At 39.9% G+C, this 112,042-nt stretch overlaps 9 protein-coding genes across 21 annotated transcripts; 6 read left to right on the forward strand and 3 right to left on the reverse strand.

Annotated features, from left to right (window-relative positions):
• The first annotated feature begins 5,055 nt into the window (after positions 1-5,055).
• Positions 5,056-17,302, forward strand: ccpg1 (cell cycle progression 1). Of its 5 annotated transcripts, XM_047363382.1 has the most exons (12): positions 7,908-8,139; positions 8,590-8,672; positions 9,306-9,408; positions 10,063-10,148; positions 10,235-10,412; positions 10,509-10,583; positions 12,533-12,862; positions 12,956-13,071; positions 14,209-14,328; positions 14,437-15,707; positions 15,781-15,833; positions 16,496-16,660. In XM_047363382.1, exons 2-11 carry the CDS (start codon positions 8,613-8,615, stop codon positions 15,830-15,832), a joined length of 2,391 nt encoding a protein of 796 aa, XP_047219338.1. In that variant the 5' UTR covers positions 7,908-8,139; positions 8,590-8,612; the 3' UTR covers position 15,833; positions 16,496-16,660. The 5 variants fall into 5 exon arrangements, with proteins under 5 accessions (XP_047219335.1, XP_047219336.1, XP_047219338.1 ...); XM_047363379.1 differs by lacking the exons at positions 7,908-8,139; positions 15,781-15,833 and adding an exon at positions 5,056-5,194 and having other exon boundaries at positions 16,496-17,302; XM_047363380.1 differs by lacking the exons at positions 7,908-8,139; positions 15,781-15,833 and adding an exon at positions 5,228-5,264 and having other exon boundaries at positions 16,496-17,302.
• On the reverse strand, positions 17,183-23,627 carry pigb (phosphatidylinositol glycan anchor biosynthesis, class B). The gene is made up of 12 exons (XM_047363383.1): positions 23,258-23,627; positions 23,031-23,154; positions 22,188-22,305; positions 21,989-22,093; positions 19,301-19,431; positions 19,045-19,185; positions 18,910-18,961; positions 18,626-18,837; positions 18,467-18,531; positions 18,160-18,379; positions 17,448-17,625; positions 17,183-17,375 (listed from the first exon to the last, which is right to left on the reverse strand). Exons 1-12 carry the CDS (start codon positions 23,367-23,369, stop codon positions 17,262-17,264), a joined length of 1,572 nt encoding a protein of 523 aa, XP_047219339.1. The 5' UTR covers positions 23,370-23,627; the 3' UTR covers positions 17,183-17,261.
• Positions 23,628-24,442: 815 nt separating this feature from the next.
• On the forward strand, positions 24,443-26,259 carry LOC124867284 (protein PIGBOS1). 3 transcript variants are annotated; one of them, XM_047363657.1, is made up of 3 exons: positions 24,459-24,596; positions 25,565-25,619; positions 25,727-26,259. In XM_047363657.1, the coding sequence occupies exon 3, from the start codon at positions 25,773-25,775 to the stop codon at positions 26,022-26,024; it is 252 nt and encodes an 83-aa protein (XP_047219613.1). In that variant the 5' UTR covers positions 24,459-24,596; positions 25,565-25,619; positions 25,727-25,772; the 3' UTR covers positions 26,025-26,259. The 3 variants fall into 3 exon arrangements, with proteins under 3 accessions (XP_047219612.1, XP_047219613.1, XP_047219614.1); XM_047363656.1 differs by lacking the exon at positions 25,565-25,619 and having other exon boundaries at positions 24,443-24,596; XM_047363658.1 differs by lacking the exons at positions 24,459-24,596; positions 25,565-25,619 and adding an exon at positions 24,610-24,746.
• A 1,088-nt stretch (positions 26,260-27,347) lies between these two features.
• On the forward strand, positions 27,348-41,264 carry rab27a (RAB27A, member RAS oncogene family). Of its 2 annotated transcripts, none has more exons than XM_047363976.1 (6): positions 27,348-27,750; positions 35,621-35,789; positions 37,058-37,143; positions 37,238-37,341; positions 37,547-37,670; positions 39,211-41,264. In XM_047363976.1, the coding sequence occupies exons 2-6, from the start codon at positions 35,637-35,639 to the stop codon at positions 39,404-39,406; spliced, it is 663 nt and encodes a 220-aa protein (XP_047219932.1). In that variant the 5' UTR covers positions 27,348-27,750; positions 35,621-35,636; the 3' UTR covers positions 39,407-41,264. The 2 variants fall into 2 exon arrangements, with proteins under 2 accessions (XP_047219932.1, XP_047219933.1); XM_047363977.1 differs by lacking the exon at positions 27,348-27,750 and adding an exon at positions 27,790-28,002.
• Positions 41,265-43,594: 2,330 nt separating this feature from the next.
• On the forward strand, positions 43,595-54,987 carry vrk3 (VRK serine/threonine kinase 3). 2 transcript variants are annotated; one of them, XM_047364201.1, is made up of 17 exons: positions 43,601-43,684; positions 44,082-44,113; positions 45,648-45,832; positions 45,933-46,082; positions 46,177-46,287; positions 47,605-47,730; positions 48,382-48,528; positions 50,398-50,441; positions 50,626-50,692; positions 50,945-51,029; positions 51,111-51,213; positions 51,305-51,397; positions 51,831-51,963; positions 53,063-53,180; positions 53,275-53,333; positions 53,419-53,561; positions 54,605-54,987. In XM_047364201.1, exons 1-16 carry the CDS (start codon positions 43,616-43,618, stop codon positions 53,559-53,561), a joined length of 1,665 nt encoding a protein of 554 aa, XP_047220157.1. In that variant the 5' UTR covers positions 43,601-43,615; the 3' UTR covers positions 54,605-54,987. The 2 variants fall into 2 exon arrangements, with proteins under 2 accessions (XP_047220158.1, XP_047220157.1); XM_047364202.1 differs by lacking the exon at positions 44,082-44,113 and having other exon boundaries at positions 43,595-43,684.
• Positions 54,988-55,335: 348 nt separating this feature from the next.
• LOC124867006 (rho family-interacting cell polarization regulator 1-like) lies at positions 55,336-73,371 on the reverse strand. 2 transcript variants are annotated; one of them, XM_047363163.1, is made up of 17 exons: positions 73,208-73,371; positions 70,068-70,149; positions 69,811-69,941; positions 69,648-69,726; positions 69,505-69,528; positions 68,534-68,587; positions 66,784-66,933; positions 66,466-66,529; positions 66,341-66,384; positions 66,117-66,242; positions 64,497-64,645; positions 64,299-64,407; positions 58,328-58,903; positions 58,045-58,244; positions 56,751-56,841; positions 56,588-56,681; positions 55,336-56,501 (listed from the first exon to the last, which is right to left on the reverse strand). In XM_047363163.1, the coding sequence occupies exons 3-17, from the start codon at positions 69,900-69,902 to the stop codon at positions 56,452-56,454; spliced, it is 1,902 nt and encodes a 633-aa protein (XP_047219119.1). In that variant the 5' UTR covers positions 69,903-69,941; positions 70,068-70,149; positions 73,208-73,371; the 3' UTR covers positions 55,336-56,451. The 2 variants fall into 2 exon arrangements, with proteins under 2 accessions (XP_047219119.1, XP_047219118.1); XM_047363162.1 differs by having other exon boundaries at positions 58,024-58,244; positions 73,208-73,369.
• A 10,453-nt stretch (positions 73,372-83,824) lies between these two features.
• Positions 83,825-91,276, reverse strand: LOC124867411 (transcriptional repressor CTCF-like). 2 transcript variants are annotated; one of them, XM_047363837.1, is made up of 13 exons: positions 91,119-91,276; positions 88,763-89,027; positions 88,508-88,687; positions 88,047-88,419; positions 87,557-87,727; positions 87,190-87,323; positions 86,982-87,102; positions 86,750-86,899; positions 86,456-86,616; positions 86,186-86,368; positions 85,965-86,109; positions 85,190-85,339; positions 83,825-85,065 (listed from the first exon to the last, which is right to left on the reverse strand). In XM_047363837.1, exons 2-13 carry the CDS (start codon positions 89,006-89,008, stop codon positions 84,818-84,820), a joined length of 2,262 nt encoding a protein of 753 aa, XP_047219793.1. In that variant the 5' UTR covers positions 89,009-89,027; positions 91,119-91,276; the 3' UTR covers positions 83,825-84,817. The 2 variants fall into 2 exon arrangements, with proteins under 2 accessions (XP_047219793.1, XP_047219794.1); XM_047363838.1 differs by lacking the exon at positions 91,119-91,276 and adding an exon at positions 90,937-90,954.
• A 4,828-nt stretch (positions 91,277-96,104) lies between these two features.
• LOC124866566 (flocculation protein FLO11-like) lies at positions 96,105-102,166 on the forward strand. 3 transcript variants are annotated; one of them, XM_047362401.1, is made up of 7 exons: positions 96,105-96,204; positions 96,282-96,750; positions 96,829-96,921; positions 97,008-97,044; positions 99,478-99,549; positions 99,634-100,896; positions 101,523-102,166. In XM_047362401.1, the coding sequence occupies exons 1-7, from the start codon at positions 96,140-96,142 to the stop codon at positions 101,801-101,803; spliced, it is 2,280 nt and encodes a 759-aa protein (XP_047218357.1). In that variant the 5' UTR covers positions 96,105-96,139; the 3' UTR covers positions 101,804-102,166. The 3 variants fall into 3 exon arrangements, with proteins under 3 accessions (XP_047218357.1, XP_047218358.1, XP_047218359.1); XM_047362402.1 differs by having other exon boundaries at positions 101,526-102,166; XM_047362403.1 differs by having other exon boundaries at positions 96,835-96,921.
• Positions 102,167-104,117: 1,951 nt separating this feature from the next.
• Positions 104,118-108,561, forward strand: nudt21 (nudix hydrolase 21). The gene is made up of 7 exons (XM_047363480.1): positions 104,118-104,395; positions 105,494-105,694; positions 105,772-105,835; positions 105,923-106,012; positions 106,192-106,267; positions 106,385-106,499; positions 108,183-108,561. The coding sequence occupies exons 1-7, from the start codon at positions 104,274-104,276 to the stop codon at positions 108,202-108,204; spliced, it is 690 nt and encodes a 229-aa protein (XP_047219436.1). The 5' UTR covers positions 104,118-104,273; the 3' UTR covers positions 108,205-108,561.
• The last annotated feature ends 3,481 nt before the right edge of the window (positions 108,562-112,042 follow it).

Below are 112,042 nucleotides of genomic sequence, written 5' to 3' on the forward strand. Positions count from 1 at the left end.
TCCTTCTCAAAAAATTAGCATATTGTGATAAAGTTCATTATTTTCCATAATGTCATGATGAAAATTTAACATTCATATATTTTAGATTCATTGCACACTAACTGAAATATTTCAGGTCTTTGATTGTCTTAATACGGATGATTTTGGCATACAGCTCATGAAAACCCAAAATTCCTATCTCACAAAATTAGCATATCATTAAAAGGGTCTCTAAACGAGCTATGAACCTAATCATCTGAATCAACGAGTTAACTCTAAACACCTGCAAAAGATTCCTGAGGCCTTTAAAACTCCCAGCCTGGTTCATCACTCAAAACCCCAATCATGGGTAAGACTGCCGACCTGACTGCTGTCCAGAAGGCCACTATTGACACCCTCAAGCAAGAGGGTAAGACACAGAAAGAAATTTCTGAACAAATAGGCTGTTCCCAGAGTGCTGTATCAAGGCACCTCAGTGGGAAGTCTGTGGGAAGGAAAAAGTGTGGCAGAAAACGCTGCACAACGAGAAGAGGTGACCGGACCCTGAGGAAGATTGTGGAGAAGGGCCGATTCCAGACCTTGGGGGACCTGCGGAAGCAGTGGACTGAGTCTGGAGTAGAAACATCCAGAGCCACCGTGCACAGGCGTGTGCAGGAAATGGGCTACAGGTGCCGCATTCCCCAGACCTGGGCTACAGAGAAGCAGCACTGGACTGTTGCTCAGTGGTCCAAAGTACTTTTTTCGGATGAAAGCAAATTCTGCATGTCATTCGGAAATCAAGGTGCCAGAGTCTGGAGGAAGACTGGGGAGAAGGAAATGCCAAAATGCCAGAAGTCCAGTGTCAAGTACCCACAGTCAGTGATGGTCTGGGGTGCCGTGTCAGCTGCTGGTGTTGGTCCACTGTGTTTTATCAAGGGCAGGGTCAATGCAGCTAGCTATCAGGAGATTTTGGAGCACTTCATGCTTCCATCTGCTGAAAAGCTTTATGGAGATGAAGATTTCATTTTTCAGCACGACCTGGCACCTGCTCACAGTGCCAAAACCACTGGTAAATGGTTTACTGACCATGGTATCACTGTGCTCAATTGGCCTGCCAACTCTCCTGACCTGAACCCCATAGAGAATCTGTGGGATATTGTGAAGAGAACGTTGAGAGACTCAAGACCCAACACTCTGGATGAGCTAAAGGCCGCTATCGAAGCATCCTGGGCCTCCATAAGACCTCAGCAGTGCCACAGGCTGATTGCCTCCATGCCGCGCCGCATTGAAGCAGTAATTTCTGCAAAAGGATTCCCGACCAAGTATTGAGTGCATAACTGTACATGATTATTTGAAGGTTGACGTTTTTTGTATTAAAAACACTTTTCTTTTATTGGTCGGATGAAATATGCTAATTTTGTGAGATAGGAATTTTGGGTTTTCATGAGCTGTATGCCAAAATCATCCGTATTAAGACAATAAAAGACCTGAAATATTTCAGTTAGTGTGCAATGAATCTAAAATATATGAATGTTAAATTTTCATCATGACATTATGGAAAATAATGAACTTTATCACAATATGCTAATATTTTGAGAAGGACCTGTACACGACCGGGCTGCTATAGCCAAACCTTTGGTCACTCATGCCAATGCCAAACATCGGTTTCAATGATGCAAGGAGCACAGATCTTGGGCTGTGGACAATGTGAAACATGTATTGTTCTCTGATGAGTCCACCTTTACTGTTTTCCCCACATCCGGGAAAGTTACGGTGTGGAGAAGCCCCAAAGAAGTGTACCACCCAGACTGTTGCATGCCCAGAGTGAAGCATGGGGGTGGATCAGTGATGGTTTGGGCTGCCATATCATGGCATTCCCTTGGCCCAATACTTGTGCTAGATGGCTAGATGCCAAGGACTACCGAACCATTCTTGAGGACCATGTGCATCCAATGGTTCAAATATTGTATCCTGAAGGTGGTGCCGTGTATCAGGATGACAATGCACCAATACATACAGCAAGACTGGTGAAAGATTGGTTTGATAAACATGAAAGTGAAGTTGAACATCTCCCATGGCCTGCACAGTCACCAGATCTAAATATTATTGAGCCACTTTGGGGTGTTTTGGAGTCAGGAAACGTTTTCCTCCTCCAGTATCACGTAGTGACCTGGCCACTATCCTGCAAGAAGAATGGCTTAAAATCCCTCTGACCACTGTGCAGGACTTGTATATGTCATTCCCAAGACGAATTGACGCTGTATTGGCTGCAAAAGGAGGCCCTACACCATACTAATAAATTATTGTGGTCTAAAACCAGGTGTTTCAGTTTCATTGTCCAACCCCTGTATAGATATATATATATATATACAGGTCCTTCTCAAAATATTAGCATATTGTGATAAAGTTCATTATTTTCCATAATGTCATGATGAAAATTTAACATTCATATATTTTAGATTCATTGCACACTAACTGAAATATTTCAGGTCTTTTATTGTCTTAATACGGATGATTTTGGCATACAGCTCATGAAAACCCAAAATTCCTATCTCACAAAATTAGCATATTTCATCCGACCAATAAAAGAAAAGTGTTTTTAATACAAAAAGCGTCAACCTTCAAATAATCATGTACAGTTATGCCCTCAATACTTGGTCAGGAATCCTTTTGCAGAAATGACTGCTTCAATGCGGCGTGGCATGGAGGCAATCAGCCTGTGGCACTGCTGAGGTCTTATGGAGGCCCAGGATGCTTCGATAGCGGCCTTTAGCTCATCCATAGTGTTGGGTCTTGAGTCTCTCAACGTTCTCTTCACAATATCCCACAGATTCTCTATGGGGTTCAGGTCAGGAGAGTTGGCAGGCCAATTGAGCACAGTGATACCATGGTCAGTAAACCATTTACCAGTGGTTTTGGCACTGTGAGCAGGTGCCAGGTCGTGCTGAAAAAGGAAATCTTCATCTCCATAACGCTTTTCAGCAGATGGAAGCATGAAGTGCTCCAAAATCTCCTGATAGCTAGCTGCATTGACCCTGCCCTTGATAAAACACAGTGGACCAACACCAGCAGCTGACACGGCACCCCAGACCATCACTGACTGTGGGTACTTGACACTGGACTTCTGGCATTTTGGCATTTCCTTCTCCCCAGTCTTCCTCCAGACTCTGGCACCTTGATTTCCGAATGACATGCAGAATTTGCTTTCATCCGAAAAAGATACTTTGGACCACTGAGCAACAGTCCAGTGCTGCTTCTCTGTAGCCCAGGTCAGGCGCTTCTGCCGCTGTTTCTGGTTCAAAAGTGGCTTGATCTGGGGAATGCAGCACCTGTAGCCCATTTCCTGCACACGCCTGTGCACGGTGGCTCTGGATGTTTCTACTCCAGACTCAGTCCACTGCTTCCACAGGTCCCCCAAGGTCTGGAATCGGCCCTTCTCCACAATCTTCCTCAGGGTCCGGTCACCTCTTCTCGTTGTGCAGCGTTTTCTGCCACACTTTTTCCTTCCCACAGACTTCCCACTGAGGTGTCTTGATACAGCACTCTGGGAACAGCCTATTCGTTCAGAAATTTCTTTCTGTGTCTTACCCTCTTGCTTGAGGGTGTCAATAGTGGCCTTCTGGACAGCAGTCAGGTCGGCAGTCTTACCCATGATTGGGGTTTTGAGTGATGAACCAGGCTGGGAGTTTTAAAGGCCTCAGGAATCTTTTGCAGGTGTTTAGAGTTAACTCGTTGATTCAGATGATTAGGTTCATAGCTCATTTAGAGACCCTTTTAATGATATGCTAATTTTGTGAGATAGGAATTTTGGGTTTTCATGAGCTGTATGCCAAAATCATCCGTATTAAGACAATAAAAGACTTGAAATATTTCAGTTAGTGTGCAATGAATCTAAAATATATGAATGTTAAATTTTCATCATGACATTATGGAAAATAATGAACTTTATCACAATATGCTAATATTTTGAGAAGGACCTGTATATATATATATATATATATATATATATATATATATATATATATAGATATCTATATATATAGATAGATATATAGATATATAGATATATAGATACATATCATCTGATAATCAAGGGGAACTGTGTGGAGAGAGTGGCTGACCTCCACTTCCTGGAAGTCCACATAAAGGATGAACTAAACTGCAGCGTGAACATCTCTGAGCTGCTGAAAAAGGGTCATGCTCTGTTTGAACTATTACCATCAGGCAGATGCTACAGATCAATTAAAGCAAGGACAAGCCGATTCAAAAACAATTTATATCTAACAGCAATAGCTAAACTCAATACAGCCAGAATGTAAAAGCAGATGCAATATCAGTACAAATGGTTGAGTGTACGTGTGTCTCCTTTTTATGCTTTAATGCACCGCTTCTATTTTTTTTTTTTTACAATATGTTTGTTTTCCTGTGCATTAACTAAGTGTTTTTTTTTTCAATTTCATTGTACTGACAATGCCAATCAGTGATATTTTATTCTATTGTAGTCTTCTATTCGGAAATAAGGTATTTAAATCCGGGTTTTCCAGCATTAAGCTTGTGAATAGAACCTGAAATGGACAGGAAGACGTTAGAGCAGCCCAAGTGGGTCTTAATGCTGAAATTGGGTTTGAGGGATATAGTTTTGTAAGTAGGATGAATGCAGGGAAGTCTGTGGAGTATCCCGGGGCATCAGTGGGGATGAAGGTCCAGATAGGTTTGGGTCTAGCAGTAGCAGAGCAGACAGGTTGGTTTTGCAGGTGAGTTGTTTTTTCAGGCAGCGGGCCCAGCTGACTGGGACCATCGGTTGATGGTCAGGTAACTAAGCTGTGTCTCGTAGGAAGGTGAGCTTACAGGTAAGATTCTTAATGTGTTCAAGGAGGACCAGAGATCTCTGTGGTGACATAGGTGAGTACTCAAGAGAAGCGGCAGGAGAATCTATGTACAGAGAAACAGATTAACAGGTAAGACATTTAAAAAAAGTTCATTAGTAGGTTCACCGTGAGGCTTATTTACTGTGACTATAAGGGAAACCAACCATTGGTGTCGAGAAGATCTGCTTACTAAATTACCCAGTCAGGTAATTAAGAGTTTCAGCTGTGAGGAATCACCAGAGGAGGTCCTGCTGGCGGAGAGATGCATCACCAGGAGAAAAGGGGAAAACAGCAAAAAACAAGACAGACACCTGTTGCACAACAATAGGTTTAGTTTGGCTATGAATAACTACTAATAAGTGCCAAAGGTAATTATTAACAAAGTTAATAATTTACCAATATCTATGCTTAGCAGAAGATTATCTGGTTCTCTTTAGTGTAAGTAACGTTTGATTATCCAGCTTTAAGTAGGCAGAGTTATGTTGGCACTTTTTTATTCTCATTTGTCACTGTAGCTTATAGACAGCCAGTGACGGATTATCTTTTGCAGGTGTAACTAGTTCAACTTTATTCTCAGTCAAAGGACAGGGTGCAAAATGTTTTTGTAGTTTGTTGCTGGAAGATAAAAAGCTGAAGGTGTTTACAGTTAGCTCCTGTCAACCATTCAACAGCAGTGCTTCAATGTCCATGTGAAAAGTGATTTTCATCATATGCATATGCCCTCAATTTAACATTACAAGTACCTGAATTTGGTCTCGGCTCTTAGGAGTATCTTGGGATAGTTTCTGTGTAATTTTGATGGAGAATCTGAAGAATTCACAGTCAGTGGTTATATTACTATCAATCGATTCAGATTGTTTGTTTCTTTTCATTTTATTCACATGTCCAGGCCTAAATTTGTTTGCTAGTTGTATGTTTTGGGTGACTGTCAACTGTATAGTATTAAAAGATAAAATAAATTAAATCACATCAGTTGATTTGCATTTGCAGTAATGGGTTTAAAAACTACAGACAATATCTGTTATAATTGTACATTTTCAGTCCAGTTTTGACTAGTCGAAATAAGGATGTTCTTATGCTTGTATAATTCTGACTTTTTGTGTTTTCACAAACAGAATTAAGGTTTCATTTACATAAACTGTGAATTTCAATGCTGTTTATGTTTTTGTATATTTACTTTGTGTAGTTTTAACTTATAGATTCTATTTTTTAAATTTTTCTTCTCATAAAATATACATATATTTCCAGTGTTCCCTCACTAATCTTTCACTAATTATTTTTCAACAGTTCATCTTCTATAATTGATTGATATTCTCTCATTTTCAATTCTTCATTGTTTTGTCGCTAAAATGAGTTTTGAACTGTCTGGTTACTTAATTTGATTATTTTATTGTGTGTCTAAGGTTTTTAATCTTTGTATCAAAAGTGCTCTATAGACAAAGAGGGCAGGCGGCCCTGAGACATGCTTCTGAGTGCATTAAAATGTTACTGAAGGTGCCTGAAAATATTGCACAGAGTTATGCTGCACAGTAGCTTTGTCAGAGAGGGCGACTGTGGCTTGGCGGGTAGAGTAATCATTTTGCAATTGGAAAGTTGTGGGTTTGATTCCAGCTTTCTGGGCAAGGCAGCCCCAAGTCGCCTACCGATCTGCGTTTTAGTGTATGAATAAGTGCGTATTAGTGGTTGCAATTTGGGTGAATGTGGCTATTGTTTCAAATTCAATGCAAGGAAAAATGTTTTGCCTGATAGCACTCTACAAATCAGATACCAATTTCAGCATCTTTGGTCTTCAGTGTGTAGAGACTGCTTGCATTGTTCCACAGTTTCTCTCAGTACCTGGATAGTGCCTGTCTGCAGCACCACGAGCATCCAGACAAACAAATCATAATCAGTTTTTGGATGAGTGCATTCTGACACTGATATTCTGTAGTTCAAAATTCATGTGAGCGGCTATAGTCAGATAAAAGGTGGTGAATTAACAACTGAGAAAATAGCACAGCGTGACCAGAAGGTTTAGATGTTCAAGCAAGGTGCAGAAAACGGAGAAAACGGGAGTTTCTTCCTCAATGGCTCCAATCATACCTAAACCCCCACCACAGAAAAAACGTTATAGATATGTCAAAACTGGAACAAGAAGACCTGTCTTTAGAACAAACCCCAGACTATGGAGCAATCCTAAGGAGGAGGAGCAAAACACCCCAGAAATTAGGGAAGCAAACCAAGACAAAACCTGAAACCGAAGGCAAACGAGACTGGTGAAGAGTTGAAATCTGCAGAAGCTCAATTAAAGAGTAATTAGAGTAATTTGTTTGATCAAAATGTTGATGACTTGTGAGCCGAATTTTGTTCTGTATCTCTAATCATTTTCAATGAAAGTTAGGAAGAAGAGGAGGTGTTGCATCACCCTGGTTTTATTTGTATATTATTAAGCCCATGTTTTATCTAAATATATATTTTGTATGTGTGTTTTAGTTTTCACAGTGATCCAACTGCTACCAGACCATGTAAGGTTGTTTACTAAAACTTTGCATGGCTGCAGTAAAAGTCTTCTTTCAAACAATATTCTTTGACCCAGTGGTGTTACCTACAGGTTGTCAGTCACTGAAGACAAATTCTGGTTCAAACATGCAAAGTTGAAGCTTCGCTGCTGAAATACAACTTGAATGCTTTGGAATCTATGTGAGAAACTGATATTTATCAATGCAGCTCCATTCTTTTGCTGTTGTGATATTATCAAGAATCAACTTTTTCTCAGTTTGCTTCTTGCTGTACTTCATCAGCCAGCTTTTATTTTCACTGTACATTTAGTTTAAAAAATCACTACTACACATTATGTTTAAGTCTGTTTATTTTACTAATGTGTCGGTATGAAATAATATAAAATATACATGAAGTTCCTGTGTGGTAACAACACTATATATCATTTTGTAAAATTACATTCAGGTGCTAAAATACCCATATAATACCCAAATCGGTTTTTATTTACATTACATTATATGTGTTTTCCTGGGCGTAGCTTCATTAGCTGCCTGCTTTGTCACGCTTGCTTGTTTATGTTTTTTTCGCAGCCGCAAGATTTGCTTGCGCCGTCCCCGTTAAGCCTGTTTGGTTGCCGCGCTGCCTCACGGGAAACGTAGTTCTCTAGATTTTCAAGAATCAAGCTTTTCTCTGAAGTTATTCGAATCAAAAACTACATTTCCCTGATGCTGTCGGCTTCGCAATGCTGTCAACGGATATCTTGGGTTTTGGCTGTTTTGCTACAACTGTGGAGCCGCTTGCAAACAGCCCTGTGGTCGCTGCGCACAAAACACCGGTAAATTAAGCACCTTTTGTATTAATGCATCTGACGAAGATAAATCGCCTTTTAAAAGTAACGGACGTTGTCTACATCGCAGTAATTGCATGCTGTGTCTGTTTTTTTGGGAGGCGACGCTAATAATAAACCTGTTTAGTAAGTTAACCTGTCGGAAATGACCAGCTGAATGTCGTTATTTGATGTTAAGAGACAGACGTGATGGCTGCTGCAGTAACTAGCTTCAGAGTTATCTGCGGAATCAGTGATTTTTATCGCTGTTTTCGTTGTCAGGCCGCGCAGCTTGGCATATTCTGGTAGGTGCCATACCGCGCTGTCACCGCCTGTGGCCGCTGTTTCATCCGTCAGCTTTTTATTTATTTGCAGGCTAAATTAAAACTACATAGCATTGATGTACTTTACTGGAAATACTATAGTTATCAGAAAGTATTACCTTTCTTTGTTCCTTAGAGCCTTGCTTGTTGCTGACAAGCATGTCAGATACATCAAGTGAGACAGAGTCCTCCTGTGGTTGGACCATTATCAGTAATGAGGTATGCCCTTTTTTCATTTTGGCACGGTATAACAATAGTATTACATATAAGGTTATAGTACATCAACTATATTTTATGTAAATTTTTAAATGCTTAGAAGCTTGTTTTTGTTTAAAACTGAACTTTGTGAACACTGAACATTTTTCTGTAGTCACTCTGTGTACCCATAGGTTTTAACATGCATCATGTCAATTGAATTGTTCAGTCTCAGTTAGAGATGCACCGATGCACCAATCAAATTTCCAAAGTCATCATGTTTCAGGACAGAAGAATTGAAGGCCTGAAAAGTGAAAGCAGGACCGCTTTGCTGTGATCTGTTCAGCCTTCTTGTTTTCTGCTGAAAGTCTTGCTCTCTATTTCCATCTCACAGCCTAAATAAAATACAGACATGGCTCAACAAAGACTGTTGTCAGCAACACCTGATAGAGTTTAGTATGGTGTGTTCAAAGATAGAAAAAACATTGAGTCTTTTAGCTTTTGACCATCTGGTCACCGGTCATGGATGATCGGTGACCAAGTTGAATTTTTGCTCAGGGTTGAATAATTTGTTATTATAACTGCACATATGAAGTATAAACTATGCTATTCCTTAATGTTTTCCAGTTTTACTGTATTTCTCATGTGCTTCTGTAGGGGTCAGATATAGAGACACTGGGATCGGAGGCTCTGGGTGAAAATGGAGCTGAGCTGTTAGAGCGCCCCACTTTGGAAGAACCACAAGCATCAGTATCTGCTGGTAAAAGTCCTGATAGCTGCTGTTGCTTAAATAGTTATGCAGTGCTGGTTTTAATGGTTATAAATAATGAAATGTTCAACTCTTCAGCAGAAATATTTTTACAGACTGACACTGGCCAAATATTATTTAGTTTTGCGCTGTATTTGCTAAAAACGTTCTGAATATATGAGTGCAGTCATGAAAATTCTTGATATTTTTTTGAACCGTGCAATTTATTTATTAAATAGTGAGATTTTAACTCATAAACAAATGACTTGTCTGATGTAGCCCTATCTTTTGCCTTTCATTTTTAATAAAAAAAAATTGTTTGGTGGCAAATTTAAAAATTATTTATTCCTATTTCTATTGCATTCATATGTTATTTTTTTTATTTGAGTTACATTATTTTAATATATTAAATTTTATTTAGAATTTACCATTTTAGTTTTATATTGTAAATATAAATGTATGTATGTAAAAAGTGTTTAAATTTAGTTAAATGTAAATTTATTTATAAACTTTTATATTTTATTTTATATTAATTTAGCTTTATTGGCTAAGGTTATGTACACGAGTCAGATTCCTTGTGGTTGTGCACAAACTAAGCTGATGATTCTGATTTTTTCCTTTTTAAATGCTTGTTTTAATCATACTGAACTCTTTTTACTCTTCCAGCTCTATGTGTTGAAGAAAAGGCTGCTGCAACTCTTGATGACACACTGGGAGAACAGACTGTAGATGAGACGCTGTGCAGTCCCAAGGTTAGAGAAGCTACATTTATGTTCAGCAAATGTCAGAATAATCCGGAATTACAGTTTCATTACCGTCTGAAACATACCATGTGCAGGCTGGAGACGGCGCTGCAGTCAGAGAGCATGTTTTCTCCTCAAGTGATCACTCTGACATTGTGACTCTGAGAGACCTGAAGGAGGGTGAGCATGCAGAGGAGGAGGCAGCCAGCACTGAGGAGCATTACCTTGGCACCTCCAGTAGCAGTCATTATACCTTCACTGCCATAGAGACAGGTACGACTCATTGTAGATCCCATTGTTTCCTTCCTCATCCAAATATTTTAATGAAGAATGAGTCCAATACAACACGTTTCTCCTGTGCTTGAGCAGGTTTGTTGTTGAGTCAATGGAGACTTCCACAAACTCTGGTGAACTTGAGGCTCTGCTTGAGAAGTCAGCTCTCTGGTAGCTGCTCGTTTCCTGAATTAAATTTAGTTGAATCTAACATGATGCTAACCCTGTTTAGCAGCACATCAAACTAATGATGCAAAAAATGATGGTTGCCTGTCAAGCCTGAGAGATATGGGCTGTTACTTTTATATTTGCATGGATGTAACCGGTTGTAGAACACAACAGACTAGAAAATCCAAAATACATAATTAACAAGTTTATACCTGTAGCCTAAGTTGATAGTTTAAATCTTTCAACTTTGTACAGTAGTTTTGGGCTGGACTTTTTGTTATTTACCAAAGTAAACTGAACCTCATCTGATTAAAGCATCTTCTTCCACATTTTTAACAATGTCCCCAACAACCAGAGTTTTTATGGCTTTCTTCTTTCCGCTTAATTATGAAGTCCATATTTCTGCAGTGCACCACTGATAGCTGTTGATAGTAAATTGTCATGTCAGGTGTATGCAGCATAGATATTGCAACATAAAATGCAGGAGGTTTGACATATACATCATTTATTTTCATGAGAGCCACTAAAGACAGGCCTAAGGGCTGCATGTGGCTTCGAGCAAACTGCAGACCCTGTGCACAGACAGATGAGTTGAGATTTCCTGTGGTGTCTTCTCCTAAAACTTTCAAAAAGAATACCTCGGGGCATGTGGGTTAAAATTAACATTTGCTTCCCATAAAGGTTTAGTCAAATTTATATTTAATTTGTTTGGAGGCCAAATCAACACCTCCTGTTAGAGACATCTAGAGATCTTCTGTCATCTGGGACTTTGATTAATTTGCGAAAATGTTCTGGTTGGTGAAAATATTTCAAATGTAGCTGTCGATATGCTGAATAAAACAGTCCAATAAACACTTGTTCTCACTGCTTAATACTTAGGTAACTGATGACAGAGTTTAGCTTTTAAAACACCGAACGGATCTTTCGGCAGTAGCAGTCACACTTTAGGGTTTGCATGTTCAGTAAACAGTTCACTTCACATGATTGCATAATCATTTGAACTGCCATCAACAAGGTGCTGTTTATCATTATTAACTAATATTTATCAGTGGAGCTGAATGAACAGTTTTAGGTACTTATGAAACAGTATCACAGGGATCATGACATACTCAGAAAGTTAGTGTGTTTCCATGAAGGGATCAGAGTATTGGGAGGGTTTGCATATGATGCCAGAAGTTGTGTAATGCGGATCCACTGCATGAGTGGTAAATGGTATCACTTCAATGCAATGTGAATTGTGTCATGTCTGTTTAGATTTCCTCAAGGAGTATAATGGGACCTTTAGACAACCTTTGTTTTCTTTGGGTTGTGGAAAAGTGTGTACCCCTCCAAACTGCAAAATGCGCTGCACCTCATTAAAATTATGAAAAGTCCCGATGATGTCTACTCCTCCACTGCAAGGCTGAACCTGATAGAGGAGGTATAGAAATGTGTAAGAGAAATTAGGCAGATTGTGAAGACAAATCCGACTGCAGATGTGATTAGTACAAGGGTGTCTTCAAAACAATATAGTGGGACTGTTAGAAAAACTTAAATAATTAATAGCAGGTTCCTGCAAACATTTAAAGTATAACTACACAGCAACCTGTATGAAAGATCACAAATGGACATTAGCTGGTTAAGACTCTGTTGATCATCGTTACCAGAGCAACAGTTACAGCAGTGAGAAGTTTGGATAAAGGTTACTGAAAGAGAAAACCTTTACAACAAAACAAATACATATAAACATTTAATCCATTGGTATTTGCTGTCTGCATGAATAACTACACTTGTGTTTTCTGTTAACCCATCATGACCTGATGCTACATGTATAATTTGACCTTAAAAAGCCTCTGACTTGACATAATCATGCCATTTAGGATTTTTTTTTAACAAAGCGTGAGGTCATAATGGGTTGGTGTCTTTTCTTCTTTGTTGTGTCTGCATCATAATTTTCTTCATGTCAAATGTAGCTTTCCCAGCACAGCAGGCAGCAGTGACGAATTCAAGCAGCAGTGAAGACGAGGTTAGGCGAAGCTCCAGTCCAATCATACGAAGAAGAAGGGTAAGGAAAAATACTGCAAGCATTGCGACTGATCCGGAAGAGGAGGAGGAGGTGCTCTCAAAGTCATGGTCCAGTGAGGCAGAGGAGAAAGAAGAGCAGCAGCAGGCTGACTGGGAGGAGGTGGCACCTAATGCTGATTATGAGGACCGAGAGCAAGACATAGGTGGAAACGTCCTTAGCAAATGCATCCTGCTCGCCCTCATTATCGCTGTCAGCATGGGCTTTGGCCACTTCTATGGTAACTCCTTCTGCTTCAGCATGTGCAGACCTGCATTTACAGATCTGTGTGTTGTTACGTGTAAATAACCAGTTTTACCAATGTTTTCTGTAGGCACGGCCCAGATTCAGGAAAAGCAAAAAACTGTGGAGAAAGCCAAAGGGCTTGAGCACACAGATGTGAGGGACCTACTTAAAAGGCACATCAGAGATCAGCATTTAACCAAGCAGGTTAGTTATTCCCCAGTTCAGGCAACAGGAGGCCGAACATCCATGATCAACAACGTTAACCCGATAGAGCATTTGAAACACAAAATAAATGTAGTTTTTGTTCTTTTTGAGGTGTTGCTTGGTGAAGAGATTTCTCTTTCACACCTTTGAAATACACTTGCAGATTATGTCAGTCTGCTTTTGTGTTTAAACGCCTTTTTGTTTGACTTGGTAAATTCAGGGTGATACAGAAACCCCTCACTGGGCTCCAGGTATGGTAAAATGACACTCTTGGTGGTCCAGCTGCTGTGCTCATCGAGTCCTGTCAGTGCTCTGGCTGTAACAAAAAGGATCTCACCAATCAACCGAAATGAATAATCTGTGATTTCCTCAACAATAAATACAGTACCGTAATAAGGCCCCTTGTAGATAGAGGTTAGTTTGCTCTGGGCCTCCCCGGTGCAAATGAAAGCGCACACCTCCAAATTGCGCATAACCTGGTTGATTGGAAGAGTCAAAGAATTCAGCTTGCAGGTCAAATACAAAATGTACCAGTCAAGCTGACAAAGAGAAGTCTTGGCATTATATTTAGTGATGAGGAGGAAAAACCGAGCAGCAGAGTTTATAATACAATTTTAAAACCGAACAACTCATCAAGAGCAACTTCAGGCTTCAGAGCTTTGGTCTCATCTGCTAACAATGATCTGTGAAAAATGTAGATTTCGTGTACATGTTTTTTTTTTTTTTGTGAATGCACCCAACAAATCAACCCCACAGAGTGCTGTGCCACATTGAAATTATCCTCTGTCCTGCTGCACATAAAATGAAAGTCCTGATGGCATTTTCTCTTCCACAGCAAGATTGAAACTGATGGTAGAGGTGCAGAAATCTTCAATATTTATGTGGATTTACAAGATTTTAGAGAAAAATCTTTGAAAATTGGTAGTGCTTTGAAAACAGCAGGGAAATACCTACTTGAAAAGTACTTGGAGCAAATGTAGTGCCATAATCACCTTCATGCTGGAATCAAGTTTTTCAGAATTAACAACAAATTCACTGTTCAAAAAATCTAAATGAAAAACTGGATTATTCAAGTATATTGTCTTGATGATTTGGACTGATAAAACTTTTTTTTCTCTCCTGGATCATCTCACTCAGAGGAGCGACCTCAGTCAAGATGACCTTCATGAGCAACAGGTTATTGATTTGCTCTCAGAAGTTATTGAAAAAGTAAAGAAAGAAAACCAGGAGCTCAAAGCAAAACATGTTCACATCAAGGTAAATCTAGATGTTCCTGTTCAGAGATGCTCTGGGTGCTACTCAAACAAAAAGAACTGGTAACTTCAGCTTTAAATTATCTGAAACCATCTCCATTTTCTCATCAAGGTCCAGAGAGATTACCTGGAAAAGATGCTGCAACAGACTGTGGATGAGAGGACTAACATCATGTCTCAGCAGCAGAGTCTTACAGATGAAAACATCCAGCTGAGAAGCTCCCTGGAGCACGAGGAAAAATCTTTGTCCATCTTACAGGAGGAGTTGAGAAACCTGCGCTCCAATATCCAAGATCTGGAGGCGAGGGGAGCAGGGGCAGATTTGCTGAAAGAGCAGCTGGAGGAGGAGCAGCAGATGATCAGAGACTTTCAAGCTCAGAGGGAAGACATGATGGCTGAAGCTCACATGCTGAAGAAGAAGCTGGAGAGAGAGAGGAAGGTCACGGAGGACCTGAGGAGAGAGCTGAGTGCTCTGAGGGGTCACGTTTCTGAATCTGGCCAGGAGAGGGGGTCAGAAGCAGATCTGGAGAAACGCCTGATGGAGCTGGAGAAGAGGCTGAGCTTCGAGCAGCAGCGCTCCGACCTGTGGGAGAGGCTGTATGTGGAAACCAAACAAGGAAAGGCCAAAGGAGACAGAGAAACCAAAGTTAAGAGAACTAAACAGGGAATGGCCGGGAAAGTGAGGGAGACATTTGATGCTGTGAAAAACTCCACCAAGGAGTTCGTCCACCACCATAAGGAGCAGATTAAGAAAGCCAAGGAGGCCGTGAAAGAAAACCTGAGGAAGTTTTCTGATTCTGTCAAATCAACTTTCAGACACTTTAAGGATTCAGCCTCAACTTTCATCAACAAAGCCCAGGGGTTTTATAACAAGAAATATGACAAAACAAACACAGAGGAGTCATGGCAGCACAGAACACAGAAACCCAGACACAAATCTGCCTCCTTCCAGAACGACCGCAACACACGGAAATCAGCCGGGAAAGTTCTCAAGGACCAGGATGAGAACAACCAAAGGAGCAGCATGAAAGGATGCACTGGGGTCTTTGACTGCGCCTACCAGGAGTCCATGAGCGTCTTCAACAAAGCAACAGACCCAATCCGAGCTGATGAGTTCAACCTCCTGCTGCAGAGCTACCTGCAGCAGGAGGTCGACCACTTCTACCACTGGAACGAGCTGGAGACGTTCATCAACGGCTTCTTCCACAATGGACTCTTCATCCACGACCGCATGCTCTTCACAGACTTTGTAATCAGAGTGGAAAACTATCTGTCCGACATGCACGACTATCACGGCTTACAGGACGATGTGTTCGGAGACCTCGACGAGTACATCTACAGGCACTTCTTCGGAGAAGGCCACACCAAACGTTACGGGCCACGGTAGGTCTCCTGCAGAGTGAAACATCCTCCTGAATGATGCTCTGCTTGAAGCTAAGACTGTTTTGTTTTACAGGCATGTAACATCTGAGGAATTTCCAGCAATGAGAGACTTTAAGTTAAAATAATGTAAGGAATAAAATCATTCCAGTGAAGGAAACATTAATCGATGTGCAAATACACATGATGCAACACTAGAAAGGTAGCAAAGAAAGAATCTTCTTATAATTACACGAACAATGCTTGTTCTTATTTTAGTGTGCTTTAGTTTATGCCATTTTATACTAATAATACTCCATGTTGTGCAAATCATGCTTAACAAGCTGACTAGATGTTTTTACCCATTGGAAATAAAAATAAGACCTTCACAGAACATCTGGATTAATACAAAGATTAAATTATTCTATATTTACTAATTAGGTGACCTCTGAAGGGGATTGGTTCCATCGGACTTTAGGGTTACTTGAGTAGAGGGGGTTAAATACAGATGCACATCAAACTATTACAGTTTATCAAAAATGTTGAAAACTGTTTTCCTTCCACCTTGCAATTTGTCTCTATTTTGCGTGGCCATAGCATAGAAAACTAAAATAAAACAAGTTAAAGTTTGTCGTAATCTGTGAAAAACAATAAAACGTAAAGGAGTATTGGTAAAACTTTACCTGTTTAAATTGAATCAGTTAGCTCTGAATTTCTCAGTCTTTTGCAACCCCAAGGCAGCTGCAGGTTCTGCCTGTAAAAGTCTTGACTGTGTCTGATAACTTATTTAGTTTTTCCTTTCTACCCCGTAGAGGGCCGGTCCAGAGACCTGACACAGACTCAAAGGAAGACTGGAGAGGGAGGCACCAGCAGAGGAAGCAGCCGAGGGGTGGAGCCCGTCCTCACTGCGCACGGAAGTGGAGCCAATCAGGAAGAAACGCAGACAGACACATGGCTGATGTTAAAATCGAACTGGGCCCAATGCCCTTTGACCCCAAATACTGAAAATAATTCATCATGATAGCTGTTTCTCTTTTAAATTTTGTGGTTTATTTAGATGCACTCTTGTTTTTTTTTTGCTTTGTTTTTGTAAGTTTGCACAATCCTTTTCAAGCTACTGAACGTCCCCAGAGCTGTTCTGTCTTTGACCATTTAAAGGTTTCAATAGAAGGTTTTAAATTGCTGCTGGTTTAACATTAATACTTATTGTTTTAAAGAAACTATAAAACAATGTCGTTAAAAAAGAAAATTGATTCTAATATAACATCTGAATGTGTGCCAAACTCAGTCCATAAGGTTTAGCTTGTAGCTGTATGTATGTTTTATTTGACCCGTTTGTGGTCAACTTTCAGAGTTCAGACGCTGCTTTGTAACATTCCACCTCTGCCTCGTTTTAACTGGATCAGTTTGTTTGATTCCAGCTTTAAATGTTTCTTAAAGGAAAGACTGGAAAAATAACATCTCAGCTACTTTAACTGTGGATGAATGGAAACAGTTTAAAAGAGTCTAAAGCATTTATTACAATAGCAAATTGTTACATTTTCTCAGAGAATATTTTCTTTAGTGTTGTTTTTGCTGTTAGTGCCTTTCATAAATAAAGATGCTTCTTCCAACTCTTCCCTCTGGAACGTGAGTGTGAAATATTTCCGTTGTTCTTGTGAAGTTATTCCCTTGCAGGAAAGTGGAGATTTCCTACAGAAAAAATAGAAACAAAAATGTTTAAATGTTGCACAAATACTCACAGAATCTGTATTTGTGGCTTACTTTTTCCAAGACGTCAAATAAAACCAGATGTGTTGGCTGGGAGGATTTGTAAGGAAAGGAGGTCCTGAGCCAGAGGAGAGGATTGTTGTAGAACTGTGCAGCTTCTTCAAAGTAACCGTCTTCTCCGAGGTCTGGAGGACACTCCAGGAACCTCATCTTCAGAGGACAGTGGACGTGGCTACGAGGAGACAAGGCTGTCAGCTGCTCTGTGTGTGTAAATGGCATTACTGTTTCCTAAGGTTTCAGCCACCCAGATAAAAAAAAAGGATGAACGGTGCTAAATTCAGAGAAAAACCTGAAATGTAAGATTTTGTAAAAGGTTTGAGACTGGGGCTAACGTTCACCTTCCAGACAGCCAGAACTACAATAGAGTGGTTAAAATCAAAGCATAGACATTTTAGAATGGCCTAGTCAAAGTCCAGACCCAAATCCAATAGAGAATTTGCCACTAGACTCGAAAACCGGTGTTCAGTCTGGCTGAGGTTTTACTATTTTGCAAAGACGAAAGTAGAAAGGTTTCAGTCTTTAGATGCAAAAAAGCTGGTAGAAACATGCACACCACACCTTTCAGATTTTTACTAAAAAACACTTTATTCACTTTAAAACTATGCACTGCTTTGTGTTGGTCAATCACATCCTAGTAAAATACATTACAGTATGTGGTTATAACGTGACCAAAGTGGAAAACTCAAAGTGGGGGGCGGAGGTGTACCTGTAGAAAGGCGTTGAGTGACAGGGCATGAGGAAGAGGATGTCCGACTGTGGGCGACTGGAGTCCCTGCTGACCTCACAGAGTGTCTGAAGGTGACTCATGACATCCAGAGTACCTCGCTGGTGTATCAGACCAGTATACAGAGCCAGAACCAGGTTGGACACCAAAAGGAGGGCTGCAGCCACGCGCCGCCATGCTTTGAGATGAGCCAAAGATATTCCTGTGATGAAAAGCACCTCTGATATGAACATATCTCATCAGGGAGCAACCACATACTGGCTTTAAAGAGGTGAAACTGGGAACTAACCACAGAAAATCATACAGAACGGCAGGACGGGGTAGATGAACCTGAACTCCTTATGAGGAAGCAAACTGAGCAGAGAAAATACTCATGAATTTACTTCAGCCAACCATTCTTCATGTTCATGTTTTTCTACTTTTAATTTAGGTCTTCTGATCAAATTACCTGTACACAACAACAGTCCACAGTACTGTGGCCAGCACCATTTTGTATTTCCTGAAGGCAAGGCCACATCCGTGTAGAAAGAAGGGAAGATGAGGGCCGATGACGACGGCGAAGCCCTGGGTGAAGTACCAGTGCCAGGGGTGGGAGCCGTAGAAATCTGCCACTCCGTGCAGGATGTTAAACTTGATGAAGTTGAATTGCACCAGCGTCCACTGGAACAGAGACACGCTGTTGCTATCTGACCTTAAACATACGAGTTGCTGGGTTTGTTGGGTGTGTTTTACCTTTTCGTAGAACAGACAGTCGATCAGCGCTGAAATTAGAACCGCCAACATCCTGGAAAAGAGAGAACACAAACCTGTGAGGGAAGAAGGTAAAAAAAAAATGGTTGGAGAATTCATGAGGCTGAGAGCACACACCCTATAGGAATGCAACTATGACTGATGAGTCTCAGCTTGTGCTCTTCCTGCCAGAAATGGTACATTAGCAGAGGAAACCAGACAATCAGGGCCGTCGGGCGCACAACCACAGCCAAGGCCACCAGGGACAAGTACTTTTTACTGGAAAATGGCATAAAACCAGTGAGAAATTAGACACTTAAGGATCGGTACAAAATAAAAACATGAACAGTCATTAACAAACAGTAGGCCTATGGAGTCACTAACAATAATTCACCTGCTGTATGTTTTGGACCCTGGCAGAGGAAAGTAAAACAGAGCCAAGTAGGTGAGGGTGGTCTCTGTGGTGTTCGTCAGAGTCCTGGTGCAGCAGAACCAGGAGAACCAGGAGCACAGCTGGCAGAAAAACTGGAGACCAAAACAAGAGGAATCAGCAAAACTGGATCAACAGTCTGAAACCAGGAACATTTTCCATTTCAAATTCCAGACTTTTCCAGATTTAATGTACAGGTCCTTCTCAAAATATTAGCATATTGTGATAAAGTTCATTATTTTCCATAATGTCATGATGAAAATGTAACATTCATATATTTTAGATTCATTGCACACTAACTGAAATATTTCAGGTCTTTTATTGTCTTAATACGGATGATTTTGGCATACAGCTCATGAAAACCCAAAATTCCTATCTCACAAAATTAGCATATTTCATCCGACCAATAAAAGAAAAGGGTTTTTAATACAAAAAACGTCAACCTTCAAATAATCATGTACAGTTATGCCCTCAATACTTGGTCGGGAATCCTTTGGCAGAAATGACTGCTTCAATGCGGCGTGGCATGGAGGCAATCAGCCTGTGGCACTGCTGAGGTCTTATGGAGGCCCAGGATGCTTCGATAGCGGCCTTTAGCTCATCCAGAGTGTTGGGTCTTGAGTCTCTCAACGTTCTCTTCACAATATCCCACAGATTCTCTATGGGGTTCAGGTCAGGAGAGTTGGCAGGCCAATTGAGCACAGTGATACCATGGTCAGTAAACCATTTACCAGTGGTTTTGGCACTGTGAGCAGGTGCCAGGTCGTGCTGAAAAATGAAATCTTCATCTCCATAAAGCTTTTCAGCAGATGGAAGCATGAAGTGCTCCAAAATCTCCTGATAGCTAGCTGCATTGACCCTGCCCTTGATAAAACACAGTGGACCAACACCAGCAGCTGACACGGCACCCCAGACCATCACTGACTGTGGGTACTTGACACTGGACTTCTGGCATTTTGGCATTTCCTTCTCCCCAGTCTTCCTCCAGACTCTGGCACCTTGATTTCCGAATGACATGCAGAATTTGCTTTCATCCGAAAAAAGTACTTTGGACCACTGAGCAACAGTCCAGTGCTGCTTCTCTGTAGCCCAGGTCTGGGGATTGCGGCACCTGTAGCCCATTTCCTGCACACGCCTGTGCACGGTGGCTCTGGATGTTTCTACTCCAGACTCAGTCCACTGCTTCCGCAGGTCCCCCAAGGTCTGGAATCGGCCCTTCTCCACAATCTTCCTCAGGGTCCGGTCACCTCTTCTCGTTGTGCAGCGTTTTCTGCCACACTTTTTCCTTCCCACAGACTTCCCACTGAGGTGCCTTGATACAGCACTCTGGGAACAGCCTATTCATTCAGAAATTTCTTTCTGTGTCTTACCCTCTTGCTTGAGGGTGTCAATAGTGGCCTTCTGGACAGCAGTCAGGTCGGCAGTCTTACCCATGATTGGGGTTTTGAGTGATGAACCAGGCTGGGAGTTTTAAAGGCCTCAGGAATCTTTTGCAGGTGTTTAGAGTTAACTCGTTGATTCAGATGATTAGGTTCATAGCTCGTTTAGAGACCCTTTTAATGATATGCTAATTTTGTGAGATAGGAATTTTGGGTTTTCATGAGCTGTATGCCAAAATCATCCGTATTAAGACAATAAAAGACCTGAAATATTTCAGTTAGTGTACAATGAATCTAAAATATACGAATGTTAAATTTTCATCATTACATTATGGAAAATAATGAACTTTATCACAATATGCTAATATTTTGAGAAGGACCTGTATATCTCTTTTTTCCCCCAGTTTATAAAACCTTCCAGACATCCTTGTTAAAGATCCACTGAGCAGCTAGGATTGTTGTTGCTCGTTGGTTTGTGGTTCCACAAACCAACGAGCAACAACAATACTGGAATTGGTTTTGAATTTTCAGACTGTTATAGAGCCATTTCATTGCTTTAAGGCATTTGGACGAACATAGATCAGCCCTGTTTCGAAAACTATAACTTTTGGGCATATCAAATACATTCCTTAAAGCACAGTTTATTAATGTTAGAAATGTTTAAAACTTTTGTATCTTTAAACAAAATCCAACAAGCTTGCAATTTTCCTGATTTTTTTTGCCTATTAACCAGACCGTTTAAGACCCACAGGTCCAGTTTAACCTGAATTTAAAATTCCAAGAGTAAAAAACTGTGAAACTGTGCTTTTTTTGATTATTGAATGAGTGTGCATTTAGCCAGTCAAGGTAGAACTTGTCATATAATTAGACGCCAGTGTTAAAACCACTGTGTTTATTAAGGGTTATTAGATTTTGTCCTTCAGGAAATGGAAGAAGGAAAAAAAGTCTGAAAAATCTGGACTTTTTCCAAAGCTTGCCGTTTTTCATACTTATCCAAAGTTGTAAACTAATAAAAGCTAATTCCAGACTTTTCAAGACTTCGTCTGAACCCTGTGAACCCGCAGAGTGGTCCATGAAGAACCTCCTAAATGCAACAAGCTGTTCTCCCTTTAATTAATTCACTTGGTTCCTGATGTTGTTTCTCTGCAAGGATTTTCCGTCAAAATGTGTAGTAGGTACAAAACAAAATCCAGCCAGAAAAAAATGTTTCCTCAAAATGTTTTCCAGAAGTTGTCCTGAAGAGAGGGACATGATAATGGCAAAGTTCTCCTACCGTCCATCTTGCGACGTCCTCAGTTTCTAATGTTCGGATGAGTAAGAAGAATTTTACATCAGCAAACGCAGCCAGGATCGCTTGAACTATTCTAGGAAGCCAAATCTGCAACCAGACCAAATCCACATAAACTCTGTGATCACAAAGGATTAAATTAATCAAAAGTTTCTTGTTCTGAGAAGAAAATAAAGCAACTCACCAGGAGATAGACTGTGTCGTAGTTCAGAAAGTATAGTATTTTGTACAGGGATGCAAAGAAGAAAGGATATGTAAATCCTCTGATTCCTGCTTTCCACTCCCAAGTCAGATACCCATAGGTCTCACTGTTAAGGTTGTATCCACGATAAAAAAAAATTATAATGCCAGAATAAAACCAGAGAAAAAGATGCTGCTTTTATCTTAACATGAAAAACAAAAGTAATTCCCCTGCAGCTGTCCCAGTTATGCAAAAAAATAATTTATGCTGCAGAGCTCCTTTGGATTATCACCAAAGAAAAACAAGCATCATTAGCAGGGATTTTTTTAGACTCCATCAAGCCATCATGTTTATTTTTGTGGATAAAAATGATCAGGTTTGTCATAAACAAACAGTTTTTTTCTATTACTGTTAGTGGTTACTGAGCACCTGGACGTTAAAAGCTGCTGCAAAAACATTTTCATATTTAACTCAAATGACCAACATGTTATATTTTAGCAGCAGCAGGAATAATTGTTGCTTTTCTGTTGTAAATAAAATCTATGAGGTCATTTTGTACAATCTGTTTTAAACTGTTGCTTTTACTCAAGGTTGCCATACCCTGAGAACCTTGTCCATTCCTATGACTAATGTAAATAAATCTAATTAAACTGGCAGATGACTGAATATAGAGTAATATTATTATTTTTATCTTGTTGCAACAAATAAAAAGTGTAGCTGTGTTGTCGTTAGATTATTGTGTAATTTGCTAATCAGCACCAACTTGAAAAGCAATTGATACAGTGTGTTCAAATATTGAATTAGTTACTTAATTATACACATTGACATTAGAGATGCAAAGGATATTTGAAGACCATCCGATGGGAAACCTCCAGAGACTGCCAGTACTCATCAGGGACATAGCTGGTCTGAACCATGAGACAGTTGATCAGTCTGAACACCACAGTGAAGACAGCCACCCTCAGTAGGCCTATGGAGATAAATCACTGCTTTCATGAGTTGCATATTTCCTAACTGAATCCAACAGCAGCTGCGGCGTTTAATGACCGATGAAGCTCAGTTAGTTACAGCACCGTGGTTTAAAAGCTGTCCATCCTCCTTGGAGTAAAGCAGGGACCTCCGTTTCCTCAGCTGCACGTCCTCCACTTTGCTCCCAAGCCTCAGCCGAGAGCGCAGGTTTTCCATCCTTATATGCTGCGGGGGGACATGGCTCACCTGTCAGAACAGGACTCAGCTGACACACGCAATCAAAACGCAAAAGCAAAGTATAAAACCCAGGGAAAATCGCCAGGTTTAAATAAACTAATTTAACCGAAGCTTACAGCTGTGTAACTTTCCCTGTTTATCCGACTTTAACAAAAAACATTTTAATCTGCTTCAACTTCCGAGTTTGGAAATATTACACAGGTTCATCAATACTTCCGCATTCAAGCTTGTTTCCGGTGTTTTGGTAGATTCGAAACTTCAAAGTAAAAGTTGCGTTTCCAGTCCACTGTGTTTTTATTAATGGTTTGTAAATTAGCTTAGACGTACATCTACCGTCATCTACTGGTACTGTGGCGTATGTTTTTACTATTATTTTTTTTTATGTCTGGCCAGCAAGTAATATATTTCTACATACACAAATGTAATTAACAATCTAGCAGTATCTTCATGTGCAAGGGCAAGAAATGAGAAAGAGATCTAAATATTTAAGATTATTTAAAATATATGAAATAAATAAAAAAGATAATACTAATAAATAAATAAATAAATAAATTTTCTGGGGTGGGTGTTTTTGTTGCCTCTCAACTGGAAATTGGAGGTGTTTTGTATTTAACAATTACCAGCTTGAGTTTATTTGCTGCTTTTGTTGCTGTTGTTTTGTTAGGTCTGATTAATCTATATCTTCCACCAGAGGAGGCGCAGAATGACAACGTTTTTCAGATTTTTTTTACTTATTGCCTCCTAAAATAACAAAATATCACTGAGTTGTCTGTCAATTTAAAATCTACAGTTACCGGGGGGAATATATGTCGCAAACAATCTCACAAACAACAATGAGATCAATTATCTAAAAAAAAACGCAAGCTAATATTTTAAATATAAATATAGACATGGAAAAAAATCTTAGTCTTGCTAAAAAGTTACTTTTAACACGCTACTATATATAAAATTAATGTAGCTTATTTTATTTTATCGAAGAATATGGATCATGTCATTACTCTCGTGATCCATGCAGTCATTACTGCCAGTCGCCTGGTGGCGCTGTGCTTCTTTCTTCTGCCCTGCAACAGTTCTCGGAACAGAAGAAGAATGTCCTCCGTGTGTGCATAAGTGCCCTGTTTGTTTTTGCTTGCACCTTTCATCCCTTTTGTCTGCCTGTCCCTCTGTCTTGGGTGACTACAGACACGTCGTATAAAGCGGTCACTGGTGAGTGATGAATGTTACAGATATTTTCCTCTGGAATAGTTAAAAGTTTCACGCTTGACCGGTGTTTAATAAAAAGGTTAGCAAATGTCAAGATTGGGTCTCACACTCATTATCCGGTTTGGACCTTTCAAAATAAGACGCCATTTTGAGGTATTTGTGAATTATTCTTTGTAAGAAATAATATCCCTAATCAGTTGTACACTGTTCAGAATTTTACATTTTGTGTATTGAAGGTCAGTTTTTGTAAGAATAAGAACTTTAGTACGTATAGAAGTTGGGATTTGTTAAGAAATGCAATTTTGCCTTTTTGTTGCGTCACACATTTTAAAATGAGAAAATTCATAGTTAAAGTTTAAAGAAAATTCTCCGACATTCAAATCTAGGGCTTTATGGCTCACTACAAAAACAGACACATCTGGCTCTAAAATTACTTTACCTTTAATCTTGCCTTAGGCAAAAGGTTTCACACTGTCAGTATTTATATTAAAAAAAAGTTGAACCCAGAATAGAAATACTATCTATGAAAAACTAAGTACACACCATGAATCAACAGCTTGTTTAACTGCCTTTGAGCAACAAAAAAATGAATGAATACTTATCTGTGTGGCTATTGTTGCCCACTTTGTAGAGACATTTTGGCACACTCTTCTTAATAAAGCATTTCTTGCATACGACAGTTTAGTTTATCCCCCAGCGGTTGAACAGATGGCCTCGCATTTAACTCTAGAGTACTTGGGTCTACAGAGAAGCTTATGATGTGTTCAAATTGTTGCAAAGCAAGCGGGTAGCGTAGTCTGGTTTTGTACACTTGAGGTTAGATTTGAATAATTTCTGAATGTGGAAAGAGCAGATCATATTAACAATGTCCTGATACATAAATCTCTAGAAATGTATGTACTGTGTTTTTATGTATATGCAGTGTTTTCTTTCTTTACCACTAGATGTTGGCTTTGTTTTTTATTCCATAGTTGCATTTGTAAAGTACCGCAAACGACGGATCAGATAACTTCTGTGGTTTGAGAGGTAAAGTGATGCTTTACCTCTCAAAACATGTAAAATTCAACACATCACAGAAACAGCTAAATACTGTCCTTTTAATACCGGCTGTTACCTGTTTGCTATTCTTTCAGGATCTTTTGGGGTCTGTAGATCTTGTTTACTTGTTAAACAGGAGGAATGTTTCGACGAAGACTGCCGTTCTCACAGCTGATCTTAGCCGCAGTGCTTGGGGTCGCTGGTGGCATTTACATCTACAGACCTTATTTTGAGTCACGACCAAAGGCCTTTGAACAGCAAAACCAGGATGTGCCAAAGAAAGGGAATGAAACGGACCGAAGCAGATCACCACTCCCAGGAAGCACTTCACAGACAGAACAATCAGGACCATCGAATGGAGGCCAAACAAAACACAAGACCAGTGTGGATTAATTTCTGCTACCGTGAGGTTACTCTGCGTGACAATAAAATAAAATATTCTATTCTGTGACAAATCACTTTTCACAATTCTGTGAAAAATCACTTTGTAAAAATGGTATAAAATATTAATGCTCTGACAGTTTTGAACACTCTCCTGCCTTACAGTTATTTGTAAGAGATTTGTAAATGCATAAATTATGTTACTCAAGGACATTGTGAACCCAACAATAAAAATAATGTATCTTCATGTTGAGTGAAACTTGACTTTCAGTGCTTTTCTAAATGTTTATAATACACTCCACTGTTTGTATCTGCGCCAAACCTCCCCATAGGAGTTACTTTAGGCCTGAATATAATTCACACGTTCTACTGTGAGAGATGTAGAGATGTTAGCAGTATGCTTGATAACGGCATTAAAATTTTCCAATAACAGCAAAAAAGCATATGTAAACCTAAATGATCACAGTCACAGCTTCTCCATTGGATTTAAGCCCAGACATTGACTAGGCTTCTTGGAAATCTTATTTTTTTTGAGCCATTCAGATGTGGACTTGCTGGCATTTTGGTGGATTATTGTCCAGGTGCAAAACCTAAGTGCTCTTGAGGTTAAGATAACAAAGTGATGGCGGAACATTCCCCCTCAGGATTTACTGGCAGAGAACAGATTTCATGGTTCACTCCTTAGTCTCTTTCTTATTGTTAAATCATGAACACTGACCTTAACTGAGGCAAGTGAGGTCTGCATTGATTTAGGTGCTGTTCCGGGTTCTTTTGTGACCTCCAGGATGAGGTTTTGGTCTGCTCTTGGAGTAAATTTAGTAGGGTCACCAATCCTGGGAAGGTTCACCACACGTTTGAAAACGTAATGTTTTTCATTTACTCAGCTTATTTCTGATAATCTGAAATTGATTATCTGAAACCTTTAAGCGTGACAAAAACAGCCAAAATCTGTTTGGTAAATGGATTGAATTTATATAGCGCTTCTCTAGTCATACCAATCACTCAAATCGCTCTGTAAAAACAAAACCAAACTTAAGAAAAAATGTATTTAATAATATAGGAAAAAAATAACTGCAAGAAGGTCTCCTTTGGTTTACCTTTGAGGTTCCTAAGCCAGAGAGAGTTGGAAATTTTACAAAAAACCAGGTGTTACTTTAAGTTCATTTGTGCTTCTAAACATAACTATGAACATGTTTGCAGCCCTGAAGATTATTCTTCGCTGTAGTGTCCATTCAAATCACATGCATATGGAAAATTATCCATTTTAGGTGATGACATCATTTAAGGATTTCCTGCCAGTAACTTTACTTTCCCTGAGAGGATGGTAATGCTAGGTTGAGGGGCCCTACATCAAGTTCTGCTGGAGGGCCCCGAATAAATTTGGGCCGCCCCTGGACGCTGCTTTTGAAACTGAAATAATGATGAATTAAATTAGGATAAACAGGGAATCTAGGTTTAATTTAGCTCCCTGGAGCTCAGTAGACCCGGCTGTCGGCGACCTGCAGTGAGCTCCGCGGGGAGGAGCTGTTTCTCACCGGGGGGCTGAGAGTAAACAGCTCGGAAAGTTAAGGTGGTGCTCAGAATAAATGAGGCTGTCCTCATGTCGACAGATGGGCCAGAGGCGAGGGACAAACTAAAGCTCTACCTGAATACCTTCATCTAAAGTCTTCCCCTGTTGTTTGAGGGAGTTTTTTTTACAGATTAGGAGGCAGCGAGCAGCAGCTACGCCCCGAGGCTGGTGAGTAACTCCGCTTTCAGGAAATGTCTACCGTAGGACTCGGGCTGGTAGCATCTGTCAGGAGTTAGCAAGACGCTGAAAACTTATTTACCCTCCTTGGCGATTGCTTCACGAAAGAGTTAAACATGTCTTTTTTACCCCTCATTTAATCTTCAGACCCCCTGGTTTGTTTGAGTTTTCCACCTGCTTTGTCGGCCTCTCAGCTGTTCGCTGGATTCATATTTGCTCTAAAAACGACACAAATTAGAGCAGGTAAAGTTTCTTACTTCTGCAGACCGAAACATTTTACTACATTTCCCATGTGATCCTGATCCTGTATGTTGGCTGATAGTCTAGAGTTGATGTCAGGATCAGCTCAAAGTTAGGAGGAAAGGGGATTATTTTATGTCTAAAAGGTCAGGTAATGTGACCCCCCTCCGCATGAGAACCAGATGAGGATCATTATATTTTCTGTTTCCTTACGTTAACTGATTGGAGTGGTGGTGTCTCAGCGTGGAAATTGATTTGTAGTGCTTCTGACAACCTGTTGCTGCTGATAAGTCCTCATATGCTGCCTCAAAGATGCATATCTGCTAATTCCAGGCGCTGTTTGGTTCATTTTGGCCCTTTGTGCCTTTATCAGTCACTCAGAGGGTTTTTTCTTTGCATATCTGGATTTTTTGCCTCCCCCTTTCCCACCAAGGAGCTGTCTCCACTGCTTTGGACCGCTGCCCAGGGTGGATCCTCCAGTTCATCCTTCACAAATGATTAAAGCCTTGCTGGCTGGCAGAAACACATCCACTGCAAGGAAATAATAGTGTTAAGCTCAGCTCAAAGTTTCAGAATTTGTGCTTAATTTAAAACGTCTGAAGGTTTTGTTTCAGATCCGCTTTGTTGCTTAAAATAGCACAGGTTAATTTAATTTAAAGAGAGCACCACAGTTTATTCTGTGTAGCTATTATATGCCCACACTCTGACCTTTTTCAGGTAGGTTTGGTTTTATGAGACGCCTCGGTCTTGTAGAACAGAGACTCGCTTGTCTGATGAAAGGTTTTGCGAAACATGAGACTGTCTTAATGTTGTTTAGTTCTGCTTCCAAGTTAGATTACCTCCCACGCTTTCTGAGCAACTGAAGCCTGTTTTGTAAAATTAATCTATTCAGCTTGTATTAAGTCTGCAACAGACAGTGAAGAGATTTCTTTGGATTCAGCATAATATATTAAGATATATGATGCAGGAGATCTGTCCAGTTTTTAGTTGATCTCCTGTCATGGAGAGTTTCCCATCCGGTGGTTGTGGGAGAGCTTCTGAATAACGACAGAGAAGCTTTCAGTTATCTCGAATTGTCGAAAGTGCTCTGCTTGCTTGCCCAACACAACGGAAGATTATGTTCTGGCTTCCTATTCACAACTGTGGTGGAACCCGGGAGTAGCGAGGTGAATTAGAAATGATTCTGCAATTCTTGACTTGGTGTGTTAGAAATGCCTCACCAGACTCTGACGTGTATTTCCCTGTTCGGCTCATTAGTTAGAGCAAGAATAAGCCATGTTAGAACTGAGTTGGTGTTCTGTAAGGTCTGATTAGGCAGATACAATCTGCAGAAATATGCTGACGCAGTCTGTACTTCCAGCATTGTGGTTTTGCAGTTCTGTGACCTCTTTTTGCTTTTGCTGACATTTTATACTGACTCCAGTTTATTAGGTTTTTAAATGAGGTTGCCAATAAGCTGGAGCAAAAATCTATGTTTTGCACTGACTAACTTGTGACTATGGTGTTTAAACAATTGTCTTATTTTCTACGTTATGGTTTGTATTTGCAGAAGAAGCTCATTGGGCCTTACCACATTGCAACACCAGAACTCTAGCTCTGTGCATGACATTCTCATAAGGGTATACAGGTTCATTTTAAATAATTGATATACAGTTGAAATCAGATGTTTATATGCACTTGAAAAAAGATATAATGTTTTATTAAATCAGATGGCATACATTAAATCATACTGAACTGTTTTAGGTCATTTAGGATGACCAAAATCATTTTTGCTAAATCCCATCTGTTAGAGAATTTTTGGTACATTGTTCAGATTCATGACTCTACAAAGAAATTACGAGTAAGTTTAATTCACAATATTTGACTCACTTGGAGGCAAACGTGAGGGTGCCTTTTAAAGCAACACCTCAAACAAACTGCTTCCTTCTCTGATATCATGGAAAAATGAAAAGAAATCAAAGTATCAGGATAGAAATTTTGGACCTCCACAATTTCTAGATGCCTGATGGTGTCAGAGGTATAAAACGCATGGGGATATCCAGTCGTAATCTACAATTCAGGAAGGAGTTCTGTGTCCCAAAGCATTTCCTGATGGGAAATGTGCATATCAATCCCCATAAATAAAGCAAGAAACTTTGTGAAGATCCTGGCTGTAGCTGGTAGGATAGTGTCTTTATCCAATGAAATTAGTCCTGTACCAACATGGGCTGAAAGGCCACTCAGAGAGGAAGAAGCTATTATTTTAAAAGCAACATTAAAAAAAACCAAATGACCATTCGCAAATGCAGTCAGGGTCAAAGAGCTTAATTTTTGGAGATGTCCTGTGGTCTGATGTAGCAAAAATGTAAGTGTTTGGCCCTAATGACCATTGTTTAGAGGAAAAAGGAGGACATTTGCAATTCTGCAAACACGATCCCACCTGGGAAGTACAGGGTGGCTGCATCATGGTGTGGGATGTTTTCGGCAGGACTCAATGGTGCACTTCACAACATGGATATTATCACAAGGAAATGTTGAAGCAAGTCATCCGCCTGGAGGTTAAAGCTTGGTTGCACATGGGTCTTCTAAACTGACAATGACCCAAACAATACAACCAAAGCACTTACTCAAGGACAACAAAGTCCTGATCTCAGTCCGATAGAAGATTTATGAGCAGAACTAAAAAGGCATGTGTGAACAAGAAGACCTTCAAAACTCACTCAGTTACACCAGTTCTGTCTTGACGAATGGGTCAAAATTCTAGCAGACGTTTGTGAGAAGCTTCTGGAAGGAGAAGGAAAATGCTTGAGTCATGCAGGCAATTTACCCAATGCCAAGGAAATGCGTGAACACTTCTAAATTTAAAGAAAGTGAAAAATAATCTCTTATAAAATACATCTTTCTGGCATTTAGCAACTAGAAGTAATTTGGTTATCCTTAGCTGACCTGAAACGGGAAAAGTTTCGTCTGTGTTAATGTCAGTGAAAAAAGGCTATGTGTTGTTTTTTTTTTTTTTAAATAAAAATCATATGTAAGCAATTGCTTTCAACTCTGTGATTTGATAATTAATTGTACTTATAAGGCCATCGATCACATTGGTTCCATTGAAGGCAGCACAAACACAACTGTATTGTTTTACGGGTACAACTGCCATTAAAGCTTTTTTGCAAACAAATCTTACTTTAAAATGTTGTAATATTAACATTTTGTGGAGACTACGTCAGCCTTCAGAAATGCAACATCTGGGTCCGGATTGAACACATCCGTGTAATGACTGATCGACCTTTACAACTCCACAGTGTGTCCATCATGTCACGGTACAGGATCAGCACTTGGGAGAGTGATTTTGGTGGCTTGATTTTTGTCTTGACAGAAAGTATTGCTTAATTTAAGTGTAATTTACCCCCCAAAAAATTCGGGGCACTTTTGTTGACATTGCATCCCAAATCTTTCTGCACAGCCTATTCACGAGTCTCTCAAAGAATAATCTTCATTTGGATATTGTTTGAAACTAGGGTTGTTGAAATCAATTACCTGGTTACCAGTTATTTATAGCTAAACTCCCAAACGTGGATCTGGAGCCTCCCTAAAAGGAAAAATCTTTAATCCTAAACAAGTTTGGAGAGTTTAAAGGTAGAATCTGGGCTAAAAGCAGTACAGTTGCAGCAGCCGAAGCTGTGGAAAGCTTGCAAAAACACACGTGTGAAGGCTTCGGTTTATCAACTTCCTTTCAACTAAAACTGGAGCTTACTAAATAGTTTTGTATTTAAAAAACATGTTCTGGGTTTGTTGTGAAATAAGGCAACTCGTCTTTATTTTTCCTAACCTGCAACAATGGCAGTGTTAAACTGTGGCAGTGCTTACGTTCTTTGTCACCTTTTTTTTCTTTAGCAAGATGCTTTAGACTTAATTTTAAACAGAATTTATGTAACCAAGATTTAATCCAATGATTATAATAAATACACAGAGGTTTTGAAACGTTAACTGTTTAACTAAAGTGCGGGTTTACAAAATAAAAGGTTACCCTGAACATCTCACCTATGTGAGTCAAAGCAGGACATTTATGATGTTTATGAATGTAGTTAGCGGTTGGACTGTAAACTCACCACTTACAGTCAAATCTGTGTTTCTTACAACCATTTTTAGCCCACAGCATTTAGCATGACTCTAGATTTTGCACGAGCCTCTAATCTTCTTATGGTTCAGATGAAAGGCCCAGTGGTGCACACAGGGAAAGAATGTAAGACTTGTCTGAAATCTTGTCAACTAAGTGATCATATGACACATCTTTGCCCTCTTCTAACGTTTTCAGCCTGCAGTTAGTGAAGTGTTCCTAATGAAAATCTTGCGTCTCGTAGCTGAAACAGTGTGGGTCTTTTTTTCTGGTCAGTACGTGCAGAACGTTACAAAAAGTTACAATTTGCTGCTGATTAAAGTTTGACCTTGAAATGTTTAGGAAAGTAATTTACTGATTGACAGAGCTCTTACTACATCCAGGCTCGATATGGGGGAAGATTTATTCTTAAGTAATCAAAAGTAGTCCAAAATGTACTTTATTTCTGAGTCAGGAAGACGTAGCAGCTCATTTTCTTATTGACATTTACTCATTCTGTTAACTGCTGTGGATAGCTACAGTTTTAGCCAAACGTTTTGACAGTGACATAAATGCAGCTTTAGTATTTGTTGCAAAGAGTGTAAACATTTCTGAAATAAGTCTCATCAAGCTAATTAGCAGATTCATATCTATGAAAGTGTGTTTTAAAACCAATATTTTTTTTGGTGTTGGCAATGATTATTTTCAAAGGAAAGCTTGCCGCCACCATTGCTGTGCATCAAAATGACCTCGCATGTAGGAGGATTCTGCAAAGAACATTGCACCTAAAGGTTTACTGGTAGAACCTCAAAGTGGGATGGTTCGGTTTCATTGAAGAAGCTTCAGGATGTCCAGGAGTGGCCAGTAAGTGGCTGGATAGTTTCCTAGAGCATTAAATAATTGTATTACCACCAGAGCATAGCTTGCTCTATAGTGGCAACCAGTGGGTATGAGTGCATCTGCGCACACGGAGATGTGAAGACGATTCAGCAAAGCCCATCTGACTTGGAGAGATGCCAAAGAAGCCCCTTCTGTCCAATGGATCATCTTTCTGATTGTTTGGGACATCTAGAGAAGAAAACGTGAGCGCTACAGTGCGTTGTGCAGTGAAGCACACTGATACAACCTGTACGTCTTGCTTCAAATTAGTGGGATCAAAAATAATTCTGCCCAAGAATGTTGTCATGACTGGATCAGTATAAAAACTTTTTTATTTTTTCAACAAGCCAAGCTCAGTTAGGTGATGATTTGTGTCTTTTCCTGCAACCAGGAGGACCAGTGATCACGAAGAGGCTCAGAAATCAGAACATTGATATTTTTGTTATTTTGCCAGGAAATTTCTGGATATTAAATCCCCAACAGGACAAGATAGAATCAGTCAGGATTTGACCCAAAACATTCAAATCAAGCATGGCAGAAAAACAAAATTGCTGTGGTTAAGCAGATTAATGAATAACACTGCAAGTATTGCTATTCCTTTTTTGTTGAGTCATGACAGCCTTTTAAATCATAAGGTGCAAGAATGAAATAAATGTGTACAAAACGTTAAAGCCTAAAAACCGAACATTTGCTGCCATGGCAAACATTTTAACCCAGGACAGCCTGGAGGTGTCAAGCATAACATTTAATGGGTGTGAAATGTTTTCTGTTGTCATCATTATCTATAGATTCATCAGAGTGGTATGCAGGCTTAAGTTTACTTGCACAGTGTTCTGGACTGCAAAAAATGGCCAACTGTTATGTGTGATGTGCATTTCGTCTGCATGCTGATACAATCTATGAGCAAATTCCACCCTAGAAACCCACGCGCAATTTAGAGAGGAGCATTTAAATGTTGCATCAATCACTGCGTATTGTTACTGCAAGGATTAACCGTGTTCCTGGATGTTTCAGTGTTTTCAGAACATCATGCAGCCCAAAACGATAGCCAAATGCAGATGGGATTTTGACAGAATCTTGTAACGCCTGGATGTATTTCACAACTTGGGTGATGGGAGGAGGCTTGAACTGCAGGAAATGTGACACCGAATTCAGTTTTCAACATCAGATTGTGCTTCACCGACAGAACACTACAGGTTTCTGTTGTTAGGAAAACGTTGCTCTGTTGATTGAGTTTTTCCTAATCGGATCGTTGCTTCTTTGATAAACTTTGTAGAGTAAAACCTTTTTCACTTAGAGGCGTTTTGGCAAAGTAGAAATTTCTGTTGTCTAGTTGGTTGCTAGATTTTACTGACCAAACATAACCAGTGTAATTATGTATCAGTTTGGGTTTGTCTAAATTAAACACTAGCATAAATTTCTTAATGATTTTGTTCCAACAGAACTGAGTTCGATTTGTCTTACGAAGAGTAGAATTATTTTTGACCATTCTAATTATATTTGACTTCCAGCTTTTTATGTACCAAAGATCTGCTGATTTCATATGCGAGCACATGTCTAATTAGCATACGCAAGATTTTGATCCATATCAGAAATTTGAAATAACATTTCTTAAATTCAGGATTGAACTATTACTATATTGATTTGAAAAAGGTTTGAGGCCAAATCTTTTGATGTACAACTTTTATGGAAATCTGTCTGATGTACCTTTTTACTACAGTACAAAACAATGACATACACACTTAAGCCCAGAGTTTTTCAAACCCCTGGTAGATGTGGTTTATGGTAATCTTTTGATTTTTACCAACATGTTTTTTCTGACTGGAAGTAATATTAATCTTTTGGAGCAACCCAGCAAGAATCCAGACTTGAATGTGACAGAGAATCTATGGAGGAAGCAAAAGATTAGGGTGATGGCAACAACACGAGTTAGTTTGGTGAGTTAAAAGCGTTTCCATGTAAATATGAACAAAGGTTTGCATTTAGAACTTAATTTAAATCATTTCAGGTTCAGTTAGATGGAAAAAAAAAAAACAGGTTAATCTTCTGATATATGCTATTGGCAGCAATTGATGGTGGTCTTCTGCCTTTCATTACCTGGAAAAATAAATGATTTAAGACAGACTCCTAAGAAGTTCTAACTTGATGGTACCAACTATATGTATAAAGAGTTTGTGTTTCAAAAGCCAGGAAGTGGTCAGTAAAGTCAGTAAATTTGGAAAATGGAGACAGAGGAGCAGTTTCAATCACCATGTGTGTTCAAAGCAACAGATTAAGTGGTGTTAAGGAACCTACCACTGAACTCCAGGACAGTGGAGACGTGTTCTCTGGAAAGATGAATCACGCCTCTCTGTCTGACAATCCCACAGAAAGGTTTGGGTTTGGCAGTTGCCAGGAGAACAGCTCCTGCCTTACTGTATGTCTCAAGAGTAAAGTTTGGTGGAGGGAGGATTATGATGTGGGTCTGTAGGAGTTTAACTGAGCTCCTTAGTTTCATTGAAAATAACTCCTAATGCTGCAAAATACAATTTCAGTTAAGGCTCATTATAGTTTGAGCAGCCGTGGATCACTGACTTTATCGTAATATCTGAGAAATTAACGTAAATACTGTTTTACTTTGAGATTCAGTGATTTGTCCTGGTTGGCTGAGCTCCTTCTTGTGTTTTTCAGAAATTACGGACTCATTATGTCTGATGGGGAGTATGATTACCTCATCAAGTTCCTAGCACTGGGTGACTCTGGTGTGGGAAAGACGAGCTTTCTATACCAATACACCGATGGCAAGTTCAACAACAAGTTCATCACTACAGTTGGGATAGACTTCAGAGAAAGAAGAGTGGTAAGTAATCATATTTTTATCAGAACCAATGTGAAGATTTCCTTCATTACTCAGATTCTGGGCTCCACACCCGGATTTCTATAAAGCTGCCTGGTTAAATGGCTTCTGAAATAGGAAGTATGACTAATGTGGGTGAACAGCTGGCAACACCCTCCTTAAGATTAAACACTTCAAACCATTGGCAAACAACTGAGTCTAATTCATGTTTACAGTAGTTTTCCTTCAGAAGTGCTAACCTAAAGCTCCTGACGTAGATCCTGCTTTTCTTATATTTATTTGGAAATCAAGCATTGTCTTTTGGATCATGATATGAAAAAACATCTAATGTGAAAACACAAGTTGTGATGATGTAAAAGAGACACCTACTAATAATGAAGATGTGAGTGGAGGAGTGAAAGATTGATGCTCTAATTGGTCTCTGTTGGAAAAACCAACATGCAGTAAGTTTCTTTAACTATTCCCCTTCACTGCAGCCCATGTTGCGAACCAGACCATTCATTTAAGTCATATGTTCAAGATAAGCTGGAAGTCTCAGAACAGATGTGATTTTCTAAAAAAGATTCATGCATTTGTTTTTATCTGTTTTAGATAAGTGTGTTTAGTAAGACTTTGTGTGTTACACATTTACTTTAATTGCCTTATTTGCCCTATTTCTTCGAATTTGTGTTAAGCAATGTTTTCACCACAAGTTCTTATAGATAATCCTAAATCCCTACAATCAGTGCCAGAAAAAATGCTCATTAGGTGAAGGTTTGCCTGCGGTGGAAGTGAGAATCGTGTTGAAATGAGACCTTCTAACAGACTTTTTATTGGGAGTTTTCGCGAATAAAATCAGGACCATGAATTTACATGGTCGGTAAGTATTCACACCCCACGAACTTACACAGAATTGGTCAGAGTTAATGGGTGAAGCTAAGTTCAGGGCAATACTGGAATAAAACCTGTTAGAAGCTGCAAAAGACTTAAGCCTGGGGTGAAGGTTTACCTTCCAGGCGCTCTCCATCTAATCTGGCTGAGCATAAGCTGTTTTGCAAATGAATGAATGAAATAAATTTCAGTCTTTTTATTTGCAAAACTGGTAGAAATAGACCCCAAAGATCAGATACATTAAGGGCACACGGCTAAACCTTAGGTACCTTTTGGCATTTTTTTTCATCTCTTCTTTTATGCAGGATTTATACGGTTCGTTCAGGTTTTCTGTTTGCTTCTACTGGCTTATCATGGATTGCATTAAATATTTGAGCTGGTGTGTCTCTTGTTTCCATCAGATCTACAATTCAACAGGTTCAGATGGAACAACAGGGAGGGGACAGAAGATCCACCTGCAGCTGTGGGACACTGCGGGACAAGAGAGGTATGTTATTAATTTTCGAGCACCTGTTTTTAAATTTACTAACATAACTTTCTTTCCTTAACAAAGGTTTTTACTTGCTTCTGAACAATTTCAGGTTCCGAAGTTTGACAACAGCTTTTTTTCGAGATGCAATGGGTTTCCTCCTCCTGTTTGATCTCACAAATGAGCAAAGTTTCCTCAACATCAGAAACTGGATGAGTGAGTCCAAAAGTGTCCGACTGAATGTGCTGCTAAGACATTATCACTACACATTTACAGGACATTGATAACTACATTATTATGGCACGGGGTTGTTGTCAGACACTAAAAATAATTTAAACATGTTATATGATGAGTTTCTGCTGCTACTACAGTCTCAATCCATTCATTGTAATTCATGAATAATGCTGAATGTTTCCCTCAGGTCAGTTACAGATTCATGCATACTGTGAAAATCCAGATGTGGTTCTGTGTGGCAACAAATGTGACCTGGGTGACCAGAGAGCTGTCAGCCAAGGCGAGGCCCGGGAACTGGCTGAGAAGTACGGGTACGTCAGCCTGGTTTCTGATCCATCTGTGCATAAACCTCTCCCTCAAAAGTTTGTCAAGAAGGCAGTGGCTGCATTGTTTGCCTAACTCTGCACTGCAGACTGAAATACCCAGCTGGTCCTCCTCGAAAAGCAAATATTTGCCTACATGTGTAACATGTCCTGGTCTCACACCATTAGACACACCTACTGAAAGTACACTAAGCAGAAGTTCATAAAATATGTTAGATGACTTCAAACTCAAAAGTTTCAAGTAAGGCTAATCAAACAAACAAACAGATAATTGACTTTAATATAATCTTGATTTAAAGGAAAAACTTTCGAGTTTGACTCTAAGAAGGCAATTGTTGCAGATTTGCATTAAAATGCCTCAAATGTTCCCTGAATATACATTACTTTATAACAGTTCCATGCGCTGTCCAGCTCTTAAAATAAAAATGCACAAAATATATTAATCAAAATTTCCATTTACAGTGCCTTGACAAAGTATTTATATATTTAGGTTGTTTTTTTTTTTTACATTTTAGCACTTAACTACAAAATACAATTGGGATTTTATGTAAAGGTGAAAATTAAGTTAAACTTAAATAATACATGGTTTTCAATTATCATTTTTGCCGATGGAAAATCCGAAAACTTGCATGCATTTTAATTCAGCCCCTTTTATTCTGATATGAGTACACCCAGTTGTCACCTAATCAGTAAACAAATTCCACCCAATTTAATCTCTTTATAAATCAAGCTGTTCTGTGAAGGCCTCAGAGGTTTACTGAGAACATTTGTGAACAAACAGCGTCAGGAGGACCAAAGCACACAGTAGACAGGACAACTACGTCGTTCACTCCAAAAATCTGGTCTTTGTGAAAGATTGACAAAATGAAAGACATTGTCCTGTTTGCTTTTTGCCACAAGCCATGTATTTTCTATAGGAAACATGTAGAAGAAGGTGCTCTGATCAGATGGGACCTAAATGGATCTTTTTAGCTTGTTGGGAAAATTCTATATTTGGTAGAAAACCAACACACCATCCCTACAAGGAAACGTAGTGGTGGCAGCATCATGCTGTGGGAATAAAGCCTCCCGCAGTCCTGAAGGGGTCGCACATGGGCGCTACTCAAGTTTTCCTCTGTCTCTTTCGTGGTTTTCCCACACGCCGTGCTGCAGGGAGCCCTCCACATCACATTTCCGACCACTGCCTTAGATTTTTCATCCTGTAGGGGTCAGAGCATCCCCCCCCCGTGTGCAGTTTTTTCTGGCACATCCCGTGACATCTGCCTCACTCTGTACTAGTGCTTAGCTAGGACTGCGGGAGGGTTAGGAAGAAGGAAGCTTGATTATTAATAATATCCTAATCATTAGGAAAACTGTTTTTGGTTCTGACAAACCTCACAAATAACTTTAGACTTTAGGATTAACCATCAAACTTGGGGTCTTTTGAGATGCTAAACTAATAAAAAAAATCAGGGGAACACTTGTATTACTTTTATACTCTTAAGTAATCTCTGGATCCGATTTAAAACCACTCCACCTCTGCACACAGAATCAAATACTTCGAGACTAGCGCTGCGAGCGGGCAGAACGTCAGCGAGGCCGTCAACGTCCTGCTGGATCTGATCATGAAGAGGATGGAAAGGTGCGTCGACAAGTCCTGGATCCCAGACGGGACCGTCCGTGCTAACGGACCCACCAACCCGGACCTCTCTGAGGGCTCCGATAGAGGCAAATGTGCATGTTAGAAGGAATGTTTTCTGTTGCGCATCTTTGTTTTATTATGTATAAGGTGGAGAAGAAAAGAAAGATATCCTAGTAAAACAAAGTGGGAGTTCTATTACATTTTGTGTTGAATAAAACGTCATCATCTTCATCAACATTATCTTTGCTCTTTGCCCCACAATCCAGCGTGTTACATGTTCACAGTCACTGACATGCTGAGCAGTTCATCAGCGAACGTCAGCATGCCTTTTTCTCAATATATAAGTTGTATTGTTGTGAGAGTGGGGTATTTATTTTCCTTATGATTCCTAATGTAAATCTCCATTTTCCATATTAAGTTAAAGATACGGATCCTAGATTCAAATGTTAAAAGAACACTGAGCCTGTATGCTACATGTGCTAATATGTTGTCAGGACTCCTCAACTGCTGCATAGAGAGAAAATTGCAATGAATTTACTTTAGATCACCAATTATGTGTCATTGATGCTTTACTCTGTGCCTTTTTAAATACTGCAGACTCACTAGTGCCACCGCCAGAGAACATGTAGCTCTTACTGTCTTCCAGCATTTGCTTGGTGGACAATTAACATTTATTTAGTCTGTACTATAATATAGGTTTTGGCCAACAGTGAGAAAAATGACTTTGCAATATTTCAATAAGATAAATAAGTCATTTAAAAGCCAAAAAAGCATAGGAAACCAGAATTCAGGGACTGTTTTTGCCAACATTCACAATTTTTTTCTTGGTAAACTCATTTATAGATGGTTTGTTTATTTTACTTAATTCAGTTTGCATACAAATAAAACATGATGACCATTAAAAAGCTCACATTGTGATAAATTATGTTTAAAAAATGGTCAAATTCTTATCAAATGAGCACTAAAATAATTGTATCAACTGGGGAGATCAGTGTTCTTGTCTAGAAAATACTGGTTTTATATATATATATATATATATATATATATATATATATATATATATATATATATATATATAGCAAACTGTGTAAACAAATTGTCATTCTGCCTTTATTTTGAAAATCTGCAGGGTTTACAAACTTAGAGTTGATCACTTTATGCTTTCAAATTCAACATTGTTAGTGCACAAAATCCCTAAATGTGTTTTTCAAACCTTAGTTGGAGATAAAACTAAAGGTAGCCAATGTATTAGATTAATTTCCTTTCTCATTTCACAACGTATTACAAAATTATTTTTTTAAAACAGGACGGATGTCTTTTAGATTTAAAACAAACAGGACAGATGACAACCAAGGATATAACATTTTAAAAAGTAAATGAAGGATATAAATAATTAAAAATAAAATAAAGGGTTTGGATATTAAATAGACGTGACACTTTTTCTGCATTGTATTATTCTAGATACTCTTGGGATATTGAGTTTCTACCAAGTGCCAAATCAGATTTGTTTTTTCAAATTCAAATTTATTTCGTCAAGGTAATAAGTCGGTATTTTCTGGGTTGCTGTAACTGGCTGTTTCTTGAAAACTGATAAGCTGAGCTTGTTCTGTTGTTCTGCACATTTTATAAAAAAGCCAAACATCACTGCATGAGATCTATAGACCTGCTGTTTGTTGAGCTTCTGTTATTCTATAAATCTCACAAAACACTGGAACGATGTCTTTAATAGTTTCCCTATACACTTTACATTTGTTACACTTTCAGAATGTAGTATATCTAATTGTAGATGTTTTTAGGCTTTAATGTATTCTTCCTCTGAATTTCTGCACACAGATTTGAATTTTATTTTCTCCATAAGTGGGATTGATCATATTATGATATATCATGGTGTCACATGTGCCATCCTTTCATATTAAAATGTGTATATTAAGTCTGAAATAAACATTTGTATTTATGTATAATCTGCACTCTGTGTTTTATTTAAGGGGCTCGGTTTTTAGACAGTGCAAAAGTTAACCGAACATGCATGTTATTAGACAAAAGATGGAAACCACTGCATGTATCAGTTAAATGCACACATTTCAGATTAGAACTAACTTCAATGTAATAAATAATGCATAAATCATATTTTAAATTATTCAATTTAGTCACACCGGGTGAGGTATCCTCACAGTAGTTTGTTTTGCATTGAACTGGTTTCTTTAAAGATAAAAGATGCAACATTTAGTGTGAGTTGAACCTCACACTGAATTAAAGCCACAGTACACTGAGAAGCATGATATGGAGATGCTTCTCATACTATGGTATTGTTCCTATTTATTGTGTACCAGATCATGGAGCAGTTTGAAGACCTCAAACCATTTGGAGAGGTCACGTTACTTCATGCTCAAGAGGGAATGCCCGTGAAATAGGTGTTTCATTAAAATAATCCTAAAAGAACCAGTAAGCGGGAAGCATCTGGGCCTCCAGACCAAGAAGATTGACACTATGGAGTGGCCAATTTAATCCAGGAGAAAACATGTGGGGTGACATAAAACATGCTGTTTCTGAGGCAAAACAAACATTAAAATTTTTTTTTTATTTGCTTCAGTTTGTGAAGAAAATACAGACTATTTTATTAAAAAGCCTATTTTCTCTTTATCACTTACTGTATGGAGAGATTTTGGATAAAAGTTTCTTTACGTCATGATTTAGAAAATGGAATAGTAATGCTCCTAATATAGATATGGAAATAAAAGTTATTCTATTAGTTTGAGCATCACTTACATTTTTAAACACTTTTTTTGTATGTCAAATACAAGTTCAAAACTAGTAATGTTCAAAAGAGCTGCAGTTGATTAAAAAGATCCAGATCAACATTAGATGATAATATATTTATTACTGTGGATAAATAATCACGTACAATGTTCCCTGAGCGGGAACATTATGAGTTTTAGCCGAAACGAACACAGCAGCAGGGTTAAACAATGACAGCTACAGGGGTTGGACAATGAAAGTGAAACACTTGTCATTTTAGTGTGGGAGGTTTCATGGTTAAATTGGACCAGCCTGGTAGCCAGTCTTCATTTATTGCACATTGCACCAGTAAGAGCAGAGTGTGAAGGTTCAATTAGCAGGGTAAGAGCACAGTTTTGCTCAAAATATTGAAATGTACACAACATTATGGGTGACATACCAGAGTTCAAAAGAAGACAAATTGTTGGTGCACGTCTTGCTGGCGCATCTGTGACCAAGACAGCAAGTCTTTGTGATGTATCAAGAGCCACGGTATCCAGGGTAATGTCAGCATACCTCCAAGAAGGACGAACCACATCCAACAGGATTAACTGTGGATGCAAGAGGAAGCTGTCTGAAAGGGATGTTTGGGTGCTAACCCGGATTGTATCCAAAAACCATAAAACCACGGCTGCCCAAATCACGGCAGAATTAAATGTGCACCTCAACTCTCCTGTTTCCACCAGAACTGTCCGTCAGGAGCTCCACAGGGTCAATATACACGGCCGGGCTGCTATAGCCAAACCTTTGGTCACTTATGCCAATGCCAAACGTCGGTTTCAATGGTGCAAGGAGCGCAAATCTTGGGCTGTGGACAATGTGAAACGTGTATTGTTCTCTGATGAGTTCACCTTTACTGTTTTCCCCACATCCGGGAGAGTTACGGTGTGGAGAAGCCCCAAAGAAGCGTACCACCCAGACTGTTGCATGCCCAGAGTGAAGCATGGGGGTGGATCAGTGATGGTTTGGGCTGCCATATCATGGCATTCCCTTGGCCCAATACTTGTGCTAGATGGGCGCGTCACTGCCAAGGACTACCGAACCATTCTTGAGGACCATGTGCATCCAATGGTTCAAACATTGAAGGCGGTGCCGTGTATCAGGATGACAATGCACCAATACACACAGCAAGACTGGTGAAAGATTGGTTTGATGAACATGAAAGTGAAGTTGAACATCTCCCGTGGCCTGCACAGTCACCAGATCTAAATATTATTGAGCCACTTTGGGGTGTTTTGGAGGAGCGAGTCAGGAAACGTTTTCCTCCACCAGTATCACGTAGTGACCTGGCCACTATCCTGCAAGAAGAATGGCTTAAAATCCCTCTGACCACTGTGTAGGACTTGTATATGTCATTCCCAAGACGAATTGACGCTGTATTGGCCGCAAAAGGAGGCCCTACACCATACTAATAAATTATTGTGGTCTAAAACCAGGTGTTTCAGTTTCATTGTCCAACCCCTGTATACTACAGCTTGCCTATATCTTCAGTACAGCCCTGCAGGGGGCACCATATCAGCTCCACCGTTCCAACTGCATGACTTTTTATCCCGTGAAGAAGAATTCCAAGCGAACCCAAACAGAGCGGTGGAATTTTTGTTTAAAGGTATCTGAAATATTTATTTACAAGTGTAATGAGACAGTTTTAGTCAGTGATAAGCAGTTATAATATGTTAGAGGTTAAACTGGGCAGAGAGTTGGAGTTACAGACTTATGTTTAGCCTTGTCTTTTTCAATGTTTGTTAGCCTAGCTGACAATTTGCCTGGGTAAAACAGGAAATATTGTGAAATAATTTGATCTAAAGACGCACGGCTTTTGGTTTTGGGGTGTTTTTTTAACTTTAAAATTTTCCTTTTTTTATGTATCGTATAGTTAACACTGTGTGCGGTTAGTGCTGTTAGTTCTGGCAAATATTACATTATTTAAGAAAATACAATGAAAATGAATATTATATTTCGCTTTTGGTTGTTTCTCTTCTCAAACCTCTTTTATCTTTTCTTAGACCCAAACCTGGGTGGAGGATATTCTGTGCAGGTGATTCAGATTAAAGATTAAATTTATTGACATCATCCTGAAAGTGAAGCCCAGATGATTATTCACATTGTGATGACTGTTATTACTTAATATCATCATTTTAAATGTGCCATTTTTAGTCACCAAATATATGATGCATTTACAATGTTCTTGTTTTCTGGTTTGACTAATTGTATAACAAAATATTTAATATAATATATAAAAACAAAAATTGGGTGCACAAGTTTGAATTTAACTGGATTTTCTCTCACACACTCTAAATGATACTTACAGGGTCACACATCCGACCCATATCCATATTTCCTTCTAGCGGCCTAATGTTAGCAGGCTTTATCTGTTTTGAAACCAGTTTAGATGTGTTGGGCATCATGGTCTTGTGGTGACACCAAAGGTTTGCTCATTTGACCAAACTTTGACCTCCAATGAAAGAACACCACGGTCCATGTCGACAGTGAACCAAGTTACTAACATGGACTAAGAGGATGCTAACCGAGAAGGATGCCTCTGGTTTAAAATTGACACTTTTGATCCTGTTCTTAATTTGCAGCTCCCCACATGATAATGAAAAGGTCAAAAGTCTTCTGGATAAAATGTTTATGGTCTGACAAGAAAATGATTGTGATATTTGATCAGAATGACAAGGAATATGTTTGGATCAGTCAAGGTGAGGCTTTCTGTCCTAAGAACACTGTACTTACTGTGACGCACAGTGGTGGTAGCAACATGCTTGGGATCAGCTACCTCTAGAACTGATATGTTTTACAATGTAGGTGGAGTAATAAAGAGGATTAACTCAATTTCTTGACTTCATCTCAAATCAACAGCTAGAGAGTAGAAACTTGGACAACGGAGGATGTCTCAACAGGACAATGTTGGGCAAACAAATCAAACGTGGTCTGGGAACGGACCACGTTTGAGCCGGTTAATATTAAGCTTCTGGAGTGGTTTCAAGCTCAACACCTTTAAAAATGTGTGAACTATATTTAAAAGCCGGATCAGTGCCGGGATCTCGATTAAGTGAAAATGACCTCAGCTAGAATTGTGTTCACAAAAGTATTTTGCTTCTCTGTAACTTGTTAAAGAACAAGTACTTCAAATATTGTATGTAAATACTTTTATAATATAGGGGATTAGAGAGAATCCAACATAACTTCAGCACCAAATTCTTTGTTTAAAATTAATTGAAGTTTCATGATGTATAATCATTTCTCCCTCAACAACGATTACAGTGCAATAAACTGGCCAAAATGATATATCTCAGAAATCTTTATATTAGATGTTTGTTTTGAGATTCCTGCCTCATTTTGTTTCCAATTTTGAACTCAAAGCTTTTACTGGAAAAGTAAATTTTTTTGATAAATCAGAAGGAAAAAAAACAAACAGATGTAGACATAAAGGCTTAAATATCGTCAGATATTCGTGCAGCAAAGCATCATGTTTTGTACAATAACAGCTACATATTTGTTGGTTTATCGGTGAAGCTCAATGTCTGCATGGTTCTAAAGGTAGATGATGTGTGTGTTCGCTCCTCCAGGATGCCTTTCCATTTTTGCCCCCAGTGTGGGACGAAGCTGCAGCCTGATTTCAGGTTTTGCCCCTCCTGTGGGGAGAAACTCCCCTGCTCTGCTGATGAAGCTGGATTTATTAGTTCAGCTGCCTCTTTAAAGGACGAAACAACAGCAGCTGTAAATAACACAAGCCCTGCTTCAACTTTGACCTGTGAGCTGACAGTTTTTTTTTCTGTTTCTTTTTCCTAAACTAGTTAGTGTTGCCTGTAAATGTAAGAGTTTTTAGGGTTCTACATATTATCATTCTGCAGCCCAGGTCTGTAAATCTCCAGTTTCACCTCGCCCTGCTCTGCGAAAGACCCGTAACTCACTGCAGCTGGAGAAAACTGTTAAATTCAACATCCAGGGTGCGGCTCAACGTATTGTACCTTCATCTCCTGTCAAAACTGACGAGACCGAAGGTAAATGAAGCAGCACTTTCTGATCCAGTGGAGAAGGAGGGCAAAATGAAAGCTTTTGGTCTTGAAATTGAACATCTTTGGTTTGCATCAACAGTTAAGGGTGCTGGGAGTCCAAAGAAGCAAACCAGCACGGTCAAAGCTAAATTAGAGGTAAAACCAACTTCTGAGACTTCATCACCTCCTTCTGTAAAATCTCCGCAAGCAGGTAAGCTGAAAACAATCTGCTTGACTCATTTGTTTATACACATAGATCACCTTTCAAAAGTATTCGTTCCCCTTAAACATTTTCACATTTTGTCTCATTATAAATACAAACTTCTATGTATTTTGTTGACAAGTAGGTGATAGACCAACACAAAGAAACCGAACTTCACTGGGAAAGAAAAATTATGGTTTTCAAAATATAAATCGGAAAAGTGTGATGGTTGTTAAGCCCCCTTTGATTTCATATCCATAAATAAAATCCAGTGCCAACAGCTGCCTTTTAAACGGTCTACCAGTGTGTAATTTATCCTCAGTATAAGTCCAACTGTTCTGTGAAAGAGTCAGAGGTTTATTAGAAAAGATTAGAAAACAAACAACATCATGCAGACCAAGGATTACATCAGACAGGTCAGGCAAAAAGTAATGGAGACGATTAAAGCAGGGTTTAGCTATAAAAAAAACATCCCAAGCTTTTAACATCTCATGGAGCATGGTCCGCACGTCATCTGAAAATGGAAAGCCCAAAAACATGGCTGCCAATTTAATTGGACAAGCAGGGCAACAATCAAGAGGCCCATATCACCTCTGGAGCTACCAGAGATGCACCGCTCAGATGGGAAAAAAAATGACTGGACAACTATGAGTAGTGCAGTTCACAGAAATGGCCTTTAGGAAAGACTTGAAAGAAGAAAGTCATTGTTGAAAGGAACCTTAAGCAGTTCTGTTTACTGTTTGCCCCAAGCCATGTAGGATAAACAGCAGACTTGTGGAAGAAGGTTTGCTGGTCAGATGAGACTAAATGTAAACTCTATGGCTTATGAGCAAAGCACTATGGGAAAAACCACAGAAAACTAACAGAATATCACCCACAGTGAAACATGGTGGTGGCAGCATCATGCTGTGGTGATGGTGAGCTGGTTAGAATAGATGAGAGGATGGGTTCAATACAGGGCAATCCTGGAAGAAGAGCTGCAAGAGGGTGCACAAGGCCTACCTTCCAGCTGAACAATGGGCAGAAATCTCAGTCCCAAGATGTCCAATGCTGGTTAGACACATTCCCCTCAAGGCTTACAGCTGTAACTGCAGCGATAGGTGGGCTTTGGAGGCTGAATGCAAATACACACCGCACTTTTTAGATTTCTAAATATTTTTGAAAAATATGTATCATTTCCATGCCCTACTTTGTGTTGCTCGGTCACGTAAAATCCCTTGAGATCCACATTGAAGTTTGCAGCTGTAACAAAAGTACTTTTGCAAGGTACTGTACAGTCATATGCAGACAGCTCATAGATACTACGAAGCTCTTTAATCTGTCCAGTCAGGGGAAAGGCCAAACTCTCAAGCCCTGCTAAGAAGGGAGCTGAAGAGGTAGAGACCCCGTCTCATCAAACAGCTGGGACAACAGACGCATCAAAGGTGGAACGCTTCAAGTTTTCTCCGAAGGGTGAGCTGCACCCTTTACTTCCATACAACTGCCATCAAACAGTTAAACATGGCCAGTAGTTTTATTTTGTCCTGTGCGGGTTTTGTTTGTGGTATTTACTGTTTTGGCAGGTGGAGCAGTTGCATGTTGTGCAGCTCTTTTAAGGGTAAACACTGTTTTCTCTGATGTATTGATTCTAAAATGCCAAGATTATAAAGAAAGGATGTAGTAAAGATTAGAATAACGAAAAAAAATTAAGGGCACTTTATTAAAAGAAAGCACAGTATGTCACATGTGCATATTCTAGTTTTAAACATGATTTACTTTATTTTTTATTTTTCTTGTATTTTTACATTTTTTCATAATAATCATTTATTACAAATCTCTGTTTTCTTATTCTCAGGTTAAACAGTTTGTATTTGCTATGGCACAGCTACTACTCTTATGTGTTTTCTGCCTAACTAATGAAAAACACAAGTGGAGACTTTTATGGAGAGACATGTTCCTAATCTCTCTCTCCGTGTTGTGCATGGGTCCATAATCCATCTGCCTTATTTGCCAGTTTGGTATAAAGTTGCAAGATGCTCACTGCTACGTTACTTTGATTTTTTTTTCTTCTATAATAGTTTCCCAACCTTATGATCTTTATGTTTTAAATATATAAATATACAGTAACAGGGGGGGGCAAAGCCAAGAAGGCGAAGCATGCGTCCTCACTGGAGCTGCTGCAGGAAGGGGAGGAACTGACTGACAACACGGGCAAGAAGTGGAAACTGGTGAAGCTGATTGGTCAGAGCATGACAGAGCTCCTGTACCAAGGTAAGATAACGTAATATTAAAGAAAAAATGTATAAGGAGTTGAATAGTCTTTCTTTTCTTGTACTGTGAGATATGAACAAATTTGTTGCTGCCCCAAATAAAGATTTGTAAAAAACCTTAAATTTTACATTGCAAAATTATCCAACTTTTATTTCAGTACATCTACTTAGTGTGTCAATAATAATTATTTTTGACAAAAGCAATGTTTCTCCTCAGCTCATCCTACAGGTGTCCTACAGGAATTAGGTCTGGGGATTGAGATGCTTATCTGTCTGCTGAACCATTTCTGAGACAATTTTTGTGTACCAGATTGTTATTTAAAAAGTACTATTACTGCATAAGAGTTTATGACGCCATGCAGATAAGAAGGCTCACAACATCACAGACCCTCCACCATGCATAACAGAGGGCATGAGGTGCATTTCCACATATTCATTCTTTGTTTCACGTCACTCCCTCCTGGACTGCACGTTACCAAAAAGCTAAATCTTCATCTCAAACGACCAAAGCACCCAGTTCCAGTTAAGCAAACTTCACATGTTTACGTTTGTGATGGTAAGAGACTCCTAAACAACCTGTTGGCATGTAGGTGGTCTCTTGTAGGTTGTAGGTGAACACAAGATGCCACTTTTTGCCACCATTCTCAGTTAACTATAAGCTTAGAGATTTGGGTGACCTCCCTTGCCATCTGTATTATTATGCTATGAAAACTAAAATGGGTCCTTGTCCAGTCCAAAAGAAATGGGCCAATGTGTTACATCATAGTTATACCTCAGGAAACAAAGTAACTTAAAAAAGTATAAATGTTAAAAATACTTTCTAATTTACATTTATTTTGAAAAGGCTGTTAGGGATACAAATAATTTTGCCACTGATGATTTTGTTAGAAATAATTGGTACTACAGAGGCCCAACATTTAAAATCTGAAGCCAGAGAACATCTGTGGTGGAATGAGACTTCTGATAAGTTAAGAGGAAAAAGCTGAACTTGTGTTTGTGTTGCTTTGCCAGCTGGTTTTTCTGTTTTTACTTTATTGCTTCTTGATTCAGACTGAAGGGTGAGGTTTTAAGAGAAATATTCTATATGTAAAGCATCTAAAAATCTAATTTCCCCTAAATGCAGTGATTGTAAAAAGTGACACAGAGAACACTTAAAACTGAATGTAAAACTGACTCTGTTCTGTTGTTATTAAACTTTTTTTGCTTGATTTAGAAGAGGACGATGTGTAAAGCTGCTGGTTTTCTTGCCATGAGACATCTTGAATATAACGTTATCTGGATCTGTTGGTTGAATGAACCACTGCATCTATTTACTGATTCAGTCATTTATCTAAATTTACTGCAATAAAAAAAAAACGTTATTCAAATATAACTTTATACTATACATATATTGGTATTTGACTAAAAAAATGTGATTAATCAAAATTCATTAATTAATTACAAAGATTCTAATTAATTAGAATTTCTTATGTCAGACCCCAGCACTAGTATCTACATATCTTTACAAGGGGTGCCAATAAATGTGTTAATATCTGTAAAGATTTACAGTTGGACATTTAACAAAATACTTAATTTAGCAGAAGAAAAACATTTATTAGAGTTTGAATTATTTAATGTAGAATTAAACAGGAAAGAGCTGAACTATTTATAATTGTCTGGTCCTTTTCATCACACCCCGTCAGTGCTTAAAACACTTATAGTTAATTGTTGTGTTAACTATTTATTTTGGCTTCTTTTAAATTTGATTCTTACAGTTCCTGCAGTTTTTCACCACAAGCAGATTTTTAATCTGCATTTGATTCTGGACTGACATAGAAAGCATGAAAATAAAGCTTGATATCGGTGACATTTACTAATATTTATTTTTCAGTTGCTCAACCCAATTCAAAAGAAGCAGATCACGTCCTCAAGCAGGTCAGTGCAAACATGTTTTCCTATTCCTCTATTCATAACGGAAGAGTTCTTTGTACTCACTACAGTTTTAATAGTAAAAGTAATTATGTTAAATTCTCAGCATTCTTGTTTTGCTCTACATTTTCTTTAATGTTCTTATTTCAGCGCAGATTCCCTGTAATCCAACGTATTTTCTAAATTTTAGGGAGCTAAAGATGGGAGAATCTTCACTGAGCAGAACTTCCTGCAAAGAGCTGCTAAATCTACATCTGGTGGGAATTTATTATGAGTTGATGGCAGATTTATTATGTTGCCCCTACAGTTTGTGTCCATATAAACAGGTGTGGCAGGATTGTTTTACAGTAGACACATGCATCATTGTGATCGGTAAAAGACAAAGCTGGCAGCAGCACTCATCAGTCCAGTTCAACACATGTTTAATCTTCATGCATGATTAGGCTAAAAACAAATAGTTAAAGGTGACTGAACCATCATCTTCGTTCTAAGTCTTGTTGTGTTTGTAGTGGAAAAGTGGATCAAGCAGAAAAAGATGGATTTTTTGGGGATCCCCTCCTGCGTTGGTTTTGGTCTTCATGCAGACTCATACAGGTGTGAATTCAGTCTAAATATTCTCCCCTTATGTCTCAGCATTTCACACTGAATCGCATATTTCTTCATCCTGAATTATAGGTTTCTGATTTTCCCCAACATGGGCCGCTCCCTGCAGTCAGTCATAGAGGAAGAAAACGAGCTTCTCTCTGAGAAGGCCGTCCTTCAGCTCGCCTGTAGGATAGTGAGTCCGGTCCTGCTCGGTGAAAACGGTCTTCATCCACTCAGTAAAACAAGCAATGTTGGTAAAATGTGACATGTCTGCTCGCTTTCAGCTGGATGTGCTGGAGTTCATCCATTCAAACGAGTACGTTCATGCTGACATTAGTGCAGAGAACATCTACATCAAACCTGGACAGAAATCACAGGTAAAAGAAAGCATGAGGGACAAAACCAAACAAATATGACATAATTCCCAAGACCAAACAGATAACCTGATTTTTTTTTTTTTTCGAGTATAAAACAAAACCAAAGTGCTGTTTTAACAGATTCAGCCATTTTTGTGGCTTTTTTTCTGATTTCTGTTTTTTGTAAATTGTGAAACAAAGCTCTGTTTTTAGCTTGACTCTTTTCTCTAAAATATGTTGATAATTCTGACACATTTCCCTTAACAGCCAGAACATTTTATTTTTTATGTTACAAAATACAAAAATGTTTTCAATATTTAAAGATGTGCAAAATAAGGTTCTGTCACATTTTGTTTTTATTTTAACATCACATTAGGTTTTTTGCAGGGATCACCTTTTCAGCGTCCAATAAGTGGTGTGTGGTCGTGCTGACCCGTGTATTGTGTGTTGGTAGGTGTACCTGGTAGGATACTGCCATGCCTTCAGGTACTGTCCAGGAGGCCAGCATGTGGAATACCGTGAAGCCAGCAGAATGCCACATGAGGGCGCCATGGAGTTCATCAGCCTGGATGCACACAAGGGAGCAGGTGTGTTTTCTTACTCCCTATGTGGTCTTGAGAAATATGGAAAAAGATCAGAAGAAATATTGGTAGTTTTGGACTTTCCTTTAACAAAAAGTTGGGTCTTTACCTCCTTCCTTGTCTTTTTTGTTCATTTCTTCATTTTTGGATCCTCTGTGTCTTTACTTCTTTGCGCGCTACCCTACATGTTCTTCATTTTAACGAACATGTAACGAAAGAAAGGCCCAGAAGAAAAGGCGGGAGGCCTTTTCTTCTGTGCCTTTCTTTCTTTCTTTCTTTCTTTCTTTCGTTCGTTCGTTCGTTCGTTCGCTCGCTTCCTTCCTTGTGTCCTCTCTCTTCCTGCCATATTTCCTTTATTATTTATTTTCTTTCTATTTCCTCCACTATATCCCTTAAATCTGACATTACCTAAACATGCACTGCTCAGGTCTACGTGGTTCATTACCTGCATCTCCAAGATGCAACCACAGACCTGCTATATCATTGGAAAGATTTTGAAGTATTTTTCTATTGCTTCATAGTACTACACCACTTCACAAGAAAAATAAATATCAAACATAAATACTGATCCAAGAATATCCTCCGAATAACATTTGAGAAGTGCCCTATCTGAAGCCAGTCTAAAAGCTCATTGATAGAGGTATCTTGTTGATCTTATATCTTTCTCCTTCTGTTATATGACTGACTATATGTGTGGAGCTGTAAAAATCACAACCTCATTTTCTCAGTCGGGAGTGAAAATCTCTTTCTCTGTGTGCTATTCTTGTATCTTGTATCATTCTTTGTTTTTTTGCCCAAAAAAATGTAATGTAAGGGGAAAAAAAGCCTCATACTGATCCACTGAATCCAGGTAGAGACTTTCCTCCTTTTAGCGCACTGGAATATTAATACATTGCCAGATTTATTTTCCTTCCTCCAGCTCTGCACCCACACTCCATCTGGCCATTTGGCAAACATAATCACATAGATGTGGTTTTCCTCATTAATATGATTGTGATGTTGTGCAGACTCCTTAACAACCTAAAAACAGGCTTATTTCTGCACCCGAGGCATGCTGGGTTATTTGCATGAATGAAGGTATAATGTTTATGTTCCTGTTTTTCAGCCCCGTCTCGCCGCAGTGACTTGCAGTCTCTGGGTTACTGCATGCTTATGTTGCACACAGGGACGCTGCCGTGGTCCGAACTAACTCAGCCGGAGCAGGTGGCCACCCAGAAACAGAGGTAAAGGGAGAGCAAATCCCCATCTAACTCTGAAGCTTAACTTTGATTAAAAACAACAAACATAAAACTTAGAAAAATATATATATTTTGCCAGGTATATGGATGATGTGAAAGCCCTGCTGAACCACTGCTTTGGGAAGAAAAAAGTTTCAGGTGAGTTAAAATGAGTTTTTCTGTAACCTGCCCCAGCTGTGATGGCCAGCTGTTTGGTGACATCTGTGTGTGTTTTATCGTGTAGGCGCCATTCAGACCTTCCTGACAGCAGTGATGGCTTTGCAGTACACAGAGGAACCAAACTACTCAGAGCTGAAGGCTGGACTCCGTGCTGCCTTGCAGCAGCTGGGGGGATCAGTGGAGCAGTCTCTCGATATGTCCATATAGGTAACTACACTTGTAATACAATGTCATAATATCAGGCATCTGTGAAATATGCTATTGGCAGCATCACGACGATGATAGGAAGATGGATGGAGATAAATACAGGACAATCTTGGGAGTAAAGTTGTTAGAGGCTGCAAAACACTTGGGACTAGGGTAGGGGTTCACCTTTTAGCAGGATGGTAACCCTAAACATACAGCCTAGGCTACAATACAATGGTTTACATCAAAGCATATTCATGTGTTAGAATGGCCTAGTCAAAGTTCAGACCTAAATTCATTTGAGAGTCACTAAATCCAATCTGACAGAGTTTGAGGTATTTTGCAAAGAAGAATGGGTGGAAATTTCAGTCTCTACATGTGTGAAACATACCCCGAAACACTTGCAGCTGTAACTACATTGAAAGATGGTTCTACATGCATACCTCTAGTGGTGACTGACAGGAGCTAAATACAAATGGACGTCACACTTTGTGTGGGTCGATAACACATAAAATGTCAATAAAGCACACTGAAGTTTGGGGTTTTAATGTGAACAATTTGAAAACGTTTGAGATATGAAAAGTTTTGCTAGGCAACGCAGTTATAGCAAATGGAACAAACCTGGGAACTTTTGCTTTGTTCAAATGAGTTGAAAGCGTCTGCAGCACTCAAATGGTCAAAAGCAGATTGTGTGAATTCAAAATAGGCTCTAAACTTCTCACAACCAGCTCAGAATGATCAGTTTCTCTTGTGCTGAATGGTACTCTAGGTGTATTCTGGGAGTTTGACTAAATGATTCAGTCTTACTGTCAGGTGCTGCCTGGACTGCTTTAAATGTTGTTTTTACGCCAAATCAACAAACTGATTAATCAAATTCATTGAAAACGTAAATAAACAGGCTGTCATTTTGGATTTGTGGTTTCATCAATGAATAGAAACATGAGATCTGCAGAAGTTGGGGGAAGGGAAAGTTTTATCTTAAATTCACATTTAAAGCAGTTTTATAAAAGCCAGAGCCAAAACTGCATTGGATCATTTTAATTTTTATCTCCTTCTTTTCACAGAAACCGAAGCAAGAACTAGAACCTCTTACTAGGTTTTAATAGCTGAAATTTTATCTGTGATTGTTTCCGATGCACTGAAACCCGTACAGTTTAGCATCTGCTAATGTTGCTCCAGTTCAAACTGTTTGAGTCAGCATTTCAAGCATTAATGATTTCTGTGAGGTATTGCACTGTTTTTTTGTATGGCTTTAAATTCAGAAAGATGTTGACATTGTTGATTTAATGTAACGCCGTTCTTACAAAGTTTGTCAGGTTGTGACTTTGTTTTTTTAAACTAAAGAATAAAGTTTACTGTTTTTCTTCCATCCTTGCTCCTGCTAACATTTAACTACAATAATAAGGTTTGTATTAAGCCAAATAAAATCTCTTATTTCTTGTTAAAATGGCCTTTACCTTCTTGACTATGTAGCACATACTTTAAATTATATTAATGTGTCCTAAATGTGCACCCTTACAGATATCTTGGTTATGCTTTTTGGCACTCCTGAAATTAGACTAAAGGAAAAGTGCACATCAACATGTGGCACAGGGAAGCTGGAATCAAACCCACAACAACTACTATTCCCACTGAGCCACAGATATTCAGTAAAAACGTCTTTTGACTTTAGGGTAATTATAGCACTGATATTTTAGATGTTTGAGAAGTGGGACGCCATCAGCTGGTGAAAAGAGGTTGCCTTAAAGATCTGAAAAACCCATCAACAGTATTACAATTACAACCCAAAGACGTGTTTGTTTTAAAGAAACTTTTATAAAGTTTGAACACTTCTGAACATAAACCTTTTGAACAGTTCAAGGACATATACATTTCTTAATATGAAACAGTAAATATATCTCATTGTGCACGCTCTTAAAGTGATTCAGAAAATAAACACTGCCATCGTCCACTGGTGGCGGTTAAAACCTTTTAACATCTCTTATGTCACTTGAGGCACTTTCTGAAGAAACGGGTAAAAGCACAACATTAAAAGACCACAGCGCTCCCCGTGAAGCAGTCGTTTTTTGGAACACAGTGGCTTTCTTGGAGCAGAGCCTAGCTTACATACTTAAACCGATCAGTTAAGCTTTATTTATTAATACAGACATGCTGGCAGCATGAGACAGCTACACATGCAGGTTTAAATATAGTTGCACACTGCAGATGGTTGTCATGTTAGACAAAACATGGCCCAGAATTAGTTCTGAACTCCTTAATGTTCGCATATTATAGAACGTGTCTGTTCAGCCACAGCGCTGAGAGGGATGTTGAAGGAAAAGATTTTCAGGGTACATTCCCGCTTTAGAGATGATTTCTGGTCTGCAGATAAACATCACATGCTCGTGGTCTTTCCTCTGATAATGAAAGAGCTTCAGGCTGATATGACTCTGATAGTTACCGTCTGAAAACCTTCTAATGCAACTTAGTATTTATATGCCTCTCTGCCGTCTGAGAAAGGAAAACTTATAAAACCATTTCAAAAAAATTTCATTTATAAAATGCACGAATGAATGCAAAAACAGAAGGCCGCTTTGATCTGTTCCTGAAATGTTTTTTGGACACCGGATCTGTCACATGACAGGAGAAGTATATGAACATGTAAACTGAGGTGCAGTCCCACTTTAACCCAGAAAGTACGATGCAGCGAGTGCAGCAGCCCACAGGTTCATCTTCTCCTGGTAAACAAGGCAAAAAACGAGCACAAACCCCATCGTGACGATAGAGGTTGTTTGTCTGAGCGTTGAGTGGAACATCCTCAAGGCCTCCAATTCTGCAGAGTGAGAGGGGGCGCAATGGCACCGGGATGTCATAGGTGGGACAAATGGATCAGCTGTGGCTCCACGGAGCCAATAGAAACAGCAGTGGCCGACTAGCTGGGTGTGGAAGGACTCTCGTGCTGATCGTGTGAGCTTTCCTCTCCTGAAAGGTAGAACAGAATAATAAACCTCTTAATCTGCGGTCAGACCAGCAGCTATCTCCTCTGTTTACAAACACACTTCTCTCACCGTGAGGTCCGTCTCCATTTTCGCCACTTCGCTCCTCTTTATCCTCTGGAATTTCAACTTGGCCCAAATCCTGCATGTCTGCAACACTCGACTCCTTTAAAATAAAAAAATATTTACATGAAAACAGTCATTGACACGGGACCTCTGAGAGGACTCGGTTTACCTGTGATTCTGAGAAACGGTCTTCATCCGAGTTCCTAAATCCTTCTGGAGCCTCCATAAGGAACTCCAGGCCGTCTGCTTCATCTTCATCGCTGATGAAACAAACAAAAAAAAAAACCTGATGTAACTAAAGCAAACAGTGCAGTGAAGAAGTATATATTTATTTGTGTTTTTTGTCAGATCAAATAAATTTAATAATCTGACAAAGATAACAAAATACAGTTTTCAAATGATGATTTCGTTTACAAGGGAAGACTTTTTTTAAAAGCTGAGCTCAATTTTACTTGGTACGCCCAGCCTGAATACTGCCTGACCAGTAAAATCAAGAAATCGCTTAAACAGAACCTGACTGACGACAGGAAGTAGGCCTAAAGATCTCAAGACACAACACAACACGCTCACTCATTGTTATTTATCAGTATGGAAAGGGTTAAAAAGTCACTTCCAAGGCTTTGGGACTCTAGTAGACTATAGAGCTATTATTTACATTATTATCTATTATCCATCAGATAAATTGAGTAAATACAGTTTTGAAATGATTTTAAAGGGAAAAAACTACCGAAACTAAGCTGCATTCTAACCTATGTAGGAAAGTAATCACTCTCCTTCTTAAATCATGAATTAACTGGTATTAACCACGTTTTTGGTTCAATTTTATGAGCCGCACCCAGGCCTGATTATTGCCAGACCTGTAGAAAAAAAAGTACTTAAATAGAATGTCTTACAACATGAAGCAGGTTAAAATATCTCAAAAAGCAGCACATCATGCCTTGATCTAAAAAAAAGAATCAGACAAAGATGAAAAACTAAAGTCATTTACATTTGTCAGTCTGGAAAGGGTTACAAAGCCAGTTCTGCAACTTCATCTCACCACAGTGAGAGCCAATAACTATACATGGAGAACCATGGTGAACAGCCTACCAAAATTACCCCGAGAGCTCATCAACGACTCCTCCAGGAGGGAATAAAAAAACCCAAAGCATCATCTGAAGCACTGCAGGCCTCACTCGCCTCAGTTAGGGTCAGCGTTTAAGAGAAACTGGGCAAAACAAGATCAATGATAGAGTTCCAAGGCAAAACTAACTATGAAATCTAGCTTTTCCAAACACTTCAGGTGGCTGCTGGTTTTCACACTGGTATCTCAGATACTGATTATGGCTGCATGATCCTGTGTACTTCAAGGTGACTAAATAGTAACACGTAGTGTTTTAAGTTATAGAAAACATGCAGAGCAGAAGGTTTCAGAGAAACCATTTTAATGTGCTGACACTGACCTTCCTTCGGAGTATACATGCCTTTCTTCTTCTTCTATTTTCTCCTCGTGTGTTTTATTTTGGTCCTCTTCAGGTTTTCCAACCGGTTCTTCTTTTTCGTCTTCGTCCTCCTGCTGTTGATCATCTTCCTCTTCATCCACATCTGAGAAGTTGAGAAAGTCAAAACTTTCAAGGGCAGTCTCAACTTCCTGAGTGAAACTGGCAGAAGTGGGAAAAGGCGTCTGAAACAGAAGAAGCAGGTTAACATGTTGCAGTTAAAACCAGGCTTTACAAACAGATCAGCTGAATTTAGTTTTCAGCCCACCGTTGGAGCGTCCTCTGTTAGTTTGGTCTCCTGGACGGGTCGGTGCGCCTCACTTTGTGTCTCCTGGAGTCGTTCTGCAGCTTCAGCAGTGATTTCCTCAGCTTCAGCTTCCGTCTGTTCAGTTGAAGACTCCTCACACGGCTCAGTCTTTACGTCTACAGCCGACACGTTGACCCTCTCCACCAACAGCACAGGCGACTCATTAGGGCAGGAGCTGCTCAGCTCAGCTGAGGTCTCAGAGATAATGTCCTCTGACTGAACAAACACCCTGTCAGCTGCACCACAGTCTGAACAGGAGGCCTGCAGATGGCCGTTAGGCACTGCTTCTGGCTGAGAGAAAATGTCTACGCCTTCTGTCTCATCCTCCTCCTGGTTGGACGAGAGCGACGGCGTGGACGCGCTGGACTTGTGTGGTGCGAGGCACAGCTGAGTGGTGGGAGTAGTTTGCAGCAGGTTGGAGGCCGTCAGCCGCTGAGTGTGATGAGCCAGTGCCGGACTGGAGGAGTCGTCTGATGATTCAGAGGAGTTGGACCAAACAGTCCCGTTCTCCATTTCCCCCTGACGCTTCAGCAGGGACTAGTGGTGGAGTAAAAATGATCACCGTTACTTCAACATGTAGGTAAACACATCATATTCAAAGAAGCTAAATTTAACACATAATAATAGAGTGGCGTACAAACTGAGTCAGACACCTACTGCAAGGGTTAAACAGATAACTGAAAATGACAAGATCTGTAAAACTAAAACCACATTCGTAGGTTCAGATTTAAACAGCAGAAATAAACTAAATGGACTCATGCATAACAGATGATAAACAACTAATATTAAAAAATAATCTGGGTGATTCCATGTTAAACTTCTGACGTTCCCTCTTTACATCAGGAGTTTCCTTGAAGATCTGAAGCACATTTTTTGCTCCTGCTCTGCTCTTAGTTATGAAATTAAAATTAGATGACAGAGCGATGGGTAGATGGATGAAGTCCATAGTCTGTTTTCCTTTTATATACTTATCTTGACTTGGAAAATGCTTAAATCACAAACCTGACTCGACCCGACTTTGCCAGACTGCAGAACCAGGAACCTCCTGTGTATTTTTCAGACTGACCAAACTGGACTGTTGTGACAGTTGCTGGTAAAGTGGCTAAATCCCAGTAGTTAAGTCCTTTGCTATGTTGTCTGTTCAGTATTGACACAAACTGGTTTCTGTCTTGGGTTTAGCAGCCTCTAAATGCCTGAAAAATTGATAGGTCAGATTTAAGTGACCTAAACGAATTTCACTAAAAACTGTCAGGTTGTGAAAAAGCAGCCAAAGTCCAAAAAAGAGGTTTTGAAAGACTTCAGAAAAACAACGAAATATATTGATTAATATCTCATCAAACGATTAGAAGAAAGTCTGGTTCCTTTCCACAGTGCTAGACCTTAGCTATTAATATTTAACGTGTGTATGTAGCTCAAGAGAAGAAATTAGATTAAAAAAAAAGATCCTTTTAAAACAAGAAACCAATTCCCATACCTCATCAGTGCAATATAAAAAGAGCAGCATGTTTCAAAACAAACAGAAAATCTGGATCTGGTTTGCAGAGTGAAGCATTTGTGTGGGTACTTGTGAGTAGAGGCCAATTATCAAAAATTATAAACAGAGAGGAATGCTTTGACTTCCGCTGATTAGCTGACCGATGCTAAATGTTCGGTACTAATCTTAACTTAATCTGATCTGAACAGAGGGGCAGATATTAAAAACTCACTTTAATAAAGTCAAAGAGTGAGTGTTTTTAAGGAGATCCAGGACATGCAGTGGGAAAGTCAACTGAGATTTTTTATTTGGGTTCCCTTTTGTTGATCTAAATGACCTCTTTTCTTTTTATGAAGCTGCAACCAAACATGGGCTGATATCAGATTCTTACAGTAACTGTTAGTATCATGGTTTTTCCACGGCAATTTAAAATAACCATGATCTAATTGATTGTTAAAATAGCATTGATTATTAGATTTCTAATTTTACATGTACCATTTATTGTTATTTTGATTTTAATATCGTCTTTACAAAAGGATTTTATGTTACAACCATAAGCTTCACTATATTGTATTGGGATTTTATGTGATTGACCAACGCAAAGTAATGCAGAAAGGTGAAGAGATGCAAATATACTCTGAATGGTGTGGCATGCAATTGTATCCAGCCTCAGAGGTTTGTTAGAGAACATTAGTGAACTAAAAGCATCACCAATGAAACACAGGAGACACATCAGGGAGAAAGTAGTGGAGACGTTTAAAGCAGAGTTAGGTTATAAAATTATATCTGCAGCTTTGAACATCTCTTGAAGGACTTTTTAATCCACCATCCATCTGAAAATAAAGAGTTTGGCTTAACTGCAACCCAACCAAGACATGGCAGTCCATCTACGCTGACAGGCTGGAGAAGAAAAGCATTATTTGCAGAACCAGCCAACTCTGCAGACATGACTACTGTTAATGATGCACTCCAAAAATATGGTCTTTATAAAAGAGTGGCAAGAAGGAAGATACCGTATAAAAAGGAACCCAGCAGAAAGGCAGTTTGCAGTTTAAAAAAAGCCATTTAGCAAACATATGGAAGAAGGTGCTCTGGCCTGGTGAGACCACAGGTGTTTGGCTTACAAACCACAGCTATGTGTGGTGGAAAACTAATACTAGACATCCCCCTGAACATGCAGTCCCTAAAGAGAAACATGATGGTGGCAGTATTATGCTGTAGAGATGCTTTTCTTCAGCGGGGACATGGAAGTGGGTCAGAGTTGATGGGAAGATGGATGGAGCTAAATCCAGGAAAATCCTGGAAGGTAATCTGCCAGAGGTTGCACCTTCCAACAAGAGAGCGACCATAAATAACCAGCCAGAGCTACAATGGGATGGTTTTAATCAAAGCTTCTTCATGTGTCAGAGTGGCCTAGTTGAAGTCCAGACCTAAATCCAATTGAGAATTTGTGGCAAGACTTGAAAATTGATGCTCTCTATCTAATCTGACTGAAGTTGACTTATTTTGAAAAAGAATGGACAAAGTATTGACTCAGGGGTCTGGAAACATAATCACAATACACTTTTTAGAATTGTATTTATTTAATATAATTTGAAAATCATGTATCATTTAGTTTCCACTTCACTTCTTCCTGGAAGTTATGTAAACATGATGCTCTGCTCCCTCTACCCCCTCCCTTCCCTGAGGACATCTGTGGACCTGCTCAGAACTTTGTGGCCGGTTGATGAACATTCCAACGTACCATCAAGTACAATGGCCTCTGTGACAGTGCTTCATGGACTTACTTGCACACACTCACTTGCACACACACACATGCTCAAGATAAACATACGCACCCCTTCACACCACCTTCACCGTTCCCGGCATGATGTTGTTTTGTAAACTTGTTGCTTCTTTCTGCTGAGGTTTTTTGCAATCTCAAATTGTATCCTGCTAAGGATAAAGTGTGAAATATGATTTTTTTCCCCTCTACTTACCTAATGTGGCCTCTTTTCTCATCTAGCAAGGGCAGCGCCTGTGAGTGGGCAGCAAAGCCTCGGTGACCCGTCCCCCTCTTGTCTTGTGTCATGATGTATGTTTGGATGGGTTGTACTGGAATTCTAATTTCCCCTCGGGGATCAATAAAGTATCTTTGAATTGAATTGAATTGACAATGTGTTGCTACTTTGTGTTGGTCTATCACATAAAATTCCAATAAATTTTGCTAAAGTTTGTGGTTGGGACAAAATGTGAAAAGGTTCAATGAGTATGAAAGCTTTTCCCATCTATTGTACTTTTTTGCCATTCTGCTGATAGTAGCTGGTTAATTAGTTGCAGTTATAGCTTGCCAGCTGTAGTATTACCTTAATAAGAGTGATGAGTGACCCTCGTTTGTGCATTTTATGAGAAAATATTTCTAAACACCCAAATTGGACCTTTTTTGTCAGCAAGGGAAAATGCGGCACCTTTTCAAAACCTCTGTACCGATACCCAGCCCATGTCTAGAGTTTAAACAGAAATGAAACATTTGCAGGAAATGATTGGAAATGGACAAGATCACTTCATTTTGGTTGAAAGACTACAAACTAAGCTACAGCTACGGCTACGGCCCAACACACCGGCTGCGATGAAATAAAGTAGGACTTCGCTCGGCTGAATTCCCACCGTAGGGACGCCGCGACACCTGGAAAAGCCTCCACCAGGGAGCGGCTGTGGCGTGGCCCGCAATGAGGCACGCTCTTCATCGGGGTGAGGAAGAGGAGGGACACATTGGAGCACTACTCAACCACTATTAAACAACTACAAGGGCCACAGCTGCGCTCAAACAAACTGCTGCCACCACACAAGCCCCTACTACTGTCATCCACTCTCCTCGCGCCATTGATCCCACATCCACACGTTCGGACACACAAACCTCTGCGAAAATCCTCACACACTTCAGAGCTATGGCTACACACAAAACAACTGGGGAGCAGCTGAAACAGAGCAAGCCAGTGAGATGACAGTAATAAACAGCACATCAGTAGCATAAATCATACAAATACAGACACAGTGCCGTGCAAAAGTAATTACACCCCTGCCTTTTGACATGTAAACAATGTGTTTTATTGGGATTTTATGTGATAGACCAACAGAGTAGAGGATCATTGTGAATGTAAAAAATTAAATATTTTCACGTATTAGAGCTGTAGGTCTTCTGGAGTTTGTCTTCCATCTTTTCACATCTAGTGTATGAAGCTTTAGCCTGTTCTTCTGAAGAAACAGCTCAAGCTCAGTCAGATTGTATGTAGAGAGTCTGAACTGATCTGTTCAGTACTTGCCACAGACTCCCAACTGGATTTAGGTCGGCACTTTGACTAGGCCATTCGAACACATGAATAGGAATCGATCTAAACCACTGCAATATAGCTCTGGCAGGTTTTCTTCCAGGTTTCCCCCGTGTTTAGCTCCATCCACCTTCACCTATGTGCCCTGATCACCTTGGTGCTGATGAAAAGCATCCCCACAGCATGATGGTGCCATCACCCTGTTTTAATGTGGGGATGGTGTGTTCAAAGAGACGTGTAGTGTTAGTTTTCATCCTCATATGGTGTTTTGCATGTTGGCCAAAAAAATAAATGTTTGTCCTATCTGACCACAGGACCTTCTAGATGTTTGCTGGGTCCACCATGTGGCTTCTTGAAAACTACAAATAGGACCTCATATGGTTTCTTTTTTCTTCTTGCCACTATTCCACCAAGACCAATTTATGGAGTGCATGACTAATAGTTGTCACACAGACTTTGCCACCTGAGCTGCATACTTCTGCAGCTCCTCCAGAAGTGCTATGGCCCTCTAGGCGTTGTCTCTGATAAATGCTCTCCTTGAACAGCCTGTCAGTTTAGGTGGACGCCCATGTCTTAGGGAGGTTTTTTTCCCATTTTCAGGAGATGTACCGAACAGTGCTCTGTGAGATGCTACAAGCTTGAGATATTGTTTTATCACCTAAATCTGCTTTAAACGTCTCCACAACTTTCTCCCTGACCTGTATGCTGTGTTCCCTGGTGCTTCATGATGTTGTTTGTTCACTAATGCTCTCTAACAAACATCTGAGGTCTTCAGAGAACAGCTGCAGATATACTGAGATTGAATTATTCACATTTAACTTCTGAAGACAATGAGTAAGGATGGATATGACTTAAGTGTATCAGAATAAAGGGGGCTATACACAATTGCATACAATATTTTTCTGATTTTTAATTATATAAAACATTATTCATAAGTAAACATGAGTAATTTTCCTTCCACTTATCAGTTATGTGCCGTTTGTTGTTCTATCACATAAATCCTGATAAAACAAATTGAAGCCTATAGCTGGAATGTGACAAAACGCTTAGAAATTCAAAATGGTGTGAATACTTTTCTGAGCCACTGTAAATAAAGACTGTGCAACATTGTTGACAACCAAACATTAGAAGCAATTTTAATGAGACTCACATAAAAGACCTGCTCTCGCATAGACGGCGTGTCAGGAGGGCTCTGATTGGACAACAGGCGTTTGGAAACTGTGCTGGACGAGGACGTCTGGTCATCCCTGTCGAACGGACTGAAAAACGAAAGCATCGCAGAGAGTCAGATTGAATAATAAGAACAGCTGCAGTAATGAGAGAGGTGTGCTGAAGGTGTATGTATGACCTCCAGGTGACCTCCAGGTTCAGCTTCACTGTCCCCAGGTCGTTGATGTCCACGGCGAGCGTCTGGGGCAGCGGGCAGAACAAATCCAGCATCTCACAGGACACGCTGCCCACCACCACATGATTGGCCAGGCTCTTTAGCTCCGTCACCTTGACAACAGAAACGAGCAATCATGTGAAGCACAGCCGCTCAGAAACCATTCAACATGAGAGGTAATCATCTAAAGGGACTAGCCGCAAACACAGAGCATGGAGCACACATTTTCTTGTGTGGTCTGACTGTTACAGATTGTTTGCTCCAGTGAACCCTGTAACCTGGGAGGACAGTCTGCAGCTCCAGTTTTAAAGAAGCAAAAAAAACATTTTTTTATTGAACTTGTTTTTAAACATTTCAATTCCTTCCAGTTAATTACGTACAGTGTCAATGTATCATAGGATGGCCAACCTCTAAAGCAGTCAGATTTGTTCTAACTGGGCATTTATTACCACCTCTCTGCCACTTTAATGAAACTTGTATACAATTTCAATAAAAGTAATCGGTTCCCTGCCGCCATATTTACATCAGTTTGATGGTTATGAATTATTGCTGCAGACACCTTCTGTTGATCAACTTCCCTTTTCCCACACTCTCAAAATACTTCACAGCAGCATGTGTTCTTCTTTCATTTCACGTCGCTTCTCATTGGAGTCCATCTACCGAAACCTCTTCAGCGTTTGTGTCGATTTCACCATATTAAGTCAACAATCAATAGTTCATTTCATTAGGATGTACAACTGGTTTGCAGCCAAACGTTCAGGAGGATTTTAAAATAATATTTACAAAAATAATTAAAAGAAACAAGGAATTTATTGTGTTAGTTATGTTAAAGATATTAGTTTGCTGGAATCCTACAGCACAGCACCTTAGTTTAACTCATGTTGTATATAATTTCCCTTTGGGATTTATAAAGTACTTTTGAATTTGAATTGAATACGTTGTACTAATAAACTAATCTACACAATAGCAAAGAACAAAAAGGTCACTAGGCTATATCATAAAGTGAATGCAAATTGTCAAAAAGAAATAAATATATCCAATCATAATTCACTCATTACTGCAAACGTAATGTTTAATCTAATTGCTTCTGCAATAATAATAAAATAATCACATGGTTATATTATTTATTATTTATTCTCTCCTGATCATTGAAATAGTAAAACTATCACAGGATCTCCTTTATATCTGACTATTAGGGCTGTAAAAACACAGTATTTGTGTGTATTTGTGCTGAAGTGTCACACTACATGCAGTCAGAAAGTCACATAAAGTCCAAATTAACAAAATAAAAATTAGTCGTTTTTTCTACTCTTAATAGAAGAACAACTTTCAGTTTAAAATTGACATTTAGCTCAAAGTGGATGAAAGGTTTTAAAATGTTTTTAATTTGAACTGCTTTACTAGCACCTAGGGTACCAGCATATCCTGCCTGGATTCGATGGTTTATTGTTCTGCATCTGTTTCTGAGAGATTTTTTTTCTGCTTAAAAACAGTAAAAAAATAAAAACAAAATCTGAGCATTTGGTATGTACCAAACATAAACTTTACTGTATGAGAGCAGTCTGGTAAACTTAGTTTAATTACCTTTATTGAGAGAAGTTCTGTGACAAGAGGCTGGAAAGTGAACTCCTCACTGTCCCATATCTGCTTGTTGCTGACCTCCACACGACCTCGTAGCCTCCAGCGCTGCCGCCCATATCGCATCAAGACCTACCGGAGCCAAATGTAGACAAACACATAATGCTACTGACAGCAAAAATAAAGGGTGGGGGGGTTTGACCGTGTTCGATTGTGACTCTGCGTCTTACCTCATACTGGTCACCAGCACACAGCCGTGCAAACCCAGCAAGGCCTAAGACATCACAGACCAACAAAGAAGTGAGAAGTGGACTGGGTGAAGGAGGTCACAAAGTAAGTGTGAAGAGTGACTCACCCTTCATCTTGACATGAAATTCTCCCATCTGGCTTTCTATTTCATTCTCGAGGGAGCACATATGCTGCATGGACAAGAGGATGCAGGTTCAAACTCTCTGGCATCCAAACAGCTTCAGTAACCCATCAATAATTACAACAATAATCAGTCAGCATTCCTTTCAGCTCTCTTTGCTCATTCTGAACAACTTTAGGATCTGGACGAAACATGTAAATTAATCAATAATGACTTTCATTAGTTGCTACCTAAAACACAACTGAGTGAATCAAACAGGACCGGACGCTGAGTCATTCAGCAGACCTGAGATCGGCCACTTGCCTCTGTATATTCCCTGTAGCCCTTATTGGCTTCACTCAGGCTCTCTCGGGCCTCCTTGCTGCCAGTGGCTGAGTTAAAGGCCGCCACCATCTTACTCGCTCCATCACGCAGCCGCCGCTGGATACAGTAAGCCTCATACAGTTCCTCTACCTGGGAATTTCACAAAGATTTTCGCATGCTTTTTTGGTTAATAAGCAAACAATTAAATCACAAGCACAAGTTTTATATTTAAAGTAGCATCGCTAGATTTCTTTTCAGTCAGTAAAAAAAATGATTCCAATGTCCAGCTCTGTATTTACCCTAAACCATCTCAATAAATCCATGTGAGGCTCTTTATCTGCTAAATGCTTCATTAGGTCCCCAGAACCTAAATTGCAAAGCTAGGTTTTAAAGAAAGCTACATACATACAGTCAGATATCAAAACTGACTCCAAGCAACCACCCCATGTATAATATAAAATATAATTAAAAGTGCATAATATGCATAAAATCCAAAGAGAATGGAAAACAGTTCAATCTGAAACAAAACATAGTTATAAAAATAATTATTTCAAACAAACACTTCGGTGCCCCTGATAAAAATGTGCCATAAAAGCCGTAAAATATGTTCTTTTTTTGCAGGAGAATAATCTCACACTCAAAAGATTTCTACAGCTTTGGAGGTCATTTTACCCCTTTAATGTCCTTCTGCCTCCTGTCGGTTGACAAGATAAGCTTGAGGACCCATTCGCTCTTGTTTGCCACACTTTCAGTTTTAAATAAAGTTTGGACAGTGGATATAAGCAAATGTATGCGAATAATTATTTTTGTAGGCATCCTATAAGACCAATACATCTCTTTTACTTGAGCAGCATGTTCTCCTGTCTTTCCCATTTTGAAGGGTGGCTAAGAGAGGAAAAAAAAAAAAATCAAACTATTGCTTTGAATTGTCATATTCAAACCCCAGGAAAACTGCAAGTGAGGCGTTTTACACATATTTACCATGTGTGCCAATAACTGTGGATGGAGCTGCGAACGTATCTGCCGGATGGTGGTGAAAATAAAGAATGTGAGAACTCTGAATATGTCGGCCAATAAAACAAAAAACATGAGCTGAAAGCTAATAAAATTCTCCACAGAACCGAGGACAAACTGTAAAGCTTGTTGGGTGGTTACATGACCTCGTGATTTGCTGTTATTATTACTCCCATAAAAAACTGCTGCTGTGTATTTGGTAAGCAAGAAGTTATTAGATGCATGATACACAGGGCAAGAAATCTAACCATGGGAAAACATGTATACAGGCTTTCAGTTCTGAGGGTTTAATACATTAGGGCATAAAAAATGCAGCTGCTTGTGTTTAATTCTATAACAGGTGTGTTGGTCTGGCTCCATTTGGTTACAAAATCTAGATTTTAATGTTGGTTTTTAAAGCTCTACCATGAGTACCTTCTGAGGCATCAAACTGCAGCTAAAAATTTAGAAGTGTGGAGGTCAGATGAGCTAAAATGAAGTGTCTGCCAACTGGTGATGAAAATAAGGAATCCAAAATGTGAACATTGAACATGTCGCCCTACAAAACTAAAACAATCAGCTGAAAAGGGCACTTTTTTATCCACAGAATTGAGGAAAAACTGTTCATCTTTGCAGGTATCACCTTATATTACCTCTTTATTTGGTTTAATTATTATTCCCATACAAAACTGCTTAAGCTGTACTTTTGTTTTTTAATCTATCCATCTAAGAAGTTTGACCACATCTGCATACGAACCTTGCTGAGGTGAAACTCCAGGCGACGCATGAACCTCTCTATGGCTTTCACTTGCTGTAACATTAGAACATTAATCAGTAATTTCAGTCTTATAGAGAAAACAGTTGAACAGAGCTCCTTGTTTAAAGGGTGTTCTGTCCAAACTGACAGCACTTTATATAAAAATATTACACATTATAAAATATAAATGGTCAAACAAAAAGCATGCACACCGCTCCTATAACCATTTCCTCACTATTAAATGTTCCCCAGTTTATAATGCAGAGCCTCATGGGATGGTTTTCCCACCACTGCTCTCCAGAGAAGTGGAGATGTGTTCTCTGGAGGACCTCTCTGTCTGGTATTCCAATGGACGAATCTGGGTTTTGGCAGTTCCCAGGAGAACGACTCTTGCCTGACTGCACTGTGTGAAGTAGGGATGTGTTTTTAAAGGAGTTGCACTCAGCTCTTTCGTTCCAGTGAAAGGAACTCTTAATACTTTAGCAAACCAAGACAATTTGGACAATATTATGCTCCCAACCTTGTGGGAACAGTTTGGGGAGGCCTCATTTCTGTTCCAACATGACCCCAAGACCTGGATTTGTGAGTTTGGTGTCGGTGAAATTAACTGGCCTGCACAGAGTCCCACCATCCACCCAACAGAACAACTTTGCTATGAATTAGCGCAAACCCTGTGAACGAGGCCTTGACCCAACATTCCTGTCTGCCTCAGAAATGCTCTTGTGGAAGAATGGTAAGAAATGTCCGTAAACACTCCTAAACCTTCCCAGACGAGGTGAAGCTGTTATAGCTGCAAAGGGTGGACTGACATCATGTTAAACACTGAATATCACTGCAGTTCATACGTGTGTGAAGGCAGACCAGTGAATACTCCTGACAACACGGTGTGTGTGTAGTTCAGCTCCGGCATTCAGACAATGCCTCAGATCTGTGTGATCTCATACATAAAAACAGGTTTGAATAAAACTCACCTTATCTAACTCGTACAGAGACCCCTGCAGAGAGATCAAGAATAGAATTATTCAATATGAAGTTCCCACCCTCATTCAACAGCTCTAGCCACTCTGATACTGAATGATACTGGGGAGACTGGTTTGACTGGACGGGCTCTCACCAGACGACTGTTCTTCTTGTTTTCTCTGATCTGCTGACCCAGACTGTCCAGCTCCAGCTGGTGGACCTGCAGGTATGACCTGACATGAAAAAAGCAGAACATCTTTACGGCCCAATGATATTCCACCAGGGAGCCATCCACTGGGATCAATGCCTTTACTCACTGTAAGCCTTTGCGTAGAGCAGCGTAAACCTCATCTAGCCGCTCAGGCTGAGGGGTTTTAGTGGGTGGCAGTTTGGTGGAGCCTGTGAACATCCTGCTTCCTTACAAGGCACGTTTTCTTTTTGGATCAAACTGGACAGAGTGGAGGAAGAGGAAGAGGGAGCATTATCTTCTCTGATAAAGAGGTTTGAGATTTATTCCAACTGAAAGCACCAAGACGACGGACAGACGGGACGGGACGGGAAGAACACCACTCACCTGCTGAGAGGAGAAATACTATCACTTCATGCTCAGAGAGTTCGGTGTAGCTTTGTGGCTTTAACAAACCTAAGTACATGTCCTGTAATCACACAAGAAGGACGCATTAATAGGGGAAAACACATCTATCTGTACTGAGATTTCTTTACAGATTCGGGTAATTACAGGGATGACTGTAAGGAGGAAAATGGAGGACATGTACAGGGTTTCACTTCCTTAGTTTGTCCAGGCCTCTTTGTTGAAAGTCTGAGATGGCGAGCCGCATGTCAGCAGCAACCACAAGAGGCCACAGCTGACAGCAGCAGGGAGTACAGTCTGCTTATGGCTTCTCTTCCCCTTCCTTTCCCTGCCCTTCTCCAGCCCCTCCCGCTCCTACACGGCCAGCACCGGAGCGCAGGAAGTCTCATGGCCGATGCTACACAGGAAATTCTCCACAAACGTTTAGCCTTAGAATAAGAAAACATTCCCTCTACCGAGCGGAAGAGGGTAAAAATCAAGCCTTTAGCTCGCCAAAGAGCAGATGTCGGGGGGAAACGACCACAGGAGAACTAATAATCTACTCGCAACAGAGATTAGAGTCTTAAAGCAAAGTAAATCTGTCCAGCAGGAGCTTGGACAGGACCCAGAAACTGCAGCATCTGCTCAGCATTGTTGGGGAAAGTATCTTACTGCAACAGATTGAGAAAAGTACTCCACCTGTTGCAGGGGAAATACACAATTATGGTTTCTTTTTGATCTAAGCATCATTGCAGAAATAATAACATTAATCTGCCCACATCCAGCCACTTTTTAGGCCAAGACTGAAGATGCTGAGTGGCCCTTTAACTACTAAATCTTAGCCTCACCCCTGGAAGGATAGGTGGGGCTGATTGATTTTAAATTCACAGATTAAACATCTCAATTCATCCCCTTCCCGCCAGGTATACTGTGAAACCACCAACGTGCCACAGTAATAGCCCCACACATCTCTCCACATCATGCATAAACAGCTTAGACCCACACCATGTCCTCCTCAGCAGGCGGCTCTTATAATAATAATTATGAGAGCTAATCGCTCAGTTTGCTCCCTGTTAGATGTGCTTTTATCCCTCTCCTCACTTAGAGGTCATTAGCTGGATTAATCCTCCCTCTACGGAGCAGCGCACACAAAGAGGACACTGTTCACAAACACCTCACAAGACTGGAGTACATATTTGTAAAGAACAAAAACAGAAAAGCTTTATTAAAATCAGTGAAGGCACAACCATAAGTTCAGATCCCAGGTTGGAACGTTAATCCATACTTTCTTGCATAAATATTTGTTGCCATCAAAACTTTTCGCATGTGTTGTTTAATCAGTGAATTATTGATCTCAACTTAGGAAGCATGCAAAGAAAATGCTTTGAAAATATGAAACAAAAAGAACATCCAGTGCCTTGCAAAAGAATGTACACATTTGATTTTTTTCCACCTTTTCTTGTGTTACTTTAATGTGGCAGGCCAAAATAAAGCAGAGCATACTTCTGAAGGATAAATGGTGCTTCGTTTTTTTTTTTTTTTTTTTTGCAAACAAAAAAACTCAAAAAGTTTGACATGCATTTGTCTTCGAACCCCTCAGGTCTTCAACTTTGTTAGAAACTCCTTTTGCTACAATTGAGGATGTCATTTTTTGCCAAAATAGCTCAAGCGCAGTCAGACTTCATGGGCAGTGTCTATGAACATCAATTTTCAAGTCTTGCATCAGATTCTGAATCAAATTCAGCTATGGACTTTGACTGGGCCATTCTAATCCATTACCATGTTTTGATCTAAACTATTCCATTGTAGCACTGGTTGCATGTTTAGGGACATTTACCTGTTAAGACAGGGCGCCTCCATCCCTGTCTCAACCATTTTGCAGCCTCCAAAACGTTGTTTTATTTTTCAGGATTGTTCTGCTATCAACTCTGACCAGCTTCCCTGTCACTACTAAAGAAAAGCCTCCCCTCACCATGATGCCGCCACCGTCATGTTTCATGCTGGGGATGTTGCATTATGGCTTTCTGCCACACACATCAACTTCCATATGCACTAAAGAGTGACATTTTGATCTCATCTGATCCAAAGCACCTACTTCCACATGTTTGCTGTTTCCCCTACATGGCTTATGAAAAACTCCTTATGTTTATCTTCTTGTAACTATAACCAGTGCTTCATTAGATATCCAAAGTCTGGGACATTGATGGATAATCTAACCCTACTTTAAACTTCCCCAGAACTTTATCCCTGACCTTTTGTGCTGTTTGCTCTTGATGCTGTTTGTTCACTAATGTTCTCTATCAAACCTTCCTAAAATAGCTCTATTTTTACTGAGATTAAATTAAACACAGGTGGACCCTGCTTACTAGTTAGGTAACTCCTCAAGGCAATTATTGCACTGAATTTTATGTAGGGTGGGTGTCAGATTTCAAAACAATACATCCTTTTCCTTCTACTTCATAATGTGTAAAATTTATCATAATTTGATCACGTTCTAATATTTTGTTTATGTTTCCACTTGTGATGGGTTTTTTATTTTATTTTGGCGGGGGGGGGGGGGGCGTAAGTTTTAAGGTCGGATCCAAGGAGCCGTGTCTGCTCCACAGCAGCAGTAGCCACCCTTAATACGGTTCTGTTTCAGGAGGAAGAGGAGGTAGAGAGGAAGGGGAAGTGGTGCTACAGTAAAATGCAGCCACCTCTTTTCCAGATTACTGGATTAGCTTCACCCGGCGGCGGCAGGCCACTCAGGCGGATAAACACACACCCTGACCACAGCAGAGCTATTTTACCCGCTCTAGCAGAGAGGGATGGAGCGCAAACTTGTGAGCTTCCTTCTTCACACACTTTGTATTCCGTTCATATCCCACCCCGCAGCCAGCTAGAGGGGCTCATCACAGGCCACAAAAAGCCCCCTCCCGTCCTCACAAGGACCCCCATGAACTCTGAACACACATTAAACACCAAAACAGGCGAGAAATAATCGGGAGAACCGCCTAACAGAACCCACAGGCAGGCTGTTATTATTTGGAGAACATCACAGTGAGACAACTTCTTCAATCCCGACGGACGGACTCATGTCCAGAGAAAACATCCAGGGTTTTTTCCAGTGACCTTGGTGATAAAACAAATGGTCAGCGTCCTACCTCTGTTTTAATGTCCGACAGCCCGGAGGATACAGCCGGAGTCCCATTCTCAGCGAGATGCTGCTCTCACTTAGCAGAGGTTTACAGTTATTCTGGGCGCTGTCCTTCTCCCTGATTTCGCAGTTTTTTGTGTCCAAAGTCAAGCTAACTGCGAACACCCATAGGTACTTCCGGGGGCGGGAGATTTCAACATAAAAGCTCAGCAACGTCAACAATTCTATAAAATACTATTGGTTTAAAAATGTAAGTTAAAGGATTTAAGACATTCAATGTTTAAAGGCAACAGATACAATATTAAAGTTCTTGCTTTCACATTTTTAAATAGTTCCTTTATGGTTTTAAAGAATTAGAGAAGAAAATGCTGTAGATATTTTTTTACACCAATTATTACGGAATGGGACAGTTAAATTAGTGAGACATTTATCCATCCATCCATTCACTATAACCGCTTGTTCTGGCCTGCAAGGAATGTGCAAAGGTTTTAAACCATCCTCCAAATATTTAACAAATGGTTGGCTATTAATCAATAGTTATCCATGCTGTTTTCTTTAAACGCCAGTATTTGGACTTTGGCTCCTTTTACCAGTTCTTTCATCTGAGCAGGGCAATATATTGTGCAGTTTGCCATTAAAGTATGGTTGAGTGGAAGGTAAAAGAAGTGCCCAGCAAAGACCTAACACAAGGACAGATTGTCAACATCATCCTTTAACTTATCTACTGAATACAAAGTTTTCACCTTGTCAGTTCTAAAACACTATTTCGTATTTGCTCAACTCTGTTGGCTTTGGTATTTTTGCCAAAGTAAATCAAATTAATTAAAACAAACTGTGACTTTTTGACTACCAGTAACAAACTCCCTAAAGACACAATGTAAAAACCATTCTTAGTTGCTTGTTATGTGCAGACACAACACTGGTTCATCATACCTTGAAGCTCAGAGTATTTAATGTTTGAACGATTTATAGGTCAGAATTATGTGGCTCAAAAAACATAAAAATATATACGTCTCTTAAAATGTTCTGGCACTGGAGTGAAAATAGGTCAAAAGGCTGCCAAACTGACATTTACCAAGGCTGAAGAACTACCGAACAACCCAATATAAAAAATTAAAAGCATGTCTGGCACTTATAAAGAAAATGTCAAATAAAAAATGGGAGATGAAGATTTTATTATTACATGATGGTCCAAAGAAGTAATTTGCTCTAGATTTAATTAAATGTACCCATATTTATTTTTTTTAACTTGTTTAGTTTCCACCACTTTATAATGACATACACATTTCCAGCCACTTACTTTTTCTTTTTGCATTATTGTCACAACTGTGAAAACTGATTGATTTATGGAAGCTTTACATTTAACTTGTGTAAGTCAAATCAAAGCTTCCATATTATGTTTAAAAATCATCCAAGATTGCTAAAGTGGTTTTTAGGGTATAAGAATAAATATAATTATACTATGGATAGATCATGTTATTTTTTTATGTATCACTTTGTATCATTTTTCAGTGGTAAAACCACTGACCGGTCAAACATAGACTAAATTATTCCACAGAGATTACAGATTTTTCTTTGTTTAAACACAGTTTTGAATCGTAACGGACTGGGTTTGGGTTGTTTCAACGCTTTCTTTTACTTTTATTTTGAAGTCTGGTTCCCTGGACCGGAAATTTGCCCTGGCTAGTTGCTGTGGCAACAAACATTTCCCTCAGCTTCAGTCACTGTTTTCTCGGTTGCTACCTTTTTTCTGTGCTGGCGACACCACCGTCAAAGCAGCGGAAAGAAATAGCCATGACTCTTCCGAGAAAGAGGAAGGACCGACGGTCTGTAGTTTTACCAGAGAAGCGGTCACTACAGACCGGCGTTAGGGTTCGGTTCTGACAGATAAATCTGGGCTGTAGTTGCCCTAGGGGCTGTTTTTCCGAGCTGTACCAGCAAGCTGAGAAGGAGGAGACGATGAGGGTTAAGCATCTGGCATTTTAACTCACAAAATACAGCTGGCAAAAAGCGAAAGGCTTGCTCACAGTGTGTTGGGAAACAGTGCTGGGTAAATTAAGTTGTTTCGGATAATTATTAGGATGAGGGGAAATTGGACGGATTAAAGTTAAAGATGCAGTCCGCTGATTTATTTTTCTGTAATAAATGCTCGGTGATAGTTAAAATACAGCTGGTTGATAAAGTCTGAATTCCCTCTGCATGGATTTACAAAATGCAACGCTTTTAAAAAGTGTACTGAAGAAACAAAAGTCTAATTCTGCTTTGTGTTTAGTTTGGTTGATGACATCATAAGAGGCACAAAAATTGAGCTGATCAGCTGGCATTAGTAAAGATAAACACTATTGACAGATTATAAAGCATTCAAAGTCCATTTGAGTTGCAAAGGGTTCAAGCTTAAGTGTTAGAACCAGTTTAACAAAGATGACCTCCACTGGCCTTATAGGCCTGTCTGCCTGGCGATCATTTTCAACAAAACATCTGAAAAGTGGTTACACGGCTGCACAGTGGCGCAGTTGGTAGCACTGTTGCCTTGCAGCAAGAAGGTCCTGGGTTCGATTCCCAGCCGGGGGTCTTTCTGCATGGAGTTTGCATGTTCTCCCCATGCATGTGTGGGTTCTCACTGGGTACTCTGGCTTTCTCCCACAGTCCAAAGACATGCCTGTTAAGTTAATTGGTCTCTCTAAAATTGCCCTTAGGTGTGTGCTTGGTTGTTTGCTTTTTGCCCTGCGATGGACTGGCGACCTATCCAGGGTGTACCCCGCCTCTCGCCCATAGACTGCTGGAGATAAGCACCAGCTCCCCTACGACCCACTATGGAATAAGCCGTAGAAAATGACTGACTGACATCTGGAAATCATCGTAATGAAATGCATTGGCGTGAGCTTAAAATGATCGCTTTAATACTGAAAGCTGTACATTGCAGACTTCCCTTGTCCTCTTGCTTTAGTTGTAACATTTTCCTAAAATCCATGCAGTGCTCTCATATACAGCTCAAAAAGTTTTATGCCTCCATGCTAAGTGAATGTAAACACATTTGAAGGAGAAATTTGATTGTAAACATGCAAATATAGCTAAAAAACAAGATGTGATGTCAACAGAGGAATGTGCGTGTTGTGGCTTGTTTAAGGAGAGAAGATTTTATCTTAAATTGAAAAGCAACACAAAAACACAGAAAAACTTACCACACCATGTTTTCTGTAGGGAACAAATTATTACTTAAATGAGTTTGATAGATTTAAAAGAATTTTAGCTAGTGATTTTAAAATTTTTAACCAATCAAGCAGCTTAATATGGGTACATCTCAAAAAAGTTAAATATTGCGTTGAAGTGCAATATTTTTGGCCAGTCATCTCAGAAACTGAAACTCATATATTATATAGAGTCAATACACATAGTAATATATTCCAAGCCTTTGTTTCTTGTAATTTTGATGATTATGTCTTAAAGGTAAAGAAAACACAAAATTTATTGTATCAGAAAATTAGAATAATGTGAAAATTTTCATTATTGGACACTCATGGTATCACGCCGTAATTGAGTAATTAACTCAAAACACCTGCGAAGGTTTCCTGAGCTTTTAAAGCGTCTCTCACTCTGGGTCATAGGCTACAAAATCATTTGGAAGACTGCTGACTAAACAGATGTCCAGAAGACAGTCATCGTCTCCCTTCACGAGGAGGGTTAGCCACAAAAAGTAATTGCTGAAGCTGCTGGTTGTTCAGAGTTTTGTATCTAAGCATATGAACAGAAAATTGAGTGGAAGGAAGAAGTGTGATAGGAAAAGGTGCACCGGCAACAGGGAGAATCGCAGCCTTGAGACGATTGTCAAGCAAAATCCTTTCAAGAATTTGGCGGAGCTTCACAAGGAGTGGACTGAGGCTGGAGTCGGTGCATCAAGAGCCACCACAAACAGACCAATACTAGACATGGGCCACAAATGTTGCATTCCTCGTGTCAAGCTACTCCTGAACCAAAGACAGCGTCAGAAGCGTCTTAAATGGCCTAAGAAGAAAAGGAACTGGACTGTTGCTCAGTGGTCCAAAGTCCTGTTTTCAGATGAAAGTAAATTCTGCATTTCATTTGGAAAAATCAAGGTCCCAGAGTCTGGAGGAAGAGTTGAAAAGCACAGAATCCATGATGTTTTATGTCCAGTGTAAAGTTTCCAGTCAGTGATGATTTTGGGTCCCATGTCATCTGCTGGTGTTGGTCCACTGTGTTTTCTCAAGTCAACAGTCAATGCAGCCATCTACCAGGAAATTCTAGAGGTCCTAATGCTTCCCTCTGCTGACAAGCTGACAACCACACTGCCAAAGGTAACAAAAGCTAGTCCATTGACCATAGTGTTCCTGTTCTTGATTGGCCAGCAAACTCCCTGGTCTGAACCCCATAGAAAATCTATAGGCTGTTGTCAAGAGGAAGATAAGAGACACCAGACCCAACAAGGCAGATGACCTGAAGGCAGCTATCAAAGTAATCTGGGCTTCATTACATCAGCAGAAGCACAGGCTGATCGCCTCTACGACACAGCATATTCATGCAGTAATTCATGCAAAAGGAGGCCCACCCAAGTATTGAGTTCATAGAAATGGACATACTTTCTAGAAGCCTGGCATGTTGCTTAAAATATCCTTTCTTGATTGGTCTAATATGATATTCTAATTTTCTGAGACACTGCATTTTGGGTTTTATTTACTTGTAAGCCATAACCATCAAAATTATAAATAAAAGCCTGAAATATTTTACTCTATGTGGAATAAATCTCTATAAAATAACCATTTCACTTTCTGAAACGAATACATAAAAGATATTGCACTTTTAGGCAATATTCAAATTTTTTTAGATGTACCTCTACAGGGGTTGGACAATGAAACTGAAACACCTGGTTTTAGACCACAATAATTTATTAGTATGGTGTAGGGCCTCCTTTTGCGGCCAATACAGCGTCAATTCGTCTTGGGAATGACATATACAAGTCCTGCACAGTGGTCAGAGGGATTTTAAGCCATTCTTCTTGCAGGATAGTGGCCAGGTCACTACGTGATACTGGTGGAGGAAAACGTTTCCTGACTCGCTCCTCCAAAACACCCCAAAGTGGCTCAATAATATTTAGATCTGGTGACTGTGCAGGCCATGGGAGATGTTCAACTTCACTTTCATGTTCATCAAACCAATCTTTCACCAGTCTTGCTGTATGTATTGGTACATTGTCATCCTGATACACGGCACCGCCTTCAGGATACAATGTTTGAACCATTGGATGCACATGGTCCTCAAGAATGGTTCGGTAGTCCTTGGCAGTGACGCGCCCATCTAGCACAAGTATCGGGCCAAGGGAATGCCATGATATGGCAGCCCAAACCATCACTGATCCACCCCCATGCTTCACTCTGGGCATGCAACAGTCTGGGTGCTACGCTTCTTTGGGTCTTCTCCACACCGTAACTCTCCTGGATGCGGGGAAAACAGTAAAGGTGGACTCATCAGAGAACAATACATGTTTCACATTGTCCACAGCCCAAGATTTGCGCTCCTTGCACCATCGAAACCGACGTTTGGCATTGGCATGAGTGACCAAAGGTTTGGCTATAGCAGCCCGGTCGTGTATATTGACCCTGTGGAGCTCCTGACGGACAGTTCTGGTGGAAACAGGAGAGTTGAGGTGCACATTTAATTCTGCCGTGATTTGGGCAGCCGTGGTTTTATGTTTTTTGGATACAATCTGGGTTAGCACCCGAACATCCCTTTCAGACAGCTTCCTCTTGCGTCCACAGTTAATCCTGTTGGATGTGGTTCGTCCTTCTTGGTGGTATGCTGACATTACCCTGGATACCGTGACTCTTGATACATCACAAAGACTTGCTGTCTTGGTCACAGATGCGCCAGCAAGATGTGCACCAACAATGTGTCCTCTTTTGAACTCTGGTATGTCACCCATAATGCTGTGCTCATTTCAATATTTTGAGCAAAACTGTGCTCTTACCCTGCTAATTGAACCTTCACACTCTGCTCTTACTGGTGCAATGTGCAATCAATGAAGACTAGCTACCAGGCTGGTCCAATTTAGCCATGAAACCTCCCACACTAAAATGACAGGTGTTTCAGTTTCATTGTCCAACCCCTGTATATTTGCTCTGCAAATCTGCAGTTATCTGGCAAACAGTATTTTATGTTTGATTTAGCTTCAACCAGGTTTTATTTACTGTCCTGAATTAATGTTGTAACTGTAGGCGGCTCCTATACCTCGGAAACCACCTGCAATCAAAATACCAGCGTCTATTTATGGTCACATCCTGATAAGTGTGTGTGGATGATCTTGAGCAACAGCTACAGCTCTGGAAGCTGTCTGCTTTTCTTATTCAGTTAAGACCTGGTGTACTAAAATGTATTTTTGTTTAAAATATTCATGCAATAAAGGCTCCAAATCTCAAGGGGAGAAAAAGCAAGGGGTAAGTATAGTTCCCTTCTTTCAGCCAGCTGACCAGCAGCAACAGGAGGGAGTGACAGTGCTGCTTTATTCTTCTTACAAACTGACACTTTCTGGGAAATCTCATTAAAAGGATGTTCAATTATAATAACAGTTTAACAGAAAGGTTTAAGTAATCAAGAAAAAAACCAAAAATAAGTTTCACACAAAAATAATTTCTTACAACTATTGACAATGAGAAATGACCAAAACAAACATTTAGTTAGAAGCTGTGCTTAGAGACACAGGCTATACAGGTCCTTCTCAAAATATTAGCATATTGTGATAAAGTTCATTATTTTCCATAATGTCATGATGAAAATTTAACATTCATATATATTTTAGATTCATTGCACACTAACTGAAATATTTCAGGTCTTTTATTGTCTTAATACGGATGATTTTGGCATACAGCTCATGAAAACCCAAAATTCCTATCTCATAAAATTAGCGTATCATTAAAAGGGTCTCTAAACGAGCTATGAACCTAATCATCTGAATCAACGAGTTAACTCTAAACACCTGCAAAAGATTCCTGAGGCCTTTAAAACTCCCAGCCTGGTTCATCACTCAAAACCCCAATCATGGGTAAGACTGCCGACCTGACTGCTGTCCAGAAGGCCACTATTGACACCCTCAAGCAAGAGGGTAAGACACAGAAAGACATTTCTGAACGAATAGGCTGTTCCCAGAGTGCTGTATCAAGGCACCTCAGTGGGAAGTCTGTGGGAAGGAAAAAGTGTGGCAGAAAACGCTGCACAACGAGAAGAGGTGACCGGACCCTGAGGAAGATTGTGGAGAAGGGCCGATTCCAGACCTTGGGGGACCTGCAGAAGCAGTGGACTGAGTCTGGAGTAGAAACATCCAGAGCCACCGTGCACAGGCGTGTGCAGGAAATGGGTTACAGGTGCCGCATTCCCCAGGTCAAGCCACTTTTGAACCAGAAACAGCAGCAGAAGCGCCTGACCTGGGCTACAGAGAAGCAGCACTGGACTGTTGCTCAGTGGTCTAAAGTACTTTTTCGGATGAAAGCAAATTCTGCATGTCATTCGGAAATCAAGGTGCCAGAGTCTGGAGGAAGACTGGGGAGAAGGAAATGCCAAAATGCCAGAAGTCCAGTGTCAAGTACCCACAGTCAGTGATGGTCTGGGGTGCCGTGTCAGCTGCTGGTGTTGGTCCACTGTGTTTTATCAAGGGCAGGGTCAATGCAGCTAGCTATCAGGAGATTTTGGAGCACTTCATGCTTCCATCTGCTGAAAAGCTTTATGGAGATGAAGATTTCATTTTTCAGCACGACCTGGCACCTGCTCACAGTGCCAAAACCACTGGTAAATGGTTTACTGACCATGGTATCACTGTGCTCAATTGGCCTGCCAACTCTCCTGACCTGAACTCCATAGAGAATCTGTGGGATATTGTGAAGAGAACGTTGAGAGACTTAAGACCCAACACTCTGGATGAGCTAAAGGCCGCTATCGAAGCATCCTGGGCCTCCATAAGACCTCAGCAGTGCCACAGGCTGATTGCCTCCATGCCACACCGCATTGAAGCAGTCATTTCTGCAAAAGGATTCCCGACCAAGTATTGAGTGCATAACTGTACATGATTATTTGAAGGTTGACGTTTTTTGTATTAAAAACACTTTTTCTTTATTGGTCGGATGAAATATGCTAATTTTGTGAGATAGGAATTTTGGGTTTTCATGAGCTGTATGCCAAAATCATCCGTATTAAGACAATAAAAGACCTGAAATATTTCAGTTAGTGTGCAATGAATCTAAAATATATGAATGTTAAATTTTCATCATTACATTATGGAAAATAATGAACTTTATCACAATATGCTAATATTTTGAGAAGGACCTGTATACTGCAATGAGGACGTACAAACAGTTACATATTTCTTTAAAATAAAAAAAATGGAAAGCATTTAATGTGGGTGCTGCATGGCTCAGTGGTAGAGCAGCCCCACCATAAAGAGAGGCTATTGCCCTCTCTGCCCTTCTTCATGTCACCATTCCCTCTAAATCAAAAAAAAAAAAAAAAAAAAATGAAAGCAGTAATGTGTTTTGACTTGAATATAGCAGAAGTAACGTCTATATTGTAGAAAGGCACCAATCAAGCTTTTCCTGGCCCATACACGTTTTCTTTTCCAGAATATAACATGAGAGAAAAATTGACAGATGTTTAGAACCCAGCAGAAAATAAATTACAGGAATATCCCCATGTGTGGATCAAGGCACGTCCCTCACCTTTTCCTGACTTTTCTTTTCAAATAAGTGCATCAAAGCAAACGCTGCTGGTTGATTCATTTGTAGAAAGAAATGAAGTGCTTTGCATTGATGCATTTATTGAATAAAAAAAATTATTAGTATTCAACCCATCTGATCACTAATCAGATGGAAACATTGCCCATTCCATCGGTGCATCTTTACTTTAGGGTCTTTATTGGACATCGATCACAATGAGCTTACTAAACATTTTTTTTTTAAACCACATTTTGCACTAAATTTATATTTTAGTAACAGTTGAATGGTGTTTTCTCCCCAGCTTTAAATCTCACCACACATTTCAGAAGGATTCAAAGCAGCCGCGGTGGATCTGCTGGTGTTCTGTAGATCAGTTTGGATGGTTGAAAGGTCACACTATCAGCTCAACTGAAGCCTTCAGAGAGCTGCAGATCATCAAGAGCTTTGGTACAAGATCAACTTGAAAATTTCTTTGGTCTTCAACAAACACGTTCTTTTTAGTCTAGTAACAAAGAGCTACACCGTTCTTCATTTCCAGGGTTTTACATATTAGAACGTCATACAAGTCATTTATTTTTTCACCACGTTCTTCAAATAATAACTAACTCAAGTGCAGGAAAAATAAATGATAAAGGAATAATAAAGACCAATTGGAAAAGTTGCTCCTGAAAAACTAAATACACCAAATACATTGAAAGGATTGTTGAAACACCTTTAGCAACATGAGTTGTCCAGCATTACATGTTGGATATTTTAAACTACTTGCTATATAATTTCTTCCATTCACCAGTATTCCCAGAAGTTTGTTTCTGCACAGATCTTCCCAGCATATATTTGGACTTAGTCTTGTTTTTCACTCAATCAGAAAATCAACAGCCACCTTAAACATTGTCCACTTATGAAAAATCTTTCTCATGTAGAAGGATGGACTTCTAGTTATTTGGAAATCGCTTTATAAACCTTCAATCATTCCCTTATAGATGGGCAGCAACAATCATTGCTGATGTCTTTCCACATTGGCATCGTGTTAAAACACACCTGTATGCTTTGGACCAGCAAACTACCAAAACACCTGCTCATAAAAGATGGTCACACTTGCTAATGATCACCTAATCAAAGGCTTTTGATCAGCAGCACCTGGGTGCTAATTTTACCTTAAATAAAATAGATCCAGAATGGATGGCCTTATTTTTTCCACATGCCGATTTTAAGTCTTTTTTTTTTTTAATAAGTGAAGTTTATTGCGGTTTTCTACACTTTGGGTTCAACATCAATTTTAGAAGAGGCTCTTATGCTATTCTCTGAAAAGATGCTCCCCGGGTATACTGGAGTTTCGTTCCAGTTCTCATTTAGGATGAGAAAACTTCAACATCATACATCCAAATCTGAGATGTGTTGCTTTACATTTAACAAAAAAAGTTGTGTATAACAGAAAATTACTGAAAGTATTTTGTAAGTAACCTCAACATGCTTTGATCATGTGACCTGTCACATGGAAAAAGTTGCATATGACAAGTCAAAGAAAGCCTGAAGTATAGGAATGAGAAGCCAATTTCAGGATTTCCACAAATGTTTCATGTAAAAAGTCACCTTTCCAGAATTCTCACTCATTTTACAACAAAATTTCACAATTAAGTTATGGCAGAAAGTTCTATAATGGACAGGCTTCAATTATGGAAACGGAAATACAGAAAGGCAGAAAAGGTGACAATTTATAGAGCAAGGATGTGAGGAGAGAGAGGAGGAAAGGATGAAGGACACAAGGATGGGAGGTGGGAAATAAAGGGAGGGAACAAGCAAGGATACAGGATTAAAGAAGTAGGACAAAAGCAAAAAATAGCAAAGAAAATGACTAAAGTTCCACACTAGACATTTCTCCAGTTATGTCTTTCTGGCAAAAAAAAAAAAAACAGTTCAAGTTTTCCAATTTAATAAAATATATTTGCAAGCAAAATATGCTGACATTTCTCATTTTGTCATCTTTCTCCAGCCAATTTTAACAAAATGTCAAGCGAACTCTTGCTATTACTGTACCAATAAACATATCAGCAGAGCCAAAACCAGTTCCTTTAAAAATACACATCATTACAACTGCAGAAACCTAAAACACCAGCCTCATGACTGGTTTTTATTGGTTGTACAATCCTACATCTGTTCTCATCTGCAACACAGTTATTAAAAAGGTCATTGAAGCTGCTACATAGCTTTGCCAATGGTAAAAAAGAAAACATTAACCCAATGTGGAATGACTACACACGAGAGCAAAGCTTTTTTTTTTTTTTTTTTTATGTCTGTGACACTTTAGTACATACACATCTTCTACAGGTATTACAGTAGCAGGAAAGGAGCATGAAAGAAGCTGTCTATTAAGCTTTTAAAAACTAGAATATGATTTTTTTTTAAAGTATTTACTAACCAGAGGAAGATAACAAAATGTCAAGAAATTTCATGGTTCGTAATTTGAAGTGGCCGTAATTAGAGGCAGTTGCTTGTTCGTACAATTACTTCCAGTTTGGGCTTTAAATACTCAATTTCTATTTACACACTCTATAATCAGCCTAAAATGGCAAGAAAAAGTCCTACAAAAGATTAAAAAGCTCATCCAGAACTTTTTTAAGAGTCTCAAGCCAAATCACCCATAGATAAAAACAAACTACAGCAAATTACAGCCACCCCAAACTTAAATGTACTAAAATTTGTTTTTGGTTTGATAAATCCTTATTAACATTTTCTCCCTCAGTTGTCCAAAGTCTTTATCGACACGATTAAAAAGTACATTTTTAAATTACAACAGTGATGGTTTTTTCTGTGCATGGTGCAAGGTTTTGTTATCCTAAATGCCAAAAATTAAAATAAAGATTTAACGAAAAGTCTAGGTGTTTTTATAGATTCCACCTTCACATAAATCATCGGTCCATCATGCTGAGGATCATCTCAGGGGTCAGGTCTCCATTAGGAGGGGCCTCGTTCAGCTGCACCTCCTCAGCTTCCCCTTCTACCTGAGACAGCTCCTCCATCTGAAGGGTTGACTTGACAGCACCAACCACCACCTCCTCCTCCGCATCCTCTTCCTGCTCCGCTCCGACCTCCTTCTTTACAATGATGTCGTCGACCTCTCCTGTAGCCTCGTCCTCTACACGGATGATGGCAGCAGCTACAAAGAATTTCAGGTCAGACTTTGATGCTCGAAAGTAAGGCTTCCATCAGGAGCCTGGAGATCTCCAAGCAACGTCTTGTTTTCTGTGTGAACAGCTCAAAATGATAATACAGAAACTCACTGTCAGGCTTATGCTTAGGGGGGCGTCCACGTTTCCTTTTCACCGGGGGCTCAACTGGTGCAGGAATTGGGACAACTGGTTCAGCCTGTTCCACTTCAATCTCATTTAGCATTTCATCCTCCTCGTCTTCTGCTTCATCCAGTTCACCCTCTACATTAAAATAGACAAGGAGATGTAAAGGTGGCAAAAAATTGCCTACATTTCTGAAAATTAAATACATTAAATTTGGAGTTAGTTACTTCCCCTCCTTTTCCTAAAACCCAAATATAACCTACAAAGTCTGTCATAACATTTTTTTTTTGACAACCTGATTGATCTGAAGTTGATTTCTGGCTCAAGTCAAGTCAGATGTTAGGGTCAGTTTGAAGAACCACAGCGACAGTGAATTATTTGATGGTGGGCTAAAAACAATTATGAAATACCTAAATATGGGTTTTGCATTATTATCAAGTCAAATTTTGATTAATGGGTTCCACATTTATTTAATTATGCATATTACTGACTTGGGGATAAAACATTTTTTCATTTTCTAATTAACTGAATTGGTTTGACATTGTACAACAAATTAAAAGTGCTCTCAGACACATTGAGGTCCAAACATAAAAAAAAGGCAAAACAAGTTGCAGTTAAACAGTGAAGGCCAGCAAAACCATGTCAGCAACAGAAATAAATAGATGTTTTCTAAGAAAAACACTAAAAGCTATTAAAATGGAAACCTTTGCAAGTTAAAACCAAGAAATTTGCACATTAGCTTAAATTATTATGTTTTCAATACCTGTGATATCATCATCGTCATCATCGTCCCTCCTGGCCTGCATCTTCCTCTTTCTGCCACGCCGACCCTTCTTGGGGGAGGGAGCTCCGTTTTCATCTCCATCAGCTTCGCCCATGCAGTTCTCCGCATGACGCAGCATCGTGTTCTGTTGAACGCACCAAACTGTAAGTCTAATATCCGACATACTACCGAGGGTACACTGAAACCAGTGTGTGTCCTACCCTGCGAGTGAAGGTCTTGCTGCACTTGCTGCAGACAAAGGCAGTGGGAACAAAGTTTGGATCATGGTAACGCTTGAAATGCATATCCAGAAGTTGCTTCTGTCGGAAAGTCTTCTCACACTGGCTACAGGCAAATGGCTTCTCTCCCGTGTGTGTTCGCTTGTGCATAATCATGTGGCGCTCCTGCAACAAAACACACCAGTTTCATGCAACCGGCAGTCTGCAGGTATAAACATAATTTCAGACAAAAGAGAGATGTTTGCAACACACCTGTCTGCAGCAGTAATCACACTGGTCACACTTGAAACGTTTCTCATTCTTGTGAGTCTTCTGGTGTTGGATCAGAGCGTAGCGCTCGTGAAACACAGCGTCACAGTAACGACATTTCTTCCCAGTCTCGATAAACGAGTGCTGCTTTCGCAAGTGAACACCTACAGAAATGGTGACTATGGTGATTATTGGTACACAACCTAAAGCTAAACATTTGGAAGAGAATCTATTCCAACCCCGGGTCCATTTTTGTTCCTACACACCCCGCCTTCACAAACATGCACAGAGACTTACCCAGATCACTCTTGCGTGCAATCACAGTATCACAGTGCGGGCAGTGGAACTTGGCCACGTTTTCCGTGTGTTTCTGCAGAATGTGCATCTTCATGGTGCCGCTCTGGGTAAAACGAGCATGGCAGATGTAGCACTCGTACGGCTTCTCCCCTGCAACACAAAGTAGGGGAAAATATGAAACCCCCAGTGCAAATACATGCATACAGGTAATAACAGGTGACGTGTATTTTACCTGAATGTGTCCTCATGTGTCTTTTTAGCTTGTAAGTGTCTCTGCTGGCATAGCTGCAAAGACTGCACTGAAAAGGCCGTTCCCCAGTATGAGAGCGGATGTGCCTCTTCAACTTACTCACCTAAGAAACAGAAAAATCTAAATAAATAACAGCGTAAATAAGTTTTATTTAAGAAGTAATGTGACACCCTTGAATAAAAATAAATACCTCCACACTGGAATAGTCGCACATTGAACACTTAAAGGGCTTCTCATGGGTGTGTTTGTAGCGACGATGACGCACCAACTCTCCACTGGTCACAAACGCCATGTCACAATCTGTGCATTTATGTGGCCGAGTACCTAAAATTTAAGAAAATTAGAATAAATTGGTGTGAATTCATTTGAGAAACTTTGTATAATTATGAATGTACTTAACAGAACAAAGCCACTGACATTAGATTACTTTAAATAGGCCACCAAGTGCCTTTTAATCCAGCTTTGACAGAAGCATTTGACTTCCTGTTTCACTAATTATGAATAGTAAACTTGTTACCAGGCAGTAGAGTAGAAAAACTTTAATTGCCGTGTTTTACCTGTGTGTGTGTTCAGGTGGTTTCTCAGCAGTGTGACTGTTCTGAAGGCTCTGCCACACAAGTGACATTTGTGCGGCCTCTCATCCGTGTGGCTCTTCATGTGTCGATCCAGATTAGAACGCCTTGGACAGGTATAACTACAGAGCTCACATTGGAAGGTTTTCTTCACACCTACGAAAAGAGACATTTTTCTTCAAACGGTGAAAGCTAAATAAGTGAATTTGAGTAGGAAACACTCTCTTTTTAAGTGTTAAAAATTAATATACCGAGTTGAAGTGTTGCTTCAACCTGTCAGAGGCCAGTCAATGACTGGATGAAATCTGCTGGGTAAGAAACCGAATTTGACTGCATTGTTTGATAACTAGGATCAGTTGGAATGAATGCTCTTGACTTGGAATCTGTATGATTTAACTGAATTGACGTTTTAAAGTGTGTTGAGATGACGTATTGTGACTTTTTGCAATAAAAATAAACTGAACTGAAGCTTCACCTTTTTTCTTGATCTTGGTGGGCTTTGGAGGTTTCATGTTGCCCACAACCTTCTCAGCATTGACCTCTGACAGCAGCCCCTCCTGTTGTTCTTCCTCAAAGTCGTACACAGAAACATCCATGTCACGATCTCCCTCTGCATACCGAAGTCGGCTTTTTTTGCCCTTTTTCCCTTTGCGGATAGCAGCTATGGGTTGGTAGTCTGGATCCTTTGACCATTCTGGGTCATCTTGCTGAGGGAGAGCAGGTTCAGGTTCTCCCACTTCCTCATCTTCCTCTTCCTCCTCCTGTGTTGCTTGGAGCTCATCGTGGGCTGCTTGGAGCTCTTCCTGCTCTACAGTCTCCACCTGACCATTTGCTCCCACTTTTACAACCTAAACAAAGCATCAACAATTTAGTAAACACTGTTGGAACAAAAATCTGAACAGCAAGGACTTAGAGAAGTATGAAGTGCTTTCTCACCTGGAAGCCCTCGGGCAGGGGAAGGGTGTGGCAGATAACTGGTTCTGCATCCTTGTTGCCGGCTGACGCCCCTACAAAAGTGGCCTGGAGCCCCTCTACAGTGGTTGTGACTGGTACCTGCACCAGCTGAAGCTGACCGAGACCTAAGGCGGCACCAGCCTGCTCTTCCATATTCACCACCTACAGCAAACCATCCAGCGTTACAAACAATTCACACCAAGTTACTTACAATCCACCTCAGTTGCCTGTACACACCTGAAGCGTGATGATCTGACCCTCGTCTCCACCGGTAACCGTCACAGTGCCGCCGCCCTCCAACACTTCTGTTTTCATCTGCAGCAATGTTGGATCCAGCGCATCCATCACCATCATGTCCATGTTACCAGCCACTTCTCCATGCGCCGCTTGTATCAAGGTCTCTCTGCCCTCTGATAGGACCTTTCCATCAGAGGCCAGGACAGCGGCCTGAGCTGACTCCATGGACACGACCTCGCCCTCCATGGCAGTGGGCTAACCAACGCTGTAGGAGATTTATTTAATGGTTAGGAATTAGGTAACCAATCATTTTCCAGGGGAGAAAAATGTTTTTACAAAAACATACATTTCCTCCCTCATACTTTCACTTCATACCCACATGCTTTAAATCAAGGCATTTCATTTATTTTTGTGTTCATTACTCAAAGAAAATATAGACAGGACTTAATCATATTCTAAATGGTTGTACAATTCCAAACGTTTAAAGTGCATAAATAATTGGTACATATAAACTCTTCTTCTGCTGCCATTCTAGAGTTACTGGGACCAGTGTAACATTTGTAACAGCGAATTCTTTTTGTACCCAGAAGTCTGATTTTCCAAGTACCCAGACTCCAAGGAACCTGGCATGAAAAGTTGCAGAGCAGCCCTATGTTTAGTATCCAACTAGTTGTAGTCATAAACTGGTTATTAGCACTTCTGACATCTTTCAGTGCCACAAAGAATACTCCAATTTCCAAACCAATTTATGAACCTGTCACTTTAGTGTTTGAATACATAAAAATGAGGAAAATACACCATTAGCTTATTTGTTCAGAGTAGTTTGCAAAAAATAGCTAGTCGCTGCTTTTGCACTTGCAACCAAAATACGCTCCACTCGAGGGTGCCGTCATTTTCAGCTTCAAAATTCTGACTTCCAAGACAAATCGGACCACATCTGCAATGACGAGGCTATAACTCACATGCCACACTTGCCAGACATTAACCTATTAATAGAAAATTCTGGAAATTCAAGTCAAATCAAGAATATGCTGCGGTGTTTGTTGGAGATTGTAGAGAAGAGAGAAAGCAGCACAAGTTAACCACTTCTACTATATATTTTAAGGGAAATAAAATAAAGATAAGGAACAGTATCTATGTGCAGCCAATATTTATAACTTACATTACCACTGCAATAATTACCACAAAATGTGATCTTACATTTTAAGTCTTCATCGCCCCTACACCACATGACACAAATTTAAATAAAAATTGCTATTGGGTCTTTTTTTTGCCCTTTGGTCAGGCTAAAATACTCAAAGGACTTTCAACAAATCAATGTTTAGACGGCATAATAAAAAAATTAAAAACAAAAGCTAAAAAAAATTGTTTCCCTCTTTATAAAAACATCCTAACAGGCTTAGTTTTGTTTTCCTGCCCTAATTACCAGCTTGGATAAAACAAAATAACTCCTATAATGAGAATAATTCATTACTATTATATTTATAAAGAAGAATACTTTAATCTACATTACAGCTTTAGTTGGTGCGCTCTTTTCAGCTATTATAGTTTTAGCAGCTCAACGAGCATAAAACTCACAGAAGACATAATCCAAGCAGTCTTGAAGCTGTAGACTTTAACCTGGAGCGCGAAAAACTGAGCGTAATGGAGGTCATACTGGAGGTTTGACGAAGTTATAGTGCCTTAAATTACATTCACTGTGATTTCGGGTTTAAATGCGTTCATAAAGTCTAAAACCCCTGGTTCACTGAGCTCTTTTTTTTAAAGTAACCGCGAAGCCGACGGTTAAACTGAAAAACGGTTATAGATCGAGTCAGTTCATGTCTTCCTGCGGTGATAATGAGATACTGATGAGGTTTGTCTGTTTGCCAATTACAATCAGTCGATCAGCCAGTCCTCCAGCCACCCATTTGTCTTCTTTAAAAGCACAAATTACCCATCTTCCGGTTGTTTTTTGTAAAGGTCTTGAAATATGTAAGTTGTGCTTCAAGCCGACAACTTGGCCAAGCTTAGCTGTGTTTTAAGTGGGGAAGCGCGACAACGTCTGAAAACAGGAAACAAAGGGCACGATAAGATGGACGTCAGGCCTGAAAAGACTTAAATCAGAAATGCCGATACATACAACCATCCCCGCGCAAATACACCATTATAACGCATGGAAGGCGACAAAATACCTGACTGATTCACGGAGTTGGGGTTTATAGACGGATTTAGTGTATTTTGGATAACGATAGAGGGAGACAAACACCCCCCGCCAGCCGCCCGGACTGTAAGCCCTACCGTGACACCTAGAGGCCGTCGACGGCTCCTACAAAAACCCCTCCTTGTCTGAAGACAAACTGATGCTTTCACTTACTCCTGGTTGGTTCTTTTCCCCGTTGGAGTCACTTCGAAGCTCAGGGCCGGCGGTTGCTCCTCTCAATCCTGCAGCAGACGGTGGTGTGTGCTCTGCGCCGAGCTCTTAATTTTCTCCCGCTTTGGAGGAGTAGGCCTAGCACAAAATGGCGGCCTATCAGACGCAGCGCGCCTGCGCGTTTACAGCGGCTCGAGGGAGTAAAGGGGAGTGGCCCAGCCGCTGATGGGCGCCAGATTTGAAATGAGGCGTGGGCGTGGCGACCGGACACACGACTTTATACTCAGTAGAAAATGGAGGGAAAATACGACAAGCTTTTTAACAAAACGTACAGATCAGTTTTGGTGTACATAACGTCATCCTAGATAAGCACTCAAAACTCCGTCAAAATTATGGGTCAGATTGAAGCGGTACATAATGTTAGCCACAAGAGGGCAGTGTGAGGCTTGTGAGAAGTTGGGTTCATTTGAAATGTGGCTAAAGGTAGAATAAAAGTGTTTACATGTAAACAGATTTACATTGGGGGTTTATGTGATTCCGCCTATCTTGACTATGTTTCCCTTGGTAAATTGTTTTTTTCAAGTGCAGCAGGTGTTCTGACCTGTATTTTCAGTGCAAGCAGAGGGGTACAGTTAAATGAAGGAGGGAACACAATAAAGGATGTAAATTAAGGCTATATGGTGCATTTCTGGGGAAAACCATTTCAACAAAAGAGCAAAATTCCTAAACTTCAGTTCTAAAATGTTCTGAATAAACTCCAAACTCCTTGTTATCAAATATGCTGCACCTTCTCTCAGATTTATGTTTCTGCTCTAAAATTGAATGCTCTGGCATGAATTTCCTCCCCTATTGTCTGAATCCTTCTCCTTGCTCTCAAACCTCTTCGCTGATCAATCAGAATAACTCTGATCAACCTTATGTTGGTATTATTTATGTCAAAGCTTCACATAATACAATTTCCTTACTCAAAACTATGAGAAGATCACTTTATGGCTTCTACTGCAGACATGACAAGAAGCCATTCACACCTCAGACCATCTCCTCCACATCCCATTCAGGAACACATTCCTCCCATAAAGTAACCAACCCCCTACCTTCAGATCCTCTGCCTGCACTAAAGATCTCTGAGAAAGATGTAAATTGGCTCTTTCAGCGCATGAAAACAAAGAAAGCTGGAGGACCTGATAACGTCTCCCCATCATGCCTGAAAAGCTGTGCAAATCAGGTAGTTCCGATCTTCACAAGGATCTTCAACAAATCACTGGAGAAATGTAAGGTCCCCTCCTGCCTCAAACGATCCACCATCATCCCGGTGCCCAAGAAACCCACCATCCTAGGATTAAATGACTACAGGCTTGTAGCCTGTAGTCATTTAATTTAATTTGTCTGTGGTCATGAAATCCTTTGAGCGGCTGGCGTTGATGCACCTGAAAGACATCACAGGCCCCCTGCTGGACCCCCTGCAATTTGCTTACTGAACAAACAGGTCAGCAGATGATGCTGTTAACTCAGGTCTACACTTCATCCTGCAACACCTTGACCACCCAGGGACGTACGCCAGGATCCTGTTTGTAGACTTCAGCTCGGCCTTCAACACCATCATACCAGACATCCTCCACCAGAAGCTCACCCAGCTCAATGTCCCAGCCTCCACCTGTCAGTGGATCAACAGCTTGCTGACGGACCGACAGCAGCAGGTGAGACTCAAGAAGTTCAACCTTCCACAGGAGCTGCTGATCATCTTCTTCACTGCCATCATTCAGTCTGTCCTGTCTTCATCCATCTCAGTGTGGTTTGGCTCATCCACAAAACAGGACAGGTCCAGACTGCAACGAATAATCAGGAATGCAGAGAGAATAATCAGAGCTGATCTTCCCTCCATCCAGGACTTATACAGGTCTAGGGTCAGGAAAAGAGCTGCTAAAATCTCTGCAGACCCCACGCACCCTGCACATAAACTGTTCAGAGTTTTACCTTCAGGTCGCCGCTACAGAGCACTGTTCACTAAAACCAGCCGCCACAGAGACAGTTTCTTCCCCCAGGCTGTTTCTCTGATTAACATTCAATAGAGTACAAAACAACAGCATACAGATGTTGCAAATGCACCTTTTTACTTATATATGTGTATATTGTACATTGTAAATATGTATATTCTGTAATGCAAAAACAAAACCAAAGAGCAAAGTGTACCGTAGTCAAATTCCTTGTTTGTATGTACAAACTTGGCAATAAAGTTGATTCTGATTCTGATTTATATTGTGGGTTGTCAAAGATGGTATGTCATGACACAAAGAACGGTCTCATATTGTTTTCTGCCTTTGAAGGGGTTTAAAGTTTCTGCTTTAACATGGGTTATATACAAATCAAATCTGACCTGCAATGTGGGGTAAGTGTAAACATCTTGCTACCAGAAGCAAATTGTTACCAGCTAAATCTGTCATTGGTCACCTTCATTTAATACAATGTGGTAAAATAAATAGCTTTAATTCATTCTCACCTTGAAGGCGACAGCTACAATAAATCTGTACTTAAATATAAAAATATAGAATAGTAGAAATACTTAGCATTTTCTCTGACAGCTGACTTATCAATGAAGAGGCTGTGTTTTCTTTTACTAGGTAAACAATGCTGTTTGGTTTGGACTTTCATTCTGATATACTTATATTGTATTTATTTATTATTGATTTAATTTGTAATCTTATATATTGGAATTTTTATATTTTGAATACATTTTGGGGGTTATATTTCTGTACATCTTTCATTTATTGATTTATTTACAGTTTGAACGGTTACTTAATTTGATTTCTCGATGGGAAACTGAAGTACAGGCAGTGCTGTATTTTCTTGAAGATATATTGCTCAGACACAATTTTTGAGTAAATTTACTAAATTGCATTTCAATATTTTCCTTCCTCTGTTTCCCCTGAGAAAATCCAGTCAGCAGGAGTTTTTCTTGCTCATTAGCTGAAAGTACAGTCTCATCTGGTCTGTATTTTATATATTCAATCTTTAGGGATTACAAGTACAGACAGGCTCTAATTAGGATTAAACACATAGAAGCTTTAGAAAACACTGTCACCTGTGACCCAAACTTGCCGCTAGGTTACAATAACCAACGGTATTGGTTTATTATGCCTGCAGCTTAGCATTGAAATAGATGATGGCATATTACTGCATGTGGAAAACGTTCTAGGAGGGATTCCAAAGAGGAAAACAGGTTATTTCTGGGCTAAAATTTAAGATGAAAAGAAAAGGTCCCTGTGACGTTACCCTCATTTGTGTAAATAGTTGCAGAAGCAAATAGCAAAGAAATTTGATCCACATATAGAAATGCTCCAGATGAATATCCTGAATGTCTAAATATCTCTTCTAGTTTGTTTATCAAATGTTCAGCAGCTATGCAGGGAACAAAATTCCAATGAAACCTGGGACACAAGTCTCCAGAGAAATAAGCACTGTGATTAAACTATGTAGAAAATGGTGCTTGTGGGCGTGTGTCGTGTTTTAAGGTCTCTGAACAAGTTGTGCAACTCATTGTGTTGCACCTGACAATCCTCTCATTAGAATTTAGCACAGGTTTATCCATCAGTTGCAAGGGACCCAAGAAAATGCACAGTCAGCCTGTCAATTACTGCTTCAAAAATTATTTTCTGCATATAAAATAAATTATTAATTTTGTTTCATAAGCACTAGAGAACATAATGTCTATTAAGGTAATGGTTAGTATGCAGATGCACTATGCTGGGATGTATTGATGAAGCAGGTGTCAGAGTGGTGACTCTTATCCCTGTGTCTCTCCTTTTTTTTTTTCCTCTTACAGGGGGGGGGGGGGCGTTGGCAGAGAAAGGCGAGGTTCTGTTGTCAGATCTGTCAGTCGAGCCAGCCTTTTCCCTCCCACCACTGTGGAGGCATTACATACTGCTGGTGCTCTTAGCAACCGTGCCTCAGCAACAGAGCCACGGCAACAGCGTGCCGTGTCTCCCCAATGGAGCTGCCATTGGGCGGACCAGCTCTCAGGCACTACACCCAGAGCAGGCCGAGACCTCACCGACAAAAGCTGAACTACCGTCCCAGCAGACCGCAGGTACTGTGTGTGAGGATCAGATGTGTTTGGGGTAAAATGGAGTGAGAGGTGGTTGGTGTGTGTGTGTGTGTGTGTGAGAGAGAGAGAAAGAAGATAGAAAAATGGAAGGGAGGGAGAGGATGTAGAAGGCTATAGAGTGGAGAGGCAGGGGGAAGGGAAGGGTGGAGAAGATGCCTGGTTCCTGCTTGAATTAGGCAGTCCCTTTGTACCGGTGACTGGCTCTTTGAGAGACCTCTCTCTTTTCTCTGTGTGTGTATATGAGAGGGTGATGAGCGCGAGTGGGAATTTGCACTCAACGTCTTTCCTGGCTCTTCCTGCAAAAAAAGAAACCAAAAAAAGCTTTGGGCATTTTGAATCTGTAAATGTTTTAAAATACATAGAGTGCATCTATTCCCCACCGAGCTGGTCATGTTGTCACAGAGCTTCAGCATTTTGTAGACATGCAGTCACTCCCTTGGAGACAAAATTCACCCAATCCCCCTGGCAGAAGATCGCGTAACGGTGACTTCTGCTAAATTTGTGTTCTGCAGCCAACCTCTTGACTTTCATCTCCACTTGTGGGCGCAGATGTTGATACGATCTGCGTAATGCAACACTGCATAGCTGTGATTTTGATATTGCGTTACCTTTATTGGCAAAATGAATTATGCTGTGTTCATTCTGCATGTATAACCTAGAGATGCCCGATCACTGTACACTAAAGAGCAGCTGGCTCCCAGGAGGCCTGGTTCCAAGCTGAAATGGATGAGAAAATCAAATCAAAAATATGTGCATTGTGTCAGGAGGAACAGCACTGCCAGAGTGTGTGGGTTTTCAGAGGTGATTGTTACGTAATGTAAAGTTACATGTGATATAGTCGGTTTGTGTCTGATCTGTTCATTTCTATGTGTGTCTTAATTAGGAGACGATAATTGAGAGTGAAAATGAAGTCCTCGAGCTCATGGGGCGAGTGGATGAAGGAGTTGAGGAGTTTTTTACAAAGAAAGTACTTCCCACTGATCCACTGTGAGTATCAATCAGTAGTTAAAAGATTTAGTATGAATAAAAGCAGCTAGATTTGACATGTAAGTTTTTTTGTGTAGGACCAAGCAGGATGAGGAAACTATCACACAGCAAGAAGTGGCTCCTGCCAGCTCTGTTGCTCCCTGTCCTCCACCAACAAAAACTCTCAGGAGGAAGCTTGGCGATTTTTTCACCCTCAAAAGGAAGCGAGGTCTGAAGTCAGAGGCGAGCCAGGAGGGTCGCCCCAAAAAGGCCTCCATCGCTGATTTCATACGACCTCTTAGGGAGGTCGCCAGGTCAGAGAAAGACAAGGAGAAAGAGCGAGTGAAGGAGAACGACAAGGAAAATGACAAGGAGAAAGCTAAAGCACATCCCAGTGCTGATACTGGAGAGGCAGCTGTTCAGGAGACGCAGGTTACTGGTGACGCGCCGTTGAGGGGCGAGGCGGCGCCTCCCCGTCGAGTACTCAGAGAGGGGAAATCCCAGTCTCTCATTCTGCTGTCTGGATCAGCAGCAGCAGGAGCTATCAATGCCAGAAACACTGCAAAGGTGAGCATCACTGCAGCTTCAATCTTGTACTATTGTAGTAAAAACATTTGAGCATCAGTCATGCTCTGCTGATTTCAGAAACAGTTTGAAGGCCAGCACAGCTTTGAGCAGAAACTCCATCTTATGCTTCAGCGTATTGGAGTTTCTAAACCTCCACCAGGAGACACACAGGTGTGTAAATGTGAATGCCTCAATTTAGTGGCACATACTAAGGAAGTGTGAATATTGGAGTTAAATTATTTATTTTATTATTGTAGAATCAAGAAGGAGAGATGAAAAAGGCAGAATCTGAAGGTATGTGTCTTAATCTGTTATTTGTAATATTCTTTCCTCCAGGTAATAAAGCTGAAGTAATATTTTCGTCAATAATGCAAGACGTATAATTTCTGACACATGTACAGTGTTATAAAAATGTATTCGCCCCCATACCAATTTTTACAGTTTTTAAATGTTTCAGATTATCAAACTAATTTTAATATCAGCCACACCCAGGCCGGTCCAAACGCATTACATTATTCCTCAATCTAAAGGAATTCATGAACAGATGAAAAACAAATCATTGACAGGAGTTACTCTAAGAGCACATTGAGGATTCATCCAGAAGCTCATCAAAAACCAAAAACAACATCGAAAGCACTGCAGGCCTTAACTGCCTCAGTTAGGGTTAGTGTTCCTGATTCAACAATAAGAAAGTGGGCAAAAAAGGCATCCGTGGGAGAGTTACAATTCAATTCAATTCAGTTCAATTCAATTCAATTCAAAAATACTTTATTAATCCCCAAAGGGAAATTAAATTACAAGGCCAAAATCACTGCTGACCAAAAAGAAAACAAATGCCCATTTCATATTTACCTGTACAGCTAGTCGTACTTGATGGAACAACTACATATCCTGACATAGAATCTCCAACCATTGTTTTGTGACCTTAAGCTCAAGCACACTCAGCTAATGCAGCAAGACAATGATCATTTCAGCTGAATTAAAACAATTCTACAAAGAAAAGTGGGACAAAATTCCTCTAAAGTGATGTAAAATACTTTTTGACAGTTCTCACAAACACTTCATCACACTTGCTGCTCCCATTACTTTTTCACGTAGGGCTGGTTGGCTAGGATAGCTGTTTTCCCTTAAAAATTACATCATCGTTTTATTTTGTATTTACTTAGTTAATTTTTGTTTAATATTATAATTTGTTGGATGATCTGAAAAATTCAAGTGTGACTTAAAACAAAAACAGAAGAATAATGCAAGAAAACAAGTGTTGCCTCACAGCACTGTATTTTTGAGACCTTTCTAATGATGTTGGTACTTTCCTCAATAACCTGCAATTGAATTGTATCCTTGTCTTCTGCCCTCTCATGGAAGGTCAAAGTTCAAAATGGCTACATGCACCTTAGAAGAAAGGTTTTCATTAAATACAAAATTCTTCTTTTGAAGTGATCAAAGGAAATAAAATCTTGAAAATAACTGAATAGTTTTAAAAATGAGTCAGAGCCATTCAAGAAAAAATAACTTATGGCCTGTGTTAACTCTGGTACCAACTAGCCACAATCTCCACCATGATGGTGTAGACAAGGGCGGGACGGGGAAAGAAGGGGCTGGGGCCATTTGGGGAGATGGTCCCCCCACATTTGGTTCGACAACTTTGCGCCCATCCCCTCCTCCCTAACACATGCAACACCACACGACACTTGGGTTTTGGGGTGTGGGATGATGGGCCTTGGGAGTCCATCCAGCATCTACAACATCCCAACCAAACCCCCAATTTTAATTCACTTAAAACAAACACACCTGCATTCCAGCAACATTTCACAGTAACTTAGACATGCATGCATACACCGGAGACGAGGATGGGGTGGCTTGGCGCATAGGGCATGGCATTGCCCCCAGTCATTCCTGCCTCTTTACCCATGATCGATCAGCAGGGACTGGTGAGGATAGCCTTAGGGGCTTTGACAGTGTCAAAGGGGAATGTGGGTCGTGGTGTTCAGTGTGTCTTGTCTCTCCCTGTGCGTCTTTGGGCTGGAGACTTCTGCTTTTGTGGTTCACTGCTGACCTACCTCTTTGTCGGACGCATGGCTATTCTGTGAGAGTTCACGGTACCTGGGGCTCCTGTGGTCTTCAGAGCCAAAGCCATCTTCCCTTTGTTGCTTTTGGGCACTTAGTGTTGTAAAATTTCTACACTTTTCACCATTCTAACTGCTTGGACCCTCCGTGTCACAAATTCACACACACACCTACTCTACACACATAAAAATAATCCAGATGGCTGAAGGTCATACAAACACAGGTTCCTTTTCCATCAATGTGGCTTGTTCACTTTGATGCTAGATGCATCATTGATTTAATAAAATCAATGATGCAATTAGGATACCATCCTTAGATATCCTTTTTGTAGAGCAAAACTGCCCTGGAACATGCAGGCAACCAGCTGCTCTCTTTGCCTGCCTAGACAGGAATTGTTGGGGGAAAAAAGTGCTGCTTTAGATTTTCAGATATATTTTAATGGGTAAATGCGTTAAGGATTTTATCTGTGGATTTCTGCTACATGTTTTTAAATCCAAAAATATAGTATTTTTTGACAATTTATTTTTTTTGCAAAAGGCTTTAAAGGATTGAAGGATAAAGCTGGATTAAGAGGAGATGGGTGGGGAATCTACTTGCTTCAGTCTGCAATTTAGTGCTTAATTTGTCCTTTAAAATAACACAAGAACCTTTGCACTTCAGGTACCATCATCGATAATAAGCCTGAACCACCATCTACTTTCTCAAAACCTCGGACAATGTCTGCATCTTCAGGTAAACTACAACTTGTCAATTTCTGCCTCATTCCTACCATGCTAGAATCAACTAGATGATAATTTCCTTAATATTTCTCTCCAGACACACGGCATCAAATTCGGGCAAGTGTGTCGGCACATGAGGCAGCTGGGAAACCAGCTCTGCTTCCAAAACCAGTAATCAAACCAGCTCCGCCTCCCGCAACATCTGGCCGCAATACGCCTGAGAACGAACTAGCACAGATTCAGGAAGCAGAGACAAACATGCCCACTAAGCCCAGTCCAGTTGCAACTCCCTCTGCTCCTGCTACACCTGACCTGGCTGCTACCACCACTTCTTCTCCACCAACAATCTCTAATTCAGTCCCTGACCCAGCCAGTGTCACAGTTTCCTCTTCCAGTACTGACACAGAGAAATGCAGTGACTCAGTGAACCCTGCTGCAGCAACTACAACATCCACCATCATTATAGTCGGTGACAGAAAGGCCTCAGTCCCTAAATCTAGGGCTTCTGATACTGAAGCACCCATCTCTACGATTACAACCACCTCTACACCAACAGAGGCCCCTGATATAGCCACAGTTATACCCACCTCCTCAGAATCCATTACCCCTAGTCTGTCAGTCCCTTCCACCTCAAAAACAGTAACCACTTCTGCCATCCCCACCCTGGAAACTTGTTCAGCTTCCAACCAGCAGAGCTCAGTTTCCAAAACATCAACAAATCTGCCAACTGAGGTGACTTCACCAAAACTAAATGGTGCTCTCTCAGCTGCTGGAGGTGAAATTTCTGTCACCATCCCAGCTTCTTCAACCTCCAACAGCACGTCAGATTCAGGCCTACATACTCCCTCCAGTACCTCCGTAACTACATGTCACCCTCCTAATTCTAGTGCAGTTACAGCTGCAGCTACACATGATGTCCCCATTCCCACAACCTTCCCTGTCACCGACGCTCCCCTCCCTCTCACTGCTGATGAAACCCTCAGCCCAACATCCAGCGACCACATGGACTGTGCCTCCTCTCCTGTCATCATCCAGTCAGCCGCTAATATCTCTGCTCCCTCCACTTCTTCCAGTGACACAAACCCTACAGACACCGCCTCCACTGCTACCAGTTTAAACCGTGCAGACACCACTTCCACCAGCAGCTCGGCAGAAACTGCTGCAATTAGCTCCCCACACATAACTGGGTCAGATCCAGTCTCCACCATTCCCCCTGATGAAGAGTTAAGTGCCACTCCTCACCGTTTGAGCAGTCCAGCACCCCCTGATGGTGATCCACTCCAAGGTAAAGATTTACAGACACTGCATGAAGAGAGGGGGGAAGGAGGAAAACCAGGAAATCACACAAAAACAGACACTGGTAAGATTTCAAGTCAATAAACGTGTAAGTCATTGCCTTGCAAAAGTACTATTACTTATTTTCAGATTTTGTGAAATTACCATCACAATATTATTTAATAATGGGCTGCATGGTGGCACAGTTGCTAACCCTGTTGCCATGCAGCAAGAGGGTTCTGGAGTCTGAACTTGTTGTCCATTCTGCTTTGCAAAATGGCTCAAGCTCTGTCAAAACTTTGCTTATGTGCAAACTTCTCCATTGGATTGGGACTTTAACTGGGCCATCCTAGCATATGAATATGTTTTGATCCAAACCATTACAGTGTAGGTCGGGCTGTATTCAAAGTGTTGTTATCCTGTTGGATGTTGAACTGTGGCCTCAGTCCCAAGTATTTTGTAGACTAACAGGTTTTCTTCCTGGATTGCCTGTGTTTAGCTCTACTTATCTCCCCGTCACCTCTGTCCAGCTTCCATGTCCTTTCTCCTGCAGCTGATCACAGCATGATTCTGCCACCCCTGGTGTTTCACTGTGGAGTAATGTGCACAGTTGATTTATACAATATACATAGCCTTTTGCATGTAGGCAAGTTAGGTTGTATGTATATAAGTAGTTGTATGTTTAATTGCATGTTTTTTTTGGTCTTTTAGCAGTAGATGACCCTTCTGAGATGATCAAACAGACCAAATCATCTGAGCTGGATGAGAAGAAGGAAGTTGCTCACAGTGAGAAGAAGAGCAAAAGTGACAGTGACAAACCAGTGGTTGACAATGGTAATGTAACCAGAAAGGAAGTGCAGGAAGAAATTGTGAAAGCTGAGCAGGATGCGCTGTCTGAACCTGAGCCGGGTACAGAGGGTGAGAGGAGCAGACATGACGCTGCCAATGATGCTCAAGAGCAAGAGGAAACTATGTCAGAAGCTGATAAGTGAAAAAATAGTAAAGTCGCTGAAACTGGGACCGACAACTGTGACAGACAGAAGAGTCCACAGTAAAGGGTATGAGGGATAAGGAAGTTTGGGGAGAGGGATGATCAATGACACTTCCAACAGGGACCACCACATTACTGCAGCACACCACTAAGAGTGGGCCACTGGACCAAAGAACTGAGATCCTCTTGGTGTGATGTAATCAACAAATCCAGCAGTGTCTTTGTCCTTTTTCTAACTTATGTTGAGATTCTGCATTGCACGTATTATTATGTACTATAAGAAAACTATTGTGGTAAAATTCATGATGTTTACAAAAGATGGAAAGAGACATATGACTATTAAATGGATTATTCAGTTCACTAAGTCATTGTTTTGTTTTTGTTTTTGGACATACACTTGGTCATATTTTCTTGAAAGTCTTCATCACACATCTTTTTCACCTTTATTGTGAGATACATCACTTTATCTTAATTAAATTATTTAATTAAATTATTTTATTTTGTTGGATTGCTAACTTCAACAGAGAGAAAAGAGGTAAACGTCCCCAGGGAAGAATTATGAGAAAAACAAATTCTTCAAAGAGTTATATTACGAATCCTACAGAGTAACGAACCAATTTATTTGTAAGGAAATATATATAATGTTAAGATATCAACAAAGAAGCAAAAAAACGTGATGAGTTAATTAAACAGGAAAAATATAATTAAACAAAAAGTTCTGAATTTGTCTCAAACAATGTGACTGACAGCATTCAGTTTCAGTGATCAGACAGCCCAACAGAGCTACATGGATACACTTTATATGGAGAAACTAAACTGAACCTAAAAATGTGAGTAAATGAAATTATAGCAATAATTTATATCATTGATCCAATTAGAATTTGATTGGTAGTTTCCAGAGTTAATCACAAGAGGGTAAAGATTTGAGATGTTTTTGCATCTAGTAATTCATAAAGAAAGCCCATGTTCAATATTACTTTAAACAATTAAAGAAATTGAACTTCCAAATCAATGATCTGCAGATTATCCTTATATGATAGTTAATTAGTATTATGTTTAACATTATATATTCCTAACTGGTGATGCTGTTTGATACAGCAAACTCTGGTTGTGCAGACAGAGGCCTGCAGAGGGAAAGAAGAGTACACAGAGAGCTGTCTTTTAGATTTTTCTTATATATAAGCTCAGTATCACAACTATGTCTGTTTCAATGAAATATGTGCAAATAAATCAAGCTACTCCAACATTTAACCCTACGTTTGATCAGGGGTTGGTATTATCTTTTTCTTAAGGGCCATCCTGCCTTATAGTAAGAACAATCAAAAGGCTTCACAGTCAGACAAAATGGTCCAGTATGTTTCATTGGTGTGTGTCAATGGTTCACCTATTTTTTAATACAATTATTTCAGGCAAGACATACTTTGGGTTTCTTTCTACATATTTCAGAAGGTTGTGGCACGGCACCTGAGCCATTCTCCATGAACATGATAAAACTGTCTTGGTGCTCAATACTATCTCAAATATTTGATTCTCTCTTTTTAAAACATGATTCCTGAATTAGGTTCTTCTAGAAACTACTAACATTGCATACCTGAGGCCTCTTTTAACTCAAGGGTTTTAGGTTTAGACACTGATGGTATTTAAAGTGAACTAGTAGCAGATTAAAAAAAACCCTGACAACTTATCTGCGAGTTGTGCCCTGAAGAAGTTTTCTATTGCTTTTATGTGCAGTTAATGTTGTAGGTGATGGTAAAAATAGGAAGACTAGGTTACATGGTTTGTGTTGAACTGTGTCATTCATGCAAGTACCGCTACTCTGGTAAGGGCCCATAAGTCTGTCTACCGAATCACTTTAACCCTCTTGTTATGTTCCTGGGTGAATTTGACCCGCGCCATGTTTAGATATCCAAAAGTGTCAGAAAAGAAAAGGTCCTAATAAATAGTGATTATATCTCAATTTTAACTCTGTTACTAGCAAGTGCAATCAATCCTTCACACAGAGACATTTGCCTCACACAGATCACGGTTCAATCAGCATAATTTATAAGTTTTTCATTAAACAATTGATTTAACATTTTTTTAAGTACAATATAATGTCCTACATATAAAACCAAAAGTCTAACGTGACATTTATTTTATTTTACTTAACTTTTTTCTTCCTTTATAGGGTGAATACAGGAACAGCAAACAGCTCTTCTCTGTTAGCATCAAATTAATTTAGCCCGATTAATCAATCAACCCGAGTTTACTGTTTAGGAAGCTTATTTTTTGAACACATCCGTACCAGCAGGTGTCGCTGTTGAGGACGTCAACCATACCGCGCTCTTTTCACCCGGAAGAGGAAGAACAAAGGAGACGCACAGTGGAGGCTGTGCAGTAGAGTGCTCGATCTTTTTTCTCTTTCGTTATTTCGTGAATACATCAGGTTTCCAGTTTATTATCTGCAGGAGTTTTCAGTCTAGCAGGTAAAGATGTCGGTCGTGCAGCCCAGTCGCTCTTCCACTGGCTGGCCGCGCCGCGGCGGAGAGCAGTTCGGGAGCAAATACATCAGCGGGCCCGCAAAACCGCTCACCCTGGAACGGACCATTAACCTGTGAGTCCACAACATCTATACGCACCGCAGCCATCAAAATATTAATTCACAGGGAGACGAGCTGTCAGTGGAAAAGTGTTAGTAACGATAGAGGCGGTCCCGTCTGAGACAGATGTTTAGTTCAATGCAGCTCTGTGCAATCAAATCACAGAAACACCGATATCGTAAATATTTGACTTATTAAGACAATATTTATGGGCACAACTGGACTTGCCTTACCCTTGGGAAACTAAAGGAAATATTATATATCATTGTAGGGGCGTATATTCTGTAAATTTGTTCTAAATTACACTAAATATTTCTATGTAATTACCCAATGATGTATAACAGCCAGTTTAATTGGCAAATACATCCTTTCAGATCTGAGACACATTTCTTTATTAAATAATCAGTATTTAATTTAACATTTCACTCCTCATTGATAAAATGTACTCAACGTTTTGCTTGTGTGCAAACATCCCAGAGGAGAAAATATATTATCAAATATTAAATCATTTATTTATGTTAATGAAACCTTTGCAAGGGTTGTATGTCAAAACAATTATTCTATTTAAAACTGCATTAAAATACTTTTCAAATGATGCAAAGATCATATGTGTATATGAGGTGTTAAGGCAGGAGTTAAATAACCAAAAAATTGGGTTCAAATTTACATTAAAACATATAAAAAGGCTTTTAGACAAAACAAAATATTCACACAAAAATTGGCATTATATCAAGTTATTTGTAGATGTTATGATTTAAACCTTCAGCAAATGTTTTTTGAATAATGTTCCACCTTTTTCAGTGGTTGAAATAAATTATTATGTATTACAATTTAATTAAATCCCAATAGTCCGTTTTCAGCTGTAAGTCAAAGTGGTCAATGCAGACAATTATAATTATATATTTAAAACCAGCAGCAAAAGAACATTGTTGCAAGAAACAAATATACATTCTGCTTGAATCCTTTTTCAAAGTAAACCTCATAGATGCAGTTACCTTTTTTAAATGGAAATTCCTAACTTGCTTTGTTTTGTTTTTGTGTGCGTTGAGAAGCTACAAATGCCTGGATGTCAATTTTCTCAAGTGAAGCATCATTTGTCGTTCTGGTCTCAGATATCCTCTCACTAACTACACGTTCGGAACCAAAGAGCCTCTGTATGAGAAAGACAGCTCCGTGGCTGCCAGGTTCCAGAGGATGCGCGAAGAGTTCGATAAGATGGGCATGCGTCGGACAGTAGAGGGCGTCCTCATCGTCCACGAGCACAGGCTGCCTCACGTGCTGCTTCTGCAGCTGGGCACGACGTTCTTCAAGCTGTGAGTGGCTGTTGCTCCTGCATGAACCAGCATTATGCTGCACAGTTGCCTGTTTACAGTTCGTGTCCCTTTCGCAGGCCTGGTGGGGAACTGAATCCTGGAGAAGATGAGGTGGAGGGTCTGAAACGTTTGATGACCGAGGTAGGTAGCCATGTCACGCTGGACTGTGGGATTCTGCTTATGATTAGTGTGGAGCAGATGGATATTAACCTTCTAACTGGTCATTAGATTCTTGGGCGGCAGGACGGGGTGAAGCAGGACTGGGTGATAGATGACTGTATCGGAAACTGGTGGCGTCCCAACTTTGAGCCTCCACAGGTTGGTGTGCAAAGGATTCTGTTCCCAGATTTCTGTAATACACAGATTTGTGTCATTTCTCCCATGCCGCCATAGTCCCTCAGTCTCTTTAGTTTTTTATTGATAAACTGAACATTTAAATCTGTGTTTTCACATTGTTCTTACTAGAGTGAACTGATCTGGTGCTCTTTATCTTCCAGTACCCGTATATTCCAGCTCACATCACTAAACCTAAGGAGCATAAAAAGCTCTTCTTGGTTCAGCTGCAGGAGAAAGGTCAGCATTTTTGTTATTACCTGGAAAAGTGATGAAGGAATTGCAGTAATTATGAAATGAGGATAAATGACCATAGATGCTTTTTGCAATTGAAATCTGTTACTAATGTCTCCACAGCATTATTCGCCGTTCCCAAAAACTATAAGCTGGTAGCTGCTCCGTTGTTTGAACTGTACGACAACGCTCCTGGATACGGACCAATTATTTCCAGTCTACCACAGCTACTCAGCAGGTAAACATGAGTGTGTAATATAAAGTTAATTAAATGAAATACAATGAAACCATATTATTGGTCTAAAATATATATACACACATTTTATTTGTAAAAGTTTCCTCATCTAACAATACTCAGTTTTTATCAACGTGCCCAAGCATATTTTCCCTTGATTAAAAGCTGCTTTTAATGGGCTTATCTAAGCAAAGTAACTCAGCAGGTTCTGTAACACCGACTCTCCTATTGATTTCTTGCTCAGCCTCTTCTGTTCGGTCCATTTACTGTTGCTTTAACATAGGAAGAAGTGAATGATGTACTTTCAGAAGGTTTTATGGGACACAAATAGGGATTATTAAGTAGAGCTGCACAAAATATCTGAAATTTATTGTCATCACAATACCAGTATGATCAATATTAATATCACCTAGAACTGCTTGGATTGCAATACACCCCAAATAAAGGGATATTAACGCATAGGCTTATTATTGTTATTGCATGTTTTCCTAATATTGCACAGCTCTTTTATGGCGGATGCACTTAGTTTGTGCTGGTTATTTGGCTACCAGAAAAATACCTAAAAAGTTGCTAATTTTCTTCCTTGGCTGTGTTTTTACTGATGATGAGGTTATGGGTTTGGGGAGTTTACATCTGTCCAAGAGCTGCTTCCAGATCTACTTTAGGATGATGATGCATTCCGTGCTGTCCACGGTTTTGCGCTTTAAAGTCCTTGTTCTTGTTATTGCCATGGCTTACAAGAAAATTTTCTCATAAAGTCCAAACTTCTTCAGGCCAACTTTGGAGCATTACCCATCCAGACAGCGGCGTCTGGACGTAGCATCATGACAAACAAGGAACAGGGCAGACTGGTCAGAGAGGAAGATGTGGAGAAGTTTAAATCAGGGTTAGGTTATAAAACAATATCTTGAAATTTGAGCATCTCCTATAATCTGAAAATGATAAGAATTTGGCACATCTACAAAGACACGGCTTTGAGTCGGGACAACTTGTGACGTGAACAGACTGCTGGTCACTAATTGGCCACGGGAGGAGGAGAAATTAGTTTTCACCGAGGTAGTGCAGAAAAAAGTTAATAAAACCCAAAAGCGACTACAGTAATATTAAGGACCACCATGGCCGGAGCAGGTCAAATTGAAAAACAATTTTTCTATTTCTATGCCTTCAGCCTGAAAGAAAAGACAAATGACACATCAGCTTTTTGAATTATAAGCAGGCAGGCTGCTATATTTAATAACATCCCAAACATGCTGATCACACATAAAATCAGCTGTTCAGACGCACAAACATTTCCCTCAAAACACACAAAGAAATACCACCACGATACAGCGTGTTTGATTTGGACATTTTTTGACGGTCCTTAGGCGAACCTGCGTCTGCAGGAAGAGAGAGGAAGTCTAACGAGCCAGTGTAAAAGGGGCAATGGACACACATGTTGTGTGTGTTAGGAGCACGTGAATAAGAAGTGCTTTATTTGCATGAACACATTTATCCATGAGGCAACAGTAATCTGAGATTCAGAAACTAAACCACAGCTTCTTTATATCAACCAGCATGGCAAAGAATCATGCTGATATAATACTCACTGAAAACCTAGAAGATTACATTTAAAAGATACAGTCAATGAATAGTTTTTTTGTTAGTTTTAAAGCTTGTGAAAATGTGTGTTTTGTTTGTTTTTCTTAGGTTCAACTTTATCTACAACTAACCTGAACAGCAGTGTGGCTGTCTCTGTGAGTGCAGCCAGAAGCGTTGTGCTGAAAAGGACTTCATCTCTGGTTTATCTTTTACAAAACAAACACCTGTCATGTCTGGTAAATGGAAAGGTTACAGGGATGTTACTGCTATTGTCAGGAGAAAATCATAATGTATGAGTTTTTGTTTTATTTTTTAAACTTGTGAAACTGCAACTTTTTGTAGTATGCAGGCCTCTATTCCAGAATCTGGTTTTATGTTTGCCCAAAGGATGCCAATGTTTGATTAAAAAAAATTACAACATTGTGTTTCCTGTTGTTTTAACCTGTAACAATTCTGTCTTTTTAAAAATAAAGCTGTGTTTTGAGTATGTTTTTATAAAGTTTAGAGGCACTGAAAGTTGATGGACACTGTTAAAAGAGCTGGGTCAAGGAAATTTATGCTTTTAGACACAGCGAAAGGACTCAGACTTTGCAGTGCAATGAAACAAACCCATTATAGATGAAAGCTTTAACACTACAAAGATCCCTCCTTTTAGCACAGCAGTTTATGTTGGAAAGAAAACCTAATTTAGCAGCAATTAAATGTGACCTACAGTCAGAATGAATAAAAAAGGCCACCAACAGCATTTACTTAATTCAAACCATTTTACGCTCAATGCATAAAATGAAATGCATTCAGAAGAGAAAACCCACACTTGCAGTAATGCATTTTACATGTATGACCATGTACAGCTAAATTGGACCAGCCTGGTAGCCAGTCTTCATTGATTGCACATTGCACCAGTAAGAGCAGAGCGTGAAGGTTCAATTAGCAGGGTAAGAGCAGTTTTGCTCAAAATATTCAAATGCACACAACATTATGGGTGGCATACCAGAGTTCAAAAGAGGATAAATTGTTGGTGCACGTCTTGCTGGCGCATCTGTGACCAAGACAGCAAGTCTTTGTGATGTATCAAGAGCCACGGTATCCAGGGTAATGTCAGCATACCACCAAGAAGGACGAACCACATCCAACAGGATTAACTGTGGACGCAAGAGGAAGCTGTCTGAAAGGGATGTTCGGGTGCTAACCTGTATTGTATCCAAAAAACATAAAATCACGGCAGAATTAAATGTGCACCTCAACTCTCCTGTTTCCACCAGAACTGTCCGTCGGGAGCTCCACAGGGTCAATATACACGGCTGGGCTGCTATAGCCAAACCTTTGGTCACTCATGCCAATGCCAAACGTCGGTTTCAATGGTGCAAGGAGCGCAGATCTTGGGCTGTGGACAATGTGAAACATGTATTGTTCTCTGATGAGTCCACCTTTACTGTTTTCCCCACATCCGGGAGAGTTACGGTGTGGAGAAGCCCCAAAGAAGCGTACCACCCAGACTGTTGCATGCCCAGAGTGAAGCATGGGGGTGGATCAGTGATGGTTTGGGCTGCCATATCAAGGCATTCCCTTGGCCCAATACTTGTGCTAGATGGGCGCGTCACTGCCAAGGACTACCGAACCATTCTTGAGGACCATGTGCATCCAATGGTTCAAATATTGTATCCTGAAGGCGGTGCCGTGTATCAGGATGACAATGCACCAATACACACAGCAAGACTGGTGAAAGATTGGTTTGATGAACATGAAAGTGAAGTTGAACATCTCCCATGGCCTGCACAGTCACCAGATCTAAATATTATTGAGCCACTTTGGGGTGTTTTGGAGGAGCGAGTCAGGAAACGTTTTCCTCCACCAGTATCACGTAGTGACCTGGCCACTATCCTGCAAGAAGAATGGCTTAAAATCCCTCTGACCACTGTGCAGAACTTGTATATGTCATTCCCAAGACGAATTGACGCTGTATTGGCCGCAAAAGGAGGCCCTACACCATACTAATAAATTATTGTGGTCTAAAACCAGGTGTTTCAGTTTCATTGTCCAGCCCCTGTATATTCAATTCAATTCAAAGATACTTTATTGATCTCCGAGGGGAAATTAGAATTCCAATATGAACCTCATGCAACACGTTTTGTAAAAATCTGACTTCTTATCCAGTTGCAAATTTTAGATACACCTTTTCTGGCTCAGAATCAGTTTTAAAAAGCTTTTCATAGCTTGGTCTCAGCAGATTTAACCAGTTGCAAAATGATTGCACAAAAAGATTGGAACTCAAAACCCAGGTTTTAATTGTTTACCCTGAAGGCATGAAGAAATGGCTTTAAAATGGCTTACTCACTGCACCAACAACATTCATTATCACTTCCTTCATAAAAGATGTTATATTGTTATAGAAGTAAACATTGAATTACTACTCTGTAAATATTTTTCACTGTAACATGCAGTGCACTGATTAATGTATTTTTGAATTGAATTGAATTGAATTCAGAATGATGTATACTAACCAGGAGACTGCATGTAAATATAATACGGAAATCAAATGAGAAATATAGTTATTCATAAATTCATGTGCTTTAAAGGGACACCCTGTTATCCGTAAGGCAGACAGAGTACATTTTATTAGTACGTTAAACATTTCTGTGCTTTTGTTGTAAGTAGGCCCTACTGTACTATCTCTTAATACACAAAAACAGCAAGGAACATTTATATGTCTTTATCTGTTATACCATAATTTTCTCAGGCTAGTTTTCAAAGTAGAGTTATACCTTTGGGGTCATACTCTTGTGTCCAGGTACTTCCTAAGATTATTTTACTAAAGCCACATATTGAATAAACAAGGGATTTAAGTTTAATTTAAATGGTAACCATTTATTACTTTTGGAGATTACACATATTCAACATGTTTCGGTGTAAAGTGAAGCCCAGAAGTATTTATGGCCCTGGCAGATTTAGATTTAAACTACTAAACAGTTTGTTTCTGATAGGAAATAAGAGTGCCATCTCTTAAAGAAAAAAAATGCCATCGGTTTTGACAACAAAATTATGCGTTTATTTACATTTTAACAAAAGAAATGCATGTTGAAATTAATTACTTATTTCTCAATAAACAGTGGAAAAATCTGTAGCATCACAGTAATCAAATCAATAATTGCATACCAATGTTTTGCACATTTTCACTGGTGATTATGTATTTGGATGATGAGCTCAGAGACTGAGGTTGAATATGTCAGTATCTCCTTATTGAAAAAATAATACCCCCACACATGTGAATAGAAACAGGGCCTGTCATCACCCTAACCTTTACATCTTTCCACATGTTCTTTATCAAGAGGGGACTTTGGCTGGATTACTCCAAAACAGTATTAGTTCCAGTGAAATAAAACATGGTGGTAAAGTTAAAATATTACTTTAAACCGGAATCTGTCAGGGATATGAATGATTTTGGACTTAAATGTGCCTTTAAGAGAAGCTCAGATTGATTAATACCAATTAGTTTGTGTAAGTGTTAGTCTTCATTCACACCTATATGGGGTAAGAACGTTGTCAAAAACAATGTGTATGTAAAGAGGGAAATGTGTGCATATTATTCAATAGTTGAGCATAAGTAAAATCCAAAAGAGCTATTGTATATTTTCTCTATAAGAATACAAAATAAAATGTTACAGCTTCAAGAAATTACAAACACGAAGTTCAAGTTTACAGTTGTGGTTTATTCTTTATGAATACAATATGCTATAACTGTTTGTGAATACGATTTCTTTTCTATGAGAATACGAATCTACATCACTCGTACATCACGTGACACCAAGTCACGTGGTCTCAGACTGGTTAGTGGAGCACAGAGTTAGGCCTTGGATGACGGAAAAGGGTAATGGGAGATGATTCAGTCTAAAAGGAATATTAGGAACAGAGGGGAGATAGGGGGTAAATCAAGAGTATTATAAATAAAGCATTGTTCTTATTTTTATGAA

This window comes from Girardinichthys multiradiatus, chromosome 4 (genome assembly GCF_021462225.1).
Source record: "Girardinichthys multiradiatus isolate DD_20200921_A chromosome 4, DD_fGirMul_XY1, whole genome shotgun sequence".
NCBI lineage: Eukaryota > Metazoa > Chordata > Actinopteri > Cyprinodontiformes > Goodeidae > Girardinichthys > Girardinichthys multiradiatus.

Coding starts and splice junctions, on each gene's coding strand:
- ccpg1 (XM_047363379.1), top strand. CDS start 8,613: ATGTCAGATACATCAAGTGAGACAGAGTCCTCCTGTGGTTGGACCATT. Junction 10,149..10,234: donor AGACGCTGTGCAGTCCCAAG/GTTAGAGAAGCT, acceptor TACCATGTGCAG/GCTGGAGACGGCGCTGCAGT. Junction 15,708..16,495: donor ACCAAACGTTACGGGCCACG/GTAGGTCTCCTG, acceptor TCTACCCCGTAG/AGGGCCGGTCCAGAGACCTG.
- pigb (XM_047363383.1), bottom strand. CDS start 23,369: ATGGAAAACCTGCGCTCTCGGCTGAGGCTTGGGAGCAAAGTGGAGGAC. Junction 18,962..19,044: donor CATAGTTGCATTCCTATAGG/GTGTGTGCTCTC, acceptor TCTCTTTTCCAG/GATGTTGGCGGTTCTAATTT. Junction 17,376..17,447: donor TATTTGACGTCTTGGAAAAA/GTAAGCCACAAA, acceptor TTTTTTCTGTAG/GAAATCTCCACTTTCCTGCA.
- LOC124867284 (XM_047363656.1), top strand. CDS start 25,773: ATGTTTCGACGAAGACTGCCGTTCTCACAGCTGATCTTAGCCGCAGTG.
- rab27a (XM_047363976.1), top strand. CDS start 35,637: ATGTCTGATGGGGAGTATGATTACCTCATCAAGTTCCTAGCACTGGGT. Junction 37,144..37,237: donor GACACTGCGGGACAAGAGAG/GTATGTTATTAA, acceptor GAACAATTTCAG/GTTCCGAAGTTTGACAACAG. Junction 37,671..39,210: donor GAACTGGCTGAGAAGTACGG/GTACGTCAGCCT, acceptor CTCTGCACACAG/AATCAAATACTTCGAGACTA.
- vrk3 (XM_047364201.1), top strand. CDS start 43,616: ATGACTTTTTATCCCGTGAAGAAGAATTCCAAGCGAACCCAAACAGAG. Junction 43,685..44,081: donor GGTGGAATTTTTGTTTAAAG/GTATCTGAAATA, acceptor ATCTTTTCTTAG/ACCCAAACCTGGGTGGAGGA. Junction 51,030..51,110: donor CTTCATGCAGACTCATACAG/GTGTGAATTCAG, acceptor CCTGAATTATAG/GTTTCTGATTTTCCCCAACA.
- LOC124867006 (XM_047363162.1), bottom strand. CDS start 69,902: ATGTTCACAGGCTCCACCAAACTGCCACCCACTAAAACCCCTCAGCCT. Junction 68,588..69,504: donor CTCTGTACGAGTTAGATAAG/GTGAGTTTTATT, acceptor CTAATGTTACAG/CAAGTGAAAGCCATAGAGAG. Junction 66,385..66,465: donor ATTTCATGTCAAGATGAAGG/GTGAGTCACTCT, acceptor GTGATGTCTTAG/GCCTTGCTGGGTTTGCACGG.
- LOC124867411 (XM_047363837.1), bottom strand. CDS start 89,008: ATGGAGGGCGAGGTCGTGTCCATGGAGTCAGCTCAGGCCGCTGTCCTG. Junction 87,324..87,556: donor CCACCTGAACACACACACAG/GTAAAACACGGC, acceptor CTTAAATTTTAG/GTACTCGGCCACATAAATGC. Junction 86,369..86,455: donor GTGATTACTGCTGCAGACAG/GTGTGTTGCAAA, acceptor GTTTTGTTGCAG/GAGCGCCACATGATTATGCA.
- LOC124866566 (XM_047362401.1), top strand. CDS start 96,140: ATGGGGCGAGTGGATGAAGGAGTTGAGGAGTTTTTTACAAAGAAAGTA. Junction 96,922..97,007: donor CTCCACCAGGAGACACACAG/GTGTGTAAATGT, acceptor TTATTATTGTAG/AATCAAGAAGGAGAGATGAA. Junction 97,045..99,477: donor GAAAAAGGCAGAATCTGAAG/GTATGTGTCTTA, acceptor TTTGCACTTCAG/GTACCATCATCGATAATAAG.
- nudt21 (XM_047363480.1), top strand. CDS start 104,274: ATGTCGGTCGTGCAGCCCAGTCGCTCTTCCACTGGCTGGCCGCGCCGC. Junction 105,695..105,771: donor GGCACGACGTTCTTCAAGCT/GTGAGTGGCTGT, acceptor TCCCTTTCGCAG/GCCTGGTGGGGAACTGAATC. Junction 106,013..106,191: donor CCAACTTTGAGCCTCCACAG/GTTGGTGTGCAA, acceptor TTTATCTTCCAG/TACCCGTATATTCCAGCTCA.